Source organism: Scomber japonicus, chromosome 22 (assembly GCF_027409825.1).
Source record: "Scomber japonicus isolate fScoJap1 chromosome 22, fScoJap1.pri, whole genome shotgun sequence".
In the NCBI taxonomy this organism is placed as follows: domain Eukaryota; kingdom Metazoa; phylum Chordata; class Actinopteri; order Scombriformes; family Scombridae; genus Scomber; species Scomber japonicus.
Window position 1 is genome coordinate 19,074,811 of NC_070599.1, and position 144,179 is coordinate 19,218,989.

At 40.1% G+C, this 144,179-nt stretch overlaps 3 protein-coding genes across 3 annotated transcripts; all 3 read left to right on the forward strand.

The window, feature by feature from the left end:
- Positions 1 to 3,155: 3,155 nt before the first annotated feature.
- Positions 3,156 to 13,828, forward strand: LOC128383518 (uncharacterized). The gene is made up of 21 exons (XM_053343129.1): positions 3,156 to 3,227; positions 3,354 to 3,419; positions 3,929 to 3,985; positions 4,071 to 4,115; positions 5,308 to 5,367; positions 5,445 to 5,504; positions 5,839 to 5,898; positions 6,295 to 6,366; positions 6,483 to 6,545; positions 6,799 to 6,864; positions 7,459 to 7,518; positions 7,682 to 7,741; positions 8,069 to 8,140; positions 8,709 to 8,786; positions 8,939 to 8,989; positions 9,294 to 9,323; positions 10,874 to 10,951; positions 11,050 to 11,089; positions 11,193 to 11,238; positions 12,404 to 12,818; positions 13,123 to 13,828. Exons 1-21 carry the CDS (start codon positions 3,156 to 3,158, stop codon positions 13,597 to 13,599), a joined length of 2,028 nt encoding a protein of 675 aa, XP_053199104.1. The 3' UTR covers positions 13,600 to 13,828.
- A 38,207-nt stretch (positions 13,829 to 52,035) lies between these two features.
- On the forward strand, positions 52,036 to 90,239 carry arhgef40 (Rho guanine nucleotide exchange factor (GEF) 40). Its single transcript, XM_053343488.1, has 27 exons — positions 52,036 to 52,090; positions 60,317 to 60,406; positions 61,187 to 61,294; positions 64,492 to 64,777; positions 65,194 to 66,352; positions 66,612 to 66,850; positions 66,940 to 67,122; positions 67,775 to 67,889; positions 68,506 to 68,599; positions 68,745 to 68,831; positions 69,738 to 69,854; positions 70,936 to 71,034; positions 71,187 to 71,338; positions 72,721 to 72,859; positions 73,892 to 74,011; positions 75,327 to 75,518; positions 75,637 to 76,149; positions 77,205 to 77,638; positions 78,082 to 78,331; positions 79,687 to 79,776; positions 82,275 to 82,481; positions 83,895 to 84,074; positions 84,606 to 84,786; positions 86,121 to 86,231; positions 88,221 to 88,330; positions 89,834 to 89,877; positions 90,113 to 90,239. The coding sequence occupies exons 1-26, from the start codon at positions 52,088 to 52,090 to the stop codon at positions 89,858 to 89,860; spliced, it is 5,286 nt and encodes a 1,761-aa protein (XP_053199463.1). The 5' UTR covers positions 52,036 to 52,087; the 3' UTR covers positions 89,861 to 89,877; positions 90,113 to 90,239.
- Positions 90,240 to 99,201: 8,962 nt separating this feature from the next.
- On the forward strand, positions 99,202 to 114,137 carry znf219 (zinc finger protein 219). Its single transcript, XM_053343489.1, has 5 exons — positions 99,202 to 99,211; positions 108,010 to 108,094; positions 108,365 to 110,705; positions 110,884 to 111,030; positions 112,711 to 114,137. The coding sequence occupies exons 3-5, from the start codon at positions 108,368 to 108,370 to the stop codon at positions 113,913 to 113,915; spliced, it is 3,690 nt and encodes a 1,229-aa protein (XP_053199464.1). The 5' UTR covers positions 99,202 to 99,211; positions 108,010 to 108,094; positions 108,365 to 108,367; the 3' UTR covers positions 113,916 to 114,137.
- The last annotated feature ends 30,042 nt before the right edge of the window (positions 114,138 to 144,179 follow it).

A 144,179-nucleotide genomic window follows, 5' to 3' on the forward strand; every position in this document is an offset into this window, starting at 1 on the left:
TCTGCTGGCTGAAATGGGGAACTGTTGCTTTTAAAGGAATTCATGAACCAACAGGGAAGTTTCATTTATATTAGAAGGGTTTATGTGACAAAACTTTTATCATCATGAGTTAGATAAAAATAGCAGAATCTGAATTTTAATTGTTTAAAATTGTTGCTGCAGGTTGTTGTATTATATGTACGGTATTCACTTTCCACACATGGACTGTTCAGAATGACACAAACCTTCATTTTTGCACTGTTTGTTTTGTTCTTTGGGAAAAAGGTGTGCTATCTATAAGGTGTATCAGAAGAATGTAGTTTTGTTGACACAGGTGAATTGTTTTATTTTTTTCTTCTAGTTCAATTTATCCATCCACTGTACTGTATGTATACAAGGAAAACGCAATTTAACAATAGCAGCCTGCAATATTATGCAATCAAAAAAAGGGGGGGGGGGGTGTAGTATTCTTGTCAGGGTATTATATTTAATTGGAGTTGATAGTTATGAATATACCATGAGACCTAAAGAGGAAACTGTGCGGGTAAAACTTGACTTTTTATGTTGATAGTTGTCATTAGTTTAATTGCAGTAACTGTACTCTAGTTAATATAGGACTACATTTGTAAATAAGTTTCTGCTCACATCATCTTATATGAATATACAGTACAAATATTTTTATCTTTTATTATTATTGAGTAACTTATTTTTAATATATAATTCATGACATTGCTTCAAAACATCAATCTACTACTGTATACTTTAAATAGAGTAGATATTTGTTGTGTGCCAAGAGATGGACAAAACAACAAAATAAAAAGCATGGTTCACAATTTTATAGACTGCAGTTCTAATTTGGTGACGCTCATTATGTTACATCCTCATTGTTTTAGTGTGTTGAATCAGCTTTAATGGTCATTGTTAAACCTGGAATTTGTTGTTTACTGATGCATGAGATGCAAAATGTTGGAAAGTTTCCATCTGCATATTTTCGTTGCATGTGATGTTGACATGTTTCTATATTTAAAGCTACTTGTGTCACAATGTAAAATGATTGCACAAAAATTGTACCGTCATCTGTGTCTAGTTGGTTTACAGAAACATCCTGTGCACACATATTTGCTAGTTCATATTGTTAATTCTATCGTCTTTACAACAACCATAGACACTTGTGCTCATAACATGTGGCATCTAAGTAAATATGATTGTGCATATGTGTAGATACTGTATTCAGATTATGGTCTTCCACCTGCATTATTTTAACCTGAATGGAAATGTTTTTAAAAATTCAAATGTTTTATTTTAGCATATTTAGATATTTTAATGTAAGGCTGAATGTGTAAATAAAGAGTGTTTGTAAATATGTCCTGTTTACTGTGTTTCCTGTTTGTGGTCACTCTTCCTGTCTGCAGGTATTTACCTTAACTCAGACTATTCTGAGATACATAGTTTTATGAATGTTCTTTTGACTTGCACCATTTGTTAAACAGTTGATCAAAGCATCATTTTCAATATAGTTTGAAAGGCGGTGAAAGCATAATAATTAGTGAATTTCATTGTTGGAAGTGGGGAAAAAGAACGAAAGGAAAAGGAAATTAGGAGAACAAAGACAGCTTAAAAGATGATTGATGTAGTATGCAGTATTACAGTAAAAGTAGTGGTTTGGTCCCTCTGACTGATATATTATTATATATGACATCATTAGATTATTAATAGTGAAGCATCAGTGTTAGAGCAGCATGTTACTGTTGTAGCTGCTGGAGGTGGAGCTAGTTTACACTACCCCAAAGGGTCTGCAGATAAACTGAGGGGTGGTGAGATGATTAATGTTGGTGAAATATTGGATAATTTGAACATTAATTGAAATGAAACCATGTGAGAAGTTGAGAGGCAAAAATCACTATTTGGTGGAGCTGTTAACAACTCATAGACATCTGAAATGTCACCCCGACTACACACTGGTTTCATCTTTGACAATGTGTTGTATTTTAAAAGCTTGTTATATTATCCATTGTGTCAAATCTTCATCTGAAAACTCACTAAATCTGTCAAATAAATGTAGTGGAGTATAGAGTAGGCTACAACATTTCTCTCTGAGATGTAATAGAGTGAAACTCTAATATAGTTTAACATGGAAACAATCTAGTTAAGTACAAGTTCCTTAAAGTTGATGTGCTTAGTTACTTTCCACCTGTACAAAGGGGTAGATTGACGAAAAATAGGTCCATGGAGACCACGCCCAGCCCAGGTGACCTTACCGAGGACATGACTCTGCTTTTCTCTCATGTGATTGCCGGTTTGGGAGCAGGACGTGTGACTATCGGTGTTTTAACTGCACATTGTTCGCATTTAAACAAAAACTCCCTGAAATGAGAGCAGGCAAGAGTCACATTATACTCTGTAATAGTTTCCCTTCCGTGGTCCGCCTTGCCAAACCAGTTTGACTTCTCTGTACTATGAAGGGAAAGTACACGGAGGCTATTATAAGATTTTAAAAAAACATTTGTTGTTGGCCGTTTTTGTTTCACGCAACTCGTGAGGTAGGCACCCTGTTCGGTTCATTATGTTCTAGCTTTAGTTTTGTGTTGTCAAACATTCCTCTGTAGTGGCGGATATAAGTACAATGTGATGTATCGCTATGTGGCACCAACCAAACTGCGTGTAAAGTTCCGTCAGTTCAAATGTGTGTTCCCTTTTCTGTTAACAGGGTGTAGAAAGCGACTTACAGACATGTTTCCTCTCAACTGGACACATTTTCAATTAGGCGTAAGCTTGTTTACCAAAAACAACTTTTCTATAAGCGCTCTGCATCAATAACACTTCACCCGAGCAGACAATGTCAACCCAAATAAAGTTGGTAGTGTAATTGAAAATGCGTCATGTTATGGATTTCATTCAAACCGGTTTTTATCAGTAAAACAAAAAATGTCTTTAAAGCAGTCGACTCACACTTAAAACCTTTTCGATGTGTGTCAGCTACACCGTGTACCTTTAAATGGACAGATATTTGAATGGAATTTGGTGTGTGGGTCCATAGAAAGGGCAGCCAGTGCTGAAACCCACATTAGTCATGTTTTATTCCAGTACAACAGTGTTTGCAACTGTCAGTTATGAATTTGGAGCCATGTTTTCTTGCCTCATCACCTGCTAACATTGAAAACACTTTGTGTTTCAGGATGAACATGTTCAAAAGAGATAAAGACTCAACAGCCACGACTCCAGTTGTCCCACAGAGACCCAGCAAGGGGGTATGGAGTGTGTGTGTGTGTGTGTGTGTGTGTGAGAGAGAGAGAGAGACACAGATAGACGTTATGTTAAAGAAGGGTGTTTTGTTTGTTTACATGTGTTTATACCATCAAATCATTCAACTCTAGGATCTGGACAACCCAATCATACACAGCCTGAGCAGTGAGGATGCAGGAATGACCTCAGCCTCGCAGGTGAATGTTCACACTGTCAGCCACAATGTTTACATTCTGTCTCCAGCTGCTAAAAAGTGATTATTTTCATTATATATTAAGCTATTGAATATTTTCTTTATTATTCAATTTCTTTTTTGGTCATTAAAATGTCAAAAAAATGGTAAATTTTGAATCTCTGTTTTCCAGAGTCCAAGCTGACACCCTCCAGTGTCCTCTTTTGAATTAATCAGCAGTCAGAAACACAAAGACATTCTGTTTACTGTCATAGAGGACTAAACAAAACCAGAAACACATTTAAGAAGCAGGAATCAGACACAATTTAAAATGACTGATTATGAAAATAGTTAAATTGACGATTCATTTAATGGTTGGCAACTAATCAATTCATTGACTTATTGTGGAAGTTAACTCAGACATGGAGGCCATAATTACTTTATACTGTTTATCAGAACAAAACTATTAAACTGTATCTTCTGATTGACTTACATTTTTGTCAAAATCACTATGTCCATTTGCACGAACATCAGAGGACAGGGGTGATGGGAGTTATGCATAAAATCAACCCATTCAAGTCTGCCTCACAGGTAAAAAACTAAAACATGACACACTTATTGCTCTAATTTTGAGTATGTCATGTGAAATATGGTTCAACTTTTGTTCTGTTTTCAGGCCTCCTCTTCAGAGTCACTAGAACAGGGAACTCAGGCCACACAGGTAAGAAGAACTCAAATATAAGTTGCACAGCAATTTGCATTTAGTCCAACTCAAACATACCAAAGTATAAATATTGTGCTTAGTTGTTTGTTTTCTTATAGCCACTCATAGTTTGGACAAGATCCTTTTGGAATAGCTCTTCTTTTTCTGCTTATATTCTAATAAAAAATGAGACAATAACAAACCAGTGAGTGTTTAAATGTAAAAATGTTATCAGTACCAGATTACAATTGTAAAAGTAATTCATGAAATAAAATAAAAGTACCCAGGATACCTATTGTCTTTTTTCAAAGTCACACTAAGCCTCACTGTGAAACAGCAATGTCTTTATCCAAACAAGGGTGGAAACAGATTATCTTTGGCGTGGCCTCCATAGCAAGTCATGGAAAAATAATTATGCAATGTGCACAGTGTACACAATCATGGAGAATCTCAAAGGCTAAATTAGCAGTCCTCGCATTTACACTGCATTTACACTGTCTGGTGAAAGCGAACAAATTCAGATTTATTTGCTCACATGGGGCACAGACAGGATATGTATTATGTAAGTGTGAACAGGAAAAAAGCATGTCATATATCATATGTGGAAATAAATCTGATATCTGGCCATATGACGTCACCTAAACAGACAGATCGATTGGTATTACCTGTCATTGCGGTGCATGTCATTGAAAATGTGGCAATTTTATACTTTTTCACATTTTAATAATGTAGGATATAATGCTACATTCATATGAACCACTATTCTCCACTGAAAATAAACAAAACACTGAAAATGAAATGGAGGTAAAAGGCTCAAGACAGCAGACACCTTTCCCACATCTACATATCCCTTTGAACCAGTGTAGCAGTGATCATTGCATACACCCAGCCTGCAAAGAGCTCTACTCTTAAAATGTGACCAATATTTTGTTAACCTCTAAAGATGCTTCAAAAACTAATTGCTTGAGTTATTATTTGCATTTCATTTGTGTGGGAATGGCTGTTTGTTTACTTCCATTTCAGTAACCAAACCCTCATGTACACATGCTTGTTGTTTCAAGTGTTAAGCAAGCGTAAACAGAGGTAACTGTAGGATATGGGACACTTTTAAAAGTAGATGTCAACAGGAAGTCAAGAAAATCAGATATATGTGCAGAAAATCGGACCTTGGCATCACAACCTGCATTCTTCTATAAAATCTCCATTACAGAACCCTGGTATGCTGAAAGGGGTTATGCAGAAGGTCAACCCATTCAAGGCCACCTCCCAGGTAACCATTTATAATGGTTATTATAAAATTATCTGTCAGACAATACAGCACTAACTCAACTGAGTCTTCTCACGCAGGTCTCTAAAGCTCCATCGTCAGAGTCACTGGAGCATGGTAGGGTTTCAGACACAAATCAGGTGTGTTAAAGTTTTTTTAGTTTTTTTATAACCTGATTAGAAACCAGATTTTCTCCCATAAACTTTTAATAAAATAAATATCAATATAAATATCAACAGAAGAAAGAATTGATGCTGCAGCAGAAATCTAGCTGTTTGTCATTATTGTTGTCTTTTCTTTTTAAAATGCAAGCTGAGTTTTGCATTTGTACTAAAACCTCTAAAATTAATAACTGTAATTGGAGATAACGTGTGATGTTTTTTGCTGAAAATACAAGGTTTCCATAGCATTGCTTGAGTTTAAAAACTTACTTCATGGAGCACAGGATGATCCGTTTGTGTGGTTGTGTTTCAGAACCCTGGTATGTTTAAAGGGGTGATGCAGAAAGTCAACCCGTTCAAGACTTCCACACAGGTACTGTCTCTGATAATTTAACATTTGCAACCCTTGTAAGCAACTCATCTTTTTATGAAGCAAAGCATCAGAAACAACAGATAGCACTTCAGAGTTTACCTGCTTTTGACTAGGACTAGTGCATAATAATAAGACTTATTGAGACCAAGTGATTGACAAGAGCTTAACATGTTGACTTAAGGTGATATCATGATGAGGTGATGTGCCACTTTTATACTTGTTGGTGTTTTATCTTGAAATTCTTAGATAGTGAATCTAAAGGAAAGTCATCTGTAAATTCAATCTGAATTTTCAGAACCCTTGAACTGTCGCCCTAGGATATATTTTTTAACAACAGGGTTGTAGAGGTAAAAAATTGTACAAAGAATTAAGTTCTGTGTCAATTCTTGGTTACAGGTGCCAAAGAACGATGCTCAAAACGATTCTGCCAATGTCCAAGAGACTGGAAATGAACTTCAGGGAAAACAGGTACATGTCCTGTTGTACTGATGTGCTAAGTCACAGCCCTATTCATAAGGTATTATGATTTGTTCAAGTTGTTATGCTTATACTTCCATTGTACAATTAATGTATTTATCATTCAGAACCCAGGGGGGATCGCAGGGGTGATGCAGAAAGTCAATCCATTCAAATCCTCACAGTCAAAGGTATGTGTGGTAATCCTGATGACAATGATATTGATATTTGGAGAGAAAAATATAATCCAATAGACATTGCCTGTTATCTTACTTTTCTGGATGTTGTTAACAGATCAGACATATGAATGTTTTGTCCAATCCTGTATGGTTATTTTAATCAAACCCCTTCATTTATTCCAAAAGTGTTCCAACATTGTGAAAAGAGCTGCTTGTGATGTTTAAATGCAGTTTGTTTTTCCTGCCTTGCATCTTGTCTTTCCAGGATACCCAGCTGCTACGCAGTGACCTTTCCTCCAGTGATGGAAGCTTGGCAGACAATAACAACCAGGTCAGTTTTAGCACGTCAACATGTTAAAAGGCCAAATAAAGCTTCTTTTTTTTACTGAATGTGTAGGTGGTAGACAAAATAGATACTCATGGAGAGTAAGGTCAACATCTGCCTTCAGATAAGCTTATTTTGAATTGGCTATTACCTAAAAAGGAAAGCCTCCTGTGTTTTCAAGGATAAGGGGGAGTGAATATTTGTTTCACACAAAGGCTAAGCCATGTTTGGAACTTTTTATTTTCTAAACAGAGCAGGACTCAGTAGGTTACTCTTAATTAGTATCTTATATTTCTACACTACCAAGGTTCTGTGGAATATAAGAATATGTTGAAACGGCAAACAGAAAAAGAAGAAGCCTGATTACTTAAAAAATTGTCATAGTGAGATGATCCTGCAAACATTGCCTACATTATTTTACCGCATGCATTTTCCAACACCACCAGATGGCGCCAGAGGTCAGAAAAATTCAAATCCTGCACAATGATTAAACTCCTTTCTTTTCATTTACTTTGTAACACTATCTTATAATGTATCATAGTTAATAGAATGGGACATGTGATATGGGACATTCATGTGACATGTTTGTATTCATTTTAGACCCCTGGTGTGTTCAAGGGGATGATGCAGAAAGTAAACCCCTTTAAGTCTTACTCTCAGGTAATGTGCAGGAGGTAACTTCTTACCTAACTTTTCCTAACTTTTTCTAGTGTTTAGTTTTATAAATTCATGATGTCTGACTCAGTGTGGTATGCTGTGTTTAACTTCCTAAGTAAAAAGATATACTATTTTATTTTAATAATATAATTTTGCTGTAATGTAGATGCCAGAAGAGCAAAGTCAGACAGACTCTGCGGTTCCTAATACCATTTCCTCATCCAAGGTAAAGATTCAGGTTATATTTTTTTGTTGTGGTTTTCAATGTTTTAATGATTGTAGAGGCGACCCAAAAGCAAATCATTTTATAATAACTGTAAATCATGTTAAAAACGATTAAATCAATCTCTCATTTGCTGAATTAAATGCTAGTGATCATAATGAATGAATCGAATAGTTTATCATAGCTCTAAGATACCAGCAACCAAACATTATTCATCAGTGTAGTTTGTTCTCTAAATGTCGACACTCCATTACTCTTTTTACATCTTTAGATACAACTGCTCTTAACTATCCCTGCTTTTGTTCCCACCCATCTCTTCTTTCTCATTAGGACACCCAGCCGATTCACAGTAAGCACTCCCTCAGTACTGAAAGCCTGGATGACAGCACAATAGAGAGACATGTAAGATACAAATCAATTCTGTGTCAATAATGTAGCTTGAGGGGTTTGCTACTACGATGTTTATAGTTCATACATTTAATTTAATGCAATTTAGGGAGAGAGAGAGATGCCTCTGCAATCCCTTTTAATAAGTATAACTGGTTTAAAAGACTGCTATTAACAATTACCGACACCTTGTATCCATTGTTTTTTATATTTTTACTGTCAACATTAAAAACAAGCTGCAAGACAGAAAAGTACAAAGTATCCAACAAGAGTACCACAAGAAACCATTTTATGTACATATTTTGTGTGGATGAATGGCTCATGGTGGTGATCTTGGAGTCATTAGGAAAACACAGCAACAGTGACAGATGTAGTAAAGCCTTAAATGCCAACACTCTTCCCAAACTAGATCTGCCTGTTTCGTCACGGATTCTTACATTGAATACTGCACAGAACACAGACACAAACAAACATTTGTGATCTTGCCTGATAGTTTATAACAAGCCATTTTTGAAGCCACCATGTTCAGTCAACCCATACATCATTTTATTGTAAGAGCACTAACCCCACAACCCCTCCACAGACTATTTGGTACGCTGATGCTGACACCAGCAGTGAGGTGAAAAGCCAGCTGAAAGAAGAACCGAAGAAACGCACAGTGGTATGAAAGCAGTGGTTTTATTGCATGTAATTTAAAGTGATTTGTAAAAGCTATGAACAGTACCACTTAACCACTAACACTCTGTCAAGATTAAGTCTAATTGTAATTGGACTGTACAAATATGAAAATATTTACATGTATTTCTTCTCTAGACTTTTAGAATAAAGAGGATTCTTCCCAGTGTGTTTGGGTCTGGAACAAAGGTACCAGTTAACATACATCATTATTTTGCATAACTCCACAGTAGTGCTACCTTTCGTGCTTAAAAATACAAATTACAATTTTCTACAATACCAGGAACAATACTGAATAAATTCCAACCTATAAAATAACTTGTATGTAATTATATAGTAAACAAAAAAGTGTTGAACAAACCCAAATGTTTCATATTTTAGATTTAGACATATATTAGTAGCTACTGTTTGTCTTGATGGCAGCTTTGCACTTTTAGAACTAATATTATTAATTTAACATGTACTAATTTTTATTTATGTTTTAATGTCACAGGAATCTGCTGCAGTATCATCTGACACTCAGGTTGGTGGGCCTTGTTAAACAGAATGAAACACAAAATTAAAAACAGTCCTAAGAAAAGTATAAATGTTATAGTAGTATAGTACAGTTTCAGTGCAGTGAGTAAAAGATCCCAATTTTAATGAAGGATGTAAAAATGCAGTTGATAACATCACCAAAGGCACAGAAATGAACTTTTAATTTGGATTTGAATAAAACTACAGCTGATCTGCAGAATAACTGTTTTAAATTTTCACACATAAAAACAAATATACTTAGTGCTAGTCAAGCACACATATACTCACATGCGAATCAGTTTGCATTGTAGCGCAGTTCAGCATGTTCCTGTTAAAATAAACAAGGCAGGATGTTATTGTTAAGGGTGGGTAGAGAATCGCCTTTATTTACCCAAGTGATATCTAATACAGGTAAAAGTTCTCTAGTAGGATCAGAGCCATGATTGTCTCGGATTCATTCTATTTTTCTTTGTTTCCTGTCTGACTTTTTGTTTCCTCTTGGCAAGTGCATCTCTCGGTCATGTGGTAACCACGCGGTAACCATGAGCTAACCATGAGCTAATCATGAGCTCAAATTCTTAAGGTCTATTTATACTGTGCCACACAAAATGAAAATGGAGGCAGCTTTAGATTCCATTGTTGATTGTAAAAGGGAAAAGATAATATTTTGCTAAATATAAAATACTGTAGTCTCATTGTTGTTTATCCAAACATTCAATTAATGATAGCAAGGCTGTATGTGTAGGCATCTTTTTACTTTACTTTACTTTTACATACAATGTAGTACCCTCTCCCTAACCCTATTAACATTCAAATTTATAATATAGAAACTATTTTAACTAGTGGTAGTAGGAGTCTTCTGGTGTCCCCTGCACTCAATTACTATCTTTTAAAAGGAAAATGTAACTTTTCAAGAGGGAGATAAAACCTCTGCGTCCATACAGGCAATGCATGACATATAAAATGAAATAACAGGAAAGTGGTTGAGCCTAATACACTACACAAATTCTCATGTATTTGGCACACTTGCCTTCCGAGGCTCCTAAAAGGTCAATTTAAACACAATTAATCTAATATTCATAAAAAGACTGACCATATCTGGTAAACTGCAAGAAATACAGTACTTCCTAGCATGTTCATCTAATAGGAATTAGTCACGTATGACTATATATGATAATGACTGCTAAATATTTGCTACAAAGGAATAGTGTTCGGTCAGGATTAGATAACTTGTGGTTTTGCGGTTGAAGATTCAGTTTCCTGTTATTGCTCAAGGCTTCTCATTTCCTGAGATAAACTCTAATAACACATAGTTGGTCATTATCTTAAAAGGATAATTTTTGGCCAATGCAATCGCACAGTGAAGTTTTTACATACCTGCATTATCTCCTCATTAAGGTTTCACCATAGAAGAGCATTGATGCATTAATGAACAGCGTTCTTGAACACAGGTCACACATAACTTTCAGGCTGTGGCAATTTTTTAATGAATCTGTAACTTTCTGAAGCAAGGGTATCCAAAGGTTGTGTACAGTGTGCAGTATCTTTCTGTTCTAGGAGGCAGTGGAAGTTCAAACCCTACAGTTGGCTGAAGTACCAGTGCCCAGTGAAGGAACAGTCCCAGACCCTCTAGACGTATGCCTACTTTGTGTTATAATATTCCATCACATGATGCTCGTTCATGTTTGCACACAAAGAATAATTGAAGTGGGTCTAAAACCTTTCATTTCCAGGATGAAGATGGTCTTTTGGCATGGTGGGGAACAGTAGAAGGTATGTTAGATATTGAAGATGTTTTATGATTAGTGATCCCACTTATTGTAGATGAAACCTACAAGTATACTTTAGCTGTAGCTATTTCCTTTCCGTCTCTCAGGCTGGGATGAGTGGAATGAGGCCAACAAGGACGATGAGGCTGAAGAGTAAGTCAACTTTTGCTGAAGTTATCCAAATGGCTTGTAGAATTTTTCCTCAATGCTCGTAAGCAGCACTGGCCAATTACAGCAGGGAAAACAAAATACAATGGGCCTCTTTCACTTATATGTGCGTAGAAATGTTATCACTCTCCACAAAGTAAGCGTTTGCGAAACATTCCTGACACGTGCATACCAGAGACACTATTGTTCTCACCACTCTGTGTCTGTTAGTAGATCATTATCATCATAACTGACAGACGCATGTCCACTATCTGCAATCAGCATACCGCCTCTATTTCTATATAAGGACATCCGTTTGGTGTGTCATGAAGAGAGCGCTTTGCTGAACAGAGAAGGTTAAAAACAGATGAATTGGCGGAGCCTTTACCGTAGTGTGTCCCCTAAAGCCTGATTGGTAAATGCTGTGTCATCTGCAGTTCGGCCAGTGGTTCATTTCAATCAGAACAAAAGAGAGATTTGCTTGAAAATGAAGATAAACCCAGAAGAAAAAGTCAATCAATCATTATTTATATAGCGCCAAATCACAACAAAGTCATCTCAAGGCATCACACATAGAGCAGGTTCTAAACCGAACTCTTCAGGTTTTAATTTTAAAGAGACCCAACATTCCCACATGAGCAAGCACTTGGCAACAGTGGCAAGAAAAAACTCCCTTTTAACAGGAAATGACCTCAGGCAGAACCAGACTTGACCGGTTGGGGTAGAGAGGAGGGAGAAGCACAATGAAGAAAAAGTGAATTGTTTCACAAATGTATTCAGTTTACATTTTGTGATAAGGCTTTTTAACTTAGTATCATTAAGATGCTGCATTAAGGCATAGAGCACTGCAGCCCTGCCATCATTTGTGCAGATGCATGGCCTGAGGAAATTCTACATTTGTTTGCAAAGTACAAACAACTTTATGAACATAAGACATATGAAGGTAAAACTTAAGAACATATTGATTTGTGCGTCAAACATTCGTACATTCGTACAAACATTCGTTTGTGAATGTGGCCCAATTTCTTTAAAGCATTTTTAAGCTCCATCACAATATTGCAAATGCTTCCTAAATCCCAGATGACATTTAACCTTACTGTACTGTCGCTATTATAAGTTGCATTATAGTCAAATGTTTCTCCCATAATATCTTTCTGTTTTCTTGCCTCAGAGTGGTGGAAGAAGCAGCTGATCGAGTTTTTATGGCAGCTCGTCTCTTCGTTCGCTTCTTCAACCAGCGTGGTGGCTCGCTGCAACAGAACATCCTGGAGCTCCTCGCTTTGGCCGATGCCGCCGACAATTTCCACAAGAAGACGGTCACGGCTAGTGTCGGTGGTGGGTTGGCCAGTGTCGCAGGATCTGTCACCACCATCACCGGCCTCATTCTGGCACCCTTCACTGCAGGGACATCGCTCATCGTCACAGCGGTTGGCATCGGTGTTGCTACAGCAGGCGGGTTGACGTCTGCTTCAGCCAACATCACAGACACGGTCCATTCCAAGACGGACCGAAAGAAGGTGGAGGCGATGATCCAAACCTACCAAGAGCAGATGAAGGACATCAAAGAGTGCCTTGAGTTTTTGCAGGTGAGGAACTAGAAGAAAGTTTTCAGCCTGTTTATTTCAGCTGCATACAAAGCTTGCAAACAAACCTCATGATGATCATGTATGAAAATTTTGTTTCCTCAGATTTTAAATGTTTGCCCTTCTTTTAAACACGATGAAAGGCTTGAATATTGTGTCCAAATTGTTTACAATGAAAATGAGACCTACGGCTCCAGAAGTAAAAAAAATCATAAAAATTCATGCCAACCAAAACCAGGAGCACTATTTTAAATACCAAAGAAATAAATCTATGGTCTATTAATGCTAATGTTCTGCTACCTGACAGGAAGGGATGGAGACACTTCAGGAGTGGGATTTTGAGAAGTACGCTGAGAGCATCTCTAAGAAGCACCTCAACCAGAACGTCAAACATGTAATGAAGGAGGGCGGCCGCGCTGGTAAGGCTTTAGTGATCAACACAGAGAGCCTGATTAACACTGTTCAGGTCCTCAGTGTTGCAGGCACCGCTGCTAAAGCTGCCCAGGTGATGAGCATAACCACCGGAGTGATGTCTGGTCTCTTCCTGGCTCTCGACGTCTTTTTCTTGGCAAAGGATTCCATGGAGCTGAAAAAAGGCGCCAAGACAGAGTTTGCTGCTAAGATCCGAGAAGTTTGTAAGGAACTGCAGGATGGGCTGCTGGAGCTTAACAACATCAAGGAACAGCTGCAGAAAACTATGGATGGGATAGAGGTGGAGGTAGAGGAAGAGGATGAGGAGCTGTTGAAGGCTGATCTTAAAAAACTTGTCGAGCTTGAAGAATGAAGGAACGCTGGTCAAGGATCAAAACCAAAAACTTTACTGCCTTAATCATAAAATTATAAAACGTAAGCAAACCTGAAGAAGTTAGACAAAAATGTTTTATCAGAAATTAACCTGCTATTAGTAGTTTTGGAGGTTAAAAGCAATTACTGTAGTATTGCCATTACTATAAAGGGCCATGTTGTTTTGTTGTTTGAGAACTTTACTTCGAAGTAGCTGCTTTTTAGTAAAATATTTAAAGTAGTAATTTTAATCAAATGTATAAAACAGTTGAAGTTGATGTATTGTAAATGTATCTGTGTCTTTATTTCTTTCAATAAAAGTGGTTTCCTATTTATTTGTCAGTCCCTTTCTCTATCAAATATCTCATCTCAGTAGCGGGAGAAAGAGCACAGTACTCGACAGAGGAGCTGAGAGTAGAAAACCCGATCTTAAGCAACAGATGAAGTGTGCACTGATGATACTGATACGTGCATGCATTAAGGCTTTTGGAGCCAGACTTTTGGAGCCATTTTTCACAAATTCCTGGGATAATTACATCTTACTCATACATAGATTCAGAAGTCAACAGGAACTGTAAAGTAAATTACAGTGCTGTGTATAACACAATATGCAAGCTGTATAACATAAAACCATGGCACGTAGCTGTTAAAAAAGGTCATGGAAAAGCAACCAAAAATACTTGTTGGGGCAGTTTGTTTACATGCTTCTTGTGAATGAGGAAATATCTAAAACAGATCTTGTGAGGTCATTACACTGAAATAAAGGCAAACTGCACCCAGTTAAAGCTTTGAAAATCTCAACTAAAGATACAGTAGGAAGGGTCTGAATGGCTATGTTGCTGATGGAGATCATTGTGTTTGCATACTTTCTACCCAGTGCATGCTTGGAATGGGCTTCGGACTTGGGTCTTTGACCTTACATGACTAAACACACTGAACATGACATTTAAAGGAATTTTTCTTGTCTTCTAAGAGAGCGTGGGTTAGGTTGAGAAGTGCATTCCTTTTAAACACTGATCTGTACATATACATTATTGTGACCTATACTACATCAAGTACAGTACAATAAATAATAGACTAAACTCAAGACTGAAAACAAATAGAATAGAAACACATTCTGTAAGGTGACTCTTTTTCTGACTATTTCTAGGGGTCAAAATATCATGATGATGAGGGAAGTCAACTAATTACATGGTGTAAAGAAACATTCTTCTAACCTGTGAAGCAGAAATTTAAAAATTGGTAAGGATCACGACTTTTGAAGTTTTACAGTTTTACACATTTCAAAAATCCTTTTTCCTCTCAAAACACTTCAGTTCATTAAATGCATTTCCAGTGAAAGCCTATTATGTGTTTTGCTTCGTCCAAGCAAACACCACTCTGATCTTTGATAAAAGTCAACAGTGCTGTACAACCTGGACCTTAGATAAAAAACAACAGAAATCGTATCAAAAGCAAGCCGCAGAACACTTCTCTTTAGACTTATTTTATTATCATCGTTAATGAAGTATTATTACCAATGAATGAATATGTTAGCAGCTTTTGTTATGCTGTACCTGATTGATGTATTATATATTTGTTACTTCATTCTTCCTTTTCTCCATTTGAACTGATTGACAATACAGACTGGACAGCCATATATTTACACTGTGCTCACTAATGTGCTCACTAATGTTCAGACCAAACATTTACCTGGGCCTTTTTTTTCTCTTTGTGCAAATAATACACTGCAGCAATACTACCGGTGAACATTGCAACAACATAGAGAGCTAAACTTATCAGACGGTGAGTCAGTTATGTGCTCGTTTTAACTTTGGCTGCCTGAAATAATTTCACATGCTTGTGAATAGACAAGATTCATCACACTTTATCTGTACATGGCAGGAGAACTGTGCTCACATTCTTTCACTTTGTGTTACAACAGAACAATAAGAAGATTGGCATCTCTCATCCCTGTTGGCTGCTTCAGATATAATGCATTCGTAGGTACTGTTCACCTGTCAGCCAGATCCCACTGATTGCAGGTCTTTTTTAAGACACAACAAGTTTTAGTGATGGACATGATATAATTTGACATTTGGAGTGGCGTACCAACTGTTAAAAAACACGTCCAGCAATGAGTTACCAACTGGAACTGAAGAGAGCAAGAAAATGCTCAGAAGAACCAAATTAAAGTTGTATAATGTACACTCACCAAGCACTTTATTAGTAACACCAGTCAATATAATGCACTCCAGTACACCACCACATCTCATTACGACCTGGATAATAAACATTAAGTAGAATTATCACCTTTCTGACAATGTCAATTAAAACTAATAATCTATAAACTTTGTAAATCTAGAATTCATGGTAGATCAGTATTGGGTGGCATTAGATGGCACAGGTGTTCCTAATAAAGTGGTCAGTGATTGTATATTCTATAAGAAACAACTAGCATGCAGAATGTTACTATTGCTTACTTTTAACTGACATATAATAATTAAAAACAGTTTTTACTTTACATTACATACTCAGACCACACGCCAACGGAACGGCTTCGTTCCTGCTGCTGTCTCCATTTTAAACATGTCTTAGTGCACTTTTCTACTTTTAAGGTCTACCTTATTTATTTTTCTATTTATTGGAAATTAGACCTGACTTTAACTTATTTATTTATTTATTTATCATCCATGTCCTTTGAATCACCATGCTCTTAACAGGTTTTCTTATATTGGCATTTTAGTGATCCTTTTAATGGTTGTTTTTTTATCTTGTTTTCAAATCCTGATCAGTTAGCCTTGCGAGCTCTTGCCCATGTCTGCTTTCAATCATCAATCAATCAATCAATCTTTATTTGTATAGTGTCAAATCACAACAGGGTTATCTCAAGGTACTTCACACATACTGTAGAGCAGGTTCTAAACCAAACTCTTCAGGTTTTAACTTTAAAGAGACCCAACATTCCCATATGAGCAGCAGTGGCAAGAAAAAACTCCCTTTTAACAGGAAGTAACCTCAGAACCAGACTCAGAGTGGGAGAACATCTGCCTTGACCGGTTGGGGTTGAGAGGAGAGAAAGGAAGGATAGAGGAGAGAAGCACAATGGAAGTCAACAATGAAGCTAAAAGGTCTGGGACTGGAATCCGTCATCCGAACATCTACAGGCCCAGATTACCTGTAAGACCAGAAAGCACAGACAACTCCGGGGAAGAAGTTTAGGTTATTGAACGCATTAATAGTACATGAATGTTAATGGATATAGATAGATGGATAGAGAGAGAGGAGCTCAGTGCATCATGGGAGTCCCCCGGCAGTCTAAGCCTATAGCAGCATAAGCTAAGAGCTCTAAGAGCCCTAACTATAAGCTTTATCAAAAAGGAAAGTTTTAAGCCTACTCTTAAATGTAGGGAGGGTGTCTGCCCCCCGGACCAAATCTGGAAGATGGTTCCACAGGAGAGGAGCCTGATAGCTGAAGGATCTGCCTCCCATTCTACTTTTAGAGATACTAGGAACCACAAGTAGACCTGTATGCTGGGAGCGCAGTGTTCTAGTAGGGACATAAGGTACTATCAGCTCTTTAAGATATATCATGGTGTTTTAACTGTCTGCTGTCACTGAAGTTTGTATGTATGTATCTGTTTGAATGTTGTGATGCCCTCTCCGGAAACGGCAACCAAATCTACCTTCGGGTATTAATAAAGTTACCTTGACCTTGACCTTGACACTGATACTGAGTGAATTATCCTGGTGAAATAAAATACATTGAAATGCAAAAATGTTTCTTTGCAAGAGCAGAACGCTCATACAATATAAAACATGCCTTTATTTTCTAGGTGTGTGGTGCTCCTGGAGACTTCAGGAGATGAACTTCAGGCTTAACTCTATCAAGGACTACTGGCCTTCACACATGCAACCCCTAACCCTAAACCTAACCTGAACCTCTCACCATAGCAACACAGATCCAATAGTTCTGAAGCGACTCACAATTAACTATCTCACCTGCCAACTTAATTTATGTACAGAACAGTGTGATCCCCATTATAAAAGGTTACACCTGTCATTTCATTACATGTGAGTGAGTTCATGATCATTCCTTTGTGTGTGTGGTCGAGGTTGAAAGCGATTCAGGATAATTATCAATAATTACATAATCAGTGTTAGAGGTAAATTTCCTAGTTTCACTCTCTTGCCATTCTCATTTTACTCATTCCATACATGGGTTGGGTATGATGTATTGTTCCAGGTTTAACAACAGATACTAGTCTGCTGACAGGTTCATGGGAGGGTGCTTGTTGGTTTGACTGGAAATGGTTGCACTCTTATGATGTGGTCCATTGTTGAATTTCTAGAAGAAGAAAAAGAAATCAAACATTCACATTGAAAGATTGATTAGATATATGTTTGGAGATTAAAAAATACACATTGCAAGTTGTGTTGTTTGCTTTTCAAGACAAGTGGCGAGATCAGCTAGTGCAACGTGATGCAGTTAACCTTTTTCTTCTTTTTAAATGCATTTTAAGCATTCTTCCGTCATTGAAAACCTGCCTTCTGCTATCTTCTTCTAGCTTCTTTCAAGATACTGACACTGGCAGCTCTTTAAGACATGAGGGCTAAATAATAGGCAAACATTACATGATAAAAATGCAGTTGCTTTTATTTTGACAAACAGAACTTCAATTATAAGTATCAGTTTAGGACAAGGATGTGCTGGCCAAAAAAATGATCATACTAGGATTATTGTGGCCAAGCAGCATTAGGGTTAGATACAACTTCATGTAGGGTTAGAGGCAAAATGGCTAAGCAGTTATAAATAAACCTTTTCATCACTTCACTTTCTCATCATGCAACTTGTTTGTTCGATGGTTTTAGCAGTGTAAACTTGTATTGTCCTTGCGGCTCACCATGCATACACCCAATATGATTGTTATTTGCCTCACCGCAGACGCTTTTCACTGGAATGCTCTCTGAACATGCAGAGATGTGACATTTGAGGCCTATGCTTTATTTACTCAAGGCTGGTTTAAGCTAAAAATCCAGCTCTGCTTGTTTATCTACATCATCCTCACATTAGGATCATTTTCTCCCCCATGCACTGAAACCAGCAAAAAGTAATTAATTCACACTAGTCTAGGATTGCTGACAAATAAATACAAAGTCTAGTAGAATTGTTGATTTAGTTTATTTTAGATACTGTACCACAGAAGCAACTTTTTCATTATTAGCTTGTACCATTACAACACTTTTATGATGCACTGCATGCCATGAGGATATAGTGTTTGTGGTGAACGTAACTGATACATTCTTCTGTGTCTGCGTTAACATACATACTCTGCCATGACTCACCCAACGAGTATTATATCACTACGACTATCCAGTCTGTTGTACCAGACAGCGACAAAAAAGAGATTAAATAAATATATTATACATCAATCAGCTTTTTTTTCTAATTTGCCACTAACAATCCTCCAATATAATAATGATAAGTCCTTAAAGGAGCCATTCTGCTGCATAGTAAGTAGCTGATACAATTTATCTTTACTTAAGAAAGGTTTCGAAACCAGGACTTTTCCTCATTATGCATAATTATTAAACTGTGGTATTATGGCAGACACCCATAACAAATTATATTTTAAAGTACTGTATAAGATCTGAATACCTATTGACCCTTGCAGCATGACAACATTTAGTGTGTAAAATCTAAACAGGAAAAAATAATCAATAATGAGTCCATCAGATGAGCCAGAAATAGAATTGTTATTATTATCATCATTATCATTATTATTATTATTGTTCTAGTCCCATGCAGGAAACCAAAAATATGTCATTCATTCACAGACTAACACTGACATCAACTAAATAAGTGACACATTCCTCTTCTCTTTTCCTGGGCTTATGATTGAGCTCTTTTAAAGCACTTAATATGTTAATCTTTCATTTGCACTCTATGTCCTTTTAATGATTTTAAAGCAAATCATTAATTTATGCTGCAATCTTATATTTAATGCTCTATTCTAGCATTTTATTTCTCTCTTTCTATTTTTCTGTACTTTGTTTTTATTATTAGTGTGGGGGGTGGGGGGTGGGGGGTGGGGGGGTTGTATGTTTTAATGTTTCTCAAATTAATCAAATCAGTTTCTCAAAAGTTTTTCTGTTCTATGTAAAGCACATTGAGTTGCGACTGTGTATGAAATGCGCTATATAAATAAAACTGCCTTGCCTTGCCTTTTTTATTTTAGATACAGTAATGTTGAAACAACTCATACTACCAGTGGTTTCATTTTTGACAACACTGTAATATTTCTGGCAACACTACTGACATATTCTATTGTCAGTAGAATCTCATGTGTCTGCGTTAATATATTTACTAAGAAATGATTCGCCAAACCAGCAAATCACAAGACCTGTTTCTTGAGAAAAAATACATAATCTACTGCCATGACAACCATTCAGGTTCAAGAGGGCTGTGATGCAGACTTTAATGGCAGTCAGCGTGAAACATTGTTGATTCTGTGTATTTTATTTTTTATCCATAACATTATTTATTTCATTTGAGCTTACATATTCATTCATTAAGCTGTAAAATTTGATTATAGACATTCTTGTTTAATTTTACACTTACATAGTGTAATGTTTATATTTTAAGTCATATATCTTTACTCAAAGGGAGTTTTTCCAAAGAGTTTTGACAATTCCTTGAGCAAACTCCTCACAGGGTGTGAAAACTGTTCCAGGAACCTGTTTTAAAGGAAGTCTGTATCTGTTACTTTAACAGTTGAACCTGCTGTACAGTATGTTCACCTGAACATGACTCCTGATCCCAGGTGCTACTCACAACTACACATTATCTCTGACTCCCATCTCAGCAGTTTCTTTTTAAATCTAATTGAACTGTTGAGTTTATTTTATTTAAGTTTTCACTATTTGCTGTAGTCTACCATTAGCAAAGTTAGGACTACCCACTTAAACATACAAGACATTGATTGTGTATCAGTGTCTATCAGTGTCACCTATTGTGTGGGAATGTACGAAGAAAATCTAAGAGAAAAATCTAGATATATATTACAAAAGAGAAAATTAATTATCCTGATGAGTGATTAATCAATTTGCTATTTTTAAGCAAAAATGCAGTCTTTTTTGATTTCATACATTCTCACCTGTAATTAAACATTTGTATGTCTTTTTTTTGGCTTAAACATCATTGAATAATTACCTCTGTCCATGATTATAAACTGACGATTAAGTTGTTCAGACTCAATAGAGAGGACGGGCTAGCGTTCATAGGAAACTACACAACATAATGGCGATACTGAATGGTAGATGACAGTTTGCTCTGCCACTGTCAAACCTGTTCTTGGCATTGAGTCGTCTGCCTCATGATTGGTTTCATTACCCATGCATACAAACATGCATACACAATTACATGCTGTCTGTGTTAAGCGTTGTTACCACTCACAAAAATAAATTTGCACTGGGGGGGGGGCTTGTGTGAAGAGCTCATTAAAGGGACGTAAATGGCAGGTGGTAGGGACAAACCTATTCTTTCAAATTACATAACTTAATGAGCTCTGCAGTCAAAAGCCCAAAGGTGGCTCACTAAAGAAGGGACCATCTAGAAAATTTGAGAACCACTTTCCACACTGAACAATTCTCTAACTTCACCTCTCAACGTCACTTTGATTTTAAAGGGGGTTGATTTTAGAATTGATGTAGAAAAAGAAAGAGACTGGACGAGCCTGATTTGTCCACTCACATACAGTAAAGCTTTTCAGGTCATTATAATAAGTAATAACTTGTTTTACATGAAATTACTGTGTGACTGCTGCATCAGATAAGAAAACCATCCAGGAAGACACTATGAACTGTAAAGGTAGCCCCATCACAGACAAAGTATGTTGAATATGCAGTGACTTAGCAAAATTCATGTGTTGTTTCCATCACGCACGCCCTTTAGCCCCTATTCTACTATTCCCTGTCAAACTCCACCCTGTGGAAACATCATCCATGATGTCAGAGAACTTTGGTCTGTTTTTTGGGCTCTAAAACCTCGACTCTTCTTTCCCACTTTGTTTTAATAGCGGCACAGAGCGGACAGGTGTCACATCTTTACCTGGAAGCTTGTTAGACATCAGAGGAAATAACTCACCTGTAAGCCACAACTGAGAATAAAACTACAGATCTTCATTAACGGACCTCTATATCTTTCTGCTTATTATTGAATTTCATCCATCAAACTGAAGATAATGAGACCTACAGGTAAGCTAAAGCAATATATTTCATTATTCTCTATTTTTTAATGTTGCCAATGCAATATGCCTTTTTTTTTTTAAATCGCATTTAGGTTTATTATTTATTGTTTTTATAATAGTATTTTTCCAATTTTTTAAAAATTACAAAACTATATTGTTAGTAATTAATAATTATTAAGAGATTTTCATATGGGCAGAAATATGTCATTTGAAATTGAATTTGAATCGTGTATATTTGAATTGGAATTGAAATATGCATAATTTGAAATAACAGTTTTTTTTTTTTTTCATTTTTTAAAATATTACATAATTAAGTATATTGTTTGTAATTAATAATTATTAGGAGTGTTTCATATGGGCAGGAATATTTATTATAATTGGTTAGTTAGTTAGTATAGTATAATTTTAGTCATACTAAGTATATTTGTATACAGTGTGTTTGAGTATAATATATGATGATGAATATAATTTCATCCAAATTATCATTTGATTTTCATTACTGTTATCATTTTTTAAAATCACAGTAAGCTAAATTACATACTAGACTTGTGCTTTTTGTAAGGGGGAATAAATGCATTTCTTTTATTATTGATGGAAAAATCGATTGACATTTAATTATAATACAGTAATTATTTATCAATGATTCATAATTTCATAAAAGGTTTTGATTTTACAGGGGTACACAATGTGACTCCTAAGCAAATTTAATGGAAAAGGTGCTAGCATTAAATATAGCTTTTCTTTAGTAACATCTAAGTTCTCCTCTACTAGGCTACTCCTTTGGGTATTATGTTTAGGAAAATATTCCACCTGTATACCTGAGAACTAACTGACTCATTATATTACTATATTCAATGGAATTATCTTCTCCTTTCTTCCCCAGGCATGGACAACAAACTGGTCCTCATCCTTTTTTTGACACTGTCCTGGATGTTTGTTGGCAATTACGCTCAAACCCCCACCACAGCAGCAACAACCACAGCAGCAGCAACAACCGCAGCAGCAGCAACAGGTGCCACCACAGCAGCAGCAACAACCGGAGCAGCAGCAGCAACAACCGGAGCAGCAACAACCGCAGCAGCAGCAACAACCGCAGTAGCAGCAACAGGTGCCACCACAGCAGCAGCAACAACCGGAAAAGCAGCAGCAACAACCGGAGCAGCAACAACCGCAGCAGCAGCCGCAACCACCACAGCAGCAGCAACAACCGCAGCAGCAGCAGCAACCACTGCAGCAGCAGCAACAGGTGCCACCACAGCAGCAGCAACAACCGGAGCAGCAACAACCGCAGCAGCAGCAGCAACAACCGGAGCAGCAGCAGCAACCACCACAGCAGCAGCAACAACCGCAGCAGCAGCAGCAACCACTGCAGCAGCAGCAACAGGTGCCACTACAGCAGCAGCAACAAACGCAGCAGCAACAGGTGCCACCACAGCAGCAGCAGCAACAACCGCAGCAGCAGCAGCAACAGGTGCCACCACAGCAGCAGCAACAACCGCAGCAGCAGCAACAGGTGCCACCACGGCAGCAGCAACCACTGCAGCAGCAGCAACAGGTGCCACTACAGCAGCAGCAACAACCGCATTAGCAGCAACAGGTGCCACCACGGCAGAAGCAACAACCGCAGCAGCAACAGGTGCCACCACAGCAGCAGCAACAACCGCAGCAGCAGCAGCAACAGGTGCAACCACGGCAGCAGCAGCAACAACCGCAGCAGCAGCAGCAACCACTGCAGCAGCAGCAACAGGTGCCACCACAGCAGCAGCAACAACCGCAGCAGCAGCAACAGGTGCCACCACGGCAGCAGCAACCACTGCAGCAGCAGCAACAGGTGCCACTACAGCAGCAGCAACAACCGCATTAGCAGCAACAGGTGCCACCACGGCAGCAGCAACAACCGCAGCAGCAACAGGTGCCACCACAGCAGCAGCAACAACCGCAGCAGCAGCAGCAACAGGTGCCACCACGGCAGCAGCAGCAACAACCGCAGCAGCAGCAACAGGTGCCACCACGGCAGCAGCAACCACTGCAGCAGCAGCAACAGGTGCCACTACAGCAGCAGCAACAACCGCATTAGCAGCAACAGGTGCCACCACGGCAGCAGCAACAACCGCAGCAGCAACAGGTGCCACCACAGCAGCAGCAACAACCGCAGCAGCAGCAGCAACAGGTGCCACCACGGCAGCAGCAGCAACAACCGCAGCAGCAGCTACAGGTGCCACCACGGCAGCAGCAACCACTGCAGCAGCAGCAACAGGTGCCACTACAGCAGCAGCAACAATCGCATTAGCAGCAACAGGTGCCACCACGGCAGCAGCAACAACCGCAGCAGCAACAGGTGCCACCACAGCAGCAGCAACAACCGCAGCAGCAGCAACAGGTGCCACCACAGCAGCAGCAACAACCGCAGCAGCAGCAGCAACCACTGCAGCAGCAGCAACAACCGCAGCAGCAGCAACAGGTGCCACCACAGCAGCAGCAACAACCGCAGCAGCAGCAACAGGTGCTACCACAGCAGCAGCAACAACTGCAGCAGCAGCAACAACCGCAGCAGCAGCAGCAACCACTGCAGTAGCAGCAACAGGTGCCACCACAGCAGCAGCAACCACTGCAGTAGCAGCAACAGGTGCCACCACAGCAGCAGCAACAACCGCAGCAGCAGCAACAGGTGCCACCACAGCAGCAGCAACAACAACTGCAGCAGCAGCAACAGGTACCACAGCAGCAGCAACACCCACTCCAGCATCAGCAACAGCAGGAACCACTACAGCAGCATCAACAGCAGGAACCACCGCAGCAGCAGCAACAGGAACCACTGCAGCAGCAGAAACAGGAACCACCACAGCAGCAGCAACAGCCACTGCAGCAGCAGCAAGTACAGGAACCACCGCAGCAGCAGCAACAGGAACAGGAACCACCACAGCAGCAATAACAACCACCGCAGCAGCAGCAACAGGAACCACCGAAGCAGCAACAACAGGAACCACAGCAGCAGCAACAACAGGAGCCACTGCAGCAGCAGCAACAGGAACCACCGCAGCAGCAGCAACAGGAACCACTGCAACAGCAACAACAGGAGCCACCACAGCAGCAGCAGCAACCACTGCAGCAGCAGCAACAACAGGAACCACTGCAGCAGCAGCACCAGGAACCACCACAGCAGCAGCAACAACCACTGCAGCAGCAGCAGCAACAGGAACCACCGCAGCAGCAACAGGAACCACTGCAACAGCAGCAACAGGAACCACTGCAGCAGCAACAACAGGAACCACCGCAGCAGCAACAGGAACCACCGCAGCAGCAACAGGAACCACTGCAACAGCAGCAACAGCAGGAACCACCGCAGCAGCAACAACAGGAAACACCGCAGCAACAGGAACCACTGCAACAGCCGCAACAGGAACCACCGCAGCAGCAGCAACAGGAACCACCGCAGCAGCAACAACAGGAACCACCGCAGCAGCAGCAACAGGAACCACCGCAGCAGCAACAACAGGAACCACCGCAGCAGCAGCAACAGGAACCACCGCAGCAGCAACAACAGGAACCACGGCAGCAGCAGAAACAGGAACCACGGCAGCAGCAACAACAGGAACCACCGCAGCAGCAGCAACAGGAACCACCGCAGCAGCAGCAACAGGAAGCACCACAGCAGCAACAACAGGAACCACCGCAGCAGCAACAACAGGAACCACCGCAGCAGCAGCAACAGGAACCACTGCAACAGCAGCAACAGGAACCACCACAGCAGCAGCAACAGGAACCACCGCAGCATCAACAGGAACCACCGCAGCAGCAGCAACAGGAACCACCGCAGCAGCAGCAACAGGAACCACCGCAGCAGCAACAACAAGAACCACTGCAGCAGCAGCAACAGGAACCACCGCAGCAGCAACAGGAACCACTGCAGCAGCAGCAACAAGAACCACCGCAGCAGCAGCAACAAGAACCACTGCAGCAGCAGCAACAGGAACCACCGCAGCAGCAGCAACAGGAACCACCGCAGCAGCAGCAGCAGCAACAGTAACCACCGCAGCAGCAACAGGAACCACAGCAGCAGCAGCAGCAGCAACCACTGCAGCACCAGCCACTACAACCGCCGCCCCAATAGAACCCAACTACGACGTATCAGCGTTGAATGTGAGTGATGCTGTAGTAAAAGTCTACAGTGAAATAGAACAGATTTGCATAAAGTAAACATTCACTTCCATTGATGGTGTTTACCTCATCACAGTGTTCATAAGTCTTTATTCTCTCCTTGCAGGAACCTGTCTCTAGGGATGGCTGTGGGACAACGCAGCTCTGTGCAGCTGAGCCCTCTACCTGTGACCCATCACAATCAGGACCATGTTTCTTTCTTGGTGCCAAGCTGACCAGCGGTCGAAACTTTGAGTTCAGCCTCTCAGGAGAGTCTGATGGCTACCTCGCTGCCTCCCTGTCAACTGATGCCACAGCGGTATGTCAAGTTCTATCACCAACTCACAGATGAAAGTATCATGAAGCCTGAGCCAGTCATTTTTTTTTTTTAAGTCATCCGTGTCAACAACTTCTGTTTACCGTTTCTGGTTTTGCATCACAGGGAGGTAATGACCCCACCTACATCTGTGCAAACAACAACGGTGTTATCAAATTCTTTGGTGTCCTCCTCAACAATGGCGTACTGACTCCAACAACGGTGAGTATGTGCCTCTGTGTGGTTCAGTGTTGTGGTGGTGATAGACCTGTGTGTAAATATGTAAACTAATCCCTTAGAGCCAACTTTCATGGCAGTCTGGCATGCCTTTTATTCTATTCTAATAGAATAAAACTGTAAAAAACCTAATATGATATACACATTTGTGCAAAAAATGTACATGAACAATGGCAGATACAGCTGATCTAGTTTTGCTATGAACGGGATTTTTATGTTTTGAAGAGACAGACATAAGGATAAATTCTATGTCATGAATGTCTCTTTTTCTCCTTGTCTTATGTTAGGCTTGTTCCACGTAATCTAATAGAACAGAGACACTAAATGGTTCAATTGCCTGTTGATCATGCCATATCACGTCCAACATTAATTGAATCCATCATTGATTGTATGATATATAAATATTGTTTATGTTAATAAACCATTGAAAACTCATCATCAACTGTCTTTGTTCTGTAGCTGCAAGTTAACAATGTGAAGGGCAGTGTCAATGGAAACAAAATCCAGTGTACATTTGCTGCCACCGTACCGGACGCTTCTAGATCTAGGAGATCACTGAGCACTAGAGCACAAAGTTTCTCAATGTCAGTCTCCACTGGACCTTTCGACAGCAGTAAGATAACATTTCAAATTCACAAATTCATATGCAACTCATCAAATATTCCAGCAGTTGGAGTGACTGATAATATTGTGTCCATGATTTTTTTTGTCTTTTGCTTGCATCTTTAGCTTCTGAAGCTCTGGGAAGCCCCACCCCCAGAATACAGACCGAAGTCGTAAACATTGCAAATCCTAATGCCACCATCACCAATCTCGTTACCACCAATACCAGCACTACCACTGCCCCCCAAACCACAACAGCAGCAGCAAAAACCACTGCAGCAGCAAAAACCACTGCTGCAGCAAAAACCACTGCAGCAGCAGCAAAAACCACTGCAGCAGCAGCAAAAACCACAGCAGCAGCCAAAACCACAGCAGCACCAACCACTGCAGCACCAACCACTACAACCGCCGCCCCACTGATCCCCAACAACACCGTAGTAGCGTTGCCGGTGAGTGATGCTGTAGTAAAAAGGCTACAGTGAAATCGAACAGAATTGCATAAAGTAAACATTCACTTCCATTGATGTTGTTTACCTCACCACAGTGTTCATAAGTCTTTATTCTCTCCTTGCAGGAACCTGTCTCTAGGGATGACTGTGGGACAACGCTGCTCTGTGCAGCTGAGCCCTCTACCTGTGATCCATCACAGCCAGGATCATGTTTCTTTCTTGGTGCCAAGCTGACCAGCGGTCGAAACTTTGAGTTCAGCCTGTCAGGAGAGTCTGACGGCTACCTCGCTGCCTCCCTGTCAACTGATGCCACAGTGGTATGTCAAGTTCTATCACAGATGAAAGTATCATGAAGCCTGAGCCAGTCATATTGTTTTTTTTAAGTCATCCGTGTCAAAAACTTCTGTTTACTGTTTCTGGTTTTGCATCACAGGGAGGTAATGACCCCACCTACATCTGTGCAAACAACAACGGTGTTATCAAATTCTTTGGCGCCCTCCTCGACAATGGCGTACTGACTACAACAACGGTGAGTATGTGCCTCTGTGTGGTTCAGTGTTGTGGTGGTAATAGACCTGTGTGTAAATATATATATATATTATAGTCCATTGGAGCCAACTTTCATGGAAGTCTGGCATGCCATTTATTCAATTCTAATACAATAAAAATGTAAAAAACCTAATTTGATATACACACTTGTGTAAAAAAAATGTACATGAACAATGGCAGATACAGCTGATCTAGTTTTGCTATGAACCTGATTTTTATGTTTTGAAGAGACAAACATAAGGATAAAGTCTATGTCATGAATGTCTCTTTTTCTCCTTGTCTTATGTTAGGCTTGTTCCACGTAATCTAATAGAACAGAGACACTAAATGGTTCAATTGCCTGTTGTTCATGCCATATCACGGCCAACATTAATTGAATCCATCATTGATTGTATGATATATAAATATTGTTATTTTAATAAACCATTGAAAACTCATCATCAACTGTCTTTGTTCTGTAGCTGCAAGTTAACAATGTGAAGGGCAGTGTCAATGGAAACAAAATCCAGTGTACATTTGCTGCCACCGTACCGGACGCTTCTAGATCTAGGAGATCACTGAGCACTAGAGCACAAAGTTTCTCAATGTCAGTCTCCACTGGACCTTTCGACAGCAGTAAGATAACATTTCAAATTCACAAATTCACATGCAAATCATCAGATATTCCAGCAGTTGCAGTGACTGATAATATTGTGTCCATGATTTTTTTTTTTTTGTATTTTGCTTGCATCTTCAGCTTCTGAAGCTCTGGGAAGCCCCATCCCCAGAGTACAGACCGAAGTCGTAAACATTGCAAATCCTACTGCCAACATCACCAATCTCGCTGCCACCAATACCAGCACTACCACTGCCCCCCAAACCACTAGCCATGCTGTTACACTACAGCATTCACTCATGCAAGGTAAGCATCAGAGACAGAATTGTTTTTTCATGAGATATCTGATCATCTTCTTTAGGAGATAATGTTTGTTAGATGATTAATATATTCATGTATTATAATTCAATGTTTTGAAAAATTGTCTGTTCTCTCTTCCTTCTCTATAGCTCTCCTGGTCACTGTGGGTGTGCTGGGTCTGGCCATGCTATGAGGAAACTGACGCCACTGTGAATCATGACAAGAAAACTTCACTATCCATTAACACATGCAACTGAATATAAATTTAAAACATCTCAGAGGAGGTTAATTCTACACAGTACATCCCAGATTATTAGGATCATGCTTATTCTGTGTCAGCTCACCATAGGTGAAAGAAGAGAGAGTGGTTGAGGGAGGTCTCTCTTCTGCAGCCTTTGGACTACTGTTATATTTGATACAATGAATTTTTAATTTAATGTGTAAACCATTTTTGTTTGTTTAGTAACCATAAGACTGCTGGATGCAACTCAGCCTATGATACATATATAATTAAATTGCTAGAATTGGACACAAATGAGAAGCACTATTGCAATCACAACCATTACAAGTGACCTAACCCTAAATCAAAATCAAGTGAACCAGTACCTGGCTTTCACCGAAAGATGTAAGGCTTCATACATTTTACTTTATACACATCATTACAGTCAGACAAATATCCAATGACAATGACTTTTGTTTACTCTCAGAATGATGCACTCTTATGTTTCTTCTTACACACACAAGACAACTAAATGAATAATATATTTCTTTTCTTTCCTGTCACTCATAATGATGCCAGCATATGGCAGATGTGTGTTTTTATCATAATATATTTTATGTTATTCTGTATGATATGAATGTTGAATGAATGAATGAAAAAGTTGAGTGATTTTGCACATTGCATTGTGTTACATTACATACATATTGCTTAAATAAATAAATATTTTATGCAGATTAGGTCTCTCTGTGTCATTAATATTGTCTGTATACTGTAGAAAAATTGCAGAAAATATATTATAATTAAAATCCATTTGGAGACTGCTTAGCTCTGATCCAAGTCCTTTAGTATTGGATATTTGCCAATACAAAGGCCAATTTGAAACATATATTTATTTTAATACTGTCCAGTGCCCACATGCTTCAACTTAAAAATCAGATATGATATGAACAAATTCATCATAAAAGAAAGATTTGAGCGCTAGATGCATAGCACATGAAATAACATGAAGCTCACTGAATACTGAGATTCTTGATCCAAATACTTGAGGTTTTGGTTTAAAAAATATCATCTTTGTTGATAGGATATAAATGAAACTTCAACTGTGAGGATGTACTATATTTATCACTCTTTTAGTGTTTGTTGAATCAATTAAAACACACAGTACACTTGTGATTGTACAGTGGTGTTTGAGTGGAGTCCCTTCCCTTGCAAATGAATTTTGGCTGAATACAGACACCAGCTTATAGAAAGAGCAGCATTGTGCATTCAAATGTTTGAATCTCTAGCCTGGGTAAACCCATGCTCTCATTTGAGCAACATTCCACTTCGCTCAGAAAGTTAGCATGGCCACCAAGGCAAAATCTTCACCTGAGATAGGGAACCTATCACAGAATGGGGAGGCGGCCTCAAGATGATGATGACCGTAGAGCGAATCTGTGTACATCCAGCATGGCGGTCACTGAGGTGCAGCAACCGTTCAAGGCAGCAGTAGAGTAGATTGTGTGCTAAATACATTGGAAGGCAAGTTCACTTTGAAAATAGAACAAAAACTTGCACTACACGATTTTTCCTTCATAAAAAGGATGTGTTTGCGCTGCTCCCTACAGGCTCTGAATACGTCATGGTGTATCATTGATATGATTGGCTTTAAGTTTGTCCAGTCGCGTAGAGAAGCATTCGATGGACATTCATTGATCCCACCTCAAATACGAGGAAATGAATGGCTCCTTGCCAAACCCTACCTCAATTGTGGTAGGCTCTGGCGCTAGCCAGGCTATTGGATCTCAAGATTCTCCCATGAATGCCACAATGATTTCTTTTGAACACAGAACACATTAGGACTGAAAGATCAAACCTTTGCCATGGTCACACCTTGTTTGGAAGAGCTGGTTGACAACGTTGAAATGTGCTGACTGAACCAACAAAATGTTGCTGTCAAATGTAACAACTGTCCAAACCTGTAGTACAGGGGCGTCAAACATACAGGCCTTGGGCCAGAACTGACTCGCTAAGGGGTCCAATTTGGACCACTTGACAACAAGTATGATGCCAGGTTTCAGGGTCAATTTAAACTATTAGTAGTCTACTTCATGTAAAATGCTGCTTCAGGTTTTTCCACCCTGATCAGAATACAATACAACCATGGATACATATTGTGGTTGTATTTAAATCATTCATGTATTCTGTATTGTGCAAAATGTTGTCAATCAGCAGCTTCTGTCCAAAATATTGTAAAACTGTAAATTTCACTCATTTTTCTTAACGGTGTTCATCTCATCGTTTTGTAAATAGACAGCTTATTATAGTACTAATGATTTATGGAGCCAAAAGTAATCATATTTGGATGAGAGAGTGGAATGCTAGCTGGTAGCTTGGTTAGCATGATGCATTTATAGCCTATGGTTGAATGCTGGTGCAAATGCTAATTTTCACTAGCAACAATGGGCTTGAGACCATTAAAACAAAATCTACTTACCAGAAAAAATGATCTAACTGCTTAGAGGGTCTTTTAGTACAAAGCAATGATACACAACTCTTCAACAGAGGTTATGCCATGTTTACATAACTAACCAATGATAGACTTGTCAATCCCAATGTAGCCACACCCCCTGCTTTATCATCAAATTAAAATTAAACAGGACCACAATTTACAAAATGAACATCATGCTGAACTGAAGAAGACTTGAAACTTGTGATTGAGACGATAAACTCATTAGCAAAGTGTTTACTGAGGTCACAAATCAAGTGAGAAGTGGGGTCATCTTCTCATAGACCTAGAGCCATCATCACTTTGGCTTCACTTTTCAGACCCTGAACTACCCAGTTGGTCATTACTTAAGAAGACAAAATAAATATTGTACTACTATATAGTAAGCACTGTGCTTCTCAAATGCAATTTTAAACTTCAAATTGAGAATCTTTGGGTTTTGGACTGTTGGTCATTTCAAGACGTCACCTTTTCCATCAGAACTTTTGATTGACATTTTTGTAAACTCAACCATGGTAGATTTTAGGCAGATATGTAAGTCAGTATAGAAAATAACTGCTACAGTCGTGCAGTTGCAAATAACTGTTGCAGTTTTGGTCATAGATAACTTCATAAAGATTACACTTTATAAATGTCAAAAATATCTCAGTTGTAGAATTTGTAACCTGTTGCTATGGAATGGTTATGAAGAGCCAAAAATGTAAAATCCATAATCAGCAGTAACATTTAGTTACAGTTTAAATCTGTTAAAACATCTGTTTGGCAGATACATCATGGGTGACAGGTGGCTCTGAGTGTCCATGAAATTCACCAAATGACCACAAGAGTCTGCTCTTGAGTATTACTTCAACTAACCCTAACCCAGCACTTAATGAAAGACCAGCCTTCAGAGGAGCGCCACACCTTTATCTGCCAATCAAGTTGGGCTTACATTTCATGTCCTGCAGTACATGCATTCACATATCTTACATAACCAGCTCCTTCTTCCCCAATAGGTGCTATTGATGAAGTACAAAAAGGGTATTGCTACAGCACCCAAACATCCACATTTCCATAATATAGCAAGATATACTGTATGTATTGGAACCTATAATTTCAAGTGAGAAATTAAACAATTCGCTTACAACATGGAACAGAACTCAAAGTTGTCAAAGTAATGCATTCATTTTTATTCTCTCCATACAGTATATAGGTTAAGGTCACTGGCTGTAACCTACTGTAATTTAACCAAACCTTAATTTCAACATGCTTTTCAGAGGACTGGGAAAAATCTTCCAAAAGAAAAGAAAGAAAGCAGATCAAGACTGCAAAAGTCTTGAAGCAGCCATTTCATTTTTCTGCCTCCCTGCCCTTCTACAAACTACAGTTAGAGGTCTCTGTGAGACAGCTGGCACCAAACAGTCAGTTTATCTGATCTAAATTCTTCTTCTTTTTTCTTGAATTTTTCTTGAGTTGTGGTACTTCTGCATCATTCATTTATTTGATATTCATTGGAGAATCCAAAATCAAAAAAAGACAAAAAGTTATTTTATTATTTGTTTATCAATGTGATAGAACAAAGCAAATACACTTTTTCAGACTTTCGAATTTGTTTTTGACATTTAATTTTGCCAATTCGCCTGTTTGCTTTCTAAATGTATTATTTTATTAAGCGTCCTCCCGTTTTCAGTCGTAATTTACGGGGCTCAATATTTACAGTAATCCCCACATTTCAATAAAAATGAATGTATTAACAGGACCGCCCTGTAGAAAACTTTTTTTTGACAAATACCAGCGTAAATTCCCACTTGCAGTTAGCAGTTAGGGTGGAGTGGAGATATTAGTGTTCAGAGTTGGTGTTAACTGTGCGCGGTGCTCTCGCTCGCTCTCTCTCTCTCTCTCTCTCTCTCTCTCTCTCTCGGTTTGACACTGATCAACTTCAAATAATTTCAGCTACTTAAAAATAAAAATGTCCTGACAGCTCTGATGGGACTCGGGGTTCATCTACTGTATAAATTATGCCTTATTACAAACAATCCCACCATATAAACCTGAGTCTGTGTGTAACAGCTGATCTGTGTAGATGTGCAGCCGACCATAGACTATTAATCACGTCAGATCCTGAACGATCCGGTGTTAATGAAGTTGTTATACCTCGTGCGTAAATGCACACATCCTCTTTCTCAGTTTGGAGACGGACTTATTGTTTCAGCTCCTGTGTGATGCTGCAGCCAGGTGTGACGTAGGCCTACAGACATCTGCGTGTTGCTCTCAACTACAGATTAGCGCGAAATATTCAGGTGCAAATACTTTACAGTGTTGTAACCTTCTCAGGTAAAGCCTCTGATGAAACATCACCTGAAGACTGAGTTGTCTCTGACTCATTAGCATTGAAATTGTTCTGCGACCAGTAACACGCTGTCAGCTCTGAACAATATTACGCACACACGTAGTCATATCATTGGAGAGCAGTAATGTGCACTACAAGCTGTCATACACTCATCAGGCTCTCTTTAACTCATCTGTAAGAGTCTTTAGGACTGCCACAGTGTGTAACAAACATCCCTGCCAACTTTTTAGTTCAATATGAGGTTGGAATGAATCATCCAACTAACGTGGCTCAGGGAGTTTATTATATACTGTATAGTTTCTTTGGGACTTTTAGTTTGGTAATATATAATACTTTAATGTAAAATACCTCTCTAAATTGTAATCCTGCTAAGTAATCTCCATTTTTACTAAATGTAGCATATCTGTAATGTCTTTTTCCTGTAACTGTAAGGAACACACGTGTTTTCTTGTATCCTAGCGGTAAATCACCAAAGAGTAGCAGAGATCAGTTCATCGGATCACATTCTCCCTCAGATGACATCATCGGAGAGTCGGATCAGAGTCTGCTAGAGATTATCGGCTGGTTCACCGGGTTTTTCACATGTCCGACAACGTTGCAGCAAATTTACAAACAGGCGAAGAAAAAGAAGAAGAAGAAGTCAATGAACAACTTCTGGGCCACGGACATTGGAAAAATTAAATTCCAAAAAAAAATTCAGCCCTGGGGCCGATCTGTTAATTGAATTAAATGTTTTTATCAGAGCAAAAAAACAAACAAATTAGCTTTTTTTGTATCACTTTCATAAACAAATAATGAAATAAGTCATTGTTTTGTCTTTTTGATTTTGGATTCTCAAATAAATATCAAATGAACAAATGATACACAGACCTACAGCATACAGTGGCAACGCTTTAAGACTTGAGGGGTAAATAATAGGCAAACATTACATGCTAATCACCTGGCATGCCACTTGTTTGTGGTTTGATGGTTTTAGCAATGCAAATTTGAAGTTGTGTTCTTGAGGCCAACCGCGTATACACCCAACCACTGCAACATGATCGTTATCTGCCTCACTACACGGCTTTTCACTGGAATGCTCTCTTAACATGCAGAAATGTGACATTCGAGGCCTATGCTTTATTTACTTAAGGCTGGTTTAAGCCAAAAATCCAGCTCTGCTTGTTAATCTGCATCATTCCCTCATGGTGTTGAGTTTCATCCCCCACAGGTTTCACAGTAAATGGCTACCCGAAGAGTCCCTTCTGCTCTCAAAACATATATGTGGATTGTTGCCACATCTTAAGATACTTAAAACAATGTGAATTTATAGCCTTCACGCTTAATAAACCATATAGGGCTATGACTAAGAGTGAAGAAATTGTTCAGTGATAATTACTACTGTAGATGTATATTAATCTTAACTGCCTTTATGTACTAACCACTACAGGGATCAAACAGCCTCTCTTAGTGTCTACTACTCTAAAATTAATAGAGCCATGTCTTTGAAAATTGGAAGTCCACCTAAATAAAGGATAATAGTTTTCAGATGTATTCATACTGGTTTATTGATGTAGGATTAACACAACAAAAGTACCTTTAAGCGTTGCTTACTAATTAATTAGACAAACATAACCTATAAATACATGGCACAATAAGCAGCAGATTAATAGGCTTAACCTATGACTTGGATCTGGTTCCTGCCCAGCTAAACGCCTGCTTCAATGGAAAATGGACCCCAAAACAGGATTTAGAGGGTCTCTGACAAATTATTGCCCCACACTTGACCTGCTATTGAGTAGTTCAACCTGAGAGCACCGATTGATTGTGGGACTGAGGAGGTGAAACTATGCAATATTATATAATATATACAAGCAAAGCAACAATTTTAGGAAAAATAAGAGAGAAAAAAACATTTTTATTCTTTCTTGCTCCTTTAATCATCTAGTAACCACTCAGGTTGGAAACTACTGTCACAAGGGAACAGTCTTTATAGTTGGTCATATCCACTGAATATGAGCTTAATAGTTAAGGTAATTGATTAAATGTGTATGTATTGATGTTAGATCTCAATTATTTTAATATAATAATGTTCAGAATAACCCAACCAATTGTCTTAGATATTGATGTTAATAGTGCATCTCTGGGGTCAATGAACCCAAGTCAAGTATTTTTAGTTCCTTTTCAGTATGACACAGTATACATGATGTGTTTATGGTCCAATCTACCAAAACAACTGAAGTGGTCACATGTCAGCGTTCAGCCTCAAGTTATTCCTTGTTCTGATTAAAACCCCAAGAAGGAAGGGCATTCTTAAAGTTTTTACAGTAAGAGAAACACACAACTATGAGGAAACCAGTTTAATCTAGTTCTGGTAAATGATTTTGATGTTCTTTCCTATTGTGCAACACAGAAAGAATCTGCACCATCTAGTTTATTTTATACTCGTGACTGTTTCCTCCATTTGACTTGTTTAAATATGTTGATGTTTACAAGAGATGAGTCTAAGAGAAAGCATATCCCTGTTTACCATGATTTGGTTGTTGTTTTTATGGATTTTAATTCTTTTTACTGTTACTTTTGTTCATTTTAATAATTTTTTACCTCATTTACCACATTTGTTTGCATTTTTATGGTTACATTGATGTTTTATGTGAATTTGTCAAAAGTGTTCTGTAAGTAATCATCATTATAATTAATAGTAGTGGAGAACTACATTGCATGTCGTCTATTTGGGATCCCATGTAATAAATAGTATTGATGATGGTGGTACAGTATTATTAATCATGAGCATTAGGTGCAGAAGTATTTTTTAGCTGCATGTGTAGTGATACCATTGGTTACAGTCGTACAGCAGCAGCAGTCGTTATAGAGGCATGAGCAAAATAGAAACGGGAGTAGTACTGTAGTAACCGTTCAACAAAACCGGGGAGTGGAAGGTCACATGAAACAAAACACTACACAGCAACATGGGCGTTGAATGTCATGATTGTGACACAAACCCTGAGGCCAAACTGTTAGTTCAAAACGAATTAGTTCAACCTTTATAAACACCCTTTTGCATCTGCATCAGTCACCTTGGTAATCATATGTGTGCATGTATTAAAACCACTTGAATGCACAATACAAGAAATCTACAGAAAGCAGGTCAAATGATTTCATTCTGATTGAATGATTTTCTTCATAGTGGTGAAGTTTTTACAGACAGTAGTACATTTGTTTTAAGTTAAATACAGCAGAGTAAAGCAGCATGCAATAAGGTGAAGCAACTTTCTATTCTGCTCATTTTCTGACTATTTCTAGGTGTCAAAATCTCTTCATGATGAATGAAGTCAACTTATTACATGGTGTAAAGAAACATTCTTCTAACCTGTGAAGTAGAAATATAAAAATTCCAATTGGTAAGGATCATGACTTTTGAGTAATAAATGGAATATCAATGACTACAATTTCCTTCTTCCTCTCAGAACGCTTCAGTTCATTAAATGCATTTCCAGTCAGCCATGTTAACTTAAATGACCTTCTTCTTACCATGGGTCCCATTCTAAGGTAGCAGCCTTGAGTTATGTCTCGCCTAAGTAAACATTACTCTCATCTTTGACAACACGGATGTGGTGAAAGGACTCTTTATGAAAGTCAACAGTGCTGTACAACTTGAACCTTAGACAAAAAAACAACAGAAATTGTATCAACAGCAAGCCGCAGGAACACCTATCTTTAGACTTATTTTATTATCATCGTTAATGAAATATTATTACCAATGAACTAATATGTTAGCAGCTTGTGTTATGCTGTACCTGATTGATATATCACACATTTGTTGCTTGACTGGCAAAAAAACTGAGCCATATGTAAAGAGATAGCCGACTGTGCTCACTAATGTGTTCACTAATGTTCACGCCAAATATTTACCTAGGCCTTTTTTTGTTCTTGTGTAAATAATACACTGCAGCCACTTGCATTCGGCACGATCTCTCATGTCATATACACGATGAAGAGAGTAAAATAGAGAGTTAAGCTTATCAGACGGTCAGTTATGTGCTTGTGTTAACTGTGCTCAAATTCTTTCACTTTTGGAGTGGCATACCAACTTTTAAAAAAACATGTCCAGCAATGAGTTACCAACTGGAACTGAATAGAACAAGAAAATGCACAAAAGAGGAACCAAATTCAACCAAATGTTACTATGTTCACTGAAGTCCAATTTGTGAAAAGTGAAGGTCCAGAACATCATAATGTCCGTGCTATTTTTCAGTACTGTTCTGGCAATATTTATTATCAAGAAGCACAAAGTCCTTGTTTATTCAGTCATCTGCAGACGGATTCCTTGCTGTCTCAAGCATGAGATGGCACAGCGAGCCCAGAGCAGAGGAAATAGTCAGATTATATACACTACATTATATTGTGAAAGGATGACCTTGTTCTATCATCAGAACAATGTAAGCACAATAGTCACATCATAATGTGTGTACAATCAGGACAATGGTTAGTCAGTAGATTATAACATACATGATGTTCACTCAATTTGCGATGATGTTCACTCAATCAGTATTTCATGTAACATAAGTGGTGTCATGGTCAGCAGATTATGACACACACATACACCTAATCATATGACATAGTTACTCATTTGATCAGAGAAGATGAATAATAAGAATTCCCATTACAGTACTTTGAAGTAGCATTGTAGTTCCATCAGCATCTGTCTCTAGTGGTTAGATTGTAGATCAAGAATAAGATAAATACATTTTCTTTAATTATATAAAATAAAGATGGCTTTTTAAAATAAATTGCATTACAGAAAGCTTTCAATTGTGCTTTGTTTTTGTGCCTTTTTACTTTTAAACTTAACTTAAACTTAAACCATAAGCCTAATTCCACATCAAAACATCTCAACACATATTTCTTTTCTCCGTGTGTATCTCTGATTGGTTGATTAGCATCACGTGAGAAGATTCACTATGCACAGTGGTCTGTGAGTTTCCAAGGACCGCTCCACTGTTACTTTAATAGCTAGAGAAGCTGCACCTGTTTATATAGAAACGCTTGGACAGAATTTAACAATCCTGAATATTTCATCAGTTCCAGGGTTGGGTCTGGATAAGATGGCATCTAGGTTCAGATCCATACCGCACTCCACCTGTTAGTGTCCGCTGTTCTATAATATACACTCACTTTATTAGGAAGACCAGTGCTAATGCAATCTAATTCAACAGCTCTGCCATCAATTCTACTTTCACAAAGCTTATTCGTAAAGTGTTCCTAATATTTTGCCCTCGTCATGTATGTTAATGGTGTGGAGACAATATATTAGGAACACCATTCAATATAATGCACTCTATAACACTGCTGCGTCACACTACAACCTTGATTGACCTCTCTGACAATGTCAATAAAGACTGAAGCCAACGTGGTGGCCGGGGGTGGAATCTGATTAGCCACCCCAGGTTTTTACCTTTATTTTTAACTTTTTACCTGTTCTTTAGATGTGCCACTCTTTCTGAGACTGTGCCCTGGCCTGACCCCTGATCAAAAATTTTCTAGATAAAGTGGCCAGATTTGTTGTGGACTCTGCTAGTCCTGCAGTGCAACACAGATTTACAATACGTAGCCAAAAAATACACAGACAGTCCAGACACAATAGCTACTGAGGTAACACATTGCACAACCCTGAATAGTGGAGACAATATATTAGGAACACCATTCAATATAATGCACTCTATAACACTGCCGCTTCACACTACAACCTTGATTAACCTCTCTGACAATGTCAATAAAGACAGTATATATCTTGTCTTAGAAAGTGCCGTTTACATGCAAAACCACTGCAACAAATCAGATCAGTACATTATGTTGGGATATTTGCATTGAGAGTCTTAATGGCCTTGGGAACAAACAAATGTTGGTAGCGGTTCAGCCTACTACGAGGGACTCCAACCAGAAGGTAACAGCTGAGTTCAAAACAGAGAGAAAAGAAAAGGAAAGATCTCGTGATCGACACTGCTAAGAGCAAAGAAATGTCAGAAATGTTTGCTCCCCCCTGGCCAGCGTGGCCGGAGATAGCAGCTTCAGCAGTGGTTCCCCTCAGCAGCACGTGTCGGCAAACCAGTCGGACATTGAGTCAAGTGAGGCTCCCGCTGCCATGGTGGTGCAGCAGCAGGTTGAGGAAGACTCTCCACCATGTGGAAGTGGAGATACAGTCTTAAGCAGGTGTGATCCTGCCAGCATGGTGTGGATAAACACTCATTAAATGTTCAGAACGGATACTTAACTGTCTATGAACTTTACTTGACATAATAAATAGCAACCTCTGCATAGTGTGGTGTATTACAACTAGGCCTAAATCTAGTTATCTGAAGTATTGGAAAACAACCATTCATATACTATCCTGATTAACCACCGGTCTGGACCAAAAAGTCCAGGGCCGATTTTTTGTCCCAGTCCAGGCCTGATGCAACCCCTAAGCCTAACCTGAAGTTCTTTTGTCACTCAACTCAGCAACACAGATGAAATAGTTCTGTGGCTGATTAAGACAACTCATGATTAACTATCTCGCCTGCCAACTTAATTTATTTAGAGAAGAGTCTTGTTTTATTTACCTGCGTCCTGTTTCATAATTACCCCTTATGTATTTTAGTCTTGGTTTTCTGTTCAGTCTCTGTAGTGGAGACAACAATAATGTGCTCAGGCTGGGAGCTAGTTCAGAGTTTATCACTAGTTTCACCCAGGGGTGTCGGCAAGGAACACTACTTAAGGCCGCAATAGTATCAATACTTTAACTCTTGACTTTGGGGCCTTTTCTTTTGGTTCTGTTTTTTTCAGAAATAATAATAACTCCCAGAAATAGAGTTATTATTATTATGATTATTTTCTCCCATGCACTGAAGCCAGCAAAAAGTAATTCATCAGTCAGTCATTCATTCACAGACTAAGACTGACGTCAACTAAATAAGCGTCTAGCAGAGTTGTGGAAGGAATTTATTTTGGATACAGTAATGTAAAAGCAACTCCTTCTTTCCAGTGGTTTTATTTCTGGCAACACTACTGACATATTCTATTGTCAGTAGAATCTCATGTGTCTGCGTTAATACAGTTACTAAGAAATGATTCACCAAACGAGTATGCAGCAAATCACAAGACCTGTTTCTTGAGAAAAAAGACATAATCTACTGCCATGACAACCATTCAGGTTCAAGAGGGCTGTGATGCAGACTTTAATGCCAATCAGCGTGAACCATTGTTGATTCTGTGTATTTTATTTTTTATCCATAACATTATTTATTTCATTTGAGCTTACATATTCATTCATTAAGCTGTAAAAAGGGAGTTTTTCAAAGAGTTTCGACAATTCCCTGAGCAAATTCCTCACAGGGTTTAAAAAGAAGGAACCAGTTTTAAAGGAAGTCTGTGTCTGTTACTTTAACAGTTGACGAACCTGCTCAGCTGAACATGACTCCTGATCCCAGGGTGGATTTCAGGTGCTACTCACAACTACGCATTTTCTCTGACTTCCGTCTCTGAAGTTTTTTAAAATCTAATTGAACTGTTGAAGTTATTGTATCTAAAAAAATCTAAAAATCTAGATATACAGTATATTACTAAAGAGAAAATGTATTATCCTGATAAGTGATTAATCAATAGCCATTTTTTAAGAAAAAATGCCAGTTTCAGTTTCTCTAATGTGACAATTTCACATTTTTTCAACACTTTGCCATAAATGATACTAATCTGAATTCATTTGACATTTGGACCGTCACAGTCGTCGATATTACATTCATATATCGATTCACACTATTTGATGACTCCCGGCACAGCAGTAGGGAGTTGTGTTCATTTACTGCAGTCTTTTTTGATTTCATACATTCTCACCTGTAATTAAACATTCGTATGTCTTTTTTTTGGCTTAGAAATCATTGAATAATTACCTCTGTCCATGATTATAGACTGACAATTAAGTTGTTCAGACTTGCCTGCTCAATAGACAGGGCGGGTTAGCGTTCATAGGAAACTACACAACACAATGGCGATATTGAATGGTAGATGACAGTTTGCTCTGCCACTGTCAAACCTGTTCTTGGCATTGAGTCGTCTGCCTCATGATTGGTTTCATTACCCATGCTACAAACATGCATACACAATTACATGCTGCCTGTGTTAAGCGTTGTTATCGCTCACAAAAATAAATTTGCACTGGTGGGGGGGCTTGTGTGAAGAGCTCATTAAATGGATGTAAATGGCAGGTGGTAGGGGCAAACCTATTCTTTCAAATTACATAACTTAATGAGCTCTGCATTCAAAAGCCCAAAGGTGGCTCACTAAAGAAGGGACCATCTAGGAAATTTGAGAACCACTTTCCACACTGAACAATTCTATAACTTCACCTCTCAACCTCACTTTGATTTTAAAGGGGGTTGATTTTAGAATTGATGTAGAAAAGAAAGAGACTGGACGAGCCTGATTTGTCCACTCACATACAGTAAAGCTTTTCAGGTCATTATAATAAGTAATAACTTGTTTTACATGAAATTACTGTGTGACTGCTGCATCAGATAAGAAAACCATCCAGGAAGACACTATGAACCGTAAATGTAGCACTTGTTTCCAGGTCTTCATCTGATTTTTGGTGGTTACTAGGCATGTGAGGCCTCAAGGAAGTAAAGCACGGTGAAACTTAACCCCATCACAGACAAAGTATGTTGAATATGCAGTGACTTAGCAAAATTCATGCGTTGTTTCCATCACGCACGCCCTTCAGCCCCTATTCTACTATTCCCTGTCAAACTCCACCCTGTGGAAACATCATCCATGATGTCAGAGAAGTTTGGCCTGTTTTTTGGGTTCCGAAACTTTGACTCTTCCTTCCCTCCCACTTTGTTTAAATAGCGGCACAGAGCAGACAGGTGTCACATCTTTACCTGGAAGCTTGTTGAAGACATCAGAGGAAATAACTCACCTGTAAGCCACAACTGAGAATAAAACTACAGATCTTCATTAACGGACCTGCATATATTTCTGCTTATTATTGAATTTCATCCATCAAACTAAAGATAATGAGACCTACAGGTAAGCTAAAGCAATATATTTCATTATTCTATATTTTTTAATGTTGCCAATGCAATATGCCTTCTTTTTTTTAAATTGCATTTAGGTTTATTATTTATTGTTTTGTTAATAGTTGTTCTTCAAAAAATGTGTTAGTATATTGATAGTAATATATAATTATTAAGAGATTTTCATATGGGCAAAAATATGTAACTAGAAATTCAATTTGAATTGTGTATATTTAAATTGGAATTGAAATATGCATAATTTGAATTGAACTGCACATAGTTTCAGACATATTAAATATATTTAAGTGTGTTTGAGTAAAATATATAATAATGAATATAATTTGATCCAAATTATCATTTGCTTTTTATTACCGTTGACATTTTAAAAAATCACTATAAGCTAAATTACATATTAGACTTGTGCTTTGTGTAAGGGGAAATAAATGCATTTTTTTTATTATTGATGGAAATCTCAATTGACATATAATTATAATACAGTAATTATTCACATTGATGATTTATCAATGATGCTTAATTTCATAAAAGGTTTTGATTTTACAGGGGTACACCATGTGACTCCTACGCAAATTTAATGGAAAAGGTGCTAGCATTAAATATAGCTTTTCTTTAACATCAAAGTTCTCTTCTACTATGCTCCTTTGGGTATTATGTTTAGGAAAATATTCCACCTGTATACCTGAGAACTAACTGACTCATTATATTACTATATTTAATGGAATGATCTTCTCCTTTCTTCCCCAGGCATGGACAAGAAACTGGTCCTCATCCTTTTGTTGACACTGTCCTGGATGTTTGTTGGCACTTACGCTCAAGCCAGCCCTTCAACTGCAGCAACAACTGCAGCAAAAACCACTGCAGCAGCAACAACTGCAGCAAAAACCACAGCAGCAGCAACAACAGCAGCAAAAACCACAGCAGCAAAAACCACTGCAGCACCAACAACTGCAGCAAAAACCACAGCAGCAAAAAACACTGCAGCACCAACAACTGCAGCAAAAACCACAGCAGCACCAACAACTGCAGCAAAAACCACAGCAGCAAAAAACACTGCAGCACCAACAACTGCAGCAAAAACCACAGCAGCAAAAACCACTGCAGCAAAAAACACTGCAGCACCAACAACTGCAGCAAAAACCACAGCAGCAAAAACCACTGCAGCACCAACAACTGCAGCAAAAACCACAGCAGCAAAAACCACTGCAGCAAAAACCACTGCAGCACCAAAAACCACAGCAGCAAAAACCACAGCAGCAAAAACCACTGCAGCACCAAAAACCACTGCAGCAGCAACCACTGCAGCACCAGCCACTACAACCGCCGCCCCACTGATCCCCAACAACACCGTAGTAGCGTTGCCGGTGAGTGATGCTGTAGTAAAAGGCTACAATGAAATAGAACAGAATTGCATAAAGTAAACATTCACTTCCATTGATGTTGTTTACCTCACCACAGTGTTCATAAGTCTTTATTCTCTCCTTGCAGGAATCTGTCTCTAGGGCTGGCTGTGGGACAACGCTGCTCTGTGCAGCTGAGCCCTCTACCTGTGACCCATCACAATCAGGATCATGTTTCTTTCTTGGTGCCAAGCTGACCAGCGGTCGAAACTTTGAGTTCAGCCTCTCAGGACAGTCTGAAGGCTACCTCGCTGCCTCCCTGTCAACTGATACCACAGCGGTATGTCAAGTTCTATCACCAACTCACAGATGAAAGTATCATGAAGCCTGAGCCAGTCATATTGTATTTTTTAAGTCATCCGTCTCAACAACTTCTGTTTACTGTTTCTGGTTTTGCATCACAGGGAGGTAATGACCCCACCTACGTCTGTGCAAACAACAATGGTAGCGTCCAATTCTTTGGCGCCCTCCTCAACAATGGCGTGTTGACTAAAACAACGGTGAGTATGTGCCTCTGTGTGGTTCGGTGTTGTGGTGGTGATAGACCTGTGTGTAAATATATACTAATCCATTGGAGCCAACTTTCATGGCAGTCTGGCATGCCTTTTATTCTATTCTAATAGAATAAAACTGCAAAAACTCTAATATGATATACACATTTGTGTAAAAAATGTACATGAACAATGGTAGATAGAGTTGATCTAGTTTATTTTTATGTTTTGAAGAGACAGACATAAGGATAAATTCTATGTCATGAATGTCTCTTTTTCTCCTTGTCTTATGTTAGGCTTGTTCCACGTAATCTAATAGAACAGAGACACTAAATGGTTCAATTACCTGTTGTTCATGCCATATCACAGCCAACATTAATTGAATCCATCATTGATTGTATGATATATAAATATTGTTTATGTTAATAAACCATTGAACACTCATCATCAACTGTCTTTGTTCTGCAGCTGAATGTTAACGATGTGAAGGGCAGTGTCAATGGTACCACAATCCAGTGTACATTTGCTGCCACCGTACCGGCCGCTTCTAGATCTAGGAGATCACTGAGCACTAGAGCACAAAGTTTCTCGATGTCAGTCTCCACTGGACCTTTCAACAGCTGTAAGATAACATTTCAAATTCACAAATTCACATGCAAATCATCAGATATTCCAGCAGTTGCAGTGACTGATAATATTGTGTCCATGATTTTTTTTTTTGTATTTTGCTTGCATCTTCAGCTTCTGAAGCTCTGGGAAGCCCCACTCCCAGAATACAGACCGAAGTCGTAAACATTGCAAATCCTAATGCCAACATCACCAATCTCGCTGCCACCAATACCAGCACTACCACTGCCCCCCAAACCACTAGCCATGCTGTTACACTACAGCAATCACTCATGCAAGGTAAGCATCAGAGACAGAATTGTTTTTTCATGAGATATCTGATCATCTTCTTTAGGAGATAATGTTTGTTTGTCAGATGATTAATATATTCATATATTATAATTCAATGTTTTGAAAAATTGTCTGTTCTCCCTTCCTTCTCTATAGCTCTCCTGGTCACTGTGGGTGTGCTGGGTCTGGCCATGCTATGAGGAAACTGACACCACTGTGAATCATGACAAGAAAACTTCACTATCCATTAACACATGCAACTGAATACAATTTAAAACATCTCAGAGGAGGTCAACTCTACACAGTACATTCCAGATTATTAGGATCATGCTTATTCTGTGTCAGCTCACCATAGGTGAAAGAAGAGAGAGTGGTGGAGGGAGGTCTCTCTTCTGCAGCCTTTGGACTACTGTTATATTTGATACAATGGATTTTTAATTTAATGTGTAAACCATTTTTGTTTGTTTATTTACCATAAGACTGCTGGATTTATGTCTTATGATCTACTTGATTGCAGGTAGATGTCGCTGATGCAACTCAATCTATAATACATACTTAAATTGCTAGAATTGGACACAAATGAGAACCACTATTACAATCACAACCATTACAAGTGACCTAACCCTAAATCAAAATCAAGTGAAGCAGTACCTGTCTTTCACCAGTAGATATCAGGCAATAATTGCATTAATTATCCAATGACTCAGTAAATCCGTGGTAAGGCCTGGAGCCATCATGTATGAATAACTATATCTAAGTGATTATTCTTTTGTTTACTCTCAAAATACGTTGATGCACTCTTATGAAGGACTATAATTATTTTGTTTTGTGTGTGTCACAGCAAATTTGCATGTGTTATGTTACTTCTTACACACACAAGACAACTAAATGAGTAATATATATTTCTCTTTCCTGTCAGTCATAATGATGCCGGCCAATGGCAGATGTGTGTTTTTATCATTATATATTTTATGTTATTCTGTATGATATGAATGTTGAATGAGTGAATGAAAAGGTTGTTGTTGATGTTTCAACAATGTGCTTTAAATGAAGCCCTCAAGCATGGGCTGATATTTTCATATGTGTGTGTTTGACAGAGATAAAACACATGTAAATGAGCAGTTGCTCATGAAAATAACTGTATGATACCAAATATTGGTGAAACTGATTTTGCACATTGCATTATGTTACACTTGACTTTTACATATTGTTTTTGAAATTAATAAATAAATATTTTATGCAGATTAGGTCTCTTGGTGTCATTAATATTGCCTGTGAACTGTAGAAAAATGCTGAAAATATATTATAATGAAAATACATCTGGAGACGGCGTAGCTCTGATCCAAGTCCTAGTATTAGGTATTTGTATAAATTGTGGTCGTATTTAAACCATTCATGTATTCAATATTGTACAAAATGTTGTCAATCAGCAGCTTCTGTGCAAAATTGTACATTTCACTAATTTCTCTTAAGGGTGTTCATCTGTTTTGTAAATAGACAGCTTGTTGTAGTAAAGTTATACACAGGTTATTATGCAATGTTTTTTACTGGTCCACTCTATTTAAGATCAAGTTGGGCTGTATGGCCTTAGCACTTACTGGATGACTGGGAGGGAAAAAGTAGATAGCCGTAAACAGACAGTAGCAACTGACAATGACCCACAAAAGTCACACGTCATTAACTCACTTTAATTATTTATGTGTATTTATTTATCTCATATGTGAATTTAGACTTAAAATTTGCCATTAGCCTATCATAGACTGCATAAAAATAACAGTCGTAGCCACCGTGACGCCCACTAGTGGTTTGTGGACTCGACTTTTGGCATTTGGACCGATGCCATGTTGGATTTTTGGAACCAAATTAGTAATCATATTTGGATGAGAGAGGGGAACGCTAGCTGGTAGTTCGGTTAGCGCAATGCATTTACAGCCTATGGTAATGCTGATGCTAATGCTAATTTTCACTAGCAACAATGGCCTTGAGACCATTAAAACAAAATGACTTACCAGAAAGATTAATCTGACTGCTTGGAGGGTCCTTTAGTACAAAAAATGACGCACAACTCCAACAGTGCAACTTCAAATCAGAGGCCATGCCATGTTTACAACCAATGCCAATCCCAATGTAGCCACGCCCCCTGTTTTCTATCAAATTTAAATTAAATGGGACCCCAATTTACAAAATGACCATTCATGCTGAACTGAAGAAGACTTGTGATTGAGATGATAAACTCATTAGGAAAGTGTTTACTGAGGTCACAAATCAAGTGAGAAGTGCGGTCATCTTCTCATAGACCTCTATACAAGTGTTGCTCCCTGATAGCCATCATCACTTTGGCTTCACTTTTCAGACCCTGAACTACCTAGTTGGTCATTGCTTAAGAAGACAAAATAAATATTGCAGTACTATATAGTAAGCACTGTGCTTCTTGAAAGTCTTTGAATTTTGGACTGTTGGTCATTTCAAGACATCACCTTTTCCATCAGAACTTTTCCATCACCTTTTCCATCAGAACTCCATCAGAGCTTTTGTTCAATTGTTTTTGACATTTTGTAAACTCAACCATGGTAAATTATAGACAGATAGATTAATCAGTATTGGAAATAACTGCTAGTTGTAGTCGTGGTCCTAGATAACGTCATAAAGATAACACTTTATAAATGTTTCAAAATGTCAAAAATATCTCAGTTGTAGAATTTGTAACCTGTTGCTATGGAATAGTTATGAAGAGCCAAAAATGTAAAATCCATAATCAGCAACATTTCGTTACAAATCTGTTAAAACATCTGTTTGGCAGATACATCATGGGTGACAGGTGGCTCTGGGTGTCCATGAAATTCACCAAATGACCACAAGAGTCTGCCCTTGAGTATTACTCCAACTAAGGCATGACCAGCAGAGAGCACTTAATGAAAGACCAGCCTTCAGTGGAGCTCCACACCTTTATCTGCCAATCAAGTTGGGCTTACATTTCATGTCCTGCAGTACATGCATTCACATATCTTACATAACCAGCTCCTTCTTCCCCAATAGGTGCTATTGATGAAGTACAAAAAGGGAATTTCTACACCACCCAAACATCCACATTTCCATAATATAGCAAGATATACTGTATGTATTGGAACCTATAATTTCAAGTGAGAAATATATAAGATGCAACATTGTGCTTACAACATGGAACAGAACCCAAAGTTGTCAAAGCAATGCATTCATTCTCCTATAAAAACTTCAGGTATAGGTCTCTGTGAGATACGTGGCACCAAGCGATAAGATTATCTGAACTGAAACTTTTTTTTTCTCTAATAGTTTTGGCACTTCTTCTGTGGTACACCACATTTGTTTGTTATTAAGAATCCTAACACATTTTGAAATGATATCATACATAATTTTAATCTTAATATCAACAACAACAAAAGTATTTTTCTTTTAAGTTGGCTTAGGAGGTATGAAGATATAAAGAGAGTTGACATGTGTGTGAAAGACCTTGGAAATATGAAATGCAAAACTGAGCTATCAACACAACAACACAACAGAAAATGATGCATATTCTGTAATTATCTGGCTGACCTTGAAATAAGAGAGACTGAATAGATTTCCATATTTTGCTTTTGCATCATAACATGCTAAAATATGCAAACTAGCCACTTTTTGGGCCTTGCTAATTAAGCTTAATGATTGGATTGTCAAATTGAGCAGCTAATAATGAATAATCAAACAGAAAGGAATGAATCATGATGGAAATAAACATTTGTCAACCACTTATGGACCTTTAAGTTTATGAACTCCCCACTCAGGTCATATAGTGGCATCATGATATCTTTCCAATATGAAGTTGAACCGTGTCAGTTAAATTCCTCTACGTGACAGAATAATCTAACAAGCACAATTACACAAATGAAACAATAGGTGTGGTGCAATCCTTTCAGCTAAAAGGATTACACATGTCAAGTGTGAACAATGAGTGCAGTCACAACAGTATTGATGAATGTGTAATATACACTAAGCTTAAGATACAAGATTGATGAACACACACGCAGACAGATCTAGAGATTAACATGGTTCCTTCTGTCCCTCTGGCCAGGTGTCCTTGCTATGCATCTGACATTTTCAAAATACATTTTAAAAAAGTAAGGAGTCAGGTTTGATTAGATATTTTCAAACCACAGCATGCCATTTTTACATTTGTTCACCATCACCTCGTTGTCCCCCTCACTCAGAAAAAAAAGTCTTTGTTCTTTATGTCACGAAACCAGAAATCAATACGTATTTTCCCAAACCATTCTAAGAGAGTCAAGCTGGCAGGAAGTAAAGTCTTGTGATTGTCTCCATCTTTATGCATTTCATGTTGTTAACAAAATTAAATAATAACTTAAAGAAGAGGCCTCCCATCAGTGGATCACCTATCAACAGAAGATTTGTTCCCTTCCTTTTTTATATTATTATCTCACTATGACCACTAGGAGGTGCTGTTGAACTATTATGTACAAATTTTACTCCATTCCCTCACTCGATTGTAGCTGTGTCTAAACACAAAGAGCAGTGCTATAGCAACCACTTTGACACTAATATGGGGCAATAAAGCAATAGGAGTCATAAGAAACTGTGAGTCATGGCACCTCAAACCTAAAATGTGACTTTTATATATTAGTAACAAGTAAGCCTCGCCCACCATTATATAAACTCCTTTACTGTAAGTCTACTGGTCTGAAGAGAAAGAGCTGTAAAACATACCTTCGTTTCTTTCTTAAGGGTAGTTTTGTAGTCTTTTGTTTATAGAGTTGGTGACTTTAAGGTTGGTTTGCCCCTCAAATTATGATATAATTTCTTATGATAGAAATTTGAGGACAACAGACACTAGGATAACCACTTTTCAACATTTTTATTTAACTGTAACTTCTAGGTAAAGATCTGTTACTGTATGATTCCCATGAAGTCAAACACCAGATCATTACATCTCAAGTTGAACTTTTTAATTTAGGTGCTATATGATGTTAATCTTACTCTCACACCATTTCATTCCCTAGATAGTTTATTTCCTGACTTCCTGAATCACAGTAATAAGGGTTTATCTTGTGTTCCCGTCAAGCCTGACTATCTTTTGCAAGCTTTAAAGGGACAATCCACAGACTTTTCACACCAGTTTACTCATCATGAGGAGCCTGGGAAAAAAAGAAGTTTAATTAGCTACTGTATGGGAGTCTAGCAGGGGCCGTCGAAAGGTTGGGAAAATAACCCTGATAATGTAACAAGGAGACATTTTTTAACAGAAAGCCTGCGTCACATACTGAGATGCCTTGTAGTAGCCTCGAGCCAGCATGTTTGCAGCGTGGTCAGGAACTCTTGACCTCTGACTGGATGGAGTTTGACCATCCATTTAATCAGAAGCATGTTGTAGGCTATAACTAAACTTTTTTTTTTAGGGTGAAAGCTTTGTAGGAGTCAAATACAAAATTGGTGGAGTACTCCTTGGCAAAAGAGACCGCTTACAAACTCCACAATCCATCCTGCTAAAAACAGTATTTGTAAATACAATTATGAACATGTTTGTTCCCTATCATTATGGTTCTATTGTAAGAAGATAGAAACAGACCCACTTCAGCAGCAGAATATTTTAATATTTTACACCATGCCTCAACCATTTTCATTAAATTATGCTTAATTACAAAGAGACTTAATTATCTCCCACTGAGTATAAATAACGTACAATTTTTAGCCGAACAATAAAACATCAGAGGTTTCTTTTTGCAATTACGCCGCCCTGGGTGGGGTAACGGGTTTTTTTTAATTATTATTGTCTATTCATTTAAGTTACTCTGGGGGTAAAAATGGAAAGTTTGAGTGCTGAGAGGGACTGTGGGGCTCTTGTTAGGTGAGAGGAGGAGAAGGAGGAGGAGGAGAGGGAAGTGGGAGTGCGTGGGACTGCCGGGCAGACGGAGAGAGGGGGGTGATTGGGTAGGTGGGGGGGGGGGGGGTGGATTTCAAGCTTGGACATTCCCAGCCTGGGAAATACAGCGCAGAGAGTGTAAGGCCGGGGGAGAGAGACGGACTGTTTTTACGCACTGAATTCAGCTAAAGGAAGTAACGGAGGCTGTGAAATAAGACTTTGGTGATAACAGAAGGGAGAAAGTTTTTGCGGAGAATGCGGAGAGGAAGCGAATCCAGGAAAAGAGCTGAGGACTATGTAGGAATTCCCGACTGAAGTCATGGTAAGTCCCCTGTTTTTTAAGCCATGGAAAGTCCAAGATTGTCCGGGAAAGGCTAAAAAATCATCTTCTAGATAAAGAAGATAGTCTGTTATTGTTCAGGCTTTAGCCATGCATCCCAAAAATATTCCCAAACTTCAAAGTACTCAAAGTGCACGTGCCATTATTTTAATTTTTTAAGTCTTATGTTAGGATGTTATCATAGGGTTTCATGTTTTTGACTAAAGGTAACTTGACATTTTAAAGTTTTTCTTTATGAATTCAGTTACAGATTTCAATGTAGGATACTTTCATCCAGGCATCCATATGTGCTTTCAAAACTTGAAATAGCATTACTTCTATATATCTTTTCATCACTTCTCACGGAGGCATGCATGGGAAGATAAGTCAGCAGTTCATTTAATAGCTTGCAAAGTTGTCAAATCCCAGTGGCAGCAAGTTATAATGACATGATTTAAGTTGTGCGACGTTGGATGTTTTTTGTGGTCGACTTGTAGAGGGAATTAGGGGCTCCAAGAAAGAGAATAAACCCTCTGTTGCATCTCTGGGGATTTTGTTTACCATCTCCACCCACACATGGTGTGATCAGTGACATACAGAGATGCAGAGACAGAAAGATGAGTCAGGCAGGCAAGCACATCCACATATATAAGGAGGTAAATTGAATTAAGAAAGAAAGGAATTAACAAAACAGAAAAAAAGATTTAGATCATGTTCCCGCTCCTGTAGGGTGGAGCAGTTTGGCAGAGAGAGGAAGTGAGAAAAAAAGTAGAGAGAAAGGGAGCGCTGGAGAGGGAAAGAGCAGAATAAAAGAGGAGGGTAGGGTTACTTTTTATTTTAGGAGACTTGGATGGGAGCAGCAGTGGTTTCAGTGATGCCGCATTTTCCACATTGGACCTGGGAGAAAAGGGGGGGAGAGAGAGAGAGAGAGAGAGAGAGGGAGAGAAATATAAAGAGAGAAAGAGGAACAAGGCATGGCATGGACTTCAGGGCAGGAAGAACATGTGCAGTACCAATTCATCCTCCTCAGTAGCCAATTGGGAAAGTTTAGGATGGAAAACAGCAACAGATGTACACACAAACCGCATAAAATCACAACAAAATCACACAGCAGTGTTAAAATTCTTTCACTGTTACATCAAGCTCATTAGAGTGACTGCATCAGCTGTTTTCGTGAACAATCATCCAACCGACATTTGCCCAGTACATAAAAACACTACAAGAGGAACGAATTCAATCACACACACACACACACACACACACACACACACACACACACACACACACACACACACACTCAGGGACAAACATGGCTGCTAACACATGCACATAGGTGTTAAAATGCATCAGCAAACAGTTATGCACACACACACACACACACTCACACACACAACTGGACATATTGCCAATAATTTGTGGCAGAGGGTATTTCCATTGCCTCTGTGTGTCTGTCTGATTTTGAAACTCCAATGGGATGTACCAGTCCTTGAATCTGGCAAGATTAAAAAAAAAAAAAAAAAAGTCTCATGAAAGTTAACAAATGATCCTCTGTGTTTGTTTTAATCTACTTGGAGTACCAGGCGGGTGGAGATAACAGCACTAAAACAGTCCAGACGGGGTCAGCTATGTTGTCAATCACAGGAATCTTTCTTTAACTGAGTTTCCTGTGATTGTCGAGACACTCTGACACATACAGTGCAGGCAGAAAAAGGATGGCCACTTTTCAACACTGCAGTCTGTTGCATGTTGGCATCGAATAAGAGTCTTTATTAGGAATCCAAGAGGCTTCTGACTTCATTTTTAATTTGCATTTCAGCATAACTTCTATCATACTTTGTTGTAAAAATACAGAATATATAGAAAATGTGATCAAGAAACTAAACTTTGGACTTTGTTTTTGTAGTTTTGGCCATTGTTTTTATCAATAATAAGGACAATGTACTCACTAAGTTAATTGCTGAGAAATGGAAAGTTGCCAACCTCCTCTGACCGAGCCAGCTAACTTCCTGCAGGCTTTCCAAATAAATGGATGGCATAGATTTAGCCAATGATACGGCTGTTACAGATATCCCTGATGTTGGCATGGATAAAATCCTGACTATGCATTTTGGTGTGCTTGTGATACTCAAAAATTTATTCTGCCTTTTCCCTTTTGAAATGATTGTATGTAGGAAAAGGTCTTTTTGCATCATGTAATCCTGCAATGCCGAGTGTAACCACTAGGCCAAAATAGGAGCCCTGCAGCATTTGGGCTTGCAGCTTCCAGAACAAATTCCTGGCTTAATTTTTAGCCACCAAACTTACCGTAGTTGTGCGCACATAGTTTTTCTGTTCAAGTAAGGATTATTACTGGCAAATAAGGTGTGATTACTTTCAATTTTAATACCAAATTAAGTAGTTGTGGTCTCTTTGAGCTTGCTTTTGTCATTTGATTGTCAGTTAACCCTCCTGTTTCTTGCCCAAACAAATTTCAGGGTTAGCTCCGTTTTGGTCTCCACCAGCTCTTGAGGGAAATATCTGGTTCTTAAGCTGTTAAATGCTCTATTATGTTCACCAGCTAGTTGCTAAGTTTATCAGTTTGCTGTTCAGTGCCAGATATATAGCTTAAAGTCAGTTTTTAGAGCTTTGTTGCTGGAAAAACTGCCTGCTGACACCGAAAGTAGTGTAGATGAGAGCAGCGGGAGTGACCCAAAACAGTAAAGTTGTGATTCATTGTTATCATAGAAATATTGACTATAGCTGCTTTAAAGCTACTTTTTTACATTAGGAAATTTCAGTCACCAAAAAGACCAGTTACACCACCAAATGTGTCAAACTGCCACACTCCGTCTCATTTCTCATGATACCCTTCTTGTACCTTGCATACTATTCAAATAAGAAACAATGAATGGATAAAGTGTTGTGTGAGATCTCATCTGGTGTGAAACTTGCCTCGGCAGCAGTCTATGGTGCTTAAATCCGTAAAAAACATCCAGGCAAGCTGTTTGACCTACTGTATGTCAAGTTAGATTATACAGGAAGATTTAGGAAAGGAAATCAGTTTCAGGGCTCTCCTCTTTCCTCATCCTCTCTTTTCCCTTTCTCTGTCTGCTTCTTTATCCCTGTCTCCTTTCCATACCTCCCCTCTTTTTCTTTTGTGATCCCTCTTTCTCTGTTGCATTCTTTCTAATTTTTCATGTCATCTTCTATCAGCCCCCCCACCCATCCACCCACCCACCCTTCTCCTGGCTTCTTTCTATTCTATCTCCCTTCCTCTCTTTCTCTGTCCTTCGCATACTGTTGGGGTCTACATCTGGTTTCTATCATGGCTGGTGCTGCTCTTGTTTCCCATCGATCTCTCCCACTGGTCAGCCTCCTCCTTCTCTGTCTTTTCTTTTTTTCCTCTTTTAGTCTAAGATCTCCCTTTCTATAGTTTTCTCAATGTCTCTCTGTCACTTTGTTTCTCTTTCAATCAGTTTTTCATTTCACTCATGCGTCAATAAGCTGGACTGGCTTGAAAGACAGTTCAAGTGCTATATACAGTATTTTACAAAGCCACATGAGTTTCCACTTTCTTGCTTTCTTTCTCTCTCTCTCTCTCTCTTTGATTACCTTTTTCTTTTTTTCAAGACTTGACACTGTCTCTATTTTGCTCTCTGCGTCAAGCATCTGTTTTGGACGACTACCGTTGCCTCTTCCGTTTCAGCTTGGGGAGAAAGACAGGAAGTCTGACGCAAAAATGACAAACCTTTATTCCGTACAGTCTGTCCATATTCAGAACACAAAAAAGAGGATGCACACTCATGCTTACCGCCCCTTACCGACACACTACTGTAGGTGCTACGTGAACACACACACACTTTTCCACAGACACACACTATTGACTGTAAATAACAGTGGAAAAGTGAGTGTGACAGTGTTGACATTGTTTGGTGCCAGAGCATTTAGCAGATATAAACTGTGGTGAACCTGACGCTTTGTCGATTTGTAAATTAGTGAACAAAAACAACATGAAACAACTTAGAGTCACATGGGAGCTTGGAGTTAGTTGTTTTATTCCTCATACAGTATGACAAAAGAAACAAAAAAATGGTCCACCTCGTACTTCTTGACCAGAACTTTCAACCACATCTCACAGTCCTCCTCAGCAGATGGAGTTTGCTTGATTGTCATCATGCAACCCAAATATGGAACTTCTGTTACACGGTGACTTTTAAGGAGTCCCCCTCCACTGAAAAATCTGTTTTTCTTCTTATGCCTATGCTTGGGTGTTTGAGCTTCATTGTGCAGAACGATGCATGTGCAGAGTTTGGCACCAGAGGATTGTTTTCACATTCATCTGCTGGAAGTGGAAAGTTTCACTCACAGAAAATCCAGGTTTAAGGCATGTACTTAGGGGTATGATTTGTGACATCACAACTAGTTTGGGAGCCAATAATGGTCCAGTATGCAGCTTACACAAGTGTGATGTGGAAACTTGAAGTTGCCAGTGCACATCTACTGACATTTAACCTCTTTTCACACCACAAACTATTTTGTACTCTTTTTTTTTCGTACTTTTTTTTTTCATTTTATATACATTTAACCCATATAGTAAAATATATCATTTTAGTCTGAGCAGTACTTTCCCTTCTGCAGAAAATGAGGATGTTCACTTTGCTCCAGAATGGTGACATGTGTTTAGTAAGGTATCACTCAAAAACAAGTCTATTTATTAAGTAGGGACTTTTGTGGTAAAGGCTCTAATTCTAAAATAAGCTGACATGCTTCCTGTCAGGCTCCCAACTGAGGTCTGTCCCTCATGATCTTCCTAGTTTGGTTGTCTTTGGAAATCACATGTGCACAGTTAGGTCTCAAAAAGAACGCATTTGCTGGGAACTGTAAGATTAATGCAAAACCTTGATTCCAGATGCATTGCATTATATTACATATGTGCCGACGCTTTTGTCCAAAGTGACTTACTTTAAGTAAGACATGTGAGTGCATTAGCATTAAGTGTTCGATTGAAGAGTAAGTGGATTATACCTATAGTCCCTTAAAGAGGAGGCACCAGGTTTTCCATGAAGGTCTCTTTGAAATGTAACTTAGTTTGCAAATTTAATCAGGGCTTTGTTTTATGGGCATGCATGGGTCTGTGAATTGCATTATATATACTGTTACTTTAAGCTAGGTTATAGGTTAGATGGGAGTAAAGTATAGCTACATAAATCATCCTGATCTGATACCCTGACTAAACATATGACATAGCAGTAGCAATCTTACAGGATTTTGTAGGTTGGTAGAAAAGCATCATCACTCTTTTCCATCAGTCTGAGTATATTGTGATGCCTGTCTGAAATTCCATTCTTTGGATATTATCACTGGTGTATCCTGTTGAAAACTGTGTATACAGGCATGCATACACAAAGAGAGTCAATGTTGAATGAAAAAAAAGGGTAAAAGGTTCTGGTGGCATAGAATCGTTCATCACACGTCCAAACCAAATATTGTTGCAGGCGAGTTAGCTTGACACTAAGTAAGCTACAATGATTCTAGCTTGTCTGCCAGTCTCAATATCAACAAAAGAGTTGGTATAAAATTGCAGCTAATGTGTGTAAAATATGGTTTCAGATAAGCTCTCCAATCTTGAGTAGCCCATTTGTACCAATGCTTAAGTAATGAAGCTCAGTGAATGGTACATTGTTGTCTGACTGCTTTCTGACACAAACCTCATATTTGATACTGAGAAGCTCTATTGAGTCAGATGAAGCTCATGCAAAACAGGCACGGCCCAGTCGAGCTCAATCTTAGATTCATACAACAACGTGTTTTGTCTTGAGTAAACATTTATACATTAAAATGACACCACTCTCACATCAGCAATGAGTTTTAGCATTTAATTAGTGTCATATTGAATTAACTCACGTCTTGGGGGATGCTTTAAAAAGGTTTTAGTAAGAGGAAGCTCCTGCTGGCTTGTCTTGCAATCCCCCGAACCACCCGCTGTGCTTTTACTACACTAAATATGTTCTGTCAGTGAGCCAGAAGGCAGTTTGAGCTTCTTTTACAACCACTACACACCTAGTACAACACACCCTCTGACTGACTGATGTTTACCATCATCTATGCACTGAGACACCTCCTCCTGTATACAGGATGTACAGTATGTCTTCTTTACACAGGCTTTAATATAACCGACTTGAAATCCTTTTTCAAATATTGCAAGATTTGTGTTGCGTTTAATTGAGAGAGCACTGTTGGAGACTTTAAACCATGAGTAAGAAACATCTCCAATAGAGCATTATGCAATAACACGTCTGCTTCAATTGTCTGTTTTTACTTAGTTATCACCACTTATTTAATTTAGTCTTTGTCTTAAATAAACAAGCTCATATTTTCTAATAGGGTGGCTTGATTAAACTGGTTTCCATGGTGCATGAAGCGCACCCACACTTTTTTTTGTCTTGTTTCAATGTAATGACTTTTCAAAAAGTTAACTGCTCAGAAACTATAGGTGACAGAACTTTTACTTTTTTAAGATAATAAGGAATTAATTTAGTACTTAATTCTTATGTCCTTTTAAGATAAGCATTTTACAGACTGTGTGGCTGCCAAAAAAATCTAGTGGTTTTGTTCACTGAAACCCAGATGACCAGTAACACTTATGCAACATTTCATTTTTGTTCCCTCCAATTTGCCATATACCTCCCAACCAAAATGAAAAACAAATCTTCAGGATTTTGAGCCCAATGTTGTTGGTGCCATAACGACTAAAGTTGAAAGTTGAAAACAATTGCTTTGCAGCCAAGAGAGTGGATAAGGACACAAGATGGATCATCTCCTGTGAATGACCCTGAACTACCTCAGCATAGCAGGTCTCCAGCCAGAGTTATACTGTAGATCTGATGTGACTTTTTTAAGTGGTCTGTCTTGTTATTAAGTCTCACACTTTCCTCTTTGGTTCTCAGCTCTCCATTCAGAAAGCGGCCTCCAGTCCAGTGGCCCCCTTTTTTCTGTTATTTTCCACCTTAATGCTTGTTCTCTTCAGTTCCTACATTTCCATTTTCTCCTTCTTTCTTCCATGCTTTGGTAAAATAACAATTCTTGACATTTGTCTTAACCTTCATGTGAATTAATTTTAATAGGACATTTCAGACTAAGTTGCGTAACTTTGTCTCAGAAAAACTACAAATACTTTCCTGTTTTTGGTACTCATTCTATCATCCTTTGTGGCTAACCCCAAGCCCCCTCTGTACATATAAACAAACCTCAAAAATAATTCTTCAATTCTGTTGAACCTAGGTCTTCTTCCATAAACCTCTCACACCACCACCAGCTCATTCCCTCCTGGCCTCCCTCGCTAGCCGCTCTTCTCTTTTTCCGTACACTCTGTTCTACCCATTCTGTGTTCTCTCTCCCATGGCTTTCTATCCATCCCCTCAGTTGTTGTAGTTATTCAGCACAATATGTCGACTGTTGAAGAGAATCTCGACATAATTGTTGTCAGATGACATTCAGAGAGTCGGATGGAGGTGAAACAAAGAAAGTTGGGTATGAAAAAAAAGAGACGAGGAAAGAAAGAGCAACTACAGGAATAAAAAAAAAACTGAGAGGAGAAGCAGATGGTAGGTTTAAGAGGAAGTGTGGAGGGAGGCAGACTGAAAGAGAGAGGTTAGGAAAGAGAGAGAAAAAGTTGCAGGTTGCCATGCCAACAGGCCATGTAGAAAAATAAACACTGTATGTGTTGCATGCTCTGCTCTGTCACCCTCCAACTCACGGGCTGGCCCTGTTATGACGTGTGTGTGTGTGTGTGTGTGTGTGTGTGTGTGTGTGTGTGTGTGTGTGTGTGTGTGTGTGTAAATGTGCATACGTGTTTTGCACATGCATGTATGGTATGTGTGTGCGTGTGTGTGAATGTGCATACGTCTGCACATGCATGTATGGTATGTATGTATGTATGTGTGTGTGTGTGTGTGTGTGTGAGAGCGTGTGTGTGAGCGTGTGTGTGTAGTAGTAGTAGCGTGTGGTTTCACTCTTTTGTTCTGGGGGTTTTTACATTCACTGGCCCTTAGAGGAAATGTTTGACACTCCCCAGACTATAGAACAGGAAGTTTGAAAGTAGAGTATGTGTGTATATTTGTGTGCGTGTGTGTGTATGTGTGTCAACAAGAGGCGAGACAAGCCGGCTGTTAAACACAAACACAGACATTAGAGTTGACTCACTGTCCATTTATGGATTAACCCTTTGTTACCATCTTTGTCTCTCTACAGGGTTCGGAGGCAATGGAGGATTGCGTGCAGGGGGCGCTCTCATCTCTTTATCCTCCCTTTGAGAGCACAGCGCCGCCCCTCCTCTCCCAGGTAGATCTCACAAGCACACACCACTTAATTCCAGCCTTTACAGTAATAAACATGGGTATATAAATGATGCAGATTTAATTAAATGATAAGGATGTAATAAGAGTATGTGGGGAAGTTGATAGAATGGCCTTCTCTGGATATAAACTACTACTAGAAGCCAACACAAACAAAATCTAGCCATCTGGTCAATTATAGTCAAACTCTACTCCTCTAACCAGGATTTTGACATGATGTGTACTGCCAAACACGTTCACTGTTTTGAATTTTTATTGTAGGAAAGAGTGGTCAGCTGGATAAAAATCTCATATCTCCAACTTGGCATCACAAATGCTAAAATCATATCTGTTATCATGTGAAATCCTCATATTTCTTCTACCCCTTCTTTCTATGTTAAGTAATGAAAGTTTTTTAATTGGTTTGTTCCAAGTTGCCATGTAGCTCCCATTCATAATCCTTTGCTGCCACGGAAAAATAAAGCTGCCTGATGAAATAATATGGATCAAGTGAAGCAGCCTTTGTGATTTTCGTGTTTTGAATTTCTGATTACATGCTGTCTGAGTCGAGGAAATTCTTCCACTCTTGGGCAAACGAAACCCTTCCGAAATCCATTGGACACAGTCGAGAAAGCAAGGCGGTGGAGCTTAAACAAAGACTGCTCTTACTTCATGAGAAGCTGATAATATGAAGAAGAAAGGTTTTCACAGTGAGAGCAATGATTTATGAAGTCTGCAACATTTGTGCTAATCACCATACCCCCACCCCTTCTACATATTTGTCCAGGTCTTCTCTGTCCTGGAGTCGACCTATCAACATGACAGTCTTCGCTACCTCTTGGACTACTTTGTTCCTGCCAAGCACCTCCTGCACAAACTCCAGCAGCATGCCTGTGTGAGTTCCAAACTGCAAACACTGTAGATGAGAACACACACAGAGCTGTATAATCAGAGCAGATTCATCTGTCAAATTCAAGAGGTGTAGAGTGAGAAATGTACCAGCTTTTAATGCTTTGATTCTAATTAATGAATGTTAATCTTTTGGAGAAAATGGCCCATCAAGTCATTTTTAAGTGTGTCTGCGTGTGTGTGTGTGTGCTGACAGCTGTTGTTTAGCTTATCGGACAGTCAAGAGATTGAAGGAAAGTCACACGTCTTATTAAGACTTCACTTGTCTTTTGAGGAAAGACAGAGTCAGCTGAGACATCCAAAGCAAGTCTCTAGTTATGTCAAAGTTACATAGTACATAAACGTACTTAAAGCTTAATTTGTGTTTTAGCTTTTTTTAAGTCAAGCCTCTAGTTCTGATGGAAAAGTCTCAAGTCTTTATAAGGCTTCAGATTTTAAACATCAAGTCAACTGATACAGCAAAGCAATATGAAGTCTTAAGTCTTCACAAGGCTTCACTTGTTTCTGTTTTGGGTAAAACCCAAGCCGAGTCTCATGTGTCATTAAAGCAATTCTCAAGTCACATTTCAAGTCAACTGAGAGTCTTCAGTCATCTCTCAAGTTCTAAATGATAAGTCTAAGTGAGTCTTCATGAAAGTTTCACATGTTTTAAAGTGTTTTAGGGCGATTTCAAGTCAAGTCTCAAGTCAATTGAAACAAAGTCAGAAATCAAGTCTCAAGTCCTAAAGGACAAGACGGTCACAAGGCTTCATAAGGCTTGACTTCATATTAAGACAGAGTTTATTCAAAACACTACCAGTATACTTAAAGTAAATGCGCAAAGTGTTTGGCTAAGACCATCTGACTTGAATGTTTCCACTTTTAAATATCAAGTCAAGTAAAATCTTAAGGTAGTCATAACTTAAGTAAGTAAAGTCCCTCAGCGCATGCAAGGCCAAGTCAATCTCAAGTCCCTTTAAGTCTCAGCTATGTACATTGTTGACACCAGTGCAGCACCACATTATGAATTTAATGAGTGTCACAGTAACTGGTGGCATGAAGACCCCAGTGCAAAGAGAGTTCATAGCACGCATAATTTGACACATGCGTGACCCTATAACATTTACTAACTTCACTGTGGAGGGTCGAGTCAGCTCTAAAACATTCGCTGAACAGTTGAATTAGTGAACGTGGCTGGTGAAATTTGAGATTTACCAGCCGCTGTGACCTGCAGAGGTAGTTTCCTGCCTTGGAAGCTCCACTGAATAGACAGAGAGGCGTGAAATACAGTGAAGGGAAGCATAAGTAAAGGATTACTGGTTGTTAAGCACAAGCTCAAAAACAAATATATGGAAATAGTATCATAGGATACACTATGTAAACATTGTGCAATCATTCAACTTCCACTTTGTGTCCTCACATCAGTCTCTCGCACTTTCTGCTTTCCACACACACACACAACTAAGATGCAACATGTGCGTAAATCAAAGCTTGGTGGTTTACACTGAACAACATTCCTTTTATTTTACTTTCCGTTAGACAAAGATAAACAACACACGCTGTTTAGCACAAGCTGGCAGGCTTAGAACTGTCTCATATTTCCCTCTTCAGTTTTCCTAGACTTACACACACACACACACACATGCACATGCATTGTGAGCAAACTATGTTTTCATTGTCGTTGAGTGGAGCTGCCTGGGACGGGAGTTAGACTGTGAGTCATGATGTTAATTCCTTCCATATGTGAGTGTGTTACTGCTGTGAGAGAAAGCGAGAGTGAGTAACAGAGAAGCGGTTGGAGTGGAATGGAAGGAGAGAATGAACATGGCTTTCATTCACCGTGCTTGCATGTGCGTGTGTGTGTGTGTATGTGTGTGTGTGTGTCCGAAAAAAGAGAAGATGCTGGAAGTCGCAGACTATAGTAGGCTGATTGAGGAATGGTTGAGAAATGGGAGGCGGTGAAGAAGGAGCAAACACTGGGGTACATTGAGGAAGAAGTATTAGGAGGAGGAGCTGGAGGAGGAGGGAGTGTTGGGGGGGGGGGGGGGGGTTGGAGGGGACAGAGAGTTACAGAATGTGGGCTGACTCAAAACAGACAAACTTTTTAAAAGAGCAAAAGTCAAGCATGCTTTATAATGCAAATATTCACCCTGACAGATATCAGAATGAAACTTTGCCACTTTGCAAGAGAACAGACATGCAAAGAGACAGGAGAGAGGCATGAAGGGAAGAAATTGAATAAGGGGCAGAGAGTTAGAGTAGAGAAGATGGAAGAGAGGTTGAATCAGGAATATAATTCGATCACGTCTCGTGAGTCTGGAGGGTATGTAGGGGGGAGGGAGCAGCCTTGTGTCAGTCGATTAGATGTGACTGGGAACAGCAGAGAGAGCTTCTGGGTGAGTTTCATACCTCAGACTATGAAAGAGAGAGAGAGGATATTAGACACAACACAAGATTGATTTAGGTGGGAATAGTATTTGGATGAAGGTGTATTTTCCTACATAGATCAGTAGATTAATGGTGCATAGGCTCACACTGGGGGGCCTTCTCTCCTCTAAAATGAGCTTCACTACTCCTTTATAGGAAATTCTAAATTTAGACCCGTGTTGTTTAGTGTGCATGATTTAGATTGATTTCCTCAGTTTTGCAGAGCTTATGAAATGGTGGAATGCTTTAACAGTGGCTGGCTGTTGTGAAGAGCTGGCCATCTGCATGTTTCTGTGTGACTCGCATTGACTCTGCAGCTATCTAGATTCTTCTCACTGTGTCATGCTAGCTAAGCAGTTTTACACTTTGAAAACACTGTATGAGTCACATGTCATGACATTTGTTTGTGGTGTTGGCTTTTGTCAAGTTGGCAAGAGATTTTGAACACTGTTGACTGATGTGGTATCAGTTCTAGAAACTCAACTCATCTGAATATCGCAGCCAAACACAAACATGCAGGAGGGCTCCAACTGGCTCATGCAGGCTCCGGTTTGTGAATGGTAGGGCCAGATTGTGAGTGAGCATTAAATAACTTTTGGCAGGAGGGGACTCTGAAAGGCAAGATTTCAAAAGGGCAGTGATTACACAACACAAGAGGTACAAAGAGAAGACTTGACACATAAGATTTAATTTAAATGCAGATGGTGGATAGTTGTGTAACTTATACATTTAATGCAATTTCTGCCTCTCCTTTTCTTTTTCTACATTGCATTTCAGTCTCAGTACCTGGGCTGCCTGTTTCTGCATTCCGGCTGGCCTCTGTGTCTGGGCGAAAAAGTGGTTGTCCAGCTCTCCACACTAGACTGGAGGCTCTTGCGCAGCAATGACTTCTACCTGCAGGTGGTGCCCTTCTCTACACGCTGTCCTCGACTAGCCCTAAAATGTTTAGCCCCTGGGGGACGCACTGTCCAAGAAATCTTGGTACCTGAGTCCCAACACCCTCTTGTGTTCACCACTGAGTGGCTGCACAGTGTCAACAAAGAGCGGGGCCACAAGAGGGAAGGTAAGGCCCTGTACTTCCGTCAAAATGTTAAAAGGTTAAAAGTAAGGATATGGTCTGCGAGGTTAATGTAATCCAGGATTATGTCTACCATAAGGTTTTTCAGTGAAAATTGGTTAAAGCCTTCCAGCTTGAACTGTGAAGAAGACTACAGGGAAAACAGATGTGAGGAGACAACTTTATAAGCAAGGGATGGCATGTGGAAGGGCAACAAGAGATGGGATTGATATATTGTGTTAGAGGGTAGAGTGGAAAACCTAGCAACAGGGTTAAAGGAGGAGCTAACAAATTTCAAACTTTGTTTTCCATCTAGCTGACGTTGGTGTCTTCATTTTTAAGTTGAGTAACTTGACATTAACTTGGCTTAAGCACCAAACAATGTTGTATTTTACTCTTAATCCCCTCTTGTCTCCCCACAGTTGGAGGAGGTCTTGACACCTGCTTGGTCAGTACATGTGATGGTGTGGTACGCCTTCCGTGGAAGGAGGTTGTCTACCCCAAATTCATCCATGACCCCTCTGAAGACCTGGGCCTGATGTCTAACCACAAGGGCTCCATACCCAACCGCTTACCTAGTGAGGGGGGCAGTACCCTTGGGGGCTGGGGTGGCTCATCATCTGGAGAGCTGGACTCCTGGTCCTGGGATGAGGAAGAGGATGATGATTTACCAGATGGCTTGGACTCCGAGCCTGCTCTACCCAGGCGAAGACGCAGCGAAGATGGGCTCGGGCGGACAGCAAGACACCCACAGCTGGACGGGGACTATGTAGAGCTGTTGGAGCCCAGAGGTGGTCCTGACGGAGGGGTTGACCCGAGGCAGAGATACCTGGAGATGCATGGGATCTGTAAGACAAAGACTTTGCCTCTGTGTAGGAGAGGTAAGGCCATCAAACTCCGGAAAGGAAAAGCTTGGGGTTATAGTAGAATGGAAGGATTTGGCAGCTTTCGTGCTGTCCTTGGGGCCAAAAGAGATGCGGTGGCCCCCAAAGCTGATGTGTTATCGCCTAGGCCTCCAACAGGAGTCACTGTACCAAGCAGAGGAAGGCGGTCTTACTCCTCTTCTGTTCATGACTCAGATGAAGGAGATAAAATAAGTAGAGACTCTGGGGGCCTGGAAAACCACCGGCTTTATTTTGATGGCCCATTTAAAGAGAGGAGGCCTGGCGTGGGAAAGGAGAGAGAGACTAATGGTGTCACACAGGCATGTAGAGATGACCATAGAAGTAAAGAATGTGAAAGTGGTGATAGTTCGGTCACAAATGAGATCCTTGACATGACAAACCACAAAGTTGGGCATGTTATAGAGGGTCACTCAGATCAAGGATCTCATTCGGACTCTGTCTTTGAGGATACAGACAAAACAGTGAGCGGAGACAGTGATGCCACCACCCCAACATCAGATGCACCAGAAAGACCATTCACTGGAGGTTCAACAGGTGGAGAGAAAACTAACAGTGAAACTAAAATGAAGAGTTCATCCAACGCAAAGGTGACAGAAGAAAGAGATGAAGGAAAAAACGAGAACAGAGTGTGTCCCAGAGGAAAGGAAGTAAAAAGTGCAGGATTCAGAGTACCAAGGTAAAGATTTATTTCTTATGGGGCACCACACTCTTTCTTCTTATTTGTATTGTATTTTCACACTTACATATGAAAGTACAGATCAGTAACACTGAGGTGTAAACCTTGGTGCACAAGGTACAGGTTGTCTGAACTTAGACACATATAGGCCTGTAGTCAATGATGAAAGACACACACTGAAGAACACACTCTGTCTGAACAGCATAGTTATTAACTATATTTTGTACTTCATTAAAACCTTCCTGTGCTTTGTCTTAAGGAGGAAGAGGAAGGGAAGGGGGGCCAAAGGGAGGGCTAGGTCTGGTGGCCGTGCAAACCAAAGGGTCTTAAAACTGCAGGGTAAAGCTCCTCAACCAAGTCCCACCACAGGCTCTGCCTCAACACAACTCCCAATCACAGAAGAAAAACAATCAGAGACAGAAGAACAGGCATATAAACTTGATGGAGAATGCACATCGACGAATGAGGGGACAGACAACTCAAAGAAAAGCAGTGCAGGTGGGAGGAAAGCTGAAATTTAATGCATGAACATCATGTCCTAAAATACCTTTTAGAATATTGTATTTAACCTTTGTATCTCTTTACAGAGACAAAAGCTGAATCTGCTTGTAATGGTCAATCAGGCACATCCTTATTTAACCACTCAAATGAGGAGTCAGGGACAGCAGAGGTATGTCCTGACCAACTAAATGGCGTTACACCTAAAGACCCTCCTCTGCTGAGAGAACTGGACACTGCGCTTCTCCAGTCAGGGAAGCTGAAGTTGACAGGCAAGTATTTTACAGGCCTCATTGTCATGCTAGTCAGCCTAAAAACTCTCGAGTATATGGAGAGCCTTTGCAGTTAGTCTTGTAAATGTGTGACTTTGTTGATTTCTTTGCTGCTGAAGGCCTGTTCACCTACGTACAGTAAGTGGGCCAATAGCTCTTTAACCCTTAGCGCCTGATCAAAAATCACACCCCTGTTTTCTTCTTTAGCATCACAAAATGTCCATAAATCTTGTTAGAAATTAAAGGGAAAAGAAACTCCTTACAACCTACAACAAGATCATGCCTTACAATTATCACCTTTTCACAACTTTCAAAGTAATCCAATAGTTTTTATCTGTACATCCATTGCAACAGTGTAAATAATTCAACCTTACTTTTCATGGTGCAAATTTGAGAAATAGGCAACAAAATAACAGGGCTCAAGGTGTAGCCCACAGCTAACTTGCTGACTTAATGCTAGCATTAAACTTCCCCTAAAGTATTATGGGATTGTAATTCCAAAAAACATTGTTATCCCAAACCAAAGTGGATGATTCCATTGAGCTTATAGGATTTATAAAACAAATTAACTAATATAATGTCTAATCAGTCTCGGCATGCAGCAACTTTCTCTTGGCCTCATCTCAGAATTCTTTATGTTTACCAACCACAGGTACAGTGGACAGGTTGGGACGTGCTTTGGTTGTCACAGAGACAGATGGATCAGACGAAGGTTTCTGTGAGGAGGAAATTGCTCGGGTCCTGGCCTGCTACTACAGGATCACACGGTAAGACTGCATTTGGTTCCAATCAAAGAATTTGCTTCAGAGATACATTGTCAGTGGTTTGATAGTTTTAGTAATTCCTTTGGGATAATATTTCATTGCCCACTACCCCCTTCAGTAATATAAAATCTCTGTTGTCTCTGATTCAGCTGCAGGTCTACTTTGACTTGAGTAATTTTTTTATTGTTACCCCACTGTTTTAGAAACCTGCTTAGTCAAATGTGCTGCATTTGATTTGACTTGCTTTTTGCTGAGTTTGCCAAATATAGCAAAAGGTGGGGCTACACAAACAGAACATGTGCCAGAAAGCTGTGAAAACCATAACAAACTTAGTCAAAGTCTAAGAAACATCTCTTAAGATTTCCAGTTTACCTCAGGCTCATAGCAAGTCAGAACAAAACGTCCATAACAGGTTTGGGAAGAAATTACAGGACTGCAGCCATCCTTTAAAACGTACTATAAATAGTTTTAAATTAATTATATAATTTTGGAGGCATTTACAGTGCAGTTATTTTTCGGATCACATAAGTCTCATTCCAGAGCACAACTCTTCTCTTCTAACTTCTGTTTGCCCCTGTTTTAACCCCTACATCCGCTTCTCTCCATCCATCCTCATCAGGCCTGCAGCCAAAGAAAAAGGTCTCACGGTGTTAATGGACTGCAGACGCTCTCCACCCTCCACTCTCTCCTTCTCTGCACTTAAATTGTTCCAGGTGAGACAGAAAAAAAATCATTGTTTAGTCAAATGTGCTAAACCTTTGCTCGTTTGATTTAAGTTGCCTGCAGATGTAGCTCAAGCACATGTGTTACTGTGTGCGTGTGTGTGTGTCTTTATGTGTGTCTTCATGTGTGTTCTAGGTGCTGGTTCCTGACAGTCTTGGATCTGTTCTGGTTTTGGTGGAGGAGCAGCAGGAGTGCCCTTCTCATAATCTAGAAGGAGCAGAGGTGACTTCATAAAAATCACATGTTTACACTTTATGGTCCAACAAAGACACACACAGCATTTTATTCCTTTTAGTTCAGATAGTTGCAAAATGTAAATGTTAAAACACAGTGTGTGGAAACATTATGAAAAACAAATGAAAGTTGCTGAAACTCCTTTTATCATAACAACAGGGATAACTGCTCTCCTATAAGGTTTAAAATGCAAAATATACAAGGGGAACATTTTATAAATCATGCTTTGTTTCTGTTCCTTGCTGGATTTTGACGGATGTCTGTAGCTCTTTGTTGTAGCAAATATTCTCCTGGTGCTTGAATATAAATAAGGCTGATTTAAATACATTTGGATGATCTCGAGTTTGCAAATAACTGAGATTTCTCTAGTAATTCAGCTCATTGTCTTTCATTGTTTAACAAAATGTTTCTTTCTTTCCTTCTTTCACACACGCATGAGAAAATTCTTCTGGCCATGTGGTTTGTATTTGCGTTAAAAACCTTCCATGTTAAAGGGAAATCCCGCCCAAAAGATATTAACAGTGTTAGAAAGAAAAAAAACAGATGTTGGCTCTACATCTTACATTCTTGGGGTTGGTTTTGTACTTAGTAGTAAGTGTTTCTATTCCTGTTAATAAGTTAACAAATGCAGGTGATCTGAGTTTAATAGGAGAACATGCCAACAAAAATGCCAACAAAAACCATTTAGGAACAAAGGTTTTTAGCTGTCATTGTAAAATATTATTGGTTTTTAAAGTCTACAGTAAATGCTACAAAACCACTGCTTAGCTAAGGTATGCTCAGGGCTACAGTATTATACCCTTAATATCTTAAGCTCATGCCTCATTAAAAAAAAGACCCTAACTCTGTCGCAATGTGTCCTTAATTTGTCTCATCCTGTCCTGTGTTGTCTAGGTCCACATGGTGCGAGGAACAACAGTCCTCCAGCAGCATGTAGACAAACAACAGCTGCCCAAAGAGATGGATGGAGACTTCAACCACTGTCACTCAGACTGGCTATCTTTTAGATTGGTGAGAGACTGATGTTTTATTTCTTCATGATATAAACATATTCTCCATATTCTTTTCCTCTCTTCTTTTATGCCGACTACATTTTTCTTTTCAGTGGCAGATTTACAGAAACTGACGCTGCCAGATGTACTGACCTGAGCGTGAATTAGATTGGTCTTGAGGAAATTGAGCAGGAAATGATCACTTCAGGCACTTAAGATCAAGTGATATCTATGCTTTTGCAGAATTATTCAGGTTCACGTCACTTGTATGAATTACATTCTCTCACAGAGGAGTTAATGGTTTGGTTATTGTATATACACTTTGGTCTCAAGAGTAGATACCAATATGTCATGGTGGGAGAACTGATTCAGTATTAATTTCAGTGTGAAAATCCATCATCTGTTGCATTTCTCAGCTGTAGCACAAGTAGTTCTTGTACTGACTGACGATGAAAGATGAAAGTTTCTTCTAAATGTTAATTACAGGCTGAGGTTAAGGAGTAGATTTCACATGTCTCTTACCATGATGACTGCTTTCTTGTTTTGGTCATTAAATATAATAATGTGGACTGAGTAGCAGAGTAAACACAACAAAGGTAACACTAAAGTAAAATACACTGAGTACTGATCATGGTCCCTAACAGATAGGCCATTCATTTTGAAGTAAGGTTTGTTTCTTGTTGAGGTTTTTTTTTGTACCTTGCTGTAAACTGTGAAAAAACAAAAAGTGAAAGAGGAGAAGGGTTTAGAGAGAAGGGAGGAGAGATAAGAGGATGCTGCCAGGAATAAACGACTGTCTAGCCTGTGATTTCAGAAACTCGTGATGAACTGGGTGTGGAGGATAAATCAAGGAAAGAAGGTCCAAGAAGATCGACTCTTAATGGCTTTTTCCCCCCAGACAGTTTACATTACTTTATCCAAACAGATCAAAACATTTTCCTGTCCTCAGTACTTTCTTTGACCTCTCTCATGGATGTCAAAAAAACATCAAGTAAAGAAAGGATTTCAAGCAATTTCCTTTTAGTTATGATGAATTAATTTGACGAAAGATGTAAAGATCTCAAAAAATCACTGATTCCTCTCTTTTTTCTTCTCTTCAGAGCCTGGAGAGTCTGACGGAGCGTTGTGAGAGCGCTGTCTCGCTCTTAGGAGACACACTGCAGTCAATGGACACTGAGCCAATGCCAGACAACATAAAGGTACAGATATAATACCTAGTCTCATATGTCAAGACTTTTTACCCTTTTTTGTGTCAATGCATCATATCAATGAGTGTGCTTTGGTAATTTATGTATGACGGCTTTAAAATGCCTCCACAGACACATTAATATGCATGTCCTTCCTCTCTCAGGCTGTTCCTCTGAGCATTGACAGACACAGGCAGCTCATGGCGAGCGTCCTGGCCGACCAGCGTTTAACTGAGCTGCAGCAAAGGGGCGGGGCTTGGCTGGCAGGATTAACCAATAGCACAACTGGACTGGCACAGAAGTCGCCGGACTGCAGGTATTGTGGGTCACATTTTTACGCTGTGCTACAACTTTTATGGTTCTTGTGGTACCTATTATTGTCATCTTTTTAATTCTCAAACCTGATGCTTGTAGTCAGTAATCAGCATTATAAATTCCCACATTGCACCAAACATGTGAATGCATCATAACTGTCACACAGAAGTAGCTTCCTACATGTAGCATGATACTAGCATGACAGTTACAACCAGTGAATGTTTACACAGCACATGGAAGGTATTGGTCAATATTATTAACATTTAAATACTAATATTAAAATTTAAATATACAATTTATTCATATTTTTTAAAAAGGGTGTTGTAGAGTTACTCTGCAGCCCTCTCCTCATCCCTGCTCAAGGTTAGCAGCTTGAAGCCACATTAGCAAACACAGCACACCTGAATCTGTACAGTTGTGTGAATCGTGTCATGTTGCATTGTTGGTAATGTAGGCGCCAGGTTTTGACAAGGACGAAGAATGTATGGAATAAAAAAAATAATATATTATTGGAATATATTTTAAACTGTCCATTGTGAGTGCAATGATAAATCGGTGAAGCACTCTTCAGATAAAACACTCTATTGTTATGTATGATATATAATTAACATCATCCTGGAGACTATTTCAGGACTACTTCACTCACACCGTACAGTAGCAATGTGAATTTGCATATATTTGGATAATAATAGGCTTCTTCTTGTTGTGATGCTAATGAGACTGCATACCGCTGAAATATGCATCACATAGACCTATTGAAGTTGGACTATTTTAAAGAACTCATGATATACACAACAATTTTAATTGGGCAAACACTCACACATGCAGAAACCACTTTACACAAGCAGCTTGGTCCCAGGGGGCAGAAAAGGGATCTGCATGCCACGAGCCTTTCCCATGTCTTGTATAATGCATGATTGTGGGATTATTTTGTCAAAATGAGTTAGTTATACGTTAAAAATACTCCTCATCCAGAGAAAAAGTTGTTTTCAGCCCCAAAAAATGAAAACCAGCTGGAGGAGAGAGGGAACATCAAATGGAGGACAGAGCAATACAGCTTGTTTGTTTGTGCCCAACTACAGCATAGATGATCTAAAGATTGTTGTATTTGTGGCTGTTCTTCTTATCCAGTAATGAGTTTTGGCAAAGTCTATACAAGAATGAGGCCAAATCCAAGTATAGACTGATGTGTTTCCTTTTCTACCAGACAGATGGCCTGTGAGGTTTTTTTTTGTTTTTCATAATTACATCTTTCCTACAAAGTCAAAGTGAGTGAGTGATTTTGGGCCCAGGATTTTACAAAATACAAGAAAAGAAGCAGCTTGTCACTCCTGTTCTTCTGTTATTAACCGGTCAATGGTCATGTGACTTGTGTTTCCTCAGGGCTGCTCTCACTGCGACCTCTAAACTCTACGACAGCGTGGACGATGCCCTCCACCGGCTCGTCCGAGTGTCCAATCAGAGAGGTCGTGACCTGGAGGCACTTGGACGACTAGCCAGGCTTGTGTACAAACTGGAAAAGGTGAGTGAGGAAGGAAGAAGACAGGTTTTATTCTCGTTACACACAGCTGGAACACTCTCTTGGCTTTCCTGAGTCTTGTGAACAAACTTATGAAGCAGCCTCTGATGCATCATAGAGATTGTTTTTCACCTCACATATGATCAAAAACTAATTCTAGAGGAAATGTGATAAATAAAGACAAAGCTGTTGGTCATGTTTAGCCAGTTTAACCCTCCTGTTGTCCTCCCGGGTCAAATTGACCCCATCTCTTTTGACTGTTCCTTCTTTCCTTCTTCCCTCTTTCTTTAATTTGTCCTTCCTTCTTCCCCTCCTTCCCTCTTTCTTTGCTTCCTCCTCCTTCCATCCTTCCTTGCTTCCTTCATTCCTTCCTTCCTTCCTTACTCCTTTCTTTCTTTCCTTCCTTCCTCCTTCCTCCTTTCTTTCTTTCCTTCCTTCTTTCTTTCCTTCCTTCTCTCCTAAATTCCTTCCTCTTTTCATCCTTACTTCTTTCCTTCCTTCCTCCCCCCTTACTCCTTTCCTTCCTTCCTTCCTTCCTTCTCTCCTAAATTCCTTCCTCTTTTCGTCTTACTCGTTTTTTTCCTTCCTTCCTTCCTTCCTTCCTTCCTTCCTTCCTCCCTCCTTCCTCCCTTCCTTCCTTCCTTCCTTCCTTCCTTCCTTCCTCTTTTCCTCCTTACTCCTGTCCTTCCTTGATCTGAGGACAACAGGAGGGTTAAGAACTATAGTTGGTCTTAGTTCTGTTAATTAATTATCATCGCCGATTTGAAAACTGATTTTTAGTGTCCAGGTTCAGTATCCAAAAGTAGCTTTCACTGCTCTGACTCACACTTCACTGTTCCCAACAGATGGAAACACCCTGTTTTTGCTGTTTAGTCTTGCGAGTCTGTGTGAATTATGTGTTTTCTCCAAAATAAAGTTTCTTCTGAGAATAATTATCACTCTACTTCCTCACAAGACACCGACGCAGTTTACACTCACATTTCTCGTGTCCTCCTCTCACCCCACTTTCTCTCTCTCCCTGTTTTTAATGCTCAGTGTGATACGGAGATTGAGCAAGTCCAGTCGCAGCTGGATGACTACAAAGACCCCCCTCTCTCCCTCAGTAGACTCTCACTCAAGCAGCAGAAGTTCAAGACGTTCAGAGAAACGGCTAACGTGAGTGCTCCATGTGATAGCTTTTTTATTTTATTTTATTTTTACACATATCGATTTGCTTCTACTCATGACAAAAATGCTGCTTTACTGTATTTATAATCAGTTTTTTGTGTTATTCTCATACTAGAACATACAATTTCAATGTGCTTGACTCAATATAATTGGAGAGTCGTTAGTACAGTATGAATGATGATTTTCACTGGAAATGTCTACTTACACTACACTAATTGTCACTTGTAAAAACAGTGGAGGTCATTTAATCTGGGTTTTTTCCAATTGGCACTTCTGGCCATATCGAGCAAAACTGTGCTGCGTTGATTTGCGTTTCCATTACCACTTTCACTGTGCTGAGTTGTGCCTGAGATAGACCATCAGGCCAAAGTGCATCCAGCCCGTTTCCAAGTAGGTTGCAGTGACATCTTGCCATTTTCAGCCCACCCATGATGAACCCCTTTCTCCCTGCTTCTTCCTCTCAAATAAGCTGAGTTGCGAGGCTCCACCACTCATTTCTGTGCTGGAGAGAAGAGAGAAAGACATTTTTAAAATCATCTGTACGCTCTGCTTTCCATACTTTTGTAGAAACTGAATCTTTGTTACGTGTTTCTGTTTATACTTCCAGATATGCTTTATTTTACGGTTTCCTCATTGCTTTCCGAGACACGTTAACGTCTTACTGGTGAAAACATTTCCTTTTCCTTACTGCTGCTTCATATTAAAAGCTTTCCACTGACAACCTAATGGAAGGATTTTAACGTTAAGCATTCATAGGAAATGTAATGTTTATCCACCGTTTTACAGTCGCAAACCGACCACTAGTCAGAGCCGTGATATATACAGTCTGTTGCTTTTCCACGAAAGACAAGTGCGTCATCCCACCTTGAAGCGGGTAGCCCTGTTGTAATGGAGATGCAAATGAGCGGAGCTGAGCTGATGCGCCAAGTCGAACCGAGTCAAGCCAAGTCAGCACATGTGTATGGAAAAGGCTTAAATGTCTTCCACTGAAACAATATGCCTCTTGTCATCTCAACTCAATGATTATGAATCATATTATCCCTGCGAGAGCCTTCTCCACGCATGTTTCTCTCGATTACTTACTGAAAGACTTGAGGAGTCAGTAACTACACTTTAAAATGTAAACAGATGTTTTTTGACCAGATTTTGTTGTTCAGTGGGACATTCATCGTATTGTTGTGGATACAGGCTACTGTCACAGCTCTCCCAGCGGCATTGTTATGATTATTCCATTCAAGTGTATCTTGTCAAGCCTGTACAGCTCACACATCAGGGTAACAGTGGCTCTTCTTGAATTCTTTAGGAGCTGCACAGCGAGACTCTGTCAGTGCTCAGCGATTTGGAGGGTTGGTGCGAGCTGGACTGGGCAGGCCTGAACGATGTCCAGATCCGACTTCCTCCAGTCAGGGAGAAGCTGAGAGACATGTCTCACTGTCTGTCTGACTGCTGGACCACCCTGGACAACACCCAGAGGCTGCTGTCTACACTGACTGAGGTAAAGCAGCAGAGGAAGGCATCTGTTAGTCACAGGAAGATATGAACACACATGAGTAGTTTAAAATCTTCCTACAGGGAAAAAACTGTCATTTTTTTCTTTCCCATCTCCTGTACAGGCCACCCAGTGGTGCGACGCAGTTTCCTCCACTTCCTCCTCTCCCTCTTCCTCTTCTTCCACCTGCCCCCTCGCCTCCCTCCCTCCCATCCCCCCGTCCCGTTTCCAGGATGCACGGTCATTAGCGATGGAGCTAGGCGGCGGGGCGCTCCTGGATCTTTGGACTCAGACAGTAGAGCGTTACCAGCGGACCGTAGCACAAGTGAAACCCAGGTTCCTCCAGACAGAACGGACCCAGAATCAAGGCCAGGGGAAACCCAAGACGCCCTCCGCTAGCAGCCTGTGGGACCTGATGGGTCCAGAGGGAGACGGAGACTGGGGATTGGGAGCTGGAGGAGGAGAAGGGGGGCTACAGTCTTGGGGATCCTTGGCATCACTGTTCAGACCGCAGACCTGCTCCACACTGAAGATTGGAGAGGAGAAAGGGAATAAGAAAGAGGGAGCAGGGGGAGGAGCAGGAGGAGCTGGAGGAGGGAAGTTCCTGCAGAACCTTCTGAATCCAGCAAAGAAGAGCGTGAGTTGGTGCATTGCTTACTACTTACCAATTTAGTCTGTTCTATTTTATTTTACAGTAAATGTCATTTAAAAAAGGATGTTTACACTTCAGCAAAAGAAATGACTTTTTAATACATTTACAACACGGTCTGATTCATATACAGTATCTGATTTTAAACTGTGGTTGCCAATTGACATTTCATCTTGTTATTCAGTGGTTTTAAATTTAACCAGTAGAAGACAGAAGCCAGTGGAAAATCTTATGAAAGAACATATAAAAGAAATTCTCTCAGGGGGGTTACAGAGGAGTGTATAGTCTTTTTTTGGATATTGGCTCATAGGTCAGCTTGTCTTTTGATTGGATGTCTGGTATCATGTCGGACTTGTAATTTTCCATTTGCCATGCAACCCACTATCAAATGTCAGAGTGTCCTTGAATGCATCAACTTAGAGAGTTTCTCAAAACACTCCCCTGCTCTCATCTGCATTATCCCACAATAACCACAGAACTATAATTAGAAACAAAGGTACCCAAAATGCACCACAGCTCATTCTTGACCTTGGAAACAGAAGTTGACAAAACACTCAAGTTCTACTTACTTGCTTGCTCTGGAGCTTGTTCGTCATCAGCAAAACAGTCTCCATCAGAAGTAGAAGAAAGTCCAAAAAGTGCTCAGAATAATGGAAACTTACACTTACACTTAAACTGGAAATCTACAGTTCCCTGACAGCTAAGCCAAGTCCGTCTGCTGACGTAGATCATGTAATATGATCAAAAGGTCAGGAATAAGTGAGTAAATGGAGTTGAGATTTGTTTTGTCAAATATCTCAAACAGATTTCTGGAAGTTGATTTTCATAATGTACTGAAATAAATTGAAACCTTGGGCTGCCTGGAAGAACTTCAGGCAAAAAGTGGTGTAATTAATGGTATAAAACCACCAGTAGGAACCATGTCAGGGGTAAAAGATTTGACTTTCTGATATTCCAGCTTTGGTTTGTTTCTACTTGTCCTCATGTCACAGCTGGAACATATTGCCAACGTCATGTTTATAACCGTCTCCCTCACTTTACAGTCCCCAGATGCTCCGCTCCCTCCCAAGCCCCCCAGGAAGCGACACCCAAGTTTCGACCTCCAAGCTCTCCTGGCCCCCCGCAGAGGCACGGCCAGCCCTAAACCTGCGGAGTCCCCAGTGGGCGGGGTGAGCCGTAACTCTCCCATGTCCTGGCTGGGGCGACGGGCGGCAGCTGACCCGGTTATTACTACCAGCATGGCTGCAGCTGTCCCAGGATGGGGTTCTGGAGGAGGAGGATCAGGAGGAGGAGGAGGTGGAGCAGGAGGAGGGGGAGGAGGAGGAGGAGGAGGAGGAGGAAGTGGGGTGTTGATCCGAGGGGTTGAGGTCAGCAGTAAGGAAGTGGTGGACCACACGGGGTCGCCACGGCAACACGTACTGCTGGGCAGGACTGAGAGAGAAACGGGTACAGACAGGGCAGGATCCACTGCTCAGAGGTGAGTGTTTCTGTCATATTTTTTTTTTTTTTTTTTTTTCCTATTTTTCCTTTTTTTCCCCCTTTTAGCTGAAATGTCAGCGTGAGCGAGAGAAGGTTTGAGTTGACTGAGAGCTTCAAAACAAGACCAACATCATAAGTGACATTAGGAGCAGGCTGCGCTGAGATGAAAGGGAGATGCAATTCATCCTTTTCGGGATAATTTAAACACAACTGAAGTCTGTTTCAGAGCTATTTTATCAGTCAGCATGCAATCTCAGATAATTTTATCATCACCAACTGTTTGATCTCTCTACATCGCTTGCTTCTATCTCACTTGTTTATCTTTACTTCCACCCCTCCCACTGCTCCTCTAAATCCCACACTTGTCTCTCTTTTGCAAATGTAGTCATCTGTTCTCTTGCTCCTTTTGACATGCCATGCACCCCTTTTTCTGTCCTGCAGTAAGCTGTACCTGCTCTGGTGTAGGATGCTGAGTTCTGAGAGGCAGTACGTGACTGTCCTGAAGGGGGTGGAGGAGACCTACCTTCCCTTACTGGAGCTCTCAGACACCCCTGCCTCCATCAGGGGGAAGGCAGACACCCTCTTCCCCAACTGGGCCAGCCTGAGCACCTTTCACTCGCAGTACCTCCTACCGGCAATGGAGGGCGCTCTTTTGCAAAGCTTGCTGCAGCAGGACTGTTTCAGTAAATATGTAAGTTTGGGAGTAACTAAACTTAATTCTTCTTGTTATATTTAATTCAAATCAAGTAGCAGGGTCTACTTGCAACACCTATTACAGGTCACATGTTGTTACGTTGTTAGGGTTAGGGTTAGGGTTTGTGATTTATCCTTTTAAGATGATTTCATTTGAAGGATTCTTATATATTTGAGTTAAAACTAAAGTAAATGCACAAAATTATGGTTTTCTTTCTTTCCTATCCCATAAATAACATTGTGACCCCTTAAAGGTATCTTGTGTTCGATCCCACAGGTTGAGAACCATTTATTTAAACCAATTGTTTAAAAATAAGAACCTAAAATTAATTGTATGATCCTATTTGACTTGAATTGACTGCACATAAAAATGACCATGAAGGGCGCGCAGGTGGTCGAGTGGTTAGAGCGCATGCCATATAAGCAGCCGACTCCAGGTCAAATCCCGGTCGGAGGTCCTTTGCTGCAGGTCAACCCCCCGCCCCCCCCCATGTTTCTTGTCTGTCTACTGCTTAATGAAGGCGTCTATGCCAACAAAATCTTTAAAAAAAAAAATGACCATGAAAAGAAGACTGAAACTAAAACAATAAAACCCAAGTTGTTAAAAAAAAAAGTTCAGGTCCGTAGATTTACCAGACCTTGTGAATATCACCGTGGTTTACTGAAGACATCTTTCAATTGTTTGACATTTTGGGCAAGTGATGAAAGATTAGATGATCCATGTTTACACAGTCATACATAGTACTGATAATGTATGTCAGTATCATCATAATTGTAAAATATTGTCAGTCACCAACGTAAAAGTCCTCTGGCTCTTCTATCATTCATCTCTTCCATCTTCTGCTGTGACAAGTTCAACAAATGATAAGAAATGACTTCCACCTGTTTGGGGGCGAGGTATAAATTTGAACTCATATGTCGTAACTTTAAGGTGTAATCTGTTTTCATTAAGTTATACGCCAAGCTGTGTTTGAACTTTCACATACCTGGCACAACAGGTTTATTCACAATTGTTTGGCGACTCATAAAGACTAAAATAAAGACGTGTTGTGAGTCAAATTTCTCAAGAATTCGTGTGAATGCTCTCTTAGAAAGTACTTAAGAAATAAAATGAATCATGTCATTGTGCAGCAGATGATTTAGAACGGGTTGAGTCACTTTTGTAGTACATTAACGTGTAATAGGTAGTACAGTATCAGACATCTTTTTATATAAATGTTACAAATTTGCCCAAATAGTAAGTAAACTGTATTAAATTCACCTTTTTCAATAGTTACCATTTGGAGGATTGATCAGGTTCTATATAAAAACACTAATTTATACATCTGTTCCACGTCTCTTCTCACTATGCAGCGGGAGCAGTTTCTGCAGTATTCCCACTACATCAGGACTAAACCAGAACTGGACTCTCCACTGGTAACGCAGGCTGCCGACTTCTTTAAGGTAAGAACTCTTCGTTACTTCTCTCAGATTAAACTGAAACCATGCACATCTGAAGATTATAACCAGTCTTACCTGCTGTGTCTTCCTGTTTTGCTTAGTGAAGAACTTATCACAGTTTCGATGAGAGGAAAGCAACCAGTTTTCTCACTGATGATCACACAGTCGTGAATCTATAAAGATAAAACAGGTTTCAGGGTTCATAACAGTTTTTATTTGCCTATTTTCTTTAAAGAAAATCCCTTAAAACACAGTGTAGAAATATCATTATAAGTAATTTTAGAACACATCACAAGCACAAACCAATTAAAGTTGCTTTATCCAACAGTGGCAGCAATTAAAAAGCGAGCTGTATACAGTAAAGCTAATTACATGTTTAATGTACACTAGAAAAGACAATTAAAGGCGGATTATGGGGAAAGTAATTTGAGCTCACAAGCTACAATTAACTAAAAACTAATACATCTACAGCATCATGAGATTACCAAGAGGACTTTACGAGGAGAGATCACAGTGCTTAAGATCTCTGAGGCTCCATTCAAGTTGTGAAGTGTCACATAAAGGAGCATTTCAACCAAACCGCCACAGGGAGGCAGCGTGGGCTTGTGTCACGTCCTGCAGCAGCTTCAAATTAGCATCCATTAGCACATCATAGTGTTTATAGCATCCGCTGTCAACACGATGATGCTTGTACCAGATAGCTCTTCTCAGTTTGTCTATGGACTCTATCTGTCTCTGTCAAATAAACCATTTAAAGTTAAGCTTGAACACATTGAGGATCATGGCTATGAGAGGGTTTATGGTTATGGTGATGGTGATGGATGGAAAGCTGGTGTTCAGGCTACATGAGTATGGTGATGATTTTGGCCTGAGTGTTACTGTGATGAATATATAATGCAGCTACTTTCACACAGTCTCTGTGATCAGTGGGAATGAAAAACAGAGTTTAAAAAGAAAAAAGAAAAAAAATCTTCTTCTTTTTTTTAAACCAATAATATCTGTAAAATCAAGCTTGGCTCTCTTGTAAATTTTAGGATTAATCACCAAAACAATAATTTTCCTGATTAAACATGTTTCAAGTGATGCAGTAATTGCAGCACATCAAAAGAGCTCTTCAGCTAAAATAGATTTTAAAAAAGCATCAACATACACATATCCTGTAGCAGTCAATGAATAATCAAAAGAATATATTTGTGCATGTTTATAGTATCTCTAAAGAGTAGCTGAGCCTATAATAAGCTTAATCTTTTAAATCTGATAATTTAACATGAATATTCAACAAATACTGCTTTAAAACACTAAATATAAGTACATATATATATATAATAATAAAGTCCCCTCACAGAGACAGTCAGTGTGAATTCACAGCTTTGTCTCTGATATGTTGTTCATACGGCTCAGATATGATGTGTTTGGTGTGTTATCACCCTTTAGTTTGTTTCCTTTTTATATTCATGATTAATTTGGGTTTTTACATGTCGAACATCTTTTTTTCGCTTTCAGAGCTTTGCACTCACTATTACGTGATACAATATGTATTTGACATGGAAAAACTGACTCTCACATGCGCACATTAAAAACACATTCAATTTGGAAAAAGACCTCCTTATGTTGGAAACTGAATACAGACGTTTCCAAAACATACGTCCATCTAAACCTTTCATGTGTTCACTGTTCACTACTAACTTCCTAGGGTCAGATGGAAAAATTCAAACTTATTTTGGACACTACTCAGGATTTTTTATGTAATAACGTTGATCCATAACTTTCTATTGTTCACTATTGTTTAGTTTGCATTGTTGGTTAATTTAAGTCAGGGGTGTCAAACATGCGGCCCGTGGGCCAGAACCGGCCCACCGAGGAGTCCAATCCAGCCCACTTTCCTTCCCTTCTTCTTTTCCTTCCATCTTTCCATCCACCCTTATTTCCTTCCATCTGTCCTTTCTTTTTTCTTCCTTTCTTTCATCTTTCCTTCCTTTCATCTGTCTTTCAGTCCTTCCTTCCTTCCTTCCTTCCTTCCATCTATCTTTCTTTCCTTCCTTCCTTCCTTCCTTCCTTCTATCTTTCCTTCCTTCCTTCCTTTCCTGTCTTCTCCTCCTTCCCTCCTTCCCTCCTTCCTTCCTTCCTTCCTTCTATCTTTCCTTCCTTCCTTCCTTTCCTGTCTTCTCCTCCTTCCCTCCTTCTCTCCTTCCTTCCTTCCTTCCCTTTATTTTAATGATCTGGCCCACATAAGATCAAATTGGGCTGTATGTGGCCCTTGAATGAAGATGAGTTTGATCCCCCTGATTGAAGTGTAAGTTGTATAAGGCATGATAATACTAAGAATAAACTAAGCAGACAACACACATGAATGATTTCAGACAGGGCCCTCCTGTCATTAACAGTCTCTCGAGGTATTCCTGCGTCTTCTTCTTCATAAGGCTCGATGTGACATGGTGACATCAGAGGAGTTCACCAGGTCTAACCTCTCTCCTCTCCCCCTCCTCTCCTTCCTCCCACAGTCCAAACTCCCTGCGGCCTCCCCTCTCTCCCCTCTGTCCTTCCCTCACTGCCTTCAAGCTCCCACTCAGAGACTCGACCAATACTGCGAGGCCCTCGAGGAGCTCGGGGGGATCAACCCTGCCTCCGACTCCGCCCTCTCCATCCTGAGACACGCCCAGCGGCACGGCGAGGACCTCCGGGCCAGTGACCTCATCGTAGGATGTCCGGTGAGAATGCCTGTCCCAGTTTATGACTCTGCGACTGTCAATCAAGTCCCACTTTCTTTTCTTAGAAGAAAACTCATCTTGTCGAGGTCAGGCTGTGAAGAGTTTGTCTTATCTAAAAAAAGATGAATTTATTGGTGTCTATTTGCAATATAGGGGGAAAAAAGCACATACACTTTAGGTTAAATATGAGAGGTGGTTGTGACAAATGTTTAACTCCCACACATCCACACACACACACACACACACACACACACACACACACAAACTGAGCGAGGGGAGACATCACGGCAGCACAAACACTCCCATTGAGCTACTTCAAATCGCGCTGCAAAAGCTCTCCAGGTGAAATTACAGTAAGCGCAGGTGTGTGTGTGTGTGTGTGTGTGTGTGTGTGTGTGTGTGTGTGTGTGTGTGTTCAGGTGGGTGCGGATGTGGATGTTTCATAATCATGTGAAGCATCACTTATATCATGACCCACACATCTCTAGAGATTTAAAAATAAAGTTGTGTGTCACCGCTCGCTGCTAGATTACCAGTGCTTTTTAATTTTATTGTCAGAGCGGTTTTACGGTTGAGACAATTTGTGGTATGTGGTGCCTTTTTCTTTTTAAGCTTGTTTGCAACTATAGAAAACAAGCTGTTCTCTAATAGTGAATCCTAAAGGAGCATTACATAACGTTTGACTTTTATCAACCTCTTTCTGTCTCTGGTTGGAGCTGCGAAAGAAATGGCAAAGTCTCAACCCTGTAATTGACATGAACAATAAAGTCACAGTTGTACAAAAGACATGAGTCAGCTGGCCAATTAGAGCAAAGATCCAATAGAAAGAAGCGTCTTGTGAAGGGGGAATATGTCACCATGCAAGGCACTGTAGTAATAATACTGCTTTGTACTTTTCTTCTTTTATTGACTTGAGAATAAAGCTTTGTAGCTGAAATGTCTCACGAGTCAACTAGAAACTGACAACTTGAGTCAGTGAAGGAGGGACGGTTTGAGATTTGGCTCCAACACAAAACAAAACAAATGTCAGCTCCTGTCAGGTAATAAGTGTGTCAACAAGCCAGTGAAAACCCTCCAACTCTTCCTCAACTAAATCGTACTTATTAGCCCTTTAAAATGAGTTTCTCTTTAGTAATTTAAATTTTTTTTTGGTGAGTTATGAATTCTCCAGTACCGTAATCTGCTTAAATCGTTACTTGTTTCAAGACAATTAATTAACCAAATTAAAGTTGAAATAAGTGAAGTTATTCCGACCCACTGGCAAAGAAAACATGATTCAAGACTAAATGGCCTCTGAAGATTAAAAAATTAAGATGGTATCTTTTTGCGGAGTAAGGCCTTGGGCTTAGGCCTCAAGCCAAGATAAGTGAGTCCTAATGTGTGTGTGTGTGTGTGTGGGATGTGTGTTTTCAGATCCCCGTGGCGGAGCGTGGCGAGCTGGTGCGGCAGGGTGAGCTGACGGTGTGCGGGGGAGCTCGGAGGAAGCGGGCGGGCATCAGGAACATTTTCCTCTACCAGCACGTCGTCGTCTTCACCAAACAGAAGAGCACCGGCCCAGGACGCACCGCCTACAGCTACAAACACAGCATCAAGGTACAACACTCATTCACCCACGCACACACACACACACACACACACACACACACACACACACACACACACACACACACACACACACCAGCAACCACACACCCAGAGTGTCGTTCTATTCTACCTCTGTTCCACACACACATCTTTTCTTTCACTTTTCATTATTTCGCTCTCTGCCAAACACTCTCACTGTGTTTGAAGAGTTTTGAAGAGGGGAAATCCACTTTCGGTATTGATTAAATTGAAAGCAAACAAAGACTGAAGTGCTTACTTTTCTGAATTTTCATGAAGATGATGATGAAGGCAGAAGGGTCCCTGTGACTTAAATGTAAAAATTCATTATTACACTTTTAATTTGACTCATTTCCTCACATTCCTTCAGTTTTTCCTGGGTCAAATTCAGTACGTTTTATTGGCATGACAGATCAGAAATCTATATTGCCAAAGCAGTAAAGAAGAAATAAATATACAATACTCAAATATCCTCAAAGTCCTCCTCTTGATTTTAATAAGTCTATGCTCGTCTCCTTGCAGACGGGCGAGATGGGTCTGACTCAGAGTGTAGGCGAGGAGGGAGTGAAGTTTGAAGTTTGGGTTCGGCAGACCTCTCGGACACGAGACTTCATCACACTGCAAGCTCAGGACAGGGAATCCAGACAGACCTGGGCTCAAGACATCGCCCATCTGCTGTGGACACACGCCATCAACAACACAGGTACGGTATGATCTTTGACCCCCAAAGGCCTCAAATTTAAACCTGACACTTCTAGAAAAGCTTCATCAACCACACAAAACTGGAATGTCCAGAGTTCAGATATCATCAAGACATTTTCCCACACTGTTGATGTTGTATCTGCTTCATTTTATGTGAATGATCCCACCACTAAAGTAAATCAACAGGTGTCCAGTTCAATTTTAAAGGATCACTGTCCCATTTATAGCCACACTAAGCAGCATTGCTCCAAGGATCGGCGTTGTCGGTCTGTTGGTCGGTCTGTAGCATCACCGCTTTGGTATAAAGTGAAATATCTCAACAGCCAATTGATGGACTGCGTAGACATGGTGGTGTCCCTGATTTTCTTCCTGTAGCGCCACCATGAGGTTGATATTTGTAAATTGGATGGATTGCGATGGAGTTTTGTACAAACAGTCCCCATGAATTGAATCTGATGCCTTTGGTGGTCTCCTGAGTTTTCACGTACTATAGCACAATCATCTGGTCAAATGTTCAAACTTGCCAAAATTTGTGTTACTAATAACTTTCCACATCAGCCTCAGTTGTGCTTTTTGTTAACATGCTAACACACTAAAACCAGAATGGTAAACATCTCATGAACGTGAACTTTATCACTCGTAAACATCACCATGTTTGTACTATCGCTGAGAGCGTGGCAGCATGCTGACATTAAGCTGAATCTCTTTGTTGTGATACGGAAAGTAAGTGTGAAAATCTGCTCCAGAAGTCTGTGGTGACAGTTTTTAGTCAGTCGATTAGTTTTGAGTATAAACAGAAAATGAATCTTGTAAATAAAAGTGACATTAGGCTTGATGTTTTTTATTAAAATCTCGAAAACAAATAAACTGGGAAAAAATGATATTAACTCGCAAATCTCTTGCCCTGCGGCCTGATTAGAGATTTTAAAAGACAAAACAAGACAAAACAAGAAATATCAGCGTCAGTCAACTCTGTTATTTGATTGTTGTCCATTCGTTTAAACCAAAGCTTTCCAAGCACGAGGTAATGCTGGCTATCAAATGTCACCACCCATCCATCTCCTGTGTTTCCATAAAACCTCACATCTCAGGATCGCTTCCTGTAGTCGGTTCAGATTACGGTATCACACAGGATAAGACTCACTGCAGCTGCTATAAAAAAAGAGACTGACACATTTTTAGGCACAGTTTGCTCAAATGATACTCTTCTCACCTACTCAAACAATAAATAGTATATTCCCAGATAGATTGAGTTCTACCTCAGGGAATAAAGGAAGAACTTAGAGTTATTTGTCTTTATTTTTATTCAATGATTTCTCCTCTGTGTTGTTCCAGAGTTGTGTCTGAAGGAGTCACTTTGTATGGGGATTTCCAGTAAGCTGCTGCTAGATGCGTCAGGAACTCAAGCATCCGAGCTGGACTCCATCTGCAGTCTTAGTGACAGAGGTACGGTATACTCAAGTAGGATTGCATCGTTAACTCTTATTGTATGTGTGGGATGCTTCAGGTACGAGAGGTACTGTGTTGTTTGCATCTAAGTTTTTATTTGGAAACACTTTTTTGGGGGTGGGGTTCAAATCGTCCTATCAAAAAAAAACCTGCGGCTTTAGGAAGTTGATCGTGAACAGACTGGATTACTGGATTGTTCAAATGTGCTTTTTGAGCTGACAATAATTTGGCCCAGAGATTACAGTCAGGAAACAAAACGGCTCTTGGGTGTATCTCCCCATGTGACAAGGTAATAACACGGTACATGTTTTTTTTTTTTTTTTTTCAATCTTGTGCCCCCAGGCTCCTCTATGAATTTTTGATATTTGTCTCACACTGAGAATTTTTGAAGAGCTGTGACATGACTGGAGAGAATATCCAGCTCTGGAAAGACATTTCACTTCTGCTATAATCAAATCCCATCACAACATTCACTCCTGTGTCTTCCTTAACCTGTGTCTTTGTCCCGCCTCCTCCACTGTATCCATAAACAGACAATATTAAAGGAAACATCCATTGTGGAGACAGCTAGAGCAGATTTATCTTGCGTTGCTTGTATATTTCTACATCCTGTATCGACTGTTAGCTGAATCGCAGCATGATGACATGACTGAACTGTATTTCACTGAAAAACAGATACAGCTAACATGTTTTCATACCAAAACACACAAAGCAACATTAGCATTGATTTTGAGTCATGTTTGTGTCCACTTAACTAATATTAGTCCAATATTCTGGCTCTTAAGCAGCTAAATGCTCGACTTTGCTCACTAGCTAGTTGCTAACTCTGTCTGCTCTGATGTGCTAAGCAGCTAGCGTACAGTGGGCTAAAAGACGCTAAAGTGCTCTGTAAAGCTTTGGGGAACTGCAGAGTTTGTCAGTATAACCAACAGTTTTTACATAATGGTTAATAAAATAATGTTAATTTGTGATGCTTTTATAAGGACTTTAACCATATTGTCTCCTCATTCCTAAAATCACAGTACAAATATATTCAGGAAGCGATAGAAATTGAAAGAAACTTGTCAATTCTATGAAATTATACAAAAAAAAAAATACAGCCAGAGTGAGTTTGAAAAGCACTTGCTATCACTATTATATTAAATGCTATCACTAACATTAGTGCTCTCTCCACCTACACATACTGTTAAGAGGTTCACAACAGTTCCTACCTGAAAAATGTAGGAAAATGGAGAGGCAGATCATAAAAAATAAAAAAAAAGGTTTATGCTCTATATCACAAAATTTACTCCTGCAACAAACACCACAGATTGATGCTATAAGATCAGAGTTTCCCTTTAAGAAGATATTTCCATCCACATAGTAAAAATATATAAACAAATTGAAAATAAAACGCTCAGTCTAAAACATAATTCCTCAGATTCCAGACTCACCATCCAGTCTCTGAAGGCCGCAGTTGCCCTAGAGCCAAAGTCATTTCCCATTCATAGCTTGGTGTAATGCACATACTGCTCACCAGGTGTCTCATTGAGTGCAGCAGCTCAGGATTTCAATGCATGAATTGTCCTCTGGGACAGAACACGGTGTTAGAAATTCATTGAACAGGATGAGAAAATGCCTTCTCACTCTGACTCCTCTCTCTTTGTCTCCTCCATGCTCAGCCTCTCAGTTTTTCCACCTCAAGAAAACATTGTGATGCAGTGCACTGATTTTCACATGATGAAAAGTGCATGAACACATGAATGGCAAATGTCCCGTTCATGCAAATGACATCTAAATATAGACTGACATCATTATTTGAATTTCCACTACCTGCACTGTAGTGAGAGAAATGCATATTTTAAGTTTGTCCGACACCTACTGGAGGTATTTTAATGTTATGTGTTAACCTATAACCACCTTTCTCTCTCCCTCTCTCTCCCTCTCTCTCTCTCTCTCTCTCTTTCTCACACACACACACACACACACACTCTTTATCTCTCTCAGTCCACAGTAGCTGCTCAGACTCCTCCTCTGTCGGCAGCCAGAAGGAGGGGGGATCTCCAGCGTCTGGGAGGGACCCCAAGAGAAACTCTGGATCAACAAGTTACTCGCAGGTGGGTTCACAGCACACACTGTAGTGAGCCCAAAGTGGATAAAGACTATTTTTATTGGCATACATTACTCAAAACTTCACCAAGGTCAAGACCAGATTTGAAAAGTGTGAAATGTGATGTGACGAGAGAAAGCTGGGGGGAGAGGGGGGGTTGCTTGTCCATTGCAGAAGTTTTTTTTTTAGGAACCTTTTTAGTTTGTAGACCTGACCCCTAAAATGCAGATGGCCCAGGAGCAAAAGACAAATGCATAATGAGTACAGCATTCATTTAAATTGCGCCTTGCTGTCACTAGTATCAATATTAGAACAAGGGGTGAGAGTTTCTTGTAATGTTAATGAAGTTAAACCAAATTTTGTGCAGCTGGCTTCCCGACAGGCAACTTTAAAGTCCCCTTACACTCAAAATTAAAAAAAGGGGTTTTTACTTATTATTTCCTCACTTCACTGCGCAGAATGATGTAAGTGCAGAATTTGACACTTTAAAGGCTGTTTTCACATTCATGTGCTGGAAGTGGCAAGTTTCTCTGAGCTCACCTGAGTATTTACGAGCAGGATGTGTGACATCACAACTACTTTGGAGACAATTGTGTAACTTAAACAAGGGTGCCATGGAAACTTCAAATCTTTTGTGCACACGCACCTTTTGGTGACAAGAAATGCGGGAAGAGAAAGGAGGACAGGTAAAAGTCCCTAGTCACACTGAAAGCAGAGAAACTGTGATAACACTTGAAGATCTTTTCTTTTTTTTTTGGTAGCACAAATTTGCCGAACATGCACAATTATGCTTTGGGCGAGCTACATTTGGATTTATAGGTTTTTCAGCACATTGATTTTTACATCCTATAAAGTGTACAGACTACATAAATAAATCTTGATTCATTCATCTCTATTAATTTTCTCAGGCCCCATGATTCCCTGGACGATTTGGTAAAAAAAGGCCCACATATGTCCCAAAAACATAGATCTTGAGCTGCATTACAGTACAAATGATACACTTTCATTGAGGTGAATTATATAAAATATGTCTGGTAAACAGCAAAAGCTTTCTATATGTCAGTAAACTGTAGACAGTGTGTGTATGCATCTGCTTAGCTGCAACAAACAGCAATACCTCCCTGCCATCTTGATGGTAGTTTTTAAATGAATTTGCTCAGAGCACACACATACACACACACACACACACACACACACACACACACACACACACACACAAGCACACATTCTCTCAGTCTCCTTATCTTGCAAACAGAATATGACAGATTGGCAAACAGACTGCGCTGGGAACAGATTGACAGACAGACGGACACACACAGCCCAAACAGATAGGGCAAACACACAGACAGTGATACGCACATATTCAACAACAGAGGGTGGATCGCCGCCTGCGCCCCGCACACACGGGCACTGTGGTACGAACACACATTTTAACACAGAATAAAAACTGTGACTGATTTTTTTCCCCCCCTCTCTCTCTCTCTCTCTCTCTCTCTCTCTCTCTCCCCAGAGTCAGTCCCCCTCTACAGCCGTGTAACTGTCATCTCAATAAGAGTAAGTTACTCTGTTTATTACATTTCTCTTTCATCTTTTTTCTCTCTCTCGTGCTCTCTGTTGTTGCTCTCTTTTACATGTGCTGCTCATGTCACCGCTCGCTTTCAGATTTTTCACCTTTTACTGACTATTTTTATAATGAAAGAAATCAAATAATGTACTTATGCAAAAAGAATATAACAATTAAAGATGTAAGAGGGCGATATTTCAATTTCTTGGTTTCTCCTTCTCTCAGTAACTGGACCATGGAACATCTCTACTTCACCTCTGGGGGACTCAAACTGGACTTAAAGAAGCATGAAGACAAAAGCGAGACCCTCTGACTTTATTTGAACTTCTCCTACATGCTCGCTCCAATTTCCCTTCCCTTCTTCCCCTTTGCCCCCTTCAGCTCCTTAAAATTACTAAAATGCCAGCAGATCTGATGTGAACCCCTGGGGGTAAAAAAAAAAAAAAAAAGCTGCATCCAAAAAGGATGAAAACTGCCCTGTTTAAACCATGACAAGCACCAGCAGGGCTCTCTGCGCTCCGCCATTTTGGATCTGCCAGTCTCAGTTGCTGGCAGAGTCATTGACACCAAAGGCACTTCAGCCACACAGTGCGGCCATTGTCTGCCCCGCGGCTCCCCACTAGGCCAAACCACTTGGTCTGAACCACTGACTGCCTGGCTGGCTGACTGTACGCATCACATGCTCCAGCATCTGATAATAAACAGGAAGTAATATGCGGGGCGTAAATCCACCGTAGGATTGCAGATTTAGAATGTATTGTGTACTTTGTCATTTTCATAACGCTGAATGGAGTACTGTAGGCTTTTTTTCCCCCCACTGCCTGTGTAAAAATGCGTGATATAGACTAGGTGTGATAACATCTATGTAAATGAGGCAGGGGTGGTGTGAGCATGCACACACACACACACACACACACACAAACATTCACACACACACAGTGTCGTTCAACACATGCAGTCATTCTTATTGTTATAAGACAGTGGAGCACTGTTCACATTCACATGCTCACACACACACACATACACACACACACCGTGGCCATTTTCGAGCCTGGTACAGTGGCTCAATCAACGACAGGCAAGGTTACATCTGAAGACGTACAGTAAGCATTGCCTTGATGATGAAAAGGACATCCCATCATATACAACTGTTATACATTGTGTTACTGTGTATGTTTAAGCTAATGGTATCGTTTGTAAGAGCGAAATGGTATTTAGTCATCTATAAAGTGTAACTTATGTCAGAAATATGAGCTTCATGGTGCCTTAAAATGTTCTTCAGTGTACTTGTAAGTACTGGTAATGAATTGAATACTATACATTTTGATATAAGATGCCATATTCTGTATGCCAAAGGTATAATATGGGTGTCTGTGCAATGTTTATATGTGTACAAAGAGGTATTGTCTTTACATATAGTCTAAGCTTTCCTGATTGCAATGATCGCTCCTTAAAATGGAGAAAGGTGGTTCTATTATAAAAGCTTTATTCTGGTTTTACTGGTTTTGTGCAGCCAGGAGACATGAACTACATCTGATCATTCTTAAAGAGGTAACTTAATCAAACCTGACTTTAAGATGGTTTCCCAAAGAACCTAGAGTGACCTTAATGCTTCTTTTCAGCTTGTTTGACAATTTTGAGTTTATGGATCAGATTTTTTTTAGCCGTGCTAGAGTCGGTTCACCATTTTGGTCCTGACTGAGATATCTCAACAGCTATCTGGTGGATTGCTAGGAGACTTCGTACAGACATTCATTGATCTCTGGTGATGAACCCTTGTGACTTTGGTTTGGATTCCTGACTTTTCTTCTAGCAGCAGCATGTGGTTGACATTTGGAGGGTTTTCATGTCAAACCAAATTGTAATCACTTTGTACATTCCCTGACTTTCATCTAACTATTTTTGTTTGTTGTACTTGCTAAACTGACATTCCCATCATCCTCAGCTTTGTGTACTTTAGTGTTCAGTGCTAATTAGCAAATTGCTAACATGTTGACACGAAGATGGTGAACGACTTTGTATCTGCTAAACATCAGGATGTTAGTCTTGTCATTGTGCGCATGTTAGCACTTAGCTTAGAGCACAGAGCCACTGGCATTGCTGTAGACTCTTTTCAGTCTTGTTTCAATTGCCGTAAATGTTTGAGATGGTGCTACTGGGGCGTCAGGGGATTGCTTTATCCTAAATATTGAGATGCCATGTCTCAAAGCAAGTGGAACAAAAGATAAAAATAACTTTCACTTCTGCAGAACAGCAATTTAACCTCTGCTGCACTGCCAGACTCACTAGTGGGTTCATTAATAGATAGTTACACTGCTCAGTTTTACTCAAACTCTCAGAGCTTTAAATTCCCATATACTGTGCATTACATTAATACTGAATATAAAGAAACAAGTAGAAAATGATGTAAAAGATATGTTGAACTTGTCCTCCGGTGCAACCACGAAACAGGCATATCCTACTCTAGGTTTGAATATTTCAGTCAATGATGTGGTTCATATTTTATGACCGTAAGCATACAGTCAGTGAAAGCAATCAACATCCACTCACCAGTTTTGATTGGATAGCGTGTGTATCAAACAATATCACGGTTAAGGTACAATATGAAACCATCAGGTAGCGAAAGCCAGCAGCAGCAGGAGGTCAAGCTTGTGTCTGCAGACGGCAGCATCAGTTATCAGATTTAGCACGTTTCATATCTGCATCCAAATTCAAAAATTGCAAATGGCTATTGAGCCGTGTTCTGAATCAATATGTAATTTGTTGGCTTGGACAAGCCTGTACACTTCATAGCCTTTAGCTGTTTGGTACATTGCATTATATTGGAAGCAATGTAATGAACACCATCTTTCATTCTTGCTGCAGTATAGATTGTCATATTCAGAATCCCTCACATTTGTATGCCATTGCGAGGCAGTATTAATGTATAAAAACTTTTCTCTCGCTCTTTTCTGTGACACAGTTTGCCTGATGTTTACATTTTTTTTGGAAGGAATGTTGGAAATGCATGTTATGCTTTCTTGATGAAAAGTGACTGTTTTTTTTTTTTACATTTCTGTGTTGAATTAAAACTGGATTGAAGTTCCAAACCTCTCAGAGGCGATTTAATAGGGTGGAGGGGTTGGAGGTTGTGCTTGAACCATGTTACAGGTCTAACCTCAAAACGAGGCCTGTAGCCTTGTAACCCCAAACTTGCTGTAATGAGTGGTCTCTGAAAGCCAGCTGTGCGGCTGCTTCCACCGGGCCTCACAAAAAAACCCAGAATGATTAGATAACTACAGTGCAGCGCCATATCAAATAGTTCCAGGGATCAAATTCTCGAAAGGAGGGAGGGCACGTCTGAGAGTGTGTGTGTCCATCTGTGCATGCGTGTGTGAGGGACATAGAGAGAGGAATGAGAGATAAAGGGTGGGCAAATGGGGGGGGGGGGGGGAGCAACAGGAAGGGGCAGAACTGAGGGAGAGAGAGAAAGGGAGCGACAGAGGAGAAGGACAGGAGACAGTAGGTGGGAATGATGGGAAATGAGCGAGGGCGAAGGGGCAGACAGACAGAGAGGCACAGTCAAGGGGAGAGCAGGAGCACGAGGGGGAGAGGAGGCTGGGGGAAAAAAGAGAGAGGAAGAATAGAGAGGGGGGCTTATAGAAAGAGGGAGACACAAAGTAGAGTTAGAACTTTTTTTTTTTTTTTTCTAATGGAGAGAACTAGGAGAGGGCCGAGAGAGCTGCAGAATGGATGAAGGAGAGAGAGCGAGCGGGGTAAAAGGGGGGATGTTGACAAAGCAGCGAGACTGTGGCGAACAAAGAGAACGTGAAGAGAATGAGTCGGGGGAAACATCAAAGGGATTTTTCAGGCCCGGTTACCGGGACAACAGACATTTGCATGCGATTAGCTTTTTACATCATATTAAGAAGGGTTAGGGTGAGGGAGGGAGGGAGGGAGTGAGGAATGGAGGGGGGGGGGTGATGGAGGGAGGGAACTATAGATCATACACACACACACACTGTATGAGATAGTGAGAGAGAGAGGGGGGAAAAAGAGAAAGAAAAAGAGGGACGTTGGTCATCTCACGCGGATAAACTGACTTATAGGCAGCCAGCCAAGCATTTCTTTTGTAAATGAGAGTGCATGTTGGGGGGAGATACAGTAATATGCAGGCGCAGACATTTTGGCGAAGGGAGGTCAGAGCAGGCAGTGTGTGTTTTTTTTTTTTTTTTTTTATTTTATTTCTGCTTTGAATTCAAGTTTGACACAAATGACACAAACTGCCACCAAAAACTAACACTTTGAAACAACCTTTGAATGCAGATTTCAGATTTTACAGCGTCACATTTCCTGTTTTGCATTTTGCATTTTTTAAGGCTGAAACTGAAACGATTGGATTAGTCGTTTTCGGTCTATAAAATACCAGAAAATGGTGAAAAATGTCAATCACCGTTTCCCAAAACCCCAAGGCGGAAACCTTAAATGTCTTGGACCAACAGTCCACAACCCAAAGATATTCAGTTTGCTGTCATAGACGATTAAAGAAACCAGAAGATATTCACATTTAATAGGCTGGAACCAGAATTTTTGCATATCCTTTTATTTTGAAAATCACTCAAATATGATAAATTGATAATCAAAATAGTTCATTTCACATCTTTATTTGCATTGTTACAGCTTTCCCCCCCCACTGTATTTAACCATAAAAGTGCCAACCTCAGATTAAATATCTCTTACAGAGGAGTGACTGTAATACATAGTGTTTAAAAAGAGTAATCAAGCATCGATAAAGCAGATGTGATCACAAGGAGAATGTAAAATTAATCAAGTATACGGTTATAAGGAATATTAGTGAGTAAGTGTGATTAATAATTTACTCCCAAATTCCATCTGAATAATAGTACATACAGTATATACATGCATGCTTATACATGTATAGATATTCATAAAAGGACACAGGTGTGTATACATGTAAATATGTAAATTACAGTATATCTATGTATATTTTATACTTTATTTGTGGTCAAAAATTGATTCCCATTACACCATAACCACCTTGTTGTTTGCTCACATGCAGTGCATACATAACTCTGTCCAAAAAAAAAAAAGAAAATTTAAAAAAAAGCACCTCACACAACCTTCCCTGCAATCATAAAAGCCATTAAACATGTTTCTATGGGCACACACCCTCCGGCGTTTTTACACATGTAATATTATCCCACCATATCTCTCCTCCACCTCCCCTTCTTCCTTCCTTCCTTCCTTCCCTCACTCCTGTCTCTCCATCAATCCATGCTCCCCTCCCTCTATCTCATCTCCATCCTTTTCTCTCTCTCTCTCTCTCCCTCTCTCTCTATCCATCCATCTTCATCCCTCCCTCTTAATCTCTCCTCCTCCTTTTTTCTCCCCTTTCTTCTTCTTTCACTCCCTCCTTCCTTTTTTTTTTTTTTTTCTGTCTCTCCGGCCTGCTCTGCTCTCTCTGTGTCTCTCTGAGTGTGTGTGTGTGATGCTTCAGTGCCCTCAGTATTGTGGCTGCATTGTGCCAGTAGGCGTCGCCGCGACAGCCGTTGTCACGGCAGCATTGTGAGTGGGGGGGGTTGATGGTGTGTGTGTGTATGTGTGTGGGGTGGGGTGGGGGGGGGAGTGTATTACAGTATCAATACCCTGACACTGCGACAAAAAGGACAGCAGCCGTAGCCACATATCACTCCACCTCTGCACTCCTCCTCCTCCTCCTTCGTCTCCTTCCTCCCTCCCTCCTTGTGACCCCCCTCCTCCCTCCCACCTCCTTCCCCCCCGAATCAATTCCTCCTCCCCTCCTTTCAATTGATTTCCCACCATATCTCACTGAATATGTACATATTGATCTCCTCCTCCTCACCCCGCCTCATCCCTCACTCCTTTCTCTTTCTCTCTTTCTCTTGTTTTTACTCAAACATGTATCAGATTTCATCCCCTCCATCTATGCCCCCCTCCCCTCCACCCTCGCCCCTTATCTCACTCCATCTCCTTCTTTCTCTCACTCTCTCTCTCTCACACACACACACACACACACACACAAACACACACTCACACTTTTTACCCTCATCTTTCATTTCATCTCCCCCTATTCTTTCCCTCTCTCTGTGCCATCTCTTCTGCCCCCCCTTCACTCCTCTTTCCATCACACCTCCCTTCTCGTCTCCCTCCCTCACGGCTGTTTTTTTTTTGTTGTTGTTTTTTGTGTTTTGTGTGTGTGTGTGTGTGTGTGTGTGTGTTTGTGTGTGTGTGTGTATGTGTGTGTGTCTCTGTCTCACTCACTCTCTGCATATTAATTGGTGCATTTCTGCTGCGGCGGAGAAAACAATCAAAGCGTCAGGGGCGGGTGATGATGCCATTGTGGCAGCAGCAAACACGTACACATATGTACCATGAGCATACACACAAACAGACAAAAAGGAACACACACACACACACACACACACACACAGTACAGAATACAGTTGCAGGAACACATCAACAGACAGAGTATGCATGCATATATGCACTTGTAGACACATATATAAGCCGCTGACATGCAAAATGTGCAATGTGTGCACTCATACACACACATTGATTTACTATGTACACACACTGAGACAAGCATGCACTGCACATATGCCACTGACTTAGTCAGTCACTCTCAGATACACAATAGCAGGCTTACAATGGCTGATCCAGGAGATATGTTCTGCGTCAGCAAGGACATTTGAATTTCCCAGCCAACATTTACCTTCACACAGTGTTTGAGCACATCAAATCTAAATGTTAAAACCAAGGCCTTTAGCTGGGGAACTTTCAGACTTACAACTAACTGATATCCATCTACAGTGTGTTGGGAAAGAAAGCAAACACAGGAAGAGGTTACATCTAAATACTGTGTAGACTGAAGGCCTATTATTGGAAAGAATAAATCAAAGCATTAAAAAGTGACAGAATATAGATAAACAAAATGTACAGCAAAGGTGACATTTCTGCATCTATTACTTAACAGTGTATTGAACTGGGTTTTTGTTGTTGTGATACAATTTGTATTCTGTAACTCTCTTTGGATGAGAGGTGGTGTAAGAGGCGTGTGGGCTTCACCACTCCACACACATCCTGGCACATCCTGGCCCACATACTGTAGATTTGACTCTGCTTTTTCATTGTTGCCCTTATACTGCACGCTCGCTCATGCAAAGCCACTCACATGGAAAATGGAACGCGAGAACAATTTGTAGGAAAAACAAAAGTCCACTCTGAACTCAGTACTTCATACTTAAAATGCTGACACAGATGGAGCAGATAAAGCAGATGGCGAAAATCTAATAATAATATTTGAGTTCAATTGGGACTTGCTGAACTTGTTGAAGTAACTGTTTTCTTGACCAAGGATAATATGATACAACTCCCAAAGCACACTGAGATATGTTCCAAATCAAGATCAATCATCCAGATCAGGGATATGAATTCAAACAGATTCCCGGAAAAATCAGATGTTCATTCGGTGGGTAAGACTCACACCTGACTGTAGGCAACGTTTGCAGAACCAGAAATCTGTGATGAAAACAAACATTTCATCCTCTCTCATAGGTCTAGAGTTGGCAAGGTACTTTTTTTAATTTGAGGGCTGTAATTAAAGGGCTCATCCTCATTTCTCATCAGCCTTGTTTCCTGCAGCAGCTAAATTCAGCACAATGCTACAAAACACAGCAGGAAGATATATTAGTGACGACTAGGTGGTGAAGAAAGTAAAAGCATCTAACCGTGAAAGACATTTTTCTCTGAAGTTTTTTGGACTAACAAGCTACAAAAAAAAAGATTGAATATTTGGGGATTTTCTTTATTTTTCTTATTATTATCACATTTTCAGTCTTTGGAGAGTAGTTCAGTGGAAGGCAGATGCCACTGCTCAGGAATGCAGGTCCGTTTACAGAGCTTCGTTAGCTTGTTTTGCTACATACCACGACCTCTTCACTCTGTTCTACATTGAAGATTGTTATTTTTAATTTTGATTAAGATTTGAATCTACTAATTGTAAAGTCTACTATAAAGTCAAGAGGTTATGACCTGTGGCCTACTACTAGAACTACTCTCCAGAGACTGAAAACATGATCGCTGAGCTAGTTATTTATTCTACTTTTTTAGGACAACAAAAGTCAATGGAACAGAGGAATGCTATATATCAAGCTTTGGGTACATATTCAATACCTGTTGTATAGCCACGTTAGCCATAACAGGTTTATGAGGCGACGATATGTCAGGACTGTGTGTCTCATAGCTTGTTTTGGTGGTCTTTGGCCCTCTAGTGGCCAGAAATATCTTCAAATATGATTGTTAAGACATTGTAGTACATGAAGGTGCTCCAAACCATGGCGGCTCAAATAAGATAAGGATATGTGCACCTGCCACGACCAAGGCATCCATCCATGGCAACGGGAAAAAAGGAATCCATTGCTGTTTGTAAAGTCTGTAGAAACCACTATTCACAACGCTTGCTGTAACTTTTGATTACTTTATTAACAAAAGGTCAGTTTGTTCCATAGTGAAACTTTTACTTTAAAAAGTTTGAGTGAGTGTTTTCCCCTTTGCTTTTTTCCCCTTTGCTTTTTTTCTCTTTGCTTTTTTTCCCCCTGGGGACCTCATATGACTCCCTAAGGAGCCTTCTGGTGGTCCCCTGACCTTATGTTGGGAAACCCACATCCAAATATGTGCACTTTGTAGCTTCCCATCCTCTATGTGGCCATGTGCTTCCGGGGTGGCTCACCACAACATTTAAGGCATCTCTTGTCCCTGTCATCACTTTTAAGACACTTCAATTGGTGTGAAACTTTCCCCCCCTCAGTGTTCTTCTCCTTATTCTTTTTCCTCCTACCCCCCCGACCCCCACCCCCCAACATCCAAAAAAATGTCTTTCTAAACTGTCAGCTCCCTGCTACCCCAGATGCCATATTTAGGATACAAATGTGAAGAGATGACAGCGTTGTAAAATGGTGCCCGTGCTGAGATTATAATTAACATTTCCAACCTACATCACTCTCCCTCCCACTTCTCCTCTGCTTCTCCCTATTCACTCACTCCTGTACAATAAATGGGGAAAAAAATGCAAAGAAGAAAGGAGAGAAAGGGGAGAAGGAAAAGAAAGGGAGATGGAGGAGGAGAAGGAGGAGGAGAGAGTGAGAGAGAGAAGAGGGTGACCAAACGGAGGGAGGAGGGAGGGGGAAACGGCGTATGCTTGTATACAACCCTGATTTCCATTTTTTTCCCAACTCGTAATGTATTTAATTCAAGTGAAACGTAATCATGACGTGTCGTGTCATTAATCTCCTCGCCGCCTCTCCCGTAAGTACACTGAGTCTTTACTTTAAACATATATCCTATATCTTCATTTATCTAGTAAAATTTTATCTACCAGCATGTTTACATATACACTTTTATGCATGGTGGCATGAAACACCGGTGATGAAACATTTCCAAAATCTTTGGATTTATTGCTGTTGCCTTTTCACGAGCAACACACGGGATAATGGCCAATATAGTTGTTGTTGTTGTGTTAATTTTTCAGGGCTTTTATAATTTTAATTTTTTTTTTTTTTTTTTAAATCTTCAGTTTTGGATGTGTGTGTGCGCGCGCGTGTGTGCATGTGAGTGATTGGCATGAAGCATGTATGTATGTAACCGCGCGCTCCGGACCACTTTACGTGTGTGTCATGTATGTAAGCCGGCGTATGTGCGCGCGTGGCCGATATGCATGCAGCCTGGGAGCCTCTTATAGCCGTGACATGACAAAAAAACCCGGAGAAATGCACAGTTTCCACACAGATGTAGAAAATACTCGGTGTAAGATTTAAAACAAGTCGATTGGGGCAAGTCAACTCGGAATGAAACGCGACTTTAAAATGGTTGCAAGTGCACGAAAAGTCACTCGGAGTGGTAAAAGATGTATTTTTAAAAATTCGCGTAACTTTAACCCAAGTTCTGCACGCTACTCATATCTACCCACGCGAGGAAATCCTTTTGAAATTAGGCAGCGTTATGACCTCTTCTTCTTGATCCCATTTTAACCTCTCCGAAAAAAACGACGTTTGACCGAAAAAGTAGCTTTAAAAAAAAAAAAGAGGTATAAGTTCTCGGTGCGTAACGGAGGATTTCGATAAGGCGCAGACATATTTTCCAAAGCATAAAAGTGGATTTTTGCATGTAAGCAAGTTGATTTACAAAGCGTAATTTGTAGGTAGATGCGATTAGCTTGACTAATTCTTTTGTTGGACACACATTAGGCATTGTGTAGTGTATTGTTTTCGAGATAAGCACCGCCACTTCCATCTGTGATGTGCGCAAAAACGCACCCACGGGCTGTTATAGTGGTTTAAAAACGTTATACTTTCTCCACCTTTTACTACGATGTTTACTACAATCCGTTTAGTTGTCCTAACATCACCTCCAGTGTCTACAAGCTCAGAAAGTAGCATAGCAAGTGTGGCATGCACCGCTGTGGCCGTGTGTGTGTGTGCAAAACGTGTGTTGCCAAATTGTATTCTGTAATATAAGTTGCCGGTTTTCGTGCTGGTTTTTTAAAATGTGCGTTTTTTGGACACTGTGTCGCCTTTTGGGACGGATGTCGGTTCGGGAGATTGGCAGAGGATTCAAGATGAAATCCATGATGGCACTTTTTTTCTCCTCCCGTCCGCTCCCTGCTCGCTCACTCGTCTTTTCCCCTCCCTTAATCTTTTGTATAGAAAATTTAAGAACAAAATGGAGCAGGGGAGAGAGCGATAGATAGGCTGACATGACACACACACACGCCACCCCCCGACTTCTCCAAACTATATCCCACTGTTTATGATTTTTAATCGCATTTTTTGGAAACGGGATTGTGCGCGGACACCATCTGCGGGCAGGGTTAATCTCATTTTAGTGGGGGGTGTTTATTAGTGCATTGTTTGTTGATGGTTATTTATTTCATTAATGTGCCTCTAATTGAGATGGCCGCGAGAGAGAAGAGGGGAAAGAGCGACTGAAAATGGTTGCACGTTATTGACGCACATCATAGGGGCGAGGAGGAAATTCCTCTTGAGATAAGGCGCAGACGTGTCATCTGGGTTGACCAAAGACACTCCCGTCGCCTTCTCTATATCCAATGGAATATGTTTAGGGATCCTGAAATGCCCTATTTTTATATCCACTCAAAATGTCACACTTTTGAGAGCATGTGCATGGTGGAAGTAGGTTGACATTGCTGGTTTGTCCTATAATCAGGGATGTTGTGGAGGGTCCTGAAACTCCACATACATTTTTTTAAATTGTTTTTAAAGCTTTTTGAGCTGATATCCTGTGAATGACAGGAATCTGAACTACACATCATCTGAAAAAAATCAGATGCAAGTTGAGGGTTGATGTTCCCTGTGAGGAAATTAGAGGGAAAATTTGGAAAAGTGTATACATGTTTATTGACATTAATTGTGACTATTACCTACTAGAGTGACTTTGGGCTACTACAGCTGACTTTGTTCAGTCTAACTATAAGACCAGCATCTCAGAGTAATATTTTTATCCCCCGGTAAACAATTAAACATGAAAAGACTCCCTCTCCCCCTCTCCAGCCCTACAGGTTGCCTACTTCTTGATATAAGTATGATGATTTCATGTTAAGCCCCTTGCAAATGCTCATCAGGAACCTTGTGTACTAATGAATATGAAACACTGACCCTATATGTTAAAAAGGGACTAATGGATTTCGGGCCTCTCTCTCTCTCTGCTCTCAAGTAGTATCCTCCTCCTCCACTGCTACCATCAACGCCGCCTCCTCCCCATCTTTGCACATACTGTACTGCACTTGAGGGGGCACACACACCCCATCCAGGTGGCTCTTGGGGAAGAGATTGTACGTGAAGGAGAAACAGACAGAAAGACAGAGGGAGAGAGAGTAAAAGGGAGAGGAGTGTAGCACCAATCAAGGCTTCTGATTGATATAATTGGGTCATTAGTGCGCTGCGGGAGAGGCACCTGCTTGCCCTCAGTTAGAGAGAATCTACTGCATTGTGACATTTTGAGACTGTTGAGAGTTCTGCTGGCTGCTCGGGATTAGTGTGTATTTAGAGCATTAGGATCTTACTTAAATAGTACACTACTTGGTATTGAGTTTTCAGACCAGTTTCAAACCAATTTTTCGGTGGGCAGGTACTGTAGATATAGTTTACTTCCCCTCCTTTTTTTCCCTTCCTCCTTTTTGACCAACTAAAATCATAATGTTCAGGCGGCGACAAGAGCTAAGCAGGTCACAGCAGCAGAAGGAAGGCCCGCTGTGATTTAAAACAGCGGGTCAAGCAAAAGATAGTACTGGAGCACGTCAAGATGAGATGTTGAGCAGAAGAAGCCTAAAGGCCTAAAGGTTTATTAAGGCCGTCTGAATGTATAAAGGCGATGAAACAGAGTAGTTGTTTGCCCAGAAGTCGAAGTGGGATAAGTGCTGGATACAAAAAACAATTATACTAGGAAACAAGGATTACACACACACACACACACACACACACTGCATTGTCCTCAGGTCTAACTCAGACACATTAACAAAAGTAAAGTGAGCTCTGATTCAGTGTGCAGGTCCTCCGGTTATCGTGGTATCATAGTGAAGGTATTAAGGCATCAGTGCGCTCCAACTCCAACTGAAATGCTTGTCAAACGGTCCAACCGCATCTGAAACCCTGTCCTCACACGTCTTCTTGATGATGATTATAGAAGGGGGGTTACGTCTGACAATATCTGTAACTTACCGAAACCACTTCAGCCAGGCGAGAAAAAATGTACCTCTTAAGCTCTCTGTATAAAATCCCTCCCTTCTCTCTACGGTGGCACTTCTGTCGTCCAACATGGTCACACAACAAGTTCTTTTCAGGATACTCTCACCTTTCCACTCTCAAATCCCCCTGAAGGAGACAATAAAGTTACTTCCAAGCATTCTTTACACGCTTTCAAGGTGCCCTTGAGCAAGGCATCACCTCAAAAACTACACCAAGATTTGCTCCCATATATAAAAGTGTAGCTGAGCGTGTGTAAAGAAAGGTGTTACTAAGAAAGAGAACACATGCGCTGTAAATTTCCCCAGGGTGAATAAAGAATCAACCTGTGTTAACAGTTGCTATTTTTTTCTATAGTAGGCTCTTAAAGGTGCTCATGTCTGATATATGTGATACACTTATTCCTTAAGGAGGTCACAGTGTAGAGTCAGGATCCCTTCAGTCTGTGGGTTGATGTCTGGGATTAAAGACGCCTCAGAGGAGTGTCCCAATAATAATCTTGATTTGATTGACAGTTTTTTAGTACATACATTTGAATATTTAACTAGTAAACCGTATTCAATGTATGTATTTATTTCACCTGTGGGATGCACGATTGTTCTCTCTTTAGCTCGTCTCTCAGCCGCTTCAGGTGATCCCTGAATGTGCACAGATAAGCCTTTTAGCAAGAACACATCCAGTGATTTGCTTATGACATTTGCATGCTCCAAACCAATTCTTCTTTTAAGGCTTCCGTCTTGTAATCCTGTATCACACAAGTCAGTCAAGCTTCTCAGCGCTTCCGCTCATTGCTTTAGACACAGCGAGGCCAGTACGACTTGGAGAGAGAGTCTGGTTTCTTTGCCGAGATGCTGTGATGTTTCCAACGTTCATACTCGCCTGCTCAGATCTGGCACCGTCGCGTCTCGCTCCCAGTTCGGGCGCTCTGGAGGAGGAATTCATTCAAGAAGTAGCAGGAGCAACAGATTGAGAGTAAGGGAGAGTAAGAGGAGGGGGGGGGGGGGAATTAAGTGGTAAGGTTAGACAGAAAGAAAGTGGTAGATGAAGGGTTGGAACTGTTTTTCACAGGATTTTTTTTTGCGGGTGGCCTCCCCAGATCTAGGAGAAGATGAAAGAGCTGATGACAGATTGAGAGTCTATATCCTTTTCATACAACATTTTCCACTAGCTCACAACAAAACTATGAAAAAGGTCACTCATGTGTCAAGTTGTTTGCCATTTGATTGACACTTTTAACCAAGAGTAAAGTGAGAAGCTTTAGTTTTTGTTTCTGTGGGCCTTTTAAGAGCCATTCCCATGAACCAAAAAAGATACATAATGTCTTTGCATAGAAGACATCAGTGATATCGTTACAGTCAGTGGTGGAAGCACAATGGGAGACTTTACTCCTTATCACTGCTGAAGCTGAAGATGAGGGGAGGGGAAGAGCGCAAGCCAGACAAAGTTGGAGAAAAGCAGAGAGAGTGAAGCGGAGGGGTTCAGGGAAAGGTGAAGTAAAGGAAATGAATACTGTCTGTGGGGATGTTCGCCACGTGACCACGCGATAAAAACCACAGGACCAAATTATACTGTACCACACAGAGAGTGGACTCCCCTCTCTTTCCTCCGCTATCACTCATCCACTATTTCATACACTTTTTTTTTTTTTTTTGTGGTCAGTCTATCATACACCCACTTATCCCCAAAGGACACCTCACCTCGCACTCACTTCATCACATGAGAGTTCAAGTAATACAGCGCGAAGAAAGATACACTTGTAAGGATTCAAAGACTTTCTCTCTCTCTCTCTCTCACACACTCTCTCACACACACACACACACACACACACACACACACACACACACACACACACAGCTTCAAGAAACACAATTTACTTTATACCCTAAGGCCCGGGCCTCAGACCTTGAAGATGCCTATTTTTAGGTAAATGTGCAACATATACACACACACACAAAAAAACTTGATAAGTTATAAAAGACAACTCAGAGAAGAAACTAATGTTACAATCAACGGCTATACACACACTCTTAATATAAAGCCTGTACCACACATTTGCATTCCTATCATTTAGGTAAAGCTAAAGAGATATAGTACTTCCTGCCCACACACACACACACACACACACACACACACTATTAAAAACACTAAGTGAAAGGTATTCACGCCCTCCCATTTACAATTATGATGTGTAGCTTGTCAGCATGTACAAACCTGCGCACAATAAAACTGCAGTGGATATTTACACAATGACATCAAAACCCCCCAAAATAAACTTGTCTGAACATATTGTGCTCCTACTCCCTTGGCAACTATTTATCAGAGATGTGATGTATGACTCAGCAACCCACCACCCCCCCCCACCCACCCACCTACGCACACACACACCTTATGACACAAGTACATGGATTAATTATCAGTACTAATAAAATGCTGTGTGTTTTTTTTTTTTTTGAGGAGGGAGAGAGGGAAAAAAGAAAGTTGGCATAGTGACCTCTTGTCATAAAAACAAGTGAAGGTTTCCAGTGAAGGTAATTCAGTACTTCAAATCTGTTATCGCAGTGCCCACAACGTTAAACTGCAATTACTGTAATGACAACATCATGGCTATGCTTAACACAACAACGATATGCTTTTAAGCTGTCATTACCGTGTGAATTGCAATGTTACGTTGCTATGTGCACGCTGGAAGTTTCAGGGTCAGAGAAAAAGCGATTAAAAAAAATAAAATAAAAAATCAGTGGTAAATGACATGACAGGGAAATCTATTTTTTCTTGCTTCTCACTTTTTGTACAGTATATGGTGTCAACATGTCTTGACTGTATGATTTAGGTGAATCACATTTGGCATGACAGAACACATTTCCATGATGTACTTTTCTGATTCAGATTCAGTATCATTTAATTTGCAGACTGGGAATGGATTGCCTTTGTTGATAATGTGGATAAACGTGTCTCCGACCACGTCTGAAGGTGGTTTAGGTGAATGGTTCTTCAGTATGTTTCTCGGTTCATTTACACCTGGATTTTATGTGCTTCTGCTCCACCACACTCTGAATCTGATTCTATCCCTCTTCTGCCCCAGCCCCCTTCCCTGCATCCTTTGCTGCACCTTATCTCCTTCTCTCCATCTATCCAAATTTTCTTTATTGGCATGACAGGGCCGGTGGTTGGCGACAGCCACCGTCACGGTGGAACAATGCATTGTGATGGTGATATTCATATGATAATGCCATCAGTCTTAACACTGCTGCAGATACATTTAGATAGCCAGACTCCTTTTTCTTTATTTTCCCATTCTCTCTCTCTCTCTCTCTCTCTCTCCCTCTCTCTCTCTCTAGATGTATATTTCTATGTGTTGACTTTTCAAATGGTTTTTAAATTAGTTGTTCTCCCTTCATGTTATGCCCCAGCCTGCCACTCCACCACTCTCATATCTCTTCTATTCTCTGTTCCAGCATGTCTGTCTTTTTGCGTTTTTTATTTTTCTCCCCCCCTTTTTTCCCCTCAACATCATGTTGGCAATCACATTAATCATTTCAATCACATGGCATCTGACTATATGCTTTAAGCTGCCTAGTTTGGAAGTGCACTATATGCTCACTCCGTCTCTCTTTTTTTTTCTCTGTCTGCCTCCTTTCTCATTTTTGCTCTTCGCCATGTTGGCAGGGCCCAATCTACCAGCTGATATCAGCATTCCCTGGCACTCTGCCAACTGGCAACACTGCAGGAGAGAAAGAAAGAGAGAGGGAGAGAATGAAAGAAAATTAGTGAATAATAGACGGAGGGAGGGAGCGAGAGAATGAGAGGGGGATGGGAGGAGTATGAATCAGGGAGAGCAAGAAAGACAGAAGAGAAAGGAAAGACAGTGAGCGAAAGAACAATAATAATGGATTAAGAAAGGACTCAGTGTGTGTATGTGTGTATGTGCATGTGTGTGTGTCTGTGGTTGTGTGTTTATGTGATTGATATGGTGTGATATCCCTGTGAGTCATAGCTGAGCTAAAATGTCAACTGGCTACACGAGAATCTCTTTGTCATCCAGACTCTTTCACTCACTCACACATACACACACACACACACACATACACACACACAAACACACAAACATAAATAAACCCAACAGATCATATAAACACATATGTGACCATACCGCCATGTGAACACAAATATGGACGACACACCTGCAAACACAGATGTTCCATTGTTTTGCCACAATGATTGATGACCTTTTGTTTTGTTGTGGGCGCTTCTGCTGCTTCTCAACTCAACTAAATGACGGACGAAAACAGCCGATGTGCATAAATCCAGTTTAACTGATGCAAACTGCTGTGCACTCAAAATATTTGGGTGTGTGAGCATGCTTGGCCAAATGCTTATGTGTTCAATATTCTGTATATCACACTTTACATTTTAGCTGACTCCGTTATCTTGAGTGACAGTTGCAGCACAGTAAACACAACAGTAGAATAAGCTTACATTTGTACATTACTTAACCATGAATAAGCACTGTGTGGGTCAAAGGAGCCACACCCAGGTAATAACTTTAATAAATATCACTGTGTGTAAGTGCAGACACGCTGTACTGTGTGTGTGTGTGTGTGTGTGTGTGTGCATGTATGTGTGTACAGTCCTGATTTAAGCCAAAAGCTGCTACTGTATGAGTGTACAGGAAGGGTGTGTGGGGAAGTCAAAACATCTCGCGCCCATCCTGTTTGGGACAGTCCATGTCCTGTGTTGGTGCCCTTAACTCCTAAACACAGACTGACACACACACACATAAAGAAACACACCGATGCACATTCACACTCTGGCTAATCATCCCATATGTGCTTACAGTATGCTGGAGTGCATTGTGAACGCATGCAGAAGGAAGAACAGGTGCACACCTGTTACACATTCAAGCATAAGCATACACCTACGCAGACTGAAGAGTAAATGAAGATCAAATAAAGATTTGCATGGTACTAAACATTTACATGCATTAAAACACATTCAAAACGCTTTTATAATGAGTGTGCATTTTATTCGCTATGATTAGCATTTATGATGGAATACATAGAAAAGAGTTTTAGTCAGAGTCTTGAGTGCAAATTGCCTTTTATCCTATTCCTGCTACCTGCAGTTCATTGCTTAGTATTTCAAAAGCATTTCCACCTACACTGACATTGATATTGTTAATTTACTTAAAGTCTTTAGTTGGATAATAGCTTCAATGATGCGCTAAAATGTATTTTTGCCAGTTTTTTAAATACAACTGAATTTCAAGTATAACAATTACTTATATAAGTGAAGTTCCTCGTTTGTCATCATGAAGTCATTAACTTTATTTTGTTGTTTTTTCCCCAGAAGATTAAAGGAGGAGGCTGCCACAGAAGTGTGTCCCCCCTCAGCCAAGATCCTAAAGAATGGCATAACACCACACACACTGCTGGTAAGTCTTTACTGTTCATACACTATCCTGCATATACAACTGCATTCATACACAGACATATGAACCTGTTAAGCATACAAATGCCACCTGATAATGTCTTCTTTATGGCTATTTTCCAATTTGGCTAACGTCATCTTACAGTTAAAGAGAATTATGCTCAACATGCTAATTTAACCTTTCCTGTAGGTTTTTAAGTTGTAGCTCCTCTTAAGTCATCATCCCACTCACTATCTGTCTCTCTTCTTCTCTGTCTGTGTTTTGTACTGATAGAGGATGGATTCTCCGCCAGAGTGTGTGTTGTCTCTTTCTTGTGAGCAGCCCCAGTCTCCCCCAACACTGCCATCCCTGGATCACAGTCCCCAGGCCTCCTCTCTTCACACCCAGCTCTCTCTACCTAACAGTCCAGTTATCCTGCCCATTCAGAGCCCCGAACCTTCCCCCCAGAGCCCTGACACCACACCTTATTTCAACCTTTCCCCCTTCCCCCTCCACGAAGACAATAATAACAATCACCATGATGTTGATGAAGAAGATGACGAGGAAGAGCTGGATGGCGTTCCTCCATCCCCAACCCCAGCAGTGGCTTTGTTCCCAGGAGGAGGCGGACAAGAAGCCGGATGCAGCCCTTGTTTGGACTCCTCTCCCCCAGTCACACCTTCGGCACCACTCCTTGGGTTTGGAGCTCTGGAGCTGGCCCTTTCATCAGGGCAAAGTGCAAACTGCAGTGATGAGTTGGATCTCCAGCTCTTCCAGAAGGACACCGTCACCAGGGCGATACCTGGAGTAGGAGGGGCTTCATCAGGGCCTGCGCTCAGGTTTCCCTGTCATGTGTGTGGGAAGAGATTCAGATTCCAAAGCATTTTGTCTCTTCATGCTCGAGCTCATAGTCTGGACCGGGACCGCCGAACTTCAGCCCTCTACCGAGCTGGACTCCCCTCAGCCCCCCTAAAGCAGCACCTTAAGGTCCGACAGAACCACAAGGACATAATCCAGAACCATCGAAGTCACCCTAGCCAACGCTTACTGACAGGGACTCTCATCCAGCATCTGACAGAGGAAGATGATGTTGATGGTGAGGTCAAAGGTCTAGATGATGAGCTACATACAGACCAGAATCCACACTTTCTGCTGGATGACAGCACACCATTGACCCCTCCACTTACTGAGGACCCTGTTTCTGTGACCTCACCCTATTCTTCTAATCCTCCTACCATAGGGGAGGCTGCATCCACACTAATAGCGCCTACGTTTCGCTGTCATGCCTGCAAAGGAAAATTCCGTACAGCTTCGGAGTTGGCGCGCCATGTCCGCATTCTCCACAACCCGTATAAATGCACTCTTTGTCCTTTCTCTGCCAGCCAAGAAGAGAGCCTGGCATCTCATTTGCAGGAGTGCCACCCTTCCCCTGAGGTATCTGCTCTGCCCCCGGCCTTCAATTCCAGGCCAATCATTGCAAACCCAGACACTCCTCTGCCTACTCCAACCCATACCCCAGCTCCAGCCCCAAGTACTCCCCAGTTGACATCAGCAACAACAGTAGCTGCATCCCCCGCACTGCCAGCATTTCGCTGTGAAACTTGTGGACAGCGGTTTACCCAGTCTTGGTTCCTCAAAGGACACATGCGAAAGCACAAAGACTCCTTGGACCATAAGTGCCAGGTATGCGGCCGTGGCTTCAAGGAGCCTTGGTTCCTCAAAAATCACATGAAAGTACATCTCAACAAGCTTGGGCTGAAAGCTGGGCTGGGAACCCTTGGGGGACCAGGAGGTGCTGAGCAGCAGGCCAAAGGCTCTGCAAGTAATCAGTCTCTTAACGCCCTCTACTCTAGCCTCCTTTTGGCCCAGAGAGGAGGGGGCAGAGGTGGACAAGGAAGATCAGACAGGGACACTGGAGGCAGAATGGGGATGGGCTCAAGCAAGTCTGCCATCCTGGGCTACCTGGGGTTGCCTAGTGATGGCAGTGGGGCCAGCTGTATGGAGAGACTCCAAGCTGTGGCTCAAGTGGCAGAGATGGGAAATGGTGGTGGTGGCAGCGTTGCTGGCTCAGGAGGAGGGGACCCAGGAAGAGGAGGGGGAGCGACTAGAGGAGGGGGCACAGGTGACATCACAGCATCAGTATCTGATGGAGGGGACCAGGCAACTTGGTGGCAGCTGGTGGCTCGCAGCCTGGCAGTTGCTCAGCAACAGCAGCAGAGGCCCCATCAGCGAGGCCAGCAGCAAGGCCAGCGAGGCCCAGGTCGCAGCTCTGTGATAACTGAGGCTGATCAAGTAAGAGCCTATCTTGGAGGCCTGGATCCAAGAGAGGAGACTGCAGGAGCAGGAGGGCCATGGGAATGCCCGGACTGTGGAAAGCTATTCCGCAGCCTGCAGCAGGTGGTGGTTCATGCTCGTGTTCACACTCAAAAGCCCCAGAAAACTGGTGGTGGTGAGGAAGAGGGGAGTGGTAGTCGTAGAGGAGCAGGGCTTGGAAGAGGCAGCAGTGAATCTCAGCTAAACAGTGGTGGATCCCAACAAATAGGAGACCTGAGACAGGAATCTAAACTACACAGTAGTGGAACACAACAAGCAGGAGCAGCTACGGGATTTCACTCTGTCATCTCAAGCTTCAAAGGTTACAATCACATCTGTTTTTTTCTGCTTAGTATTTTGGGTTTGGTTATGTTTGTTTGCTCATATGGGTGTTATTATCACAAGAGTATATTATTTTCATATTGCTTTTCTGTTGTAAATAAAAGCCTCCGTGAGGCCCCTCACACCAGTTGTTATCTTTACATTTCTTCCACTTGCAGGAGAAAATGGTATGACAGCACTCTCCTCCATACCTTCAGTTCCCACCAGGGAGCGAGTGCGTGGTAGAGGGATAAAAGACTGCCCCTACTGTGGTAAAGCCTTCCGTTCATCACACCATCTCAAAGTGCACCTGAGAGTTCACACAGGTGAGAAACTGCTCTGAGTCTAATAAACCAGATTTACTTTTTCAACCTTTATAAATCCCTGGAGGGGTTTCACTTAGCATCACTTTTACAGGACTACCCTTTTTTTCCTTTTTTACACACTCACCTGGGAGAGCTGACCAGCACTAATCATAGCCATCTACTGCAGGCAACTAAGCAGCTCCACGAGAGCAACTCATGGTTAAGTGCCTTGCTCGAGGGTATATTAACAGTAAGATTTGTGGAAAGGAAGAACCTTGCATGTTAACTTTTCCAATCTGATTTGTCAGGTCTCCAGGGATTAAGAGAGGTAAAATCTCACCTCTCTCACCAGCATTTAACCTTCCCCCAGAGAACATTTTCTCTTTCATTTTAATTAAATAGTACTTTATTTTTTCTTAACTGGATATTAACTGTAAATTGTGCGAAGAAAGATAATTTGGCCTTGTAGCATGTTTTTTTAGATAAAGAATAATGATTTTTGATGTCATAACACTATGACATTAAATATATACTCACAGATTATTCATTAATAACATTTATCTTAAATCTTTCTGAGATTCATATTTTCTGACCTTATTCTGAGTCTGTAGGGGTGTCCTGTGTTTATGCTCTACTGATTCTGACCTGCCACACTGTAAATGAATGATTCATAAGATTTTGTCAGTATGAGTCACTGTAATTTCTAAAATTATTTATCATAGTTTGACGTATTTGATCAGTATTAAGACCCGTCTTCCATTTTCTGCGACACCATCACCAATCTTGAGCAGCTGGTAACTGGGGCATATCCAAGTCTTTACAGAGAGACAATAGCCAAAATGCATTCAATTTAGTCTATATAGTATTGCCATCATGAGTACTAATCTATAGCTGACAGGACCTATCACATCACAGCTAGATTATTTAAGATAGCATACAGCTCTCATGCACTATTGCTTCTCCTTGCCATCAAGTGATTACCACATGGTCAGTAATTTAAGTGAAGGCATCAAATTATAATACTCTCTTGATATTACTGTCCTCTTGAGAATATCAGTGCCTCTAGAGACTATCCATTATTTTTTGCCTGAGCAGCACAAGCCAAGCAAATTGTTCATACTTCTACACGTGCATCTGCATTCATCAATAGAGCAGTGTTATCCTTGTGTGATCAGTTTTTTGTTCATGTTAATAAGATAATTTACGCTTTTCATAGGTAATACATTTCCTACTCTCGATATGCCTCCAGTATGATGCCCCCTACTTATTATCTATGCCAACCGTGTCATTTTTAATCAGTGATGGAATACTGCCATCTCCCTTTAAAACATGTAATTACATCTCCCACTCGACAGCATTCAGGACCATACCAGTGATTTTGCAAGTTATAGCTCCTCAAATATAACTGATAGCTATTTTCAGAGACTGTTAGTCTTTTAGATTTTTAAATCTTTTTTCCTACCCTTCGACTTTCCAGGCAATCATTGTCTTATATTAATTTCTGTATGGTATGAAAATCTATTAGCTAGATTCCTGGAACTACACCTGTAAAGTTTACAGTGGTGATTTGAAGTTTTTTTTAAAGCATACTCATCCTTTTTTAAATTTTAATTCAGTTGGTTAGGCACCATTAGGCATTACCTGTATGCAAATGCCAAAATAGTTTTCCCAATCTAATTTTGTTAATCTTACTTTCTCTAGGTGAGAGACCCTACAAATGCCCCCACTGTGACTATGCGGGTACCCAGTCCGGCTCACTGAAGTATCACCTTCAGCGGCACCATAGGGAGCAACGCAACGCCTTGTCAGCCTCCTCCAATTCCTCCTCCACTGGGCTCACCTCCACTATCAACAGTCTGACCTCTGGAACCCCTGGGCTGGTCAAGCAGCGCCGATCCCAACCCAATCACTCCCCAGTAAACCGAGGCCCAACTGATACCCCCACCTCAAGGCCCAATCAGCAGTCTTGGCTCCTGGGGCTTCCAGACCAGCGGGAGCATCGTAAGGCCTTGGCGGCTCTAAGGGATGTTGACTTGGAGACCCAGTACAGGTATTTGTCTGGGGTGATGGGAGCGCTTTACCAAGGTGGAATGGAAGGAGGCTGGATCAGGGAGTCTCCCCCACCGAAGGCCCCCAAAGTGTCCCGACGTAAGCCCCTTACCACTAGCCGAATGGTTCAGCCATTGGGTGACAAGGAAGGGCCTGCATCTTCAACTCAAGAGGGTGGGTTTGAACCCCTGGATCTGTCCCGTCGTCCCTCTCCTGGCCTCGGAGGGATGGAAGAGGATGGAGTCATTAGCGTAGGGGATGGAGGAATTGGTGGTGGTGATGATGGGGGAGGGGATAGTTCAACAGGGGTCAAACTGAGCCAGTGTTTGTTCTGCCCTTTCCGCACATCCTCAGCGGAGCTGATGGCCATGCATCTTCAGGTCAACCATACCAGTAAGTCCAGACGGAAAAGGGGTTCTTCAACCACCTTAGATGATGACAGAGCCCCAAAGGCCACCATGCCTCGGATTGATCATTCTGAACTTGACTCCCATGGCATATGGAGGCATGTGAGTGAGGTTGAGTCCCAGTCCCTCATGGGAGAATGGTCCTCAACCCAAGCCCAGAACATCAATGGGCTCTCTCAGGATGCAACAGAACATCTGGTTGATGGCCTTGACCACCCAGACTCCAACATGGCTTCAGTACCCAATACTTTAAGTGATGGTCTGGCTCTCAAGGGGAAGATAGAGGAAGATGAGGATGACCAAGAGGAGGAACTGGAAGAAAATTTAGAGAGTAGCAGTCTGGAGGATTCACCAGAACCGGACAAGGATATGAGGATGTCCTTTGCTCTCTCACCAGTCCTGAGCTCCAACCACATAGTGGGAGAGGAGGATAAAGTCTTAACAGATTAGAATCATATTGGATGGCACCCTTTAAGTTTGAGAGTTGGGTTCAACTACACTTCAAGAATTAAAAGAAGGGGTGGGAAGCTTTACAGAAAGAAAAGGGGTTAACAGTTAAATTAATATTTGCCCCTTTATACTTTAAGTTGTGGATAGAGGAAGATTCTTGACTCCTGATGTTTTAGAGGGTTATGAAAAGAATGGAAAGAAAAATCACATTATGTTCCCGATGACATTTTTTGTCTACTTCAGTTCTGACTTCTGACTTCCTGTACAAAGGAGCATGAATGCATCTTTTCAGGACTTTTCGGCCACTTTTTCTATCCCGTTTTTTTTTTCAAGCTTCACTCCAAGATGGATTTTTAAGATGGAGTCCAATTTGATAAAAGAAAGTAACATGTATATGATCCTGTATCATTCCAGAGTCATGCATTTATTCAACATGTATAATGGACTGTATATCCCAGACTACTCTACTGTTGAAGCCAGCTGTGAAGAGAAGTTCTCCTGACTGACCAATTAACAGTTTGAAACCTCAAAACTTCAAGTTCCTCTTCAACTCACACAGAAATGGAAGAAAGTTCGGTCCAGAAAAATTTCAAGCTGTAAACCTCAGCCAAGCTATTTGGTATTCATTTAAAAGCATGAGGTAACTATTGCAGGCCGTGTGCTTTCCCTCAACTATATATTACTGCCTTGTTTGTCTCAAAAGTGTTTCTAGAAGATTGTCCTAAGGAAAAAGTGAAAGTTTGTAATATTTTTTTTCTGTTTCAGTTAGTGCCTGTATGTATGTTGTCAAGAGAGTCTCTGCTATTCTTGCGCCTCGAGGCTCTGATAGGTCATTCATTTTATCTGAATATACAGTTTAAAACAATTTAAGTACAGTATATTTGTGATTCTAGAGTGTTGTGAATAGTTAAGTTGTAAAAGAAATGCTACAACGTAGCGTGATGTCCTTGACACAGACGGCAGCCGCTTGTGGCCCAGTTTGAAAAGAAAACTGAAAACAAAAAAAGTAGGTGAGATACGTAATGTAAAATGTAATGAAAAAGGTCAAAGTCTGGGCGATAAAAAAGGGGTCATGGCTCAAAAATCAGTGTTTACAATGGTGTCGGATGTGGGTGGGGTTGCCAAGGCAACTCAAGGTCATCATAGATGTGTGAAAAAGGAGAAAACACAGAGCGGGAGTCTGTTTGAGGGCAATAAGGACATCATTTGAGCCCCTGAACACAATCAACTGACTCACGTTTTTAAGAGACTGAGACAACTGTGTCAATAAAAAGGAACATTTTCCCTTTTTCTCCATAGAAGATACAAGGTAATGAATGAAAAAGAAAGCAGTATTCCTGCCAAACAGGACTAAATCTGAGAAACAAACTGTACTCTCGGGGTATGGTGTCTTTTAGATGAGTAGATTCCCTCTCTTCTTTTTTATAAGAAAAGAAAAGACAATGGTAGGAGTAATTATTAAAACACTAACAAATGCATAGACATCCCAGTAGAATATGTGTAGCTTTTGTAAAGGCAAGAAAGGAAGAAAAAAAAAGAAAAGCAGACTTTCGTTTATTTTCATTTCAAGATGCTTACAGAAAAAGGTTATCAATATAGGTAATATTGATTATAATGTTTGTGAGCTAAGACTAGTTGGAATGTCTATACAGAGCACTGTGCAAGGTTTGAGTTCCCAAAGTAGTTGTTTTTATTTTGACTTTATCGATAGACCAAACGTTTTTTCAATGGAAGTTGTCACTTTCGGTTGCTGTTTTAAAAGTGTAAAGCTGTGGTTTCAATGGAACAACCCCATCAATTATCAATCAGTTGATTAGTGTATAAAATATCCAACCACTGAACTGGTTGTTAAAGAAAGTTCACAATACATTTCCTATCCCAAATTCTTGGGATTCTTGGTTAGAAGGTATATTTAAAAAAAACATATGCCTTTAACACTGGTGACCAACCACTCTTTATTCCTCCTGGACTGTTTTTTGATGGGGTATCCATTGAATGCAACCACTAATGTGCATTAATGTGTTTTAAGTTCTTTTTTAGAGCACCTTATGAGTTTTGTAGTGAAAGTCCCTTAGTGGTGTCTCCTTAACAACTACTGTCAATGCCACCGTGCCTTCTGTTTCAAGCACTTCCTGGTGTATTTTGTAAAACTCACCAAAAGCACTTAGCCTATTTCTACATACTCTCACTCTCTTTCTTCCTCTGTCCTTCCACCTCTTTTTCTTCTTCTTCATCACCTCGGCCCCCTTTTCCTAATCTTTTTCTCGTGTCTTTACCTCCTGACCCCTCTCTCCTGGGGAAAGCTGTTCTCATACTGTACCAGATTTCCCTCCTACTGTTCGGGCCTTTTAGGCCTTAAACAAAGTCACTAGGCCTTTAAACACTCTAGCATGGCTAGAGGCTTGAAAGAATGGACTACCTAACCCTTAGACAAGTAAAGACAAACAAAAAAATCATTATAGATGTAGGGTTAGAATACTTTTGGTCTTAATACTAACCCTTGGTAAACCAAAGCCCTGGTCTAAGACTAATAAATATATTTAATCTCATGAGGTGCCAAAACATGTCCCATGTGACACTAAAGCATATATCAACTTGATAAAAGGTAATAATTCACCGTTCCTCTCTTTTTCCTTCCTTTTCTTCTTTCTCATGCCCTTTTTCTTCACCTTCCTCCCCTTTCTCATGCTTGCTCTTCCTCTATGTCCCTCTCTTGTCCGTAAAACTGTCTATCTCTAGCACCACTTGAAGGTGACGTGTTCTATCTGGTATTGAGGCCTTTATTAGATTTTTATTTCAGTTTATGTGGTGTTTGTTCAATGCCGTTGAGATGGAAAAATGCTCTTCTTATAATGATAATTATTATTGTTTTTGGCATTATGGTTAAAAAAACAACAAAAAAAGAGAAATGTGTTGTTGAATGTTGTACAGATAGCACTAGAGATGTTGTGTTTTTTTTAATGAGAGCACAAACCTGAGTGATGGTCCCTTCTACTCCTCCCACTGGCAGATGGGAATAAAACGGCCTGCCAATCATTCTAGATGTCTAATGACAACAATTTCCTCGGCGATGACAGATTTTCAAAATAGACCTTTTGTTTAAGAAGCATTCTTCTCTGGAGATTTGAATGTAAAAAGGCAGCCTTTGACTCAAACTACGATCCCAAATCTACACAGAGAAAAAAAACCTCTGTGAAAGGCTAAGACAGCACTCAAAAGTCAATGTTTTTTCTCTTGTGATGGTTTAGTTTGATTTTTGGGGACATTTACTCTTTTGCCAATTTACATAAATCCAGAAAACTCACAGGTGCCTTTTTATGTTTTTGTAAGCAGCCTGAAAGGTATGGAGTTAACTCATGGATGTCAATGGGAAAAGTAGTGTCTGCTTTCAAAAGTGAGAAAATACACATTTACACTTTTGTATATTGATGAGCAGTTGATTTAACGAAACCACACAATACATTGCAATGCTTTTGTCGAGCTGCACGTTGTATTGTTAATTGAGAATTTAGCCAGATTGTGTTTTTAAGAGCAGCCAGCCACTTTGGATGAATATGAAAATGCAATTTGTTAATGCTCAGATATCAAAACCTTCAGTGTTGAATGTGTATTTCCCCCTTTATGAAAAGCTGCTCCTACCAAGCATCCAAAGATATCCATTATGGCTGAGCTCACTATACAAACGCCCCAAAATACATAAAAGGCATCCTTATGTTTGTTGGACTGAGTTAAGTACGCAAAAGTTTAAAAATCTCCACTTAATGAACTCTCCCTCACATTTTCAACTTGTGAGCCTTCAGATGTTAATGAAAATTGCACCTTATCTCCTGATTGTGAATCAGATAATTTTACCAAAAGGATAACTTTAGTTGAGCTGATCCTGCATACACTACAACGACAGGTAGTTTTGAAGGTGTTGTTTACCATGAAAGGACAAATCTTTGTGAGGTGAGGGGGCCATGCTGGGTTTGGGCTCTTGTGTAGTTGACTGCCATTGCAGTGAGGGAAAACTGATCTAACATAGTAGTGACTAATATGACTTTGTGGACAGATAAAAAAATAAAAAAATAAAACACATTAGAAATAAATAAACACCAACAAAATAACCCGTGTCTCTTGTCATGTGTCATGTTTATCTATCCTGGATGGTATTTTTCTTATAGGGTTTCAAAAAAAAAAGACCACTTGAGCTGCATCACATAAGGGTAAATATATATTGGTAGTTAGAGGGGGTTTGGCAGTAAAATGCGCTTTCTGATTGGCTTTTCTACAAACTACTTGTTCTCAAGAGTGAATACAACATTTAGGAGTGAGACAGAGCCCTCTTGTGGTCTAAAATAAAATTGCAGGAATAAGAGCATTTTAAGGAACATGAAATTCCTGGGAATGGTCTACTATGTAATTTGCCACTATGGTGTTAATTATTGAAACATTTTACAGAAAGGGTGGAGCAATTTCTTACAAATTATAAGAACTAGAAGTGACTCTTTAACTGACTGAACATCCTCAGTTTTCATTGTGTAGCTTTGTATGTCAAACTAGGAATTTTAATGTAGAAAATAATGAGGGTATTTCTCATACACTATCACTTTACCATAGACTGTATAAAAATAAAGCATGTGGCCACCATGATGTAACTGGTCATCATTGGTTTGTGGACTCTTGTCTTGATGCCTCGAGTGTGGCATTTTGACCATTAGAGGCAGAAGTGACTGTATTTGGACTGATTTGGACAAGATGGTACAGAGCTAAATCCGACTCTGGCTCCTAGCTTGGTTGGCACGATGCAATTACAGCATGGTTAACAGTATTAATGCTGACACTAATACTAATTTCCCCACTAGTGAAGAATAGGCTTAAAACCATTTAAACAAAATGTCCTTACCAGAAACTGAACATCCAATACCTTAGAGGGTCTTTTAGTACAACCAAAGTGTTACAAATAACTTTAATGAACTGAAAACACACTTGAAATAGTGACGTTATAGCTACACATGTGAATCTGGGGTTACACCATGTTTATGGCATTTGTCAATCACAATGCGACAGAGCCATAAAGCAATAAACATCCCAAATACATGAATTACTTTCTAGGGAATAAACGAACCTGTAAAATAAAGTGTTAGGACTGGGTATTCTTTAAAAAATGATACCAGTACCAATACAAATAACCTTTAAGTAATACAGATGCCAACTGAGTACTTCCCAATCATGTGAATAGAAGCATTAAAATGCCACCACTCCACCACTTCTAAATGATTTGATTAATACATAAATGCATTTTGAAAGTCTTCAAGTTATTAAGACAATCTTTCAGACAATCACGTAGCATTGAAACGAAGAACAAAGTCCATACAAATAGTCATATATTATAACTCTGGGTGCAAATGGATCGATTGGAGGTATCTCGTTTGACAGGAGAAGTTTCTATACTAGTTGGTATCAATTTATTTCAAGTACCAATACCCAGATCTATTTACCATCACTTCGTAATTGTAGCCTATACCTAAAGAGTTGTATTGTACAGAGATATATCTTTCACATGATCCTATTGAGAGATGATCATTTTTATCATCTTTCATGTATATTCAAACATGAAACATCAAACATATTAAGAAGAAGAAGAAAACTAACTGTGTGAGGGAGATATAAACTTAAATACAGCAACCTAAAGACATCAAACCATGAAAACTTTGAGGATTTCAGTTTCTGGAATCATATATGACACAACTGCTCCCTCCAGTGGAGACATTTATGATATATATATTATATTTATATATATATATATATTTTTTTTTAAATAATCAACACATACTTTGGATTATAACTTTAAATGAGGTCATTTTGAAACCATACTGATAAGATGTAATTACATTAGTGAAACAATAAGACGCATTACCATTAGATATGATAAGACTAATTTGATTTGGGTTGTCCACCTCAAGAAATCCAGTAAAGTCAGCAGATAGCCTGCACAAAACAGGAAGTCTTAGATTTATTCCTTCAGCATAAAACCGGTAACACATCTGTCTATAAAATCACATCTGTAAAATCTATCTTTTAAAAATTGAGTAATAGATCTAAGACTGGGAATTAGCAGCGCAAACTGAAGAAAATGACATATGAAATATAATTTAATACCGAGTGCATTTTCCGTACTTTCATGTGCTTTAGTGATTTAGCAATACGGATTTATTTTGACAGTTTTTAAAGGATGTCAAGCATGCATTTAGGCTACCTTGACAACCAGGATGTGGACCACTAAATCTCTCTACTAGGATGAAAATACATGAGGTTGGTTGTAAAATCAACCCCCGTGTATAATGGAAACTCATCCGTGGAAGCTTAGAAAGATTAAATATTGGAAACAAAAGCTCACACACACACACACACACACAGCAAGTCCACTCGGGATATGTTCAGGGGTAAAAAAATAAATAAATACCAAACATCAATTAACACCTTTCTGTAGAGATAGAGTTACAGGCTCCAGGGTTATCATCCTTATTATGTTCCTATTAGCCTACATCCCTCTACTAGGGCAATAGTCTGCTCCCTGGTGACTGGTTGAGACTGAGTGGGCGAGACAGAGCGAGAGAGAGAGAGCGAGAGAGAGAGGAAGAGGGAAGAGAGAGAGAGAGAGAGAGAGGGAGAGAGAGAGATCCTGTTGCCCATAAACCGCACCGTTACGCACACTAAAGCTTCCTTCATCATCTCTACCGGAGGAGAACTAAGCATCTCTTCACTCTGTCAGCCCTCCTGCCATCTCTCTCTCTTGGTCTCGGAGCATCCACAGGCTGCAAGACTGTTTCATCTTCTGCTGTCTTTTTTTCTTCTTCTCCTTCTTCTCAGCGCGTCCCACAGTCACTGCAGCACTCTTTTACGGCTTGTCTTTGGTTCTGACTAGGGCTGAGAGCACGGAGAGACAAGACTCAAGTCCACTTCTGCTGCAGAACTCCCCTCCGCGCACGTTTCCAAGATGAGCGAGGTGAGTGCGCGCTGGTTTGAAGCATACATGTTAAGATATTATGTTTAAGATTTGGATCAGTTCTTCAGAATTAACTACAAGTGCAGTTATCTGAGTTATTCAGTTGCTGCAGTTATGCAGTCACCGCGCGGTCATTTTCTCCCAATCAGATTAAACCCTGAGTCAACATCATGCACCTGTATGGAATTAACCGTGTCGTTTCATACCAGCAAGCACGCGCAGGCAATTAAATCCGGTGTAATTTCTCTCCCCATAATCTCACACTCGTCTCACCATCATCCTCTCAAAACCGCATCCAAGGTGCGGTTAAGACCCAAAGAACAAAATGTTTTAGCGCAGCGCTCTCCACTCTTGTTTGGCTTTGGTCCCAAGTCTGACAGAAGCACTGCAATGAGAGGCGAGCAGCACTGACACCAGCTCACATCGCCACTGGGCACCGTGAACATCTGGTGGCGCGTGAGTGGTTCACCAAAGTAGGGGCTCGGAGACCTTCGATGTTCCACAAAGTCCACAAAATGATGGGTTTTGTTATGAATTTTTATTTAAAAAATCTTCAAAGGGAAGATATATAAGTATGATTGACTTCTTAATGTGTTTGTGGCTCCATGGACATTTTAACATCTTCTGTAGTTTTCTACTGCAGAGTTACCTTTAAACACCTTTCTTAATAAGTACAGCATATTATTTCCATCCATAAGCAGAGGTGGTGGTGCATAGGGAACCACTGCATACATTCTTCCCAAACTTACTGCATATATGCATCATTTTTGCATAATAAAGTAGCTATTAAGTATATCAGTTTGTATGGCCACCTAACTGACAAATACTTGAAAACCAAAAAAATATGTAAAACAAGAGCAGTTTTGGCCATTTTTCACTGAGTATAAATATGTTGAAATATACAGCTTGAGTCTAGCCTTTAAAGATTGTGTTCCTTTCACCACGGTTTCATTACCTCTGCAAAAGATTCCCATTCTCTTCTTATAAATATTTAACCTGCAAGTTGACCAGGACAAGACAGTCATTAGTTATTACTGGGACAAGAGCCTTTGAATCTCCAAGTGGTGCAAAATGTGAATCTCTGTGGCGTTTCTTTACATTGGCTGTACAGTAGAATGAAAATGACAACCAGGCGGCTAAAAAGATAGTTGCATTATATAACCTACTAACTCGTCTAATATCTTGTCAGAAGATACAGAGATGTGCATGACAAGCAAACCTTGATCAAATCAATTTCACATGGATAAAAATAACGTCACAGAGGTCCCCATGGTGTGATTATATTCTCCATTCTGTCACAAAAGTAGAACGTTGCTCCAATGGGACTGTTCATACTGCACATGTATTTCTAATGGTCCTTGCCATTCACTCTTCTGACCGGGACAGATGGGAAGTATCAGTGGATGTGTGTGTGTGTGTGTGTGTGTGTGTGTGTCTTTTAAGCAGATGATGCCACTGCTGCTCCTGGGAGATTTGAAATGTAAACACAGAATGACATATTGAACATCTGCTGGTCACTCCCGCAGTTCACTGACTACCAAAAAACGCCGGATTTAGGAAGTTTGTTTCCTCACGTCTGCACTCTCAGTATGGACTGAGGCCTGAAGATAGGAGCCATGTGAAACTGGTCTGATGAGTCTTCAGTTTGCCTGCACGGCCATTTGATGCCTTCTGTCTGTACAATATGGAAAAATCTGTTCCTATTTGGACATTTTAAATCTAAATCTGATTTGTTAATGTCCTTAAATCATATTCGTTCTCTAAATTACAGCTGGAACAATTAGTCGAATAATCAATTAGTTGATTGTTGAGCTGGAATGATTAGTCGATTAGTTGAGTACTTGGCATCAGCATCTATTTTGATAATCGATTAATTGTTTGAAGTCATTTTTGAAGTAAAACAGGGTCAAAATGATCTGATTTCAGCTTCTCCAATGTGAATATTTTCTGGTTTCTTTGGTCTTTTATAACAGGAAACTGAATATTTTTGAGTTGTGGACAAAACACGACATCTGAGAACATCACTGTGGCCTCTTGAAAATGGTGATCAACAAACAACTAATTGATTGAAAAAATAATCAGATTATATTAAAAAATCGCCTAACTTGATAGCCAGAAAATCAATGTAACTTGGTTGATACTTGCTTAATCATTTAAGTCATTTTTCAAGCAATAATTCCTTTAAAAATCCAGAGTACCACCTTCTGATTTCAGATGATTTGCTGTTTTTTTGTCTTTTGTGACAGAAAATCAATAAGTGTTACACAGCTGACCAGAAAGAGGCAACTATTTGAGCTCTGTGACAACACCTTGGGCTTTGGGAAAATATAAGTGGCACAATTTTCTCACATCTTATAGACCAAAACCGAAGATGAATTGATCTTTTTGCCCTATTCTCAAAATGACAGAAATCAAGAAGAAGAAGAATATGGCACCACTTTGGAAGAACCACATCATCCTTTTGAGTACTCCCACATTCGGCCATAAATGTTGAATTTTTCATACTCTGTCCATGCAGTGTTGTTTAGCAGCTGAGGTGGAAACCTTACATTGTGCAATAGTTGTCCTTCTTACCAGCCTGTAAACCTAATCTCTGGAGGCCATCCATGCCATCCTACTTCTAACGCCATTTGGACGGATACAAGTTGAACCCATGACCTCATGCATTAGACTGCAGCTGTGCCATCTCAGCGGATAAGGCACTAAGTAGAAGTTGGAGGGGAAAAAAGCATTTCCCCTTTTTTATTTCAATCTCACGCACATCATATGTAAATGAATGTAATTATTTGACATATAGATGATATGAGACGTCTACTTTGGTGCATGAAGATCACTCAGGATGTGATTAGAGCACATTAACTCTTACCTGATATGTAATTCAAGTGTTTTACAATCAACTTTATGATTATCAGGCAAAGATCAGCAAAATCTGCACTTCCTCCTGCTTAAATTTACAGAAAAGAACATGATTCAGCCCGTCTGGGAGCTACATACACTTTGATTGAAGTAATGGCGATGAGCTATCGTACTGCACTCTCCCACTGCTTTGACAGACTGTCTCCTCCAGCTGAAATCTTGTCACCCACTGCCTCATTTCCTTCTCTTGCTTTTCACGAGCTTCTATTCATCTCCCCCCTCGCTCTCTTGCTCTCTCTTTGCTTCTTTTTCCTCCCCCCCTCTCTAAAGGCTTTACTGTATTCTCCTTAGCAACAGCAACAGGACTCAGGCAGGGTATTAACACTTGCATGCGCACATCCGGGAGCTAACATCTGCACAGCATGAGGCATAGAAGAAGTCAAAACGAGAAGAAGGAGGCAAATGGGAAAAGGGGGTAGTTTTTAATTTGTGGGAATATGAATGGAATAAGCAGGGAATGAAATGGGTCTGTTATGTAATTTGTGTTTGGCAGTGGCTCCACTTTTGACAGCTGTTTGGTGGATTTTCCTTTTATCCCTGTCCGCTCTCAGAAGCAGGGTAGCATTATAGAAAAAAAAAATCATTAAGAAGTCAAAGTCATTTTTTAATACTTTTAGAACCATCCAAAAGTGTCCGCATGTACAGCAGAGCACACAAACACACACACACACACACTCTCTCTCTCTCTCTCACACACACACACACACAGCAAGAGGAAGGTAGCTTTCTCATTATGCTTGTAATTAACACTTAGCAGGCTTCCCCCTCACAAAAAGCCACCCTATTTCAAGCAAGCTGGCAAAGGATAATTACCAGGGTCTGATGTAGCTCGGAGGCCAATATGAAGCTACTGAGGTAAAACCGAGAAAGCTACAATCTTTGTTTCTCTTTGTCAATCTGTCTCTCTCCATCTGTCAGTCCCCTCTTCCACTTTTCTCCCTCTACCTCTCTTCCTCCTTATCTTCCTTCCCACCCCCACCTTCTCCTCCAACCTCCAACTGAGATTGTACAGCATCTGGCGTGTCTGGAAATCACTGGCTTTCCCCTACTCCTTCATGGAGGTATAATCCTTTTATTTCTGTCTATAAATACATTTCTGCTGAGCTTTTAGAGGCTTTCTGCTGCCTCTTTTTCCTTCCCCCCCATTTGACAGCAAGTGCAGCACTAAGCCCCATGTGTGTTTTTAGCTTAAGAAATGTACTGTATCCATGTTTTTCAAAGAGGACACCATTGAGAGTTGAGCAGAGAAAAGGTACAAGCAAAGGATGTATTTTTCCATTAAAAAGGAACCCTAAAATATGCGTTAATACGTCAGTCTCCGTGTTACTGCACCTGCTTTTTTAGGCACCTTTTTTTTTCTATTCCACCATTACTAGTCTTGTCCACCTCCTTTTGGTCTACCACCCAATCATCTGCTTCCATTTCCCTAAGGGGTGAGGCTATGCGTGTTTGTCCGATATCAAACACTGAAATGTGAATATGTGAATGTTTGATGATGCATGCTTTGAATATCAATCTGCTAACTGCTTTCAATATGTCAAAGCTACCACCGAATTTTCTCTTCTCAACAGCAATAACAATATCTCCCTCGTAAAGGTATATTTAATGTGTTTTAAAATACTAAATAAACATTAATCCTGCTCAGCTAGGACTGTAATCTCTTAATTATTTTTTTTTTCTGTGAATCTACTAATTATTTAATTTTCAAAATGTTACAAAACACTGGAATAAAACATTATGTCACAGTCTTCAAATTGCTTGTTCTGGCTCACCAATTAAAAACAGATGTTTCATTTACAGTGATATAAAAAAGTGAAAAGGACCCAATCTTCACATAATAATCAGGAACCAGCTTATTTCAAAAACATTTTTTACATGCTGACGTGTATCTATAAGTGGCAGTGTTGGTCTGTTGGTCAGTCAGTTCACCAATTTTTGTCCAGACTGAAATATCTCAACCATTAAAGGGGCACTCTTGAAAATCTATTTCATTCTCTTTGGCGCCACCACATGGCGTTAAGCAGTAACTGCAGGTGTGTTTTTTGGAACTCACACAAAATCACTCCCCTAGATCAAAATTCTAGCACAAGTAAATTTAAGCTCAAGTCTGATGCGTTAGGTCTTCCTGCTCTCCGGCGGATCAACCACTAGGCGATGGAAAACGTGTTGCTAACTGCTCCGCTTGTTCGAATGCATGGCTAGAATGTCACCATGACAACCCGGTCGTATGTAATAATCATAATACTGCAAATACAAGAGCTTTCATCTGCGGGCCATAAGTTGAATCACTGTTGTGTTACCTCACTGACTTAACAGACATTTATTTGAATGAAAATCAAGTTCATAACTCAATTGAATGGAATGAGAAACATTCATTGTCCCTTGAGGTTAAAGCCGACAGACTTTGGTGATCCTCTGACTTTTCTCCTAGCGCCACCATGAGGTTGACATTTCTGCTTTGTTTGAAATGCCTATTGGATAATAAACTATTGGATGTATTGCATGATTACATTTTGTCAAGCCTAAAGGCTGCTTCCTGTCTCTCGATGGGAATACTAAGAAAACATTAATAATGTTGCCTCCTTCAAATTATGCATCTGGACCAATCAGTTATAAATCCAAAACGTCACCTATTTTTTGACACATAATTATTACATCGCTCGTAGACTAATTTGCATTTTTGTGGGGCTCATTTATCTTTTAGGCAAGTTACACCATGAAACGTTTTAATTTATTCTCATGTCTCATGACAGAAGTAGGCCATTGTTTTCTCCTGACCGAGACTGAACTATCTCATATTCTCTTTGTTGATGTTGCGTAAGAGTGTAGTCAGAGTCTATATCTTAGGTTGTATCTGGTTTTAATAATGTTTCCTCTAGCGCCACCATGAGGTTGTCATTGTTTTGGGCTTTTGTTTTAAATGTCTATTGGATGATAAACTATTGGATGGATTGCCATGATGAAATTCCTCCTTGTTTAGTGCTCATTAGCAAACAGTATCATTCTAACACACTAAGTAAATACAGTGAGTCTAGTATTACCTAAATATAACCTACTAAAATCAGGATTTTGACATTGCCACTGTGAATGAAGTAATTAAAAATAATGTATATGAAAATATAAGAGTATAATTTTCCATGACCAAATTGATCGCCTTATCTGCTATTAGCTCTATAATAACTAAAGGCTTAAAATATTCAAACAGTATTCAAACATATTTTACTCTAAAATGCAAATAGCATGTTAAGCTTGTTGAAATGCATTCCACCAAAACCAAAGCAGGCCTATATCCTTTTACAAAGATTAAAGTATCTTCAGTAAAAAGTACTGAGATACAGTATATAGTGGGTGTTGACCCATCTCTAAACCAGCATAACCAATTATGACATATTATTTAAAACATATATGGGTTAGGGTTTAAGTCAGATTAAGTTATTGGCTGTACAAAAGTGAACAGTCGTTACAACTTCAACTATTTATGATCTTGTAAAAAAAAAAATCAAATTGAGTAATTAAAAAGTCTTCATTCTTAATTTCTGTACATCTTTAATATTAATTGTGGAGCACACTCTTCATACTGTAAGATCGTTACCTAAACCGAGCCCTCTCACATACACCACCACTCATTATCCCCGTCTACCCCCAGGAATCACAACTATTCCTGAATCACACTCTTACCGCGCGGACCCCACACCCACTGACTTATATAAAGCCATTAACTGGCATTGTGCTATTTTTAGGTGGCAGGTACAGTGTGTTTCAGAACAGAGACTGAGGGGAGCTCTGCTGCAAATTTAATAGACGGAGGAACGGGTTTCGACAGTGGACACAAAGTCAAACAAGACAGATGGGGAGGCAAATACGACGGCTAAATGCACCAAAGATTAAGACAAAAACCCTTCTATATTGTTTTAGTATTAGAGGATTAAATCTAAATGTTATTTTTAGTCTGTTTTAGCCTGTTGGAACCTCCTTGGAGGTTTGTGAGATAGATTATAATGTACATGTATAAATGGGCCTAAAGCATGTACAGGTTAAGCTTTAAAATTGGAGGTCACTAGCTTTTTGTAACTAATACAATACATTCATGTTAAGAACATAATCTTATGAACCTTTTGTCCATTAATACGCTGTCCTGTTTGTCAGGCCGGATCTTATAGACCATCATCAGACTCCATTACAGCTGATAATCCAGCTCTAACTCTAATTAAATTAGAGTCCAAAGTTCATTAGAACCTCAGCTCATCATAGTCCATTACAATCCATAGCTAAGCTCTAAAAGCAGCATTTTGAATAACCCGAACCTCTGGCTGCATGGAGCTTCCAGAGGTTAACAGCTTGGTCCACTTAATGTACAGTAAGAGCAGCTCTGAACAGATGTTGAGCTCGTACAGTACAACACTCAGCACCGAGGCACATCTGGCCACTTGGGCAAGCACAGACCATTCGCTGTGTGTCTTCACAAAAGGGATGAAGGGAACAGATGAGAGGAGGAGGAGGAGGACAGCAAGGGGAATATAAAGCGTAGATGAGGTGGAGACAACTGGGTGGGTGTAAAATTGAAGGGTAGAGTGCAGAAGAGGACAGAACATGAGATGAAAAGAGGGAGTAGAGGCATGAGTTGGCTCAGGCTAAAAATGTAAGCACTCATGGAAACCATAAGGTGGATTAAAACAGCCCCCAAATGGCATATGTTATGTAAGAGGAGAGGGAAAAAAGGGCATGGATACAAGAGATGGATATTTCTAGAGAAAGAAAGCCCAAAGGCTGCTTCCCATTTCCTGTACGGGAATAATAAAAAAAAACAGTTATAATATTGCCTCCTTGAAAATATGCATCCTCCCTCTGGACCAATCAGTAATGAATCCAAATGTCACCTTATTTTGACACGTAATTATTACATCCCTCTTGGACTAATTAGCATTTTTTGTGGCGCTCATTTATCTTTCAGGCAAGTAATGCCAAGAAAATGTTTTCAATTATTCTCATGTAGAGCCAGAAATAGGCTATTGTTGCTTGGGATAGAGACTGAAATATCTCCTATTCTCTTTGTTGTGCCGTTGATGTTGCATAAGGGTGTATAGCGTGTATCTGAGGCTCTATCTGGTTTTCATTGTGAGGACCATAGAAATGAAAAACTTGATGCACAACGAAACAATGATTGACTAAAGTAATATTGGACCAAATGATCCACTGTGTTAGCTAGCTTGAATAGACTTTTAAAACTGTTCATTTATAATAAGATACATCTCAGTAAAATCAGTATTGGACCCATCTTTGGATGTTTTCCCACTTTTCCAACAAGCTAACATAGCGTCTACTGTCTATTGACTCTTAAGAGGAGCTACCAAGCACTTAGGTCACAGTCCACTCAGAAAGTGGAAGCTGACAAGCTAAGCTAACAAGCGTGCACTCTGAAAGTGGAAGCTTGCCAACAGACTCTCTCTCAGCGTTACCTTTTGTTCATGTTATTTCATCACCTTGTGAACGCCCTTGCAAGCTGCACACTCACTGTTGTTTTTGTCCCACGATATGGAAAGTAAAAAGTTCTGCTCATATAGCATTTCCTGTGCAAACCTCAGCAAAAAAAAAAAATCTCAGGCAATAGCATGAATAATTTATCTAAAGTTTAACGGACAGGTTCACAATTTTTCAAGTCTGTCTTAAAATAACAGGTTTTGCTCTCTGAAATCCTCCTGCTCACTTTGACCAGTAGAAGAGCCCCTCCAAAATCCAAATGTGCCTTCAATGTACTTTGATAGGGGAAGAAAATCTGCAGTCCTTCTTTAGAACTAAAATGCAATTAAAACTTTATGTGAAGATAATAAGAGGCTTCAGCCATCTGAGTTAGTCATATAAAGTGGATATGCTCCAGTCTTTATTTTAGGGATAAGAGGATTTAAAATGTAAGCACTCAAACACATGTTAAATTGTTTGTTTGGTAGGGAAGAACTTCTTTACTGACACGTAGCTCTCTTCTTCCTAAAGAGGTTAAATGTACTCGTTGTTGCTTTGGAGAGAAATGTCTGCCAAATGAATGTAATGTAATATAAGATAGTGAGATGATGAAGTAGCAAAGTAAACACTTTAGGCTCTGGAAAATTGTGGAATGCTACTTTCTAACATTTTATGAACCAGCTGATCTACCAATTTAGAAAATGACTTAACTGATGATGAAAGTAGTTATTAGTTGCAGCCCTAAGGCAGCTGGATGAACAGAGATGATGCTGTATACCCCCCCACCCCAAAAAAAGAAAAACAAGCCCTTCACTAATAACTTCTTATTCAACCACAGACAGGAATAGTGGGCTGGTCTTGATATTAATCAGCTCTGACAATAGCAGGCAGCTCTCTAGGACCTTATATAAGTAATTTAATATTTATTATGTTTATTCCGTGAGGAGGCAGAGATCAGGGGAGGGGAGGAAAAGGCCAAGTGGGAATAGAAAAAAGAAATGTGACAGAAGTGTAAGGAAAACAGCTTGGAGAGGTGTATTCCCCAAAGGGAAACCTTGTTGTAAATGAAGTGCATCGTGCTGTATATGTGTGTACAGTGCGAGTGTGTGTGTGTGTGCGTGTATGCGTGTGTGTGTGTCTGTGTGTGTCCATGTGGACTCCATTTATGCCAGCCCAGTCTTTTCTGAATAGACCGTGTATGTTCGGATCATTCTCACTGAGCCAGTCTTCTGTTTTTTTTTAGGTTTTTTTTTTTTTTTTTAAATCACCCTCTCGCTACAATGCATGTCTCTTTCTCTCTATCTTGCCTCCCCCTCCCTCCATTCGTCTCATTCTCTCTCTCTCTCTCTCTCTATCACCTTCAGCGGCTCCCCAGGGCAGGCTGTTAAATGCTGCAATCTGTCTCTGTCTCCCATCCTCTCTCCCCTTCCTCCCTCCCTCCCTCCCTTTTTTTTTTTTTTTGGCTTCTCTTTTCCTCTCAGCCTTTCTCCAAGGCTCGCCGCTCATGAATCACATCGCTAACTACTAAAAGAGGGAAATCCCTGACTAAAAGCAGAAAGTGGAGAGAGAGGAGGGGTGATAAGGACATATCTCAAGGGGGGTCTAAAGCCAGCTAGTCATTTGTGATTAAGAGGGAAGAAGTGGAAAGGACAAGAGAGGAAGAAGAAAGGTTGGGACAAAAGGATAGACAGATGATATGTGGATTATTATAGGGGGGATATAAGGGGTTATCAGGGTCAGAGGTAAATTTTTAATTTCATTTCAGCTGTTTCAGAGCTAATTTGTGACATCATTAGAAACAGATACGTCTTAGCGAGAGGAAAAGTGCTGAATTGGGTTTTGCCCTGCTTCACATTAATACAGTTACTTTCCTACAGGAAGTCTGTTCAGTTACATTAATCTGCTGTCGATCACTGGAGCAAAAGGGGGTTAAGTGCCCTTTAAAAATAATGGTGGGAGGGGAAGGTGTTACTCACACAATCTTTTCAAGCAGAATTTCCCAGCAGGCCCGGGACACAAACACACGACCTTCCCTGCAGTCACGTGTGTCTGTGTGTCTTTTAAGTCCACAGAGATTTAGTTTGAGCTTCAAGAGGGGAACAAACTGAACCCTGAATTTACCACTTACTGAAAAGACATGAAAGAAGGTGTGAGGGAAAATGGAGGACGAGGAGAACAGAAAGATGTGATTGTAGAGGCAGAGATAGAGGGGTAGAGATGAGGGTAATTTTGAGATTAACGGTAAAACCAAATCTGAATATTATTGTAACTATAGTAACAGAGCATGACATGAGCAGGAATACTACACCAGGTAACACAAATGATGTGATAATGGAGTGACTACTAGCAGAGCAGCATTATATAGACTTTGAAGATGTGACAGCTGGCATGACTGACCAAAATGAAACTCTATATTGGCAAATCAACTTTGCCTCTGTGATCAAAACCCAATGATTTCCATTGACACTTATTGACTCTGGTAAAAAAAACAACAACTTATAAATATTGCTATGGCTGAACCCTGTATCGTCAAGTGTGTTGGTTAGGGCTGGGCCGATATGCTTTTGTTCCGATTCGATTCTCTAACAACTTTTTGGGTCCCGATTGGATTTAAACTGCGATTCGATTTTACCAAGTATTGCGATTTTATATTTCAATTATTGTGATTTAACAGGTTGAACCAAACACTTGATAGTACATCATAAGTCATATTTACGAAAAACAATAATACACACATCTCATCAGTTTGTGAGATTTATTTTTAAAACTGTGAACCTGCCCTAACAAAAAACATTCACATCCGCCAACATCTTACAATAAACTAACCTGCTATATTTAGCTGGTCTTTAGAAAAAAATAAAAAATAAAAATAAGAATAAAAAAATAAAAAATAAAAAATAAAAAATAAAAATAAATAAATAAATAAAAAAATTAAAATTAAAAAATAAATAAAAAAATAAAAATCGCCAGAAAAAAACGTGATTAATATAAAAATCGATTTTTTTTTTGGCCCAGCCCTAGTGTTGGTCCCTCTGGCATCTAAAAAAATAACATAATGATGGCTTAAAATATAGAATTTTTAGAAATATGTTATTTTTCAGGATAGTTAATGAAAATATATATTTGATGTTTATGCATGATGTTTAACTAATAGAAAATACATTTTATTAGGATTCTGAAAGTGTATATAATACTATATGATAGCTTGTAGTTTATCTAATTAGTGCAACCTGTGTGTTGTTTGGTGTAACTGACAGAAACTATGTCACTATACCGTCTGACTTCATTGGGTGAACACCTGGAATGTGAATTATTTATAAAGAGCACAATCAATAAATTATAAGCTGTTTTATAACAAGGACTGTATAGCTCATTCTGCCTTTAAGAACCAGGTCTACTGATGTGTTGATTGAGATAAGCCAGCTCATGCTCAATCCATCATGGTGACACTGATTGGGTTAACGTCAAAGATAAGTGGATTGGTTTAACCCTCCTGTTGTCCTCGAGTTAAGGAAGGAAGGGAAGAAGGAAGGAAAGGAGGGAGGGAGCAAGGAAGGGAGTAAAGGAGGGAGGGAGGATGGAAGGAAGGAAGGAAGGAAAGAAGGGAGGGAGGGAGGAAGGAAGAAGGAAGGAAAGGAGGAAGGAAGGAAGGAAGGAAGGAAGGAAGGAAGGAAGGAAGGGAAGGAGGGAGGGAGGATGGAAGGAAGGAAGGAAGGGAGGAAAGAAGGGAGGGAGGGAGGAAAGGAAAGAAGGAAAGTAGGAGGGAGGTAGGGAGAATGGAGAAGAGGAATGGAGGGAGAAGGAAGGAAATGAGGAAGAAGGAAGGAAGGAAAGGAGGGAGGGAGGAAGGAAGGAAGGAAGGAAAAAGAAGGAAGGAAGGGAGGAAGGAAGGGGGATGAAGGAAGGGAAAGGAAGGGAAAAAAAGAGAGAAGGAGGGAGGAAGGACAGAAGGAAGGAAGGAAGGAAGGGAGGAAAGAAGGAACAGTCAAAACAGTCGGGGTCAATTTGACCCGGGAGGACGACAGGAAGGTTAATGAACAGGTCATGTGTGTTCTCTGTGCATTCATGTACCCTTTTTTTTTCTTTTTACACAAGTCACGAACATTTACTGACGTGCCACTCACCAAACACACACATTCACATATATCCGGCACCCTAGGATGAGAATAAAGCTCGTCACAGACTGTAGAAGAAAAAGACTGAGAGAGAGAGGAAAAGGGAATAATGATAAAAATGTATCCTGACATCTCTGATAGGTCAGAGCAAGCTTTAATTCTGAGCCACATGAGATTTTTTACTAGTTTCTCTTCACATGGAGGTTTATCGTCTCATTGAAAGAAGAGAAGAGAGGCTCAATCACTTTTAAAAAATTACACATTTGTTATATTTCTCCACTTCTTTTATGTAGTTTTTTTTTTCACCAGTGATTTTTCATTTCCATCCGCATGTTTGTCAAGGCCACATTCAGTTCTCTCTCTCTCTCTCGTTCTCTCTCTCTCTCTCTCGTTCTCTCGTTCTCTCTCTCTCTCTCTCTCTCTCTCTCTCTCTCTCTCTCTCTCTCTCTCTCTGCTTATCAGACTTACTGTTGAGAGAGTGGATCTTTTCTGAGTTAAAGCCTGTTTTAATGCCTCCTTCACTGAAAGCTTCTGCACTCTTCACTGTGTGATGTGTGCTAATATTGAACATACACCCCTCCCCAACCCCCCCTCCCCCTCCTCTCCCCACCATCTCTCTCTCTCTCTGCAGTCTTTCTCTCTTGCTGCAGTCACACTCACTCATATCTCCGCAGTCTCTCTCTCTCTCTGTCTCTCTCTCTCTCTCTCTCTTTCTACATCACCTTGTTTCACCATCTCGCTTTTTCACTCTATCTCCTCATTATTGCTCTCTCTCTCTTTCTCTCTGTTCCACCTTTTTTTCCACAAATTCTATTGCCTTGATGCTTTCACCATTAAATTACAGAATTACAAGGATCTCTCTCTTAAATAGGGCTGCATGATTTGAGAAAAACATAGTACTGTAGCCTAATCTGATCGATTTTTGCAAAATGAATTGCAACTATTTTCTCTAAATTAAACTCCAGGCCGGTTTTTATGGTTTATATAGTTTGAAATAATGCACCAAATACTGTATAATCACAAACTTATCTTGAATCTTCATAATGGAATAGAATTAAACATTATGAAATGCTGTAATTTAGAGTCAGCTCACATTTAAGAGATTATGATATTATATTTCTACTTAACTTTACTAAACATTAAAAAACATCTTCATTGCTACTAGCTACAAGTTGGCTAGTTATAAGGATGATAGAGTGCGAGAGATTGGCTTAAAATAATGATATGCAACTCTGTCGGCCAGCTGTTTGTCAGCTAACCTAGTTTAGAGGTTAGCCGCTAAAGCTACGTGCCTGAAATTGACCTGAGGAAATTAGCTAGATTATCTGGAGAAAGATTTGTTAAAAGATGAAGAGTCCACTGTGATAAAGAGTCTACTGTTTTTATTCAAAAGCATCAAAATGAACAATGTTTTAATATGAATGATAGAGCTTAACCTAACTGGCTTAGTGGTTAGCAGCTATAGCTACCTGCCTGAAATTGACCTGAGGAAATTAGCTAGATTATATGGAGAAAGATATGTTAAAAGATGAAGAGTCTACTGTTTCTATTCAATAGCATCAAAATAAACAATGTTTTCTCTTAGCATTAGCTCACATTTAAGAGATATGAATGATAGAGCTTAACCTAACGTAGCTTAGAGGTTAGCCGCTATAGCTACCTGCCTGATGAACTGAGGAAATTAGCTAGATTATCTGGAGAAAGATATGTTAAAAGATGAAGAGTCCACTGTGATAAAGAGTCTACTGTTTTTATTCAATAGCATCAAAATGAACAATGTTTCCTCTGTCAAAACCATTTTAAGCTGCTGAGAATAAAGACACAGGCATATGGAGAGCATTTTCAACCAAATCCAGGGCAGCACATCAGCTCACAAACACAGTGAGCCTGGCTGCTTGCTCCCCTGGCGTATAGCGCTGTCTCCCAGTCAGCATGATGCGGGTTCACCCATAGCTGCAGGAAGAAGGGGGCGTGCTTGGGGAACTGCAGTCTCCAGGGGGCTGCCAACCTATAGGCCAAATTGTGATGTTGCCTTTTTTTTCCTTCTTTTTCTGTCGTGTGTAAGCCAGTCCCTCAAAAATAGACCCTGCATATAAAGATGGAACGGAGAAATGAACCGAGAATGAGACATGTGGCTCATGGACACAGTTGACACATGCTGGTTAGAATTGTCTCCAGAAACCCGACTACTAAAAATTGTAGTTATTAACTTGACAGGAAAGAGGAAAGTCTCCAGAGGAAACTGAATTAAACTTTTAGCTTCTGAAATCATGTTTTTAGACAGCTCTGATGGAGCTCGGGATTTATCAGGAGAACAGCTGCTTTACTCCAAATAATCTCACTGTGTGAACCTGGACTGTGTGTGTGTGTGTGTGTGTGTGTGTGTGTGTGTGTGTGTGTGACCTTTTGGATGTGTAAGAACACACATTAATTACCATGAGATCCTGACTGATCCTGTTGGAGTGTCAGGAAGATTTAAATAATCAATGAAGGTACATTGGTGTGCCTCGTGCATAAGAGTCTCTCTCAATGGGAAGATGTACTTACTGTTTCTGCTGTTATAGGATCACTGCAAAAAAAAAATTAAAAACTGAAATATATTTTGTGGAGGGGGTGTTCAGTATTCAGCATCCATGCACTTCCAACTGAAATCATGTTCTCGCAGCTGTGGGTTCACCCGCCAGTTTATGGGCCTTTTATGAACCACATTCACAGCCAACTTTTTGTATGCATTCCTCTGCACAGCCAAGAATGTAAAATCAAGGTACTTTTCATCAATTTCATCATCTCATCTATCAGTGAGATGATGGATACAGTTTTCTGAAGCAACAACGCCTGTAGGCTATAGTGAATGCACAAGGGAGATGTTACATGTACGATATGTGTCTAAGTTAACACCTCTGCTGTATTGGTTTATGTTTAGTTGCCACTTTGAGCAATAAAATAGTTGATGAACAGTGGCGTGTACTGTAGAGCCAATGCACTACCAGTGTTGCCAGTGCAATTATAGTTTATTTTAGGCTGAGTAGGCTTCAAAAGATGTTTTTTGTCTTTACTGTTGTGTGCAGCTTTTATAGACTGATGCTCAGTTGGTTGAGCATGTTGGATAAGCAGTGCTTTGCTGTTATTGCCTTTATGGTGCCAAATGTTACAAAGTAAACTCATCACTCGTCATTTAGTTTTTCAGTTTGTCTGTGTTTGTTCTTTTTTCTTCTTCTAACTTTCACACGTCAGTTTTTTTGACCCAACCCACAAAATGACGTAGCCGCTTTTGTAGGCGCCAAAATACAATTTCTGTCTACTCCACTGTAACATAAAAGCATTTCTTTTACGTTTTGTGCCATACTCAAAGAATTAACGTTAATTAACTACAGCCAAGTACATTTTCTGTTGTCATTATAATCAGTGGTCACTGCCTAAACTTCAAAGCTTCATAGTACTCTATCAATTATAAAATTGCAGTTCATGTAATTTGAAAAATCTACTCTCAAATCGCCAATTTTAATATAGAAAAAACATTCAGACCTACTTTCAAACACACTCACTCCGCGTATATGTGTTATGTTTTCCACTTATTCTGACCCTGCCTCCTTGCCTGTCATTTGAATTTCTTCTTTCCAAGCTCTTCGTCTCTGCCCTCCTTTGCCTTTCCCCCCTCTTTGCCTCCCTACCAAAGTCTCTGTCCCTTCTTCCAGACACATACTGTATACACTTGCACTCACTGAACATTAGTTTTCTTCACTGTCTGCCTTCCTTAGCTCTGAATGTGGGCCCCCTGATTGGCTGTTGACCCGATGGGTTCCCTTTTGCACGTGTGCACACACACATAAATCACACACTGCATGAACACAGAAAAACTCCCACACAAATCAGCACATCAGCACACACACGCACCCATGCATGCTCGCAGACATAGGTACACACACACTCTCACGCACACTCTTACATACTCTGGGTTATTGGCAGGGCTGGAGTGACAGGCCTCTCTTCACCAACTCATTCACGCTCTGTTGGCGATTGTGTTATGCATGGGCCATTTGCTACGTGGATCATAAAGTGCAATAAGGACAGAGTTAAGCAGGGATAGATTCATATACACACACTCAAGCTCACACACATGCACACACTAATACATGCGGAGACATACTCGTGCGTAGACTTCCCCTCGGTGTGACACGACATTGCATAATCGCAGAATCTGTCTAAATCTCTCTCCCCCTCTCCGTCTATGTCCCTCTCTGTCAGTTTTTCTCATACTCTCTTCCTGTATCTCTGACTCACATGTCTTTAAGAGTAACACCAATAGTGCGGCGACAGGAAGGAAAGTAAAGCTTAAAAGGACAGAAGGAGAGAGTTAAAACATGAGGGAGAAGCAAAGAAGGAACACAGGAAGAAAAGATGTTTGATGGTTGACGGCTAATGATGGTCGGAGTATAAATAACATTTGAAAAAAAAGTGAAGCCTAGTAAAAAAGTGTGAAAGTAAAAACAAAGGACTCCAGTGGATAACTTAGAGGAGAGTATAACCAGAAGTTTATATGTTCTACTCGACAGAGAGTCAGTCATTCCTAATTGCAGCTTATGACACTATGACCTACAATAGACTGAGAATGAAACTTTAAGAAACATTCATCATTAAAGTATGTCTCATTAGGCACCAAAACTGAAACCAAAAATCCCACAAATTGGACTCACACCATTGGTTTTTAGTTTCATGAAAATTAATACAAAATACATCACTTGGTATTTAAAGGAGCCTTACTTGTCGTAGTGTTTTGAGCTTCTGGTGGCAGCGTAACTAGCTGTAAAACAACACTGACATATCATCAGCTTATTAAGTTGATATGGAGAATATTTTAGCAAACAGTATAAACAACAATTCCACATTGCCATTAATTTGGAGTTGAGTTTTTGGCCACCTGACAGATACGAATCCAATATTCATCCTCTGTTTTTGGTCTCCACCACCTCTTTTTTTACCATTTGGTTCTGATCAGTGTGTTTATCAGGGTTTCTTTGCTCCTGGCTCCAAAACATGTATAATCAGTGTAAACTTAATGTATTACCATTACAAGTTTTTAAAAAAAAAAATCACAATGAAAACCATGAAATGACACCGTTTACATTTTGGATATGGAAAATTGGCTTAAATATGTGACCGTCAATAATAGTGAACTCTTATAGTTTTAAAGTTATAAATATGAACTTTAAAAAGAAAATGAACCAGTTAAAAATGACAGGCAAGAAGAAAATGTACCCAAACAGAAGGATAGCCTTTAAAAAAAGAAGCAGCTGAAACAGCAACAAGCAGAAAGATCTTGAAGACAAGGTGAGACAGATGGCGAAAAAAAAAATTAATTGGATTTTAGCCCGTGAGACAGAAAAACAGACAGAGATGGAGACGCGCACAATCATAAAATTAGATCACTTGTCGTCTGGACTTGGTGGAGACGTTAGCCATGGTACGGCCCTGCCTTGTGCTGTTTTTCGTCTTTGACAGTAAACTCGTGGCAAATTTGGCATTGGACAAGATGTAGGAGAGCCCAGCTTTAAACACACACACACACACACACATTAATTCAGCTTCCTCTCATTCAGTTCTTTCTCCAGACTGTAGTGAATGTGTATTTTGAGACATTTGTTCCAAGGAGACATCATACAGCCTTCTGCCTCTCATCCAGTCTGCCAGGAAGTGTTTCTGAGCAAAATGTGAGACTATTGAGCAGCAGAATGGGCAGAATACACAGACAGATTTATCCACAGTGTGTGTGGGAGCAGCAATAGTTAATAATAAAAATCATGATACATGGACCATTCTGTTATGACTGAAAACCTTCAATTTGGCTGTCAGGAAGTTGCTTGATTGTGCTGTATGACACAAAAGTGTATGTACAGTAGTATGTGTGTACATGTGTGTAGGTGTGTAGTAAACATCTCTGATGCAAACGCCTGTCACTCCCTACATATCCATTGCAGTAATTTCTTGACAGTTTCTCTCAAGTGCAGAACAGAAGTCCATCAGTGATGCAGTAATGTAACATCATAATATGAACATTTATGGTACATGTTGCTTAAAGTGTTGTTCTTTCTCTTCTGCAGCTGGCATCCACTAACTCTGCTAACAGCAGCCAGACGACTGCAGCTGACAACAAAGGTATGTCTGAGCTTTTTTACCATCTCTAAATAATGACGTGCTTTCCGGCTTTTTGGGAATCACCAAAATGTCCATCCAAATTGCACCATAAACTACATTTAAACACTTACTGTGTTGTATTTCTACTTGTTTGCCTTGTTAATATGCACTCTGTAGGTATGGTGTAAAGACAGATTAGTTACAGTGACAGCTGTACCCAGCAAATACCTTGCACGCTGCCAACTCAGTGTCGCCAAAGGAAAGTAGCTTTTAATTGCTCAAAACATTGGCAGATGTCAGAAAATATCAAGTGATCAGCTGCTTTCTTCTCTTGGCAGAAGAAAATTGGCAAGCAAATATGTCACTGTGGTCAGCCCAGCAATTTTGTTTCCAGATTTGGTAACTTTTATACAAAAGTGAAGCAAAAATAACTCTCCTCCGGGAGCTGCCATCTTGCTTGTGTAACGTCATTTGGAGCCAGAGACTTGAGAGCCACTGTCACGGCTGTTAGTTAGGACGTCACACCCCCTTTTTATATTGTCAAATAACTAATTAAAAACAAACGTTTAAAAATATGTATTTGGACAAACATCAGCATGAAAAGAACTACCTAAAATTATTTGATTTTGTAGTTTGGCTCATGTCCCATCCACCTTTACTGCAGCCAGCCACTAATTGGCAGTCAATATGTTTTGGCTTCACTTTTGGGGGGCTCTCATGATATCCACATTAATATACAGTCATTGTCCAAGAGTTAGGTGAGACAATGAATATAACTCTAATAATATTCCAACAGATAAGAAACTGAAGTGAGGAGATGGTTAGCTTAGCTTAGCTTAGCAAAAGACTGGAAATGGGGGAAACAGCTACCCAGGATTTATCCAAAGATAACAAGATCCACCAAACAAACACCTCTAAAGTTCACTAATTACTACATTAAATCTTGTTTGTTTATCTATTTCTTGGCTCAGTGCAGCTTTGAATTTAAATATTAAACCATACAAAAGGAGAGTTAAAGGGTGCTACATCAGGAAAAAGTTTGGCATGTTTGTGATGATTAATGTAAGTTATGTTAGTTAAAAATGCAGTTGTTTCTCCTCCTCAACCAAATGTTTTGGTAACCTTTTTATCCCTTTTCTCTGCTCTCCCTCTTTTAGTGTCCACTACACAAGAAACCTGACATTATGTTTTATAGAGGTCATACCACAAATTTTCCATGAGCTAAGCAACCAAGACAAGACAGTATTTTGGCAAGAGCAACCAGTTTGTCAGCCAGGAAAAGTCAGCTGCAGCTTTTACTTTTTTTTTTGCAACGTTGCTCATCAATATCCAATCCTAGCATTGCAGATGTTCTATCAAAAATCCATCAATGCAGCACCAGCAAACACTTGATCTGACAGTGTGCGCAGACTTTGTGATGAGGTTGCTTGTCATATCAATACACATGCTCTATTTTCTTGGCCAACTCTCTATCCTTTTTTTAATCTGTGTTAGTTTTAAAACTATTTTAGCACATTTTCCTGGGTTTTGTGAAATATTTCATGCAAGAACACAGAAAGATAGTCTTTTCTTTTTTCTCTGTCTCAACCAGACAATGTGGGATTTTTCTTTCATCATCCTTCTCACCAATGCACTACCTTCCTTCAATGCCTCATAGATAGATAGATAGATAGATAGATAGATAGATAGATAGATAGATAGATAGATGGATAGATGGATAGATGGACAGATAGATAGTGCATAAAGTTTTTGGAGCCCCGAGGCAAGGTTCAGCTAACATACATGTATAGTGTATGGAGAGAATGTGCGGTGGAAGGGTAGATACCCTAAGGCTAATCATAGTGCTTGTCAATCAGACACAGACAAGTGCAGCAGGTCAAGGGTATCTGAAAAGCTGTTATATAAAGTCACAGACTGTATACATGCTGTACAGTCATAGTCTAGTCAAGCTGGTGTTGTCCTCTGTTCAACTAGGTCAAAATCCTCGTGCATTTTTATTTTGCATATTTTTGGGGGGCATTACATGTGTAAACAAGGCCGGCTCACGTGGATTTTATTTTAAATTTTAACAATTTTAACCAGAATTTCCACAGCAATCAACTGGTCAATGTAGCTGTTAACTCTTGCACCTCACATGTTGTTGTGTGTACTGATAAAATACAGTGTATGATGTTTCTACCTGAGGTTAATCTTATGCGTATAGTAAGTGCTGACATGGTTTTTTCCACCTATACAGTTTTTCTTGCTTCAAATAGGACATTTTCAGGTAGACTTTGACTTGCAGGAGCATTTTACAATACATGATCAAATACAAAACCTTTTTTAATGCACTGAAACTTCCAGATTCTCAAATGATTCTCACTACTTAGTTTACTGTCCTTAGGGTCTCAATTAAAAAAGAACGTTTGAGTTGACTGGACATTTCGTCTGGTCTCCTCTACTGGAAATAAGCTGGGACTCATTACTGAATAAAGTAAAGTAAAATAATAGTGACAACTTCAGTATGAAATGTTCTTTAGTGTTTTAATAAGCACAAGATTTTAAGAGACCCTTCTGCACGACTGCGTTCACAGTCAGGGATGTGCTGTTTGTTCATCCACACAACTCTTTGCAGAAGTCACCACAGATTAGGCCGACACGCAGTTTGGTTTTTAAAGCACCATCAAGCGCTGACTTGTTACTGTTATTTAGGCACATTTATAGTCTCTGCTTTTCATTGTCAATTTAGAAATGGGATCTTTTAGAAGGCTGACACTACCTCCCTTAGGCTGAAATCACTCCGAAAGTAACATATGATTGATTTATCTACTGATATTTGAAACTGCAATATTGACAAATCTACTGATATTTCCTGTCCACTCACACACAGTGTTGACCTCCACCCTTTTTGCTCTCTGCCCCATTAGAGAAGGCATCGGCAGCAAAGCCTCAGGAACAGGAGGAGGAGATCGACATCGACCTGGAAGCGCCGGAAACGGAGAAGGCAGCGCTCGCCATCCAGAACCAGTTCAGACGTTTCCAGAAGAAAAAGAAGTAGAGTGACTGACTGAGTATACATGAAAATGAAATGAGGAAACAAAAAAAAGAACCAAAAAAAAAAAAAAAAAAAACCCAACAAAAAAAAAAACTTTCCGCAGATGTACAGAAATACAGTAGATTGAAAGGTATGGTTTCGGGGGTTGACGAAGCAGGGATTTTAATTGTTCAGGATTTATTGTTATATTATGCAAAGTGTCACGAAACACCTTTTTGCATGAGAGATTGACTGGTATCAAGGATGAGATAGTTGGAAGGTACAAGGAAGAGAGGGATAAAGATGAGGAAAAAAGGTGATTTGGAATTTATAATATAGCATGATGAAATACTGTAACCTCCCGTCACCACATTAACCTTTGCAAAAGCCCTTACATATCACCTGCGTCCCCCTCGATGCTCCTGAACATGCAACCCCAATCCCCTTGTCCTCGCTAGTCCTGCAGATAAAACACAAAGCCCAGCACACAAGCAGACAGAGGTTGTGCACAAAAAACCAGATTGACACTCTGCTGACTGACAGAACAAGCACACATTATTCAACGTTGATTGAAACAAGAACGCACAAAACGAACCGAAGCACACACACTCTCTTGTTTCCAGGTTCTTTTCTTTCCGCCTCCTTCGCCGCAACACTCTTTCTTAAATTCTCTGTCTCTCTACAAGGATGAAAATAACACCGAGCGAGTGTCTCAGGTGTAAAATCACCTCTGTATCGCCTCCCGTGTAGGCCAGATATTGGATCGCTTCTGCCAGTCTGATCTCACAGGTGACGGAGGTGGTGGTCATGGAAACTGGCTGCTAACTCGCGCAGTCAGAGGCAATTTGCTGCAGGCAAGATCAATATGTGATGGAAAGTGGGCACATGGCATGCTCACATGAGTCGTTAACGCCCTTCTCACACATTATGAAGAATGATTGACGCATTAGACATCATCAAGTGTTTATGTGTCTACAGCATCTGCATCTTTTAACGGTTCCCTCAGTGATACCTGATGCTGTTTGATATCAATGAATACTGGACGACCAGGTGGAAATGCATTCAAATATTCATACCTCCTGATTTAAGAAACAACCTTTCAATGGCTTTTAATGAGCTATGTGTTATTAGATCTGAATGATCTGGGCTGAGGTATCACTGATAGTCCGAGGATAAATAATTCTCACTGTTGGTGTCGACTGACTTTTCTCTATGTCAGATGAATTTAGTGAGACTTATTGTATAGGAGCTGGAAAGTTGCTATTACTACTTATCCAAGTGTCTTATAGCTCTAAATTTAAGCATTTCAAATTTCCTATGCATCACATATATGCCTATATAATCACATTAATTAACTATATTAATCACATTTGATTATCTTTACATTCAGGTTTTCTTATTTAAACATATTGTGTGAATACAATGTGGCTACAATTGTGTGCATGTCTACTATCTGAACAAAACCGAGGATAGTTTTGAACCCCTGCAAGCCAGAAGCCAGGCTGCTGATATAGAAAGAGGGTTGCCCATACTGTGCAGTATATATAACAGGCATCATATTACTCGCCCCGTAAGTCACATTTACAACATTTAAACGCTGTGTGTCTGTGGCTGAGAGCTCTCAACCATGCGTGGTGTTAGGT

Excerpts from the sequence above, each read along its gene's own strand:
- znf219 (XM_053343489.1), top strand. The coding sequence starts at position 108,368 with ATGGATTCTCCGCCAGAGTGTGTGTTGTCTCTTTCTTGTGAGCAGCCC. Across the intron at positions 110,706-110,883 it reads TGTCATCTCAAGCTTCAAAG|GAGAAAATGGTATGACAGCA; the intron begins GTTACAATCACA and ends TTCCACTTGCAG. Across the intron at positions 111,031-112,710 it reads GCACCTGAGAGTTCACACAG|GTGAGAGACCCTACAAATGC; the intron begins GTGAGAAACTGC and ends TACTTTCTCTAG.
- LOC128383518 (XM_053343129.1), top strand. The coding sequence starts at position 3,156 with ATGAACATGTTCAAAAGAGATAAAGACTCAACAGCCACGACTCCAGTT. Across the intron at positions 3,420-3,928 it reads GAATGACCTCAGCCTCGCAG|AGGACAGGGGTGATGGGAGT; the intron begins GTGAATGTTCAC and ends CACGAACATCAG. Across the intron at positions 3,986-4,070 it reads CATTCAAGTCTGCCTCACAG|GCCTCCTCTTCAGAGTCACT; the intron begins GTAAAAAACTAA and ends TTCTGTTTTCAG.
- arhgef40 (XM_053343488.1), top strand. Across the intron at positions 76,150-77,204 it reads TGAATCCAGCAAAGAAGAGC|TCCCCAGATGCTCCGCTCCC; the intron begins GTGAGTTGGTGC and ends CTCACTTTACAG. Across the intron at positions 82,482-83,894 it reads ACCTCATCGTAGGATGTCCG|ATCCCCGTGGCGGAGCGTGG; the intron begins GTGAGAATGCCT and ends GTGTGTTTTCAG.